Raw genomic sequence first — 140441 nt, forward strand, 5'->3', positions numbered from 1 at the left:
TTAGTGATAAAACATCAGAAAATTTTGCTTTCAAATTAGCAACCAGACAAGGCTATCATTATTACTTTTTCAATATACTATTATACCAGATAATCTAGCTGGTGTCATGAGACAGAGAAAAAGATTTAAAAGGGTTGTAATAGTATTAACATAACAATAATTTTTCTGAGAGTATCTGATCATGTACACAGAAAAAATAATATGTAATGAAAACTGGAATACTCCTGACACTTTATCAACTTTGCCATATCTGTGATCAGTTTCTAAAAACAAAATAAAGTCCACTTCTACAAATGAGAACTAGATGAGGGGACTAGGTAATTTTTGAAAGGTTTTTGCTTTATAGCAAAAAGAGGTATTCTGATCCTCAGAATAAAACTAATAAAACATGTATGTGGTGGAGATAGCAAGTTTTCATATATCTGATAAGGGGGATTAATATCCAAAATATATAGAGAACTCTTACAATTTAAGAAATGATTTTTAAATGGGCAAAGACTTAAATAGATATTTTTCCAAAGATATACAAATGGCACATAAATGATGCTCAAGATCACTAATAATTAGGGAAATGTAAATCAAAGCCACAATTAGATACCCATTAAGATAGTTATGAGTGTAAAAATGGAAATTAAGGGGTGCCTGCGTGACTCAGTCAGTTAAACATCTGCCTTCGACTCAGGTCATGATCTCAGAGTCCTGGGATAGAGCCCCACGTCACTGCCCAGCAGGGAGTCTGCTTCTTTCTTTCTTTCTCTCCCTCTGCCCCTCCCCACCGTGTGTTCTCTCTCTCAAATAAATAAAAATCTTTTAAAAAATGGAAATTAAGTGTTGGCAAGGATGTGGAGAAATGGGAACCCTGGTGCATTGTTGGTGGAAAAATCAGCAGTTGTGGGAAAAAGTAGAGAGGTTCCTCAAAAAAATTAAAAACAAATACCATATGATGCAGCAATTTCACTTCTGGGTATATATCCAAAAAGAATGAAAGCAGGGACATGAACAGATGTACACCAATGTTCATAGTGGCATTATTTACAAGAACCCAAAAGTGGAAACAGCTCCAGTGTTTACCAACAGATAAATGGATAAAATGTGATGTACACATATACAATGGACTAAAGGAATGAAGTTCTGATACATGCCATAACATGGATGGATAACCTTGAAATCATCATGCTAAGTGAAGTAAGAGGACAAATAGTGTACAATTCCACTTACATGAGATACCTAGACTACTCAAATCCATAGAGACAGAAAGCAGAACAGTGATTGCCAAGAGTTAGAGGTAGGGGGTGATGGGCAATCCTTTTTTTTTTTTTTTTTTTTAAGATTTTGTTTATTTATTCATGAGAGACAGAGAGAGGCAGAGACAGAGGGAGAAGCAGGATCCTGCAGAGCAGGAAGCCTGATGTGGGGCTCAATCCCAGGACCCTGGGATCACACTTAACTGACTGAGCCATCCAGGCGCCCGATGGGCAGTTCTTGCTTAATGGGTACAGAGTTTCAGAATTTCAGTCTGAGACAATGAAAAGGTCCTGGAGATGGATACTGGTGTTGGTTGCATGGCAATGTAAATGTTCTTAATGCCATTGAATTGTACACTTAGAAATGGTTATAATGTAAATTTTATGTTATGCCAGTTTTTTCACAATTTTTACAAAGAGCTTCCCCACCCCATCCTAACATGAGCATATCCTTCTTTGCATTCTTTAATGAAGTTGACAGAGAATTTTAAGAATTCATGATAGCCTTGTGTTCTAATCACTACACAGCTGGTGAAGGAGAGATTACCCAAATAATAAATAAACTTAAAAAAAATGCTAATTGAATTCAACCCAAATAACACAGGATGGTCGAACACAAAACACCTAACACTGGACAAATGAAAGTGGCAACAGTTTATTAGTCACATATACACACAGCCTAGGCCAAGACATCACATGCCACACAGGGTCACGCAGGTGTTGCACTCATGAGAAGGGGCTCTGCGGGAGGGGCGGTTTATAGCAATGAGAGTGTGAGGTGCCCCTGGTTGCCATGGAAGTATTGGCCTGGCTTGTATGAGTAATTTCACCAGCTGGCGGGGAACTGAGACCCGCCAATTAAGGACCAGGTGCAGTGCACTGTTCTGGCTGATAGGGGGAGCTAGCCAGGTAAGCAGCCTTTCTCCCTGGGGTGGGGAGCCTATGTGGCCCGAGCCGGGGACCTCCCAGTGTGGTCCTTGGGCCCCTGTGAGACTCAGAGATGTCAAGGTACCACTTGCAATCTCAGTCCTAACTGAAGAGGTGCCTGGGAAAAGCTGCTCAACATCACTGATGATCAGGGAAATGCAAATCAAAACCATAGTGAGATATTATGTCATCCCTGTTAAAATGGCTGTCAACAAAAAAGATAACAAGTGCTGGCGAGGATGTAGAGATAAGGAAATCTTCGTACTGTCGATGGGAACGTAACTTGGTTCAACCACTATGGAAAACAGTATGGTGATTTTTCAAAAAATTAAAAATAGAATTACCATTATGATCGAGCAATCAATCCCCCACTTCTGGGTATATATCCACCAGAAATGAAAAACGGGAGCTCAAGGACACCTGAGTGGTTCAAGTCAGTTAAGCTCTGCCTTTGGCTCAGGTCACGATGGCTCAACAGGGAGCCTGCTTCTCCCTCTGCCTGCCACTCCCCCTGCTTGTGCTCTTTCTCCCTCGCTGACAAATAAATAAATAAAATCTTAAAAAAGAAAAAAAGAAAACAAGAGCTCAAAAAGACATCTGCACTCCCATGTTCATTGCCGCATTATCCACAATAGCCAAGATATGGAAACAAGCTAAGTGTCTGTCAACAGATGAATGGATAAAGAAGAGGTGGTACACACACACACACACACACACACACACACACACTGGACTATTATCCAGCCATGAGAAATATGAAATCCTTTTATTTGTAACAATGTGGATGGACCTTGAAGGCAGTATGCTAAATAAGATAAGTCAGAGAAAGGAAATCTGTATGATATCCCATGTGGAATCTGAAAAAACCAAATTTGTGGAAACAGAGTAGAACTGTGGTGGCCAGGGGCTGGGGGCATGCGGTAACTGGAGGGATGTTGTTAAAGTGCACAAACCTACAAGTAGAAGATGAGTAAGTTGTGCGGATCTCAGGCACGACATTGCGATTATAGATAACAATACTGTACTATGTACTTGAAAGTTGCTAAGAGACTAGATCTTAAATGTTCTCACCACACACACACACAAAAGATGATAGTTATGGGATGTGGTGGAGGTGTTAGCTGATGCTATGGTTGAGATCCTCTTGCAATACGTAAGTGTATCAGATCAACACATTGTACACCTTAACCTTACACAATTATATCTCATTTTTTTAACTAGATGAATTTAGAAAAAGAAAATTCAGGCCTTACAATACAATTGGCCCCTTGATATTTTGACCTTGAATTAGACCTTGATGACAGGTCTTTTAGGGAGTAGAAGCACTGGGCTAAGAAGCAAAGTAGGCTTTGGACCAGGAGGGAGAACAAGAACAAGGCAATGGGGGGACCTGTGTGGCATTGGTGTAGGGAGCCCAGGTCCCAAGGGGAGTGTGAATTCAGATGAATTGGTGTCAGTGGGAATAACAACCCCACTGTGGGGGATCCATTTGCCGCTTTGTAACATAAATAACTCTAAAGAGGAAAATAAGTAAAATATTATTTTATTAATAAAATAGAATAATTCATAACCATCAAAATTTCATAATTATGGTGACTGAATTAAATTGAGGAGTGTTTACTTTATTAGACTGAACAAAATTAAACTGCAAACATTTGACCTCTTTTGACTTAGAGGAATGGTAATTTCATGTGGCTCAAACTAAAATAAAGTTTGTGAAAGAAGCAGAACGCTATAGTCTATACGTTTATTATAAGACATTTATTTATATTTGAAAAGTGAGCCTTTTTTTTTTTTTTTTTTTTAAAGATTTTATTTATTTATTTGATAGAGCTAGAGAGAGGGAGAGCACAAGCAGGGGGAGTGGCAGGCAGAGGGAGAGGAAGAGGCAGGCTCCCCGCTGAGGAAGGAGCCCGACGTGGGGCTCGATCCCAGGACTCTGGGATCATGACCTGAGCCGAAGGCAGCCGCTTAACTGACTGAGCCACCCAGGCGCCCCAGAAAAGTGAGCCTTTTAAAATACTCAATAATGATAGTGTGCAGGAGTGTTGTGTCCCTTAAGGTGTAAACATATAATAGGACCTGGGTTATTCTCTAACATGTAGCCCTGTTGACATTCATTATAGCCATGATCATTGTCAGGACTTTTCCTTTCTATTCATGTATTTCCATTTGCTCCCTCACTTCATCCCTGCCTTGGGCTAGCATTCCATCCTAATGACACCTTGCCCAGTTACCCCATGTAAAGTCACCCCGATCTCTTTAATCTCTTCACTTCTATTTGGTTGTCTTCAGAACTGATATTTTGCTCAATTATTGAGTTCCTTTTTGTGGATCTGTCTTTAGCCCTGGACCCTGAGCTGCTTATGTGGAAGCCAGTCAGTTTCACAAGTTGATATTGCCTCTGTGATTTAATGCCATTTTCCCTGAGAAAAAGGTATAACTTCTGATGACATCCAATGTGTTTCAGAGTGTTTAAAAATGACAGACATAGGGGCACCTGGGTGGCTTAGTCGGTTTAGTGTCCAACACTTGATTTCGGCTCAGGTCATGATATTAGGGTCATGAGATCAAGCCCTGAGTTGGGCTCCACCCTGGCTGTGGACCCTGCTTAGGATTCTCTCTCTCCTTCTGCCCGCCCCCCCAAATGACAGACATTTTGGACACGAACAACCTATATGGTGAACTTACAAGGCAAAGGGTGTGGCCAACAAACAGCTGCTCCACCAAAAAAACCTGTAGCTAACAAAGTGGAGGGACATTTTTGGAGAGCTGGAAACTAACTCCTACAAGGTTGAAAACATACTGCTGCTAGTAAGTAAAATCCTAAGTATTCCATATGCAAACACTTTGCTGAAAGTATATTTAGCTTGATATCGTAACACTGGGCTAACACTAAAAATAGTGTAATGTAGGCTTAATAAGACCAGATCTTCAGGGGTGTTTGGGTGGCTCAGTCAGTTAAGCTACAGACTCTTGGTTTCACCTCAGGTACCGATCTCAGGCTGATGAGATGGAGCCCCAGCGACAGGCTCAAAGGGGAGTCTGCTTGAGATTCTCTTCCTCTCCCTCTGCCCCTTCCCTGCTAGTGCTCTCTCTCTCAAAATAAATAAATCTTAAAAAAAAAAAAAAAGACGAGATCTGCAAGTCAAAGTGATTATTTGACTGTATTCAGTCTTACCACTACTTTAAAAAAAAAAAAAGTGCTATAAAACCCACGGACAGTTCAGACAAGTATTATTGAAAAAGGAAAGAGTAAAAATATCCTAATGTATGATGAGACAGGAAGAAACATTTCTTTTAAATATATATATGTTTAATTAGTCCTACTGTATTTACATTCTCCTTTTTAAAGGTCTTACGTTTATGTATCTTAAGAATACACAATAATATAGGGTACAAAATTTAAATATTTAGTAAGAACTTGCCGTGTCAGAGGATGGAAACATTTTTCTCACACCTGTTTGTCTTATTATTAATTGCCACTATTAGTTCTATTGCTGTTCTATTTAATAGCATTTCTGTAATAAAAAAGTAAACAATCCAGAAAGAAATAATTTCAAACACCTATTTTTCATATTTTATTTTTATTTTTATTTTTTTTTAATTTAACAGAGAGAGACACAGCGAGAGGGAACACAAGCAGGGGGAGTGGGAGAGGGAGAAGCAGGCTCCCCGCAGAGCAGGGAGCCCGATGTGGGACTCGATCCCAGGACTCTGGGATCATGACCTGAGCCGAAGGCAGTCGCTTAACCGACTGAGCCACCCAGGCGCCCTATTTTTCATATTTTTATGTTAAAATAATAACACAACTTAGAATATATTATTATTATGGTTTTGGGAGGTCTGGTACGGCAGTGTCCTGGGTTGGCTCTCTACTTTGGGCGTCAAGCGTCGGGCAATCGTGAACTCCTGAATCCTCATCTCTGCCTTCCCTGGGCGGGTCAGGTACTTACTCGCCTCCCTTGAGCCCCGACGACCAGCCCATTAAACTCGCCCAGTCCTAGAGTTGACAGAAACAGGTCAGGCTGTCAGCTCAGCGAGAGTCTGCGCCTGCGTAATCTCAACACCCACGGGAACTCCCAGAAGTCTCCCGGGCGCGGAGTGGGCGGTCCTTATGGGAGGTGGGCCGCATGCTTTCTACGGTTTTACCGCCCGAGACTACATTTCCCACAGGCTACTGCGATGAGGCGGAATCAGCCTGGGACTACATTTCCCAAAGGCCACCGGGGCAACCTGGCCCTCTGCCTTTTCCTCCCGCTCTTTTGTGATTGTTGGCGCGGCTGCGGGCTTTGAGGTCCGTGAGGGAGGAGTCGACACCCAGCCTCACCGGGAGGGCACTGCAGACTCCGACCCGCCCACAGGGCTGCGTGGACTTCTGTGAAGGAAAATAGTGAGTGCAGGGCGTGCGGGGAGGGGGCTGGCCGGCGCTGCGCGCGTCCCCGGCGCGCGTGTGTGCGTGAGTAGCGGGGTGCCGGACAGTGAGGGCTCGGGCGGGGGCTGTGCGCCCGCGAAGGCTGGGCGGGAGCGGTGCCACCGTGAGCCGTGTTCTGGGTTCCTGCTGCCTCCTGCCCCTTTCCCCTCACAGCCAAGTGGTCTGCCCTAGACAGACGGTCCCCGGAGGGAGGTCGGTCATGGAGCCTTTGAATGAAAGCTTCCCAGCGGGAAGGCGGGGAACTGATCGGAGACGGGAATTTTAGAGCCTTCAGTTTCTCCAAGCAAAGCTCCCGAGGAGACTGGATGGGAAATTACCCCCTTTTTGTTCACTAATTTGTTTTACGAGCACATTTGTTTTCCTTTGCCCGAAGTACTCCACATAATTGTGACCTACTCTGTGTCTTCTTTCCAGTGAATGATGGGGTCCTTAGAGATGGATTCCCCCTCCCTGTGGCCCCTCATCCTCTCTTTTTACCCAATATTCTCATTAGCATTTTAGTTGTTATTTCTCACTACTGATTACAAATCATTTAAATCTTATTCTGTGATCCCTTTTCTAAGCATCGTGATAGTAGGTTATAGGAATGCAATTTCTGAAGTTTGCTCTCAGGGCTTTATTTTAGACTTCGATAGAGTAAAAAGATGAGTATTAGTATTTGGTTGGCATACTAGATACTACTATACAAGACAACTCCCCTTCTCCCAAGGCTTCATTGTCAAGTTCAGCAAGATAGGCATTGGTTTAATAATTTCAGTAGCATATAACAGTCGTCTTCCATGAGAAGCTTTTAGAAGTGGGAATGTGATTGTAGGTTTGAGTGTATTGGTAGGTCTGTGTCCTTAGTCATTTGTTTTATTTTTTTAATTTTAATTTTTTAAAAAGATTTGTTTATTTATTTGAGAGAGAGAGAGAGCGAGCACGCACGCACACAGAGGGAGAGGGAGAAGCAGACTCAAGCCTGATGCAGGGCTTGATCCCAGGACCCTGGGATCATGACCTGAGCAGAGGCAGACACTTAACCGACTGAGCCACCCAGGGGCCCCTAATTTTACTTTTTAAATTTTGTTTTATTTGTTAGGCCTTGATTTGACAGCAGAATTTGTTTACACGTCATTGGACAGTGAGAGGCAGCGTGGTATGCTGTTGAAGAGTATGAGTTCTGAGTCTGAAATATCTGGCTTTGAATCTTGGCTTTGCCACTACTAGATATTTACAATCTACACACTCTGCACACTCTGTTTTCTAAATCTTCAAAGGGGGTATAACAATAGTTCCTGCTTCATAGGGACATAATAAGGATAAGATGTATTAATATGTATAAAGTTCCTTAAAACAATGTCTGGAACATAATGAACACTCAGGAAGTATTAACTCTTCATCATTGGTGATTCTGGGTCATTCCTTTCAGAATTCAGTAGCAATAGAATAAGCTTAACTCGTTAAAAACAAATTCTTTTTTTTTTTTTTTAATATTTTATTTAATTATTTGACAGAGACACAGCGAGAGAGGGAACACAAGCAGGGGGAGTGGGAGAGGGAGAAGCAGGCCTCCTGCTGAGCAGGGAGCCCTACGTGGGGCTCGATCCCAGGACCCTGGGACCATGACCTGAGCTGAAGGCAGACGCCCAACCGACTGAGCCACCCAAGAGCCCCTTAAACAAATTCTTAAACTGAAGACTGATTAGGGCTTCCAGGTGACCACAAACCACTTATAATTGCATACAGAGTTGTAGTTTATATATGTGTATTTTTCTGGAGAGAAACATTGTGATTTATTCAATTAATAAAGGTGGTATATGCAATAAAAATATTTAAAACCGTTGGTGTGCAAGCAAAGATTTTAATAGCTGGGAATGATCTTGTACAAAATTAGAGTTCAATATTGTATAAATAGTTAAGTACCTCAGTCCATATTTATGTGATGGAATATTATGCAACTAACAAAAATATGTTTATAAAGGATCAGTCACAAGAAGAAAAATGTGAAGTAGTTTTAAACTACATGCACAGTTATGGACAGTTGTATTCAAGGAAATCTTAAATTATATATGAATCTCATTTACTATCATAATGGTTTTGTGAGATATTTTTCAAGGACGGTATATATTTTAATTAGTGGAGAAGAGGGATTTGGCCACATTTATGGATCATTCCTTGTGTACCCAAGAGTGTTCTCTCTACTTTGCGTTCATACTCTCATTCAGTCTGCAGTGGCCACTTAACCTGAATTATGTCTTTCAGAGAAGAATAGATATAATTATGTTGATGAGATACAACTAAAAGATGTCCAAGTACTGCTTTTCCCTGATGATCCTATTTGATCTTGGTTTTATTAAAGTCTAGAATGTATCCACTGTGAATAACTGTTTAATTATAACTGTAAAATTATTGTAAAAGTCTTCATATTAAATTCTGAAGGTAGAATTAGGGCAGACTTGTCCTCCCTCCCCAAAAAAAATCAGTAATCCAAAGAATTTATGAAAAAAGTTAACATTTAAAAAAAAAAAAAGTTACCCATAACTCTACCTATTGGACTGTGAAATAATAAAAAATGTATTTATATTGGTTTCTACCCCTGGTGCCTGCTAATATTTGGTCTTTGACCAGGGTTCCTGACACGGAGCTCCTAAAATCCTTGTGATTTCCTGAGTAATAGGAGTGTCTGACACAGAGCTCCTAAATCTCTTAGAATTTCCTGGGTAATAGGAGTATCTTTTGTTCTAAAGAAGTGACTATTGGGTTCTTGAATGGGGCCTGGTCACTAGAAAGACCAAGCCATGTTTAGAAGCTTGAACCTTCAGGGGTGCCTGGGTGGCTCAGTTGGTTAAGTGACTGCCTTCGGCTCAGTTCATGATCCTAGCTTCCTGGGATCCAGCCCTGCATTAGGCTCCCTGCTCTGCAGGAAGCCTGCTTCTCCCTCTCACTCTGCTGCTCCCACTGCTTGTGCTCTCCTGCTCTCTCTCTCTGTCAAAAAAAAAAAAAAAAAAAAAAAAAAAAAAAATATATATATATATATATATATATATACATATTTTAAATTTAAATTTAAAAAAATATATATATAATTTAAATTAAAAAAAATATATATATATATATATTTTTTTTTTTTTAAAGAAAAAAAGAAACTTGAACCTTCAGCTCTAGCTCCCATTCTCAGGGCAGGGGTAGGGGGAAGGGACTGGAAAATGAGTTAATAATTGATCATGCCTATATGATGAAACCGCCGTAAAAATCCCTAAAGTACAGGGTGTGGAGAACTTGCAGGTTGGTTAGCACATCCATGTGCCAGGAGCATGGCACACCCCATCTCCTCAGAGACAGAAGCTCCTACACTTGGAACCTTCCAGACCTCACCCTATGTATTTCTTCATCTGGCTATTCATCTGTATACTTTATCATATCCCTTAATGTATAGTAAACTGATAAACTTAGTGTTTTCCCTGAGTTCTCTGAGCCGTTGTAGCAAATTTTTGAACCTGAGGAGGGAGGTGTGGGAACCCCAATTTATAGCCAGTTGGTTAGAAGTACAGGTGACAACCTGGGACTTGTGATTGGTTTCTGAAGTGGGGGCAGTCGGACTGAGCCCTTAACTTGTGGGATTTGATGCTAACTCCAGGTAGATAGTGTCAGAGCTCGGAGCTGAATTGAATTGTAGGGCATCCAGCTGGTGTCAGAGAATTGTTGATGTGTTTAAAAAAAATACATAGTTGGTGTCAGAAGCACTGTGAGTGTGAGAGTAGAGGAAACCAATGCATGTGTCCTAAACACAGACATAATATTAATATTTTGGTGTGCATTCTCCTCCCCCCGCCCCAGTTTTTTGTTAGCAGATATATAGGGTTTTATTGTATCTGCAGAGTAGAATCATGCTAATTGATTATGCAAAGTAGGAAAGACTCTTCAACTCTTAGACTAAAACAGGGAAACTATAGGACTCAATGTTCTTTGCGTGCAGCAGGAAGAAGAGGGAAGCACCCGTGATCCTCTTGTTTGAAAAACCTTATCGGTATTTACACGTTTTGGGATTATAGCAATGTCATATAAAAAATATAAGTGCAGGTGAAAGGACTTCCAAGGATCTGTTGTACAAATTACTCTTCCAGTGACAAATTTATATAAGAAAAGAGAGTAAGATGATAGCAGTTATGAACATGTACACCAATCTCCAAGTTGCACAGGAAGAACAGGATTCAACCTTTGTTAGTTATTTCAGTTTTGCATCTTATAACAGAATGGTGCCTCTCTGTAATTTCTATAGAGAAAGAGGAAATTTAGACATCAGAGAAATCTTTCCTGCTATTTTTTAAAAGAAAAGTTGCATTCTTAAGGTCAGGCTCTAAGTGTTTTCATTAAAATTATAAGAAAACATGCCAGAGAGAAGTAAAAAATGGAAACAAATAATGTCCTTTATAAAAATGAAATGAGGGGCATGTCATATTCTTCAATAATAATAATAGCTAACTTATGTTAAGCCAATTTTCTAGTAAGTGTTTTAAATGGATTTTCTTACTTATTCTTCAAGATAACCATATGTAGTAGTTGATATTCTTATCCCCATTTTAATGATGAGAAAACTGAGCTACTGAGGTGTTAGTAAATGCCTGATCAATGTCTTCTCTATTTTCTCTCTCCCGTCTTGACGTTATCCTGAGCCCACAAAAGAAGTTCTGGTTTGGGTGGTATGGCTTCTTTTTCAGTTAGAATGTAGGAATGATTTTATTTAGGAATGGGCAGAAGCCCTGAATAAACACTTTTCCAAAGAAGACATACAGATAGCTGACAGACACATAAAAAGATGCTCAGTATCGCTCATCATCAGGGAAATGTAAATCAAAACCACAATGAGACACCACCTCACGCTGTTAGAATGGCTATTATAAAAAAGACAAGAAATAACAAGTGTTGGTGAGGATGTGGGGAAAAGGGAACCCTCGTGCACTGTTGGTGGGAATGCAAACTGGTGCAGCCACTCTGGAAAATGGTATGGAGGTTCCTCAAAAAGGTAAAAATAGAACTACCCTACAATCCAGCAATTCCACTTTGGGTATTTACCCAAAGAAAACAAAAACATGAAATCAAAAAGATATCAGCACCCCTATGTTCATTGCAGCATTATTTACAATAGCTAAGATATGGAAGCATCCATCAGTAGATGAATGGATAAAGAAGATGTGGTACATGTATACACACAATGGAATATTATTCATCCATAAAAAAGAATAAAATCTTGCCATTTGTGACAACATGGAGAGACCTAGAGGGTATTATGCTAAGTAAAATAAGTCGGAGAAAGACAAATACCATTTGCTTTCACTTATATATGTTGAATATAAAAAACAAAACAATCGAGCAAACAAAACAAAACAGAAACAGACTCAAAAATACAGAGAACAAATGGGTGGTTGCCAGAGGGGAGGAGGGAGGGAGATGGGTGAAATAAGTGACAAGGATTAAAAGATACAAACCTCCAGTAAAATAAGTAAGTCACAGAGATATGTAGAATAGAGAATATAGTCAATAATAATAACTTTGTATGGTGGCAGGTGATAGACTTATTGGGGTGATAATTTCATAATGTGTATAAATGTCAAGTCACTGTGTTGTATACCTGAAACTGAAACTAATATTATATGTCAACTATACTTCAATAAAAAAAAATTCCAACCCAAAAAAAAGAGAATGTAGGAATGTAGGGAGGAGGATCTGTTCAAAGCAGAACTGTGCAGGCCACCATTCGATCTAGATCAGCCTCCCCAGAATGAAGGCCTGTCCAGAAAACCTGCTGACGTGTCTAATTCTGGCTTCCGTGAAGAAGCGCTGTTGTTCTGCATCCAGCTGTGTGCATCTTGGTTCACTGGGGTTTGGATTTATCCAGAATCCCTCTGTTCTCCAAAATTTCATGTGAGGGTGGTTGTAACATCATTTGGAACCAAAATGCGGGGACAAGAAGGTTTATTGGCTGAAGTTATTGGGAACACTAAAGCCTCCTTTTCTTCTCTCAGCTCTGAATTTTCTAGAGTTTGAACTTCTCTGGTAGAGGAACCCCCCAGGAAGACTGATCGGTTCTTACATTTCTAAAAGCATGGCCCATGTAAGTTGCTTCTCTGTGAAATATTGGTATTTTTAGACTACATAGATATTTTCATTAAGCACCATCTCATTACCTGCTTGATTCCTCCTGTTTGAAACAGTGCCAAACAATTGCTTCTTCCTTATGAGGTCCCCTTTTCTAATTGGTGTTCATTAATTCATTGAGCAAATTACGGAAAAGATCACATGTGATAAATCTTTGCTGAAGGACTGTGATGGAACAGTGAAGGTGTGAAGTCTCATGAATTATTTGAGCTCCCTGTGTCAGTCAGTGGTTTGGTGAGTTTGAGATATTGACCTCATTTGACCGTACATCAGAAGATTTAACATTTTCCACAGACCTACTAAGATGGGATTTTGTACTGATTGGTCTCAGTCTTAATATGATGAGATCACGTGCTCTGTGAGGCTTTTAGGAACACATTAGGGCCATGACTGTGACATGGAAACATTGATACCATCATTCTTGCCAGGTGATGCCTGAGAGTGACAGTAGGTCAATTTTGTGGTGGAACGGGACCTGCCAGACTTGGGTGACATTCGTTTGATTCTGAATCATAATCCGCTAACTGAAAAACAGCAAAAGTGTTGAGTGAGGAATGCTGCATGACAATATGAGCTTATTATTGTAAGTCGCAGATTAACGTAGATTACCTGAATTGGGGAAATCAGAGACATTTGGTCAAATCTCATATAAATCTAAAATAATGACTAATTCTGATACATATTCACGAGAGGTACTTTTATGCCATCATGAAAATTTTTTTATTAATATAAGGAAAAATGTTTACGATATGATCTGACATAAGAATCTTGAAGCTTGAGAAATTAACAAATTTGTGTAATATCTATTTTCTAAACTAAGGATTTTATGCTTAAAAAATGCCTATTTCTCTTAAAGGGAAAATAATGTAAAGATTACAATTTCTTGAGAATTTATTAGGTTAGGTACTGAGCAGGCAGTGTCTTTGTGTATGCTGTTTTATTTAACAGAGAAACTTGGATTATTTTATCAATTTCTCAACAGATCTGGAGTACTGTGGTATCCCACAGCATACAGAAAATTTTGACTGTAGCAACAGGGTTCTTCCAGAACATGCAGATATTCTGATTCATTTGCTTCTTATATGCTACGTTGAAACTTATTATCTCCTCTTCTTTCATCTTAAAACATTTTTTTTTTTTTAATTTCACCAGACATATGTGGGTTTGCAGTTTCAGGGATCAGTGACATTCAGGGATGTGGCCGTAGCCTTCTCTCAGCAGGAGTGGGAGAGTGAATCCTGCTCAGAGGCACTTGCACAGGGATGTGATGTTGGAGAACTATAGTAACTTGGTCTCACTGGGTAAGTTTACCTCTGTCAAATAAATTAGAATCTTCTCCCCAACATCGTACATTTTAGGGCTATCTTAAGAAGTGAACGTAATTTCTTCCCTCTGTCCCCAAAGACATGGTTTGAGCTTTGTTAGGCTGGAAAGGATGAAATGGCAGGATTAGAACTCTGGGGTGTTTATTGCATAAACATTGACAAAGGCCAGATTTCCCATTATGTTTATGCTCAAAATTGCTATAAATGCACTATTACTATCTGACCCACCTGCAGGCAGAACAGCTAGACACAGGGTCCTGATTTCTTCTATGTGAAGAGCCTGTGCAACGTACACAGTGGGGGCTGGATAAACAAATCATTTAAACCTGAAGGTACCTCACTTTCTTTCTTACAAAACAATTACCCTGATTTTGTGGTTAAAATGTATAATTCATGAACTTTGCATTTAAGATTAAATGAGTATCCTATAGATACATATGTCTCAAGAAACTTTTTGGTTTTTCTCTTAGAAAAATAACAGTAATAATGTTAGTAACTCACATTGTGCTTACTGTGTACCAGTCACTATCCTAAGCTCTTTACATGTTTGTATCTGATTTGTATTAACTGATTTTTCTCCTCACAATCACCCTATGAGATAGGGATTATTGATAACCATTTCAGAGGAGAATGTTGAAGACAGTTTAAGTGTGTTTCCCTAGGTCACACAGCTGGTAGGAGGCAGAAGCAGGAATTTGAACCCATGCACTCTGGTACCAGAGTCTGTGTTCTCAATTACAAGGTCATGCTTTCTGTCAAGACACAGGAGAGAGAGAAAGAAAGAGAATAGATTTCACTTAAAATAAAACCTTTTGCCCATCTATTTGGATTCTTGAATCACCTTGCCTTTCCCCGAAGTACTTCTCAATGTCATTTTAGTCTATTCCAAGTTTAACCTAAGCTCAAAGTATTTTTTAATTCCTATTTTATTTCTTTTCTACATTGTATGGCATTCTTACCTTGTAAGCTGGACATTCCATTTCTAAACCACATGTGATTACTTTATTGGAACTATGGAAAGAGCCGTGGATGACAGTGAGGAAAGATCAAAGAAGACAATACGCAGGTGAGTAAGAGCAGGTCAGGTAGAGAAGCTCTCATTGCTGGAAGTAACCCATGTGCTCAGGGAGTAGGCACATCTCTGAGCTGTTGTTTGTAACTTTCCCTTCAAAGGCCCCAGCAAGGCCTGCATAGAAAGCCTGAAACTTGGGAGAAAGATGAATATCTCACCAAAATTTCCAAAGAAACTTCACCTTTACCAATTTTATCATTCCCTCACCTTCTCATATTTCCCTGGTCATCTTATTAGGCCGGCTCTCTTTCCCAGTGCAATATTTCAGCTATATTTTGAATTTGACTGCTTTCAGCTCCTCTTCTGCATTTAGATTTATTTGTATATTCTGAGGTGGTGATAACTGAGCAGAGATAAGAACAAGAAGGGATTAGGCTGTATAATTATATAGAACATTCCAGGCAGAGTGAATAACAAATTTGCATTACTTGAGGTGGGAATGAGCTTTCTGTGATTCAGGAGCAATGAGCAGAGTGGAACAGAATTAATGAGGGGAGAGTAACAAGAAAAAAGGGAGAATATCAGAAGGGACCAAGTCATGTATATTTTTTTGTTAATTATCAGGAACCTGGCTTATTTTCTAAAAGTGACTAGAAGCCATGATCTAATTTACATTTTTCTGATTTAAAAATTTTTTTAAATTTTTAAAAATGAGATAAAGACTAGAAAGCCATATTAAATTACACAGCTTAATGAGTTATTATAAAACAGATATCCTTAAAACATCACCCTGAGCAGAAATAAAACATTTATTTTTTTTTTTAAAGATTTTTATTTATTTGAGAGAGAGAGAATGAGAGAGAGAGAACACATGAGAGGGGATAGGGTCAGAGGGCGAAGCAGACTCCCTGCTGAGCAGGGAGCCCGATGCGGGACTCGATCCAGGGACTCCAGGATCATGACCTGAGCCGAAGGCAGTCGCTTAACCAACTGAGCCACCCAGGCGCCCAGAAATAAAACATTTAAAAAATAATAATTTCAGGGGCACCTGGCTGGCTCAGTCAAAGAGTGAGCGACTCTTGATCTCGGGGTTGAGTTCAAGCCCCATGTTGGGTGTAGAGATTACTTAAAAATAAAATCTTTAAAAAGATAAACAATAATAATAAACTAATTAAATAAAAATAATTTCAGGCTTACAGAGAAGTTGCAGAATTCTACAAAGAATTTTCCTATTCTCTTCACCCAGATTCTCCAAATGAGGAGATAAAACTTCTCCAACTCCCCTCAAGCCCTTTACCAGCCTCTACCTAATGACAACCCTTTTCTCTCTCTCTCCCTGATAGATCACTTCCAACCACATCCAACCTTACGAAGCACCCCAAACCTCGCTATCGGTTTCACTACCTCTCCTCCAATTAGGCTGCTAACCTTTTAGATGAATATCTACTGGTTATTTTGAGGTTCTCAGGTCTGCAGATACCCTCCATCGCTCCCCTCCGCTTTTTCCTGCACAGATGCATAGAGGATGGACTGAATGGGGACAAGGGTAAGAACAGGAAAAGCTGCCGCGAGGCCAATTCTGTAGTGCGAACTGGGGGTGATGGTGGTTTGGATTAGAATGTTAGTGGTGGAAAGTGGTGAGAAGGTATGGCACTCGTAATGGATTTTGAACATAGAACTAACAACATGCTGGTGAATTATAAATGGGGGTGGCGGCAGAAGGACATGAAGAAGGATGAGCAGGTTTTGAGTTGAGCAGGTGAATGGTGACACAACTGCCTGAGATGGGAAAGGGAGAGAAAAGGCAGGATGGAGAGCAAATCTAAACACGTGTACTTTGAATATGTGAAGCTTGAGATGGCTATTAGAAATGCTGACGAGGCTGTTGAATATGCAAGCCTGAGCTCAGGGAGAGTATAGGCTCACACTTGGCAGTTGGGTTTTATTGGCATATGGCTGGTGTTTAAAGCCAGGGGAGTGCATGAGGTCTCCCAAAGAGCCAGTGCAGATAGAGGAGTCTCACAGTTGTGTCTGTCGGCGGGGCTGCACAAGAGACTGTTGAGAAGCACATTTTAAGGTAGAATTAAAACAGGAAAGTGGTACCACCAAAGACAAATGAAGAATATGTTTCAGGGTGGACGAATGATCACTGAAACAGGAATTAAAACAAGAAATGAGCAATGGCCTCAATATTTGACCTTCCCAGAAGGGGAAATCCTCAGTGGCATCAAGGAATGAAAGCCTGACAGGAGTGGTTTAAGCAGAATGGGAGTGAGTAGCACAGTTCTGTAGAGCCATTGCCTGTGAAGAGATGGGGTTGGTTGGGACATGGGGTTACACCTGCATGATTGATGTCGGGAACGCTTCCACAGAGTGGTAAAAATGGATGAATTAGGAGGAAATTATTGTGGAAGCAATGGCCTTCAGCTGGGCGTGTAAGATGGTGGAATTTTGTGCATAAGAGAAAACGGTGACAGTGGATGTGGATGTCGATAACTTAATTGATATAGTAGAGGAATGAATATATATCTTTTATCTTGTGTTTTCTCAGAGCTATAAGAAGAAAAATGATTAACTGAAGATTAATGAGGGGAGGTATGAAATCTTTGTTGTTGAGTTTACTCATGCTATACTGACTTATTCCCTTTTTGATCATTGTCTCTTATGCAGACAGGGGTGGTGATAATAGCAGTTACTTTATTGATTCTCTACTGTGTGCCTGACACTGTTCTAAGCATTTTACACGTTATTGCCTTCTTGATTCTCACGGCAACATTGTGAGACGTTTTTCAGATTGCTATCAGTATTTTATTATCTGAGGGAACTAAGACTTGGGATGATTAAGAAATTTTCCTAATTATAGAGCTAGTTCTTAGAACTAGAATTTAGACAGAGTTGGCTTATCTTTAATAATCACTGTGCCATTCTGCATTTGTATATTCTTCTTTTAACTGAAATGTATTGATTTAAACAAATATGTACAGGGTTCTTAATTGATGGATTTTATGTAACTCTTTATTTTGAAATAATTTCTAACCAGAAAATTTGTGAGAATAACACAGAACATACATGTAACCTTTACCTGGAGACTGTTAATATTTTATATATTTGCTTTTTATCATTCTCATTCTGTCCCTTTCCCTTGAAATGACTTCACCTTTACCCTAAATGTTTCAGTGTATATTTCTTTTTTCTTTATTTTCTTTTATTTATATTCTTTTATTTAGAGAGAGAGAGAGTGCACATGAGCAGGGGGAGGGGCAACGGGAGAGAGAGAGAGAGAGAATCCCAAGCAGACTCCCTGCTGAGTGCAGAGCCCAACTCCGGCCTCGATCTCACAACCCTGAGATCATGACCTGAGCCAAAAACAAGAGCCAGAAGCTTAACCAACTGAGCCACGCAGGTGCCTCCTCACTGGTATCCTTTATAGAAAAAAAATAAAATTCAACCCAGTATCCAAGACAAAAATCATGAATTTCATTTAGTAGTCTTCTTACTTTAATCTCCTTTAATTTGAAAGAACTCCTTGGTCTCTCTTTGCCTTTTATGATCTTGGCACTTTTGATGAGTACATCTCTTTTGCAGATTGTTTCTCAATTTGAACAATGTTTCAGTTATTTATTCGGTGTGAACCCAGGCATTCTTACTGTATTCAGTCAGTTGTAATCTTCTACTATCATTTTGATATTCAAATTGTCTCATATTTGGCAAACGGGAGCCTCTTCATGGTAGCCTCTGTGTCCTTTTTTACTTAAAAAAAAAAAACCCTTATAATGAAATTTAGTCTTAATATGTGAGCTAGAATATGTAATTAAATGGCATTCACAACTTAGTAAAGAGCAGCTCTAGTAGGATATGGAGATGTAAGTGAGGGCAAGAGATGTAGACGCTGGAGTCTGCTGAGGAGAGATGGCCCAAGAGTGGCTGGGAAGGAGGAATGTCCTAGAAGAAGATGCAGCATCCTAGCAGTGACAAGAAGGCAGGAAGAAAGACATAGCATTCTTTTTGATAAAATAAAGGTCTTTTGCAACATTTCAAATACAGTTCTGTGGTTGAAAGTCATATAGTTAGGAACATGCACTAATTATTTTTCATTTAAAAAACAAACAGAAGAAATTTAGCTTCTTTTTTAAAAAGCTGATATAAGTTCTAATAGAAAATGTTCACGTTTGACGGGAAGGGGAAAGAAAAAGAGAGAGGGAAACAAACCATAAAAGATTCTTAAAGATAGAGAACAAACTGAGGATTGATGGAGGGAGGTGGGTGGGGGATGGGCTAGACAGGTGCCGGGTATTAAGGAGGGCACTTGTTGTGATGAGCACTGGGTGTTGTATTTAAGTGACAAATCATTGAATTCTACTCCAGAAACAATATTACACTGTTGCGTTAACTAAGTAAAATTTAAATTAAAAAAGAAAAGGGGGCGCCTGGGTGGCTCAGTAGTTAAGCGTCTGCCTTCGGCTCAGGTCATGATCCTAGGGTCCTGGGATTGAGCCCGCATCGGACTCCCTGCTCGGCGGGAAGCCTGCTTCTCCCTCTCCCACTCCCCCTGCTTGTGTTCCCTCTCTCGCTGTGTCTCTCTCTGTCAAATAAATAAAATATTTAAAAAATAAAATAAAATAAAACAGAAAATGTTCATGTTTGAAATTTATAATTTTTTTCAGAGACTATTATTTGCATTTAAAATTTTTATTTAGTTTCAGTTCTGTGTCACACATTTTGATGGGCTCCCACCTATTTTTTTTTTAATTGACACTAACTCTCTATTTATTCCTATAATTATTCAGGATTTGATTAGAATTGATTTTCAGAAATGGAAATTACCTGAAGAAAAGTTTTTTGTTTTTTTTTTAAGATTTTATTTATTTATTCATGAGAGACAGAGAGAGAGAGGCAGAGGGAGAAGCAGGCTCCCAAGGAGCAGGGAGCCCGATGTGGGACTCGATCCCAGGACCCTGGGATCATGACCTGAGCCGAAGGCAGACGCTTAACCATCTGAGCCACCTAGGCGCCCCGAAAAGTTTTTTTTTTTTTAACACCTATTTCATAGCTCTTTTCTGTATTATATATTTATCTTTGTGTATTAGTTTTTGCCATAATAAGTCACAAACCTGTAAATTGGTTCTGCTGTAACAAAATACTACAAACTTGGTGGCTTAAGACAACAGAAATCTACTGCCTCACAATTCTCAAAGCCAGAAGTTTGAAATCAAGAAGTCAAGGGCATTCTGTCTCTGAAGGTTCTGGGGGAGGATCCTTTTTTGCTTTTTTGTAGCTTCTGGTGGTTGCTGGTAGTCTTGGCATTCTTTGGTTTATAGCTACATCACTCCCATCTCTGCCTCTCTTGTCACAGCATGTCCTCCTTTGTGTCTGTCTCTGTGTGTCCTCTCCTTTTCTCGTAAGGACACCAGTCACTTTAGATTTAGTGCTCACACTAATCCAAAATGACCTCATATTAATGAATTACATCTATTTCCTCACATTCTGAGGGAGGGGGAACCACTATTCAACCCTATACACTTTGTATCTAATTAGTCTACATATATCACTTTGAGGGCTTTTTGTTTTGTTTTTTTTTTTTAAATAAATTGTATTGTTTTTAATGTTTCTTAATGTATGGAAATATGCCGTTCTTAAAAGTCTGTTTTGTTGTGTTTTGGTTTTGTATGTTGCCAACTGAATTAAAATCCACATAAAAGTTGAAAAAGTAATACAGCAATCCTTAAAACCATCACGTAGATTCACCAGTTTTTAATATTTTGCTTTGTTCTGTATCTATATAAAAAAAAGTTTTGCTGTACCATTTAAGTAAGTTGCACAAATTATAACATTTCATCCCTAAATACTCAAGAATATACTAAGAAAAGGACATTATTCTCTATAACCACAACAAGAAAATCATTTTTTTTTTTTTTACCTGCAGCACCTATGAGAGGGTCATCTTAGGCTCAAGTGAACATTCAGACTAAGACTGCCTTTGGTGACCTTGGCTTTAACTATTCGGAATATCCCACAGCAGGCACACCAGCATGTTGTTCGTTCTATGTTCAAAATATATTATGAGTGCCATACCTTCTCACCATTGTCCATCACTAACTTTCTAATCCAGACCACCATCACCCCCAGTTCGCACTACAGAATTGGCCTCCTGATGACCTTTCCCATTTTCTGAGTCCATATGCAACTTGTGTCTCAGTGGTCTTTTTTTACCATAAACAATATTAGTAAGATAGTTCACCACATACCATTTTGTCATCTAGAATGTAATGCAAGCCACATATGTAATATAAAGTCTCCTAGTGGTGAATTTAAAAAGAAAATGGTAAAATTAATAATGCATTTTGTTTATTTCAATATATCCCAAATATCAGTTTTTATGTACAATTACTATAAAATTGCTAATGAGATAATTTACATTTCTCTTTGCTCTACGTCTTCAAAATCTGGTGTGTATGTTACACTCACAGCACCTCTCAATTTAGTCTAGTCACATAGCTGGTGGCTACCATATTGGACAGGCTGCTCTAGAGCACTGCTCCCTTTATCTTTGCACTCATCTTCTGATTTACGTGATGTTTATGAAGTGTCTTTCTTTGTCACTTTGCTTATCTTTGCCATAATGGGTAGAAAATGAAAAATTTTGAATTCTCAACTGTGTTCAATAAACGCTAAATATTTTTTAAAAGATTTTATTTATTTATTTGACAGAGAGAGAGCACAAGCAGGGGGAGCGGCAGGCAGAGGGAGAAGGAGGCTCCCCACTGAGCAGGGAGCCCGATGTGGGGCTTGATCCCAGGACTCTGGGATCATGACCTGAGCCGAAGGCAGATGCTTAACCGACTGAGCCACCCAGGTATCCCAAATGCTAAATATTTTTTAAGGCACAAAATTGATGTCTGAAGTCTTCTTTGAAACCTTAAAAGATAATGGATGCAATCCTTTGAGCAACACATTGAGAAAACTGAAGGACAATGTAGTAATGATTTATTTCACTACTGTATCATCTTTCTGGGCAATGCCAGAATTCTTCCACTTCCTTATTTTAATTTTTCTTTTTTGCACACTGGGATATAATTGGTAATGATGAAATAGCTTTTCAGATGATGAAACAGAAAAATGTCCCAAGGGAACATTATTCTTTTATTCTTAAAGGAAAAATAGATGATTGGTATCCCATTGTATATCTTAGTTCCATGAAAAGATCCATTAGAACCCTATGTAACTGTAAGGTAGAATGAAATTTATTCTTTTTTGAAAATAAGTGAATTTTTGTCTTTGGAAGGTCTTTAAGAAAGAATAAAAGTCAGAAAATATTAATTCTTACAAAGAGTTAGAACTGCTTAAAAAAAAAACAACTCAAAAACTAAAACTTAATCCCATGGGCCCTGATAATTTATGGAAGGTTAAGACACATCCCAGGAAGTATGTTTTTCTCAATTTTGTTTAACCCAGAGACAAGGAATTATGTTGGTTTCACTTCTTGGTTTCCCCTGCCACCTTTTTGGTCATTTTTCAGCCTTATCTGGAGGATAGAACATTATCTTCTTGGGAGCAAAATTCTCCAAATGTACACAATTGTTGGATGTGTCATGGTTGTGTGTATATGAAAGTCATTTCAACCTTTGAAAGTGTATTTTCTTATTTTTTTATTTGGAAGATTATTTGGATCTGTTGATAAGAAAATGGTGGCACAACAGCATTTAGGACTGTAGATTATACATTTGAATGCTGTAGTATAGACAATACTATGAGAAATATTATGATCAGGATTTCTAGCCTGCTTCTAAACCAGGATCAAAGACTAGTACTCAAATTCAACCAAAACAACAGATTCCATCCCTGATCCAAAGAGCCCACAGAACCCAATATGGAGGGAATTATCCTTATTACCTAACTTGGTGATTTCTTACTTGTTTCCTGGGTCATTTTAGTAATCTTACAGATCTCAGAGAGGTCTTTAAAGATGTGAGTACAACATTCTCCTAAGAGTCATATCTCTGCCTTGTTGGGCCAGTATATTTTCTAAACAGAATCTGTCTAGAACCACTGCCTATCCAATTTCTTGGATACGAGTGCTATACTTTTGTGACATGATCCAAATCTAGTGGTCCTGAACCACAGTGCTGTATAATTCTCCCCATTTTGAGGTCATCTGGTATAGTATGACATGGAAAGCCCTGAGAGCAGAAGAAAGCAGTTCAAAATTCTCCTTTAATGGTGGTTGAAGTTTTTTGACAATAGTCAACGCCCAGATTTTCTCCTCTTTGAATGAAATGATCTAAATAGCCTTTTTTTTTTTTTTTCTGAGAAGTTGGAGAATTGATGGGCCAAATTGATCTTAAGAGATAACAGAAATCATCCTAAAGGCAGACAGTCAGTTTAATGAGATAACATATCTGATCCAATTTTCCAGTTGACTCTTGTGTGCAAATTCAATACTTATCTGTAGGGGCCATCCCAGTGGTCTAGTTCTGGTCGAAATGCCTGTACAGCTTATCACATAACATGGAAATATTTTTAAAAGGTAAACATTTTTGTCTCAGTGGGTTAAGCAGCCAACTCTTGATTTTGGCTCAGGTCATGATCTCAGGGTCCTGGGATCAAGCCCCGAGGTTGGGCTCCACACTCAGTGGGGTGTCTGCTTGAGGATTCTCTCTCTCCCTCTCCTGTTCTGCCCCCCAGTTGCACAGATGCATGCTCTCTCTGTAAAATAAATAAATCTTAAAAAATCGACCACTGGATTAGAGTGATAACAGTCCAAACCCACATTATTTAATTTTTCCCCTTGTAACTAAACAGTAATCTGTGTGGTTTTCCTTTTACTTTATTATCCAGGAATATTCATTTCTTTTGCAACTTGGCATGTTGTTAATCCTCATCAGAATAAAAAATATCATTATTTGTAGGAAGGTACTTTGTTACTATAGTTTCTTGTGTAACTATTTCTTAGTGTTCTAAACTAGTACTTTTTGGTTATCTTGAAACATAGTTCCAATGAAAAGAGAAAGACAAATTATTTGACTCTTTACTAGTAGTTAAATACTTTTTCTAGGGGCACCTGGGTGGCTCAGTCGTTGGGCGTCTGCCTTTGGCTCAGGTCGTGATCCCAGGGTCCTGGGATTGAGCCCCATATTGGGCTCCCTGCTCCGCGGGAAGCCTGCTTCTCCCTCTCCCACTCCCCCTGCTTGTGTTCCCTCTCTCGCTGTGTCTGTCTCTGTCAAATGAATAAATAAGATCTTTAAAAAAAAAAAATACTTTTTCTAAGTATGAGATTATTCAACAACAAAAATTAAAAAATTTTTTTTTCTGTTCACTTGCAAGAATTACTATGGATTCATCTTTTATCCACCCATTATCATTGATTCAGAATGTATAATTGAAAATAATCATTCATGCGTTCCTTTTGTCATTGTATTTGCCATACAGAGCTCCATAGTAAGTCTCTTCTGTTTCTTGAGAAACCTATGAGTCTTCAAAATTTACCTGACTTTAAAGGCAAAGATATCTGAGGTTCATCTTGTACCTTCCCTGCCTCGTTCCAGAAATTGTTTATTTCTTCAAGGATTATCTATATTATATTAATGGGTTATCAGTGAGTTATTTGTATGATATTGTCTTTTTTTTTTTTTTTTAAAGATTTTATTTATTTATTCATGAGAGACAGAGAGAGAGAGAGAGAGGCAGAGGGAGAAGCAGGCTCCCAAGGAGCAGGGAGCCTGATGCGGGACTCGATCCCAGGACCCTGAGATCATGACCTGAGCCGAAGGCAGATGCTTAACCATCTGAGCCACCCAGGCGCCCTGTATGATATTGTCTTTTAATTATATCCTAATTCTTTCTTTTGTCTAGAGATTTGTCTTTTTTCTTTTTTTTTTTGCAATCAATTTCTGCTGTGTGCTAGAGAGTTATAGTTCAGTGCTGAATGAAATAGGGGTTGGGCCTGCTTTTGGAGTTAGTTTTCTGTTGCTTTGTAACAAATTACCACAAATTTAGTAGCTTAAGACTATAGTCCTATGTAATGAAATAATTGTATAGATCAGTTCAGCACAGGATGGCTAATAAATCCAAGTATCAGCTGTGACTGCAGTTCTTTGGGGCATGGGGTCTTCTTCCAAGCTCATGGGTTACTGGCAGAATTTATTTCCTTCTCACACTTTCCATGTGGCCCCCTCTGTCTTCCAGCCAGCAACCAGCAAGTCTTGTCCATCTCACACTTTGAAGGTCTCTGACTTCTCTTCTGCCCTCAGCCAGGAGAAAGCTCTGCTTTTTAGGGCCTACCCAGATAAGCCAGGTTAATGTCTCCATCTTAAAGCAACTAATTAGTAACCTTAATTGCATATCTTTTGCCATGTGATGCAACATATTCACAGGCATGATGTGGGCAAAGGTCATGAAGGCCAAAATATCTCACAGGTAGGTTTGGGAGAAGTAAATTAAAATTTTTGACAAAGAGAAATGATTATATAATTGAAAACAGGTAGGAATTACAAGAATTAAGTGTTAGAAGATAAAGACATGGACATCCTTAGACAAGGTCAGCAATTTACAGTATCCTGATAAAGTGACATTTTACCTTAAACATATATAGGATGAGAAGGATCCAGTCTGCAAACAACACATGCCAAAGAATTTTTGGGAGATGACTTCACCTGCAGATGGAACCAAAAGATGAGAAAATTTGTGACACATTCCAAGTGCTGAAAGGGGAAAGTGAGGTAAATAGGGAACAAAGAAAATTATGACTTGATATGAGGCCTAATAGGTAAGCAGGGATCATATTAATGAAAGATACATGGATTTTACTCTAAGTGTAAAGAGAAGCCACAGTGGGGGGAAATGAAATTTCATCTGTATCAGAAACATTTATAAGAAATGTTAAACATATCAGTGCCCAGGAACTTGCCTTGTGTATTCTGATTCAGGAGGTCTGGGATGATGCTGGAATATCAGTTTCTCAACAAGCTCTTCAAAGATTCTGATCCACACCTAATATCAGAAGTGAAACCTATTTTATCACCAACATTGGTATTTTAAATAAACTCTCATTAATCTCTGTATTTCTCTTTGACCTGTTTTTGATTTTTATAACAGTATTTTAGTATTGCCTAGGCTATTTATTTCTAGTAGATATTTTCAATGTGTCTCTTCCATAGAAATCTCTATTCCTGTATTTTCTCATATAGGAAAACAATATTTGGGGGGTTTTTTTTGTTTGTTTTCTTTCAGATTTTCAGTTGAAGGATGAGACAGTCAGCTCTAAAGAAATGCCCACTATTGAGAAATGTACATCTTTTGCTCTACATCAGAGACTTCTTAACAGAGAGCAATCATGTGAATGTCAGGAATGTGGGAAGACGTTTTGTCAAGGCTCAAACTTTGTTCAACATGAGAGAACACATTCTAGTGAAAAAACCTGCAAACGTAAAGAATGTGGGAAGAACTTTAGTAATGGACATCAACTCACCATACATCAGAGATTTCATATTGGTGAGAAACCTTATAAATGTAAGGAATGTGGGAAGGCCTTTACCACCTTTTCGTACCTTGTTCGACATCAGAGAATTCACACTGTTGAGAAACTCTATGAATGTAAAGAATGTGGGAAGGCTTTTATTAGAGGCTCAGGCTTTGTTAAACATGGGAGAATTCATACTGGTGAGAAACCATATGAATGTAAGGAATGTGGGAAGACCTTTAGTAATAGCCATCAATTTACTATACATCAGAGTATTCGTACTGTTAAGAAACCCTATGAATGTGGGGAATGTGGAAAAGCTTTTTATAGTAGCTCATACCTTGTTCAACATCAAAAAATCCATAAAGGTGAGAAACCCTATGAATGTAAGGAATGCGGGAAAGCTTTTATAGTGTATGGAAAACTTCTTCAGCATCAGAATATTCATACTGGTGAAAAACCTTTTGTATGTAAAGAATGTGGGAAGGCCTTCAGTACCTTCTCATACCTTGTTCAACATCAGCGAATTCACACTGGTGAGAAACCCTATGAATGTAAAGAATGTGGAAAGGCCTTCAGTGGTAGCTCACCCCTGGTTAAACATCAGAGAATTCACACTGGTGAGAAACCCTGTGAGTGTAAGGAATGTGGGAAGGCCTTTATTGTGTATGGACAACTTACTCGACATCAGAGTATTCATACTGGTGAGAAACCTTTTGAATGTAAGGAATGTGGGAAGGCCTTTAGACTTAGTTCATTTCTTAATGCACATCAGAGAACTCATGCAGGGGTAAAGCCCTACGAATGCAAGGAATGGGGAAGGCCTTTAGTCATGCCTCATACCTTGTTCAACATGAAAGACTTCATACAGATGAGAAACCATATGAGTGTAGAGTGTGGCAAGGCCTTTAGTACTGGCTTATACCTTGTTCAACACCAGAGGATTCATACCAGTGAGAAACCCTATGAGTATAAGGAGTGTGGGAAGGCCTTTAGTTCTGGCTCTTACCTAGTTCAACATCAGAGGATTCATACTGGTGAGAAACCTTATGAATGTAAGGAATGTGGAAAGGCCTTTACTGTGTATGGACAACTTATTGGACATCAGAGTGTTCATACTGGTGAGAAACCCTTTGAATGTAAGGAATGTGGCAAGACCTTTAGACTTAATTCATTCCTTAGTGAACATCAGAGAATACACACCGGTGAGAAACCCTTTAAATGTAGAAAATGTGGGAAGGCCTTTAGATATAGTTCAGCCCTTAAAGTACATCAGAGAAACCATATGTGTGTAAAACCCTAAAAATTTAAGGAATTTGGGAAGTCCATTATGTATGGCTTAAACATTGTTCAGCATCAGAGAATTTATGCTAATGAGAAACATGGATGTTAAAAATCTTGGTAGGCCTTTAGAAAATATTCTCCTATTAGAGAATTCATAATGGAATTCAGAAAACATAAAGCCTTTATTTGTCATTCTTGTGTTTATAATATTTGAATCCGAATATTCTGGATTGGTGGCCAATTCAGAAAAGGTGGGAGACATTAATACAGCATTGATAGCATGAAAGTTTATATGACATATTCTAATATGGTTGAATGAACTAGTGAATAAAAAAACCTTCCAGTACTCTTAAATCATTGCTAAACTTCAGATAATCCATCCTGATTTCTAAAAAACAGTTTATATTAGAAAGCCTGCCATAGCACAGATGTCAATTCTTGTCATTGTCATGCCACCACTGTCAAGCTGTTTGACATTAGGCACCTTACTTTTTATTTCAGGGCATTGCTTTAAAATGGTGGTGATAGAACCTACATACTTGTAAAAACCTATGCTCAATATTTATTAATTTTATTATTAGCATTTTTTAATTTTAATTTTTTTTAAGATTTTATTTATTTATTTGACAGAGAGAGACACAGTGAGAGAGGGAACACAAGCAGGGGGAGTGGGAGAGGGAGAAGCAGACCTCCCACAGAGCAGGGAGCCCGATGCGGGGCTCAATCCCAGGACCCTGGGATCATGATCTGAGCCGAAGGCAGATGCTTAACTAACTGCGCCACCCAGGTGCCCCTAATTTTAAAATTTTAAAATTAATGTTATTTTAAAATTAATGTTCCAGCATCTGCCTTCGGCTCAGATCATGATCCCAGGGTCCTGGGATTGAGCCCTGCATCGGGCTCCCTGTTCAGCGGGAGTCTGCTTCTCCCTCTCCTTTCCGCTTGTGCTTTCTCTCACTGTCTCTCAAATAAATAAATAAAATATTTTAAAAATAAAATTAATTAGAAACTTACTGTCACAGTGTATGCAATTAATAAAGGTGTTAAAAGAAGGGACAATCACACACATTTGTTCTAGGACCATTTCTTGAAACGAATTCTCTCCCTCCATTGAGTTGCTTTTTGAAAATCAGTAGACTGCATAACATTTATTTCTGAATACTCTTATATACTATTGTACCATGTGTCTATTATTCTAACAATACCAAAGAGTATTGATTACTGCACATTTCAAAACTGCTACTGCTTTGTTGAAAGTCTTTTTCAGTTACATATTTTAAAATCAGCTTGTCAATTGCTATGGGGGAAAATGTTTTGGGGGATTATAATATGGATTGTATTGAATCTATTGATCAATATGGAGATAATTCACATCTGAACACTATTGAGTCCACCAATTCATGAACATCTGTTTCTTTTTATTTAGGTCTTTAATTTCTCTTAGCAATGCTGGGTAATATTCAGTCTTCCTCATATTTTGTTAAACTTATCCTTAAGTATGTCATAATTCTTGATGTTATGATAAATTCTGTTGTTAAATATATATAATATACATAAATACTTTATATATATAACAATATATAACAAATGAATATATATACATACATACACACACACACACACACACACACACATATATATATATATATGTTGCTCATTTGTTTTTATTGTTGAGTAGTAGTCCTTATGGGTGAACCACAATCTGTTTATCCATTCACCAGATGATAGCAGTTTGGGTTGTTTCCAGGTTTTGGCAATCATGAATAAAGGCACTGTTTGTACTTTTGTGTGGACATTTTCATTTCTTTAGGTAAATACCTAGGAATAGAGATGCTGTCATATGGTAACTACATGTTTTTAACTTTACAGAAAATTACCGAACTATTTTCCCAAGTATTATTTTACATTCCCAACATCAATGTATGAAAGTTCCAGTTATTACACTGTTGCCAGCACTTGGTATTGTCAGTTTGTTTTTGTTTTCAGTTACTCTAATAGGTGTCTGATGGTACCTCACTGTGTTTTTAATTTGCATTTTCCTAGTGGCTAATACGTTCGCCACTTTTTCAAGTGATTATTTGACATCCACATATCTTGTGAAGCATTTATTTATTGGGCTGTTTGTTCTCATACTGTTGAGTTTTGAAGAGTTCTTTATATATTCTAGATATAAGCTCTTTGTTAGATGTGTGATTTATAAATATATTTTGTCCAATCCAGTTTGTCTTTTTCATTATCTTAACTATCTTTTATAGAGCAAAGGTATTTAATTTTCATATACTCCCATTTTATCAGTTTACCTTATGGATAGTGCATTTGATGTTTTATCTTAGAACTCTTCACCTAACCCAAGGTCATGAAGATTTTTTTTCCTGTATTCCCTTCTTGGAGTTTTATACTTTAACATTTTGTGTCTATGATTCATTTTGAAATAATTTTTGTGTAATATGTGAGGCTATAGGTCGAGGTTCATTTTTTGCATTTGGATGTCCAGTTGTTCCAACACCACCTGTTGCAAAGGTTATCCTTTCTTTATTGAATTGCCTTTGAACTTTTGTCAAAAATGAATCTTCCACCTCCTGATAAACATCATTATACCTATTACTGGTCTAAGGAAGACTGGATGTATCAGAAAAAAATTATGAATAATGATTGAGACCATTCAACAAGTTCTGATTCATTTATAACCAAACTCTATCAATTCCTGTTTCCTTCTTTGATTATGTATTTTGGACTCCATGGGCTCCATAGTGTTTATGTTGTACAGGCAGTAGGAGTAAATCCAACATACTCACAGCCCCAGCCTCCACCCAGACGCTCCCCTACCATGATGACCACTCACACCATCATCTGAGTACTTACTGTCTCCATTTATCTTTTCCATTTTGCTACTATATAGTACTCATTTTGATGGATTTCAATTGTTTCCTTTCTGTGTAAGCTATGCAACCTCCAAAAATATGCTTATAGATACTGATATTTGGTATTATCCAAAGAAATGATGGTACAAAACACAACTCTACCATAATCTGAAGCACATACAGTTTTAAGTCAGCTGTTTTAGTGACATTTTTCCATGGTTTTTTTTTTTTAATTGAGGCATAATTGACATAACATTTTCAGGTATACAACATAATGATTCAACATTTGTATATACACTGTAAAATGATCACTATAATGTCAGGTTTCCTCCTATCATTATATAAAGTTACATATATCATAAATATTGTTGACTATAGCCACCATACTGTACATTATATCCCCATGACTTATTTATTTAATGATTAGAAGTTGTTTTATCTTGACTTCCTTCGCCCATTTCACCCACCCCCGTTCTGGCAACCACAAATTTGTTCTCTGCATCTATGAGTTCTGTTTGTTTTTCTATATTCCACATATAAGTGAAATCATACGGTATTTGTTTTTTCCTGACTTATATCACTTAACATAATACCCTCAAGATCTATCCATGTTGTTGTGAATGGCAAGATTTTATTCTTTTTTATGGCTAAATAGTATTCCATTGTATATAAATACCACATTTTCTTTATCCATTCATCCATTGATTGTTTCCATAATACTGCAATGAACGTAGGGGTGCATATATCTTTTTGAATTAGTGATTTCATTTTCTTTGGATAAATACCTAGAAATGGAAATGCTGGATTGTATGGTAGTTATATTTTTCATTTTTCATCAACAATGCATGAGGATTCCCTTTTCTCCACATTCTCACTGACATTTGTTAATTCTTGTCTTTTTGCTAATAGCCATTCTGACAGGTGTGAGGTGATATCTCGTGGTTTTGATTTGCATTTTCCTGATGATTGGTAATAAGCATCTTTTCATATGCCTGTTGACCATCTATATGTCTTCTTTGGAAAAATCTCTGTTCAGATCTTCTGCCCATTTTTTAATTGGATTGTTTTTTGCTACCAAGTTGTATAATTCCTTTATATATTTTGGATATTAACCCCTTATCAAATGTATCATTTGCAAACATCATCTCCCATTCAGTAGGTTGCCTTTTTATATTGTTGATTTCTTTCATTGTGCAGAAGCATTTTAGTTTGATCTAGTCCCATTTGTTTACTTTTGCTGCCATTGTCTCTGGAGTCAAATCCAAAAAATATCTCCAAGAGCAACATCAAGGAGCTTACTGCCTGTTTTCTTCTAGGAGTTTTATGGTTTCTCATCTTTTATTCAAGTCTTTAATCCATTTTGAGTTAAAGTTTGTGAATGGTGTAAGATAGTGGTATAGTTTCATTCTTCTGCATGTGGCTATCTGGTTTTCCCAGCACCATTTATTGAAGAGACTGTCCTTTCCCAATTGTATATTCTTGGCTCCTTTCTCATAAATTTAACTGACTACATATGCATGGATTTATTTATGGGCTCTCTATTCCATTGTGTAGGTCTGTGTGTCTGCTTTATGCCAATACCATACTGTTTTGATTACTGTAGCCTTATAATATAGTTTGAAATCAAGACGTATGATGCCTCCAGCGTTGTTCTTCTTTCTCAAAATTGCTTTGGTTATGTAGTACAAATTTAGTCATTCCATACAAATTTTAGGATTGTTCTATTTCTGTGAAAAATGCCATTGGGATTTTGATAGGGATTGCACTGAACCCATAGATTGCTTGGGGTAATATGGACATTTTAACATATTATTTCTTCCAATCCATGAGCATGAAATATCTTTAGATTTATTTGTGTCTTCTTTGATTTCTTTTATTAATGTTTTTAAATTTTCAGTGTAAGGGTCTTTCACCTTGATTAAATTTATTCCTAGTTGTTTTATTCTTTTTGATGTAATTGTAAATGGGATTTTCTTTTCTTTTTAAGATTCTATTTATTTATTTGAGAGAGACCAGCGAGAGAGGGAACACAAGCAGGGGGAGTGGGAGAGGGAGAAGCAGGCTTCCCGCTGATCAGGTAGCCCGACATGGGGCCCGATTCCAGGACCCTGGGATCATGACCCGAGCTGAAGGGAGATGCTTAATGACTGAGCCATCCAGGTGCCCCTGGGATTGTTTTCTTAATTTTTTCTTTCTGATAGTTTGTTGGTATATAGAAACACAACTGGTTTTGTATATTGATTTTGTATCCTGCAACTTTACTGAATTTGCTTATTAATTCTAATAGTTTTTTGGTGGAATGTTTAGGGTTTTCTGTATATAAAATCTTACTGTCCACAGATAGTGATAGTTTTCTTTCTTTCTTTCCAATTTGGGTGCCTTCTGTTTCTGTTCCTTGCCTAATTGCTCTGGCTAAGGCTTGCAATACTATGTTGAATAAAAGTGGAGAGAGTGGGCATCTTTGTCTTGTTCCTGATCATGGAGGAAAAGCTTTCAGCTTTTCACTGTTGAGTATGTTTGCTGTGGACTTGTCATAAATGGCCTCTATTGTGTTGAGAAATATTCACACTATACCCGCTTTGTTGAAAGTTTTTATCATAAATTGATGTTGAATTTTGTCACATGCTTTTCCTATAACTGTTGAGATGATCAGATGATTTTGATTCTTCACTTTGTTAATGTAGTTTGTCACATTGATTTGTGGATGTTGAACCATACTTTCATGCCTGGACTAAATCCCACTTAATCACAGTGTATGTTCTTTTTAATGGATTATTTTGTTTGGATTGCTAATATTTTGTTGAGAATTTTTATATCTATGTCCATCAGGGATATTGGCATGCAATTTTCTTTTTCTGTGGTGTTCTTGCCTGGTTTTGTCATTAGGGTAACGCTGGCCTTAAATAAGTTTGGAAGGATTTCCTCCTCTTCATTTTTTTTTTTGGAAGAGTTTGAGAAATTTTTCTTTGTCTGAATACCTAGTCACATATTCTACCTCCCCAGAAGTATCAGCCAGTGTGAATTCAGTATGTATCCACTTTATAGAAATTTCACTTATATTTTTATTTATCTTTGCTCAATCCTTTCTTGTGAGTTTAAACTCATATAAAGCTTCATACTTAATTTTTCTGCCATGTCATATAGATGTAATGGCATGTAAGATCTTTATGCTTATCTTTTTAAAGAAGTCTCCTTTTGGGCTCATTTTTATGTGTTCAGTGTATTTTAATCCATAATGGTCTGGATTCTCTTTTATTGCTCAAATTTTAACAGGCCAGAGATGTAGCTCACTTATGTCGTCTCCAGACAGGACTATATTAATTTTATAACTTTTTATTATTAAAATTTCCAAGTACAGTTTTTTTAATTATTAATAGAAACAGACTAGCATACCCAGAATACCTGAAGGTGGGGCTGAGATAAATACCATTTCCTTGCTTGGGCAGGGGTTCACATGGTTTGAATCTTGCAAAAGAAGAGACCACTAGGGCTTCCTTATCAGCTTGCCCAGATGTGAGACACAAGAGGAAGAAAAGCCTTTTACCTTAAACAAAAATGAACTTAAAATGGATCACAGACTGAAATAAAATGTAAAAGTACAAAATATTTAGAAGGAAATATAAGAGGAAATTGTCAGGATTGAAGGCTAAGTGAACTATAAGGAAACATTAAACAAAAGTATTGAGAAAAGGATCTGTTTCCACATTTAAAAAACAAAAGAAGGAGGGGCGCCTGGGTGGCTCAGTTGGGTAAGTGACTGCCTTCGGCTCAGGTCATGATCCTGGAGTCCCGGGATCGAGTCCCACATCGGGCTCCCTGCTCAGCAGGGAGTCTGCTTCTCCCTCTGACCCTCCCCCCTCTCATGCTCTCTATCTCATTCTCTCTCTCAAATAAATAAAATCATAAAAAAAAAATTAAAAAAAAAAAAACAAGAAGGAGCATCTGGCTGGTTCAGTCAGTAGAGCATGTGACTCGACTCAGTTGTAAGTTCAAGCCCCATGCTGCGTGTAGAGTTTACTTTAAATAAATCTTAAAAATAAAGTAAAATGAAAACTAGGAAAAGCAAAAACACCCCAGGGTGCCTGGGTGGCTCAGTCGTTGGGCGTCTGCCTTTGGCTCAGGTCATGATCCCAGGGTCCTGGGATCGAGCCCCGCATCGGGCTTCCTGCTCAGTGGGAAGCCTGCTTCTCCCTCTCCCACTCCCCCTGCTTGTGTTCCCTCTCTCACTGTGTCTCTCTCTGTCAAATAAATAATAAAATCTTAAAAAAAAAAAAAAAAAGCAAAAACCCAAAATAATAAAAATCTAAATGGAAATCAGTGAAGTAAACAGACTAAACTATAAAGTCGGTAAAACCAAAAGCCTTATGAATAATAAAATAGATAAGCCTCTAGCTAAGATTTATCACATTAAAAAAGAAAACACACCAATTATAAATATCAGGAATTAGAAAGGAGACATCACTACAGATTATACAAATATTGAAGGGGAATAAGGGAAAATCATGAACCTATCTATACCAATAAATGGACAACTTAAATGAAATGGACAAATTCCTTTAAAGGCATAAATGACTGAAGTTTACATAATAAAAAATAGGTAACCTGCGTAGCCCTATATCTATTAAGTTAAATTTGGAATTAGAAACCTGTGCATAAAGTTATTTACATCTGTTGCATCTCTATGATGGATATAAAATACAGTGGTGTACTACTACACACAGTTCCCCAACTTCCCATTCATGGACAGCATTCATAGCTTGAAAATGGCTGCATGGTAAACACTATAGCTCAAAGCTGGACTTACCGTTTTATTAGCTGTGAAGATTTAAGAAAGTAGACATTATGTTAATAATTAAAAGTGTATTGTGTCTATAGTTTTCCATTGGGAACAACATAAAATTTTAAGGAAATATTTTCAGTATTCAAACTTATTACCCCATTAAGTAAATAAGTTACAACATCACTGATAAATGACTGAAGTTCCAACAAAGTTCTTTGCTGTTTCATTGTATTCTTGTTCATGAAAATAGAAATATTAACCAACATTTATTTCAAAAGAAGGCAAAAGATATGAAAGGACATTTTACCAAAGATATGTGGGTGGTAAATAACATTTTTAAAATGCTCAAGGTCATGAGTCATTAGATAAATGCAAGGTAAAGCCACAGTGAGGATCTACTACTACCTACCTGTTAAAATGACAAACATTAAAAACATTGATCATAGCAATTGTTGGCTAATATATGGAAGAACTGGAACTCATTCACAGCTGGGGGAAAGTAACATGGTATAAGCACTTTAGAACACAGTTTGTCAGTTTCCAAAAATTTAAATATTTCTCTGCCCTGTGACAAAGGTACTGTACTCCTAGATATTATCACAAGGGAAATGAAAGCATAGACTCATATGAAGACCTGTACATTCATGGTCATAGCTTAATTTGTAATAGCTAAAAACCCATGTCATTTAACATATTAAAAGGTTAAAAAATTATAGTGCATTTGAATAAGGATTCTGGAAAGGTAGTAGATAGGAAGCACTGAAAGTAATCTCCCTACCCTGACAACAATTGTACTGGCAGAATGTGTCTACCGTAATTATTTTGGAACTCTGGGGTCCATTCAAAGGCTTACAACTTCCAGAGGAAGGCTTAAGCAGTAGTAAATTACAGTTAATTTGGGTTAGTGTCAGTCCTTAGCACTGTAGCCGCTCGCATCCCTTATCCCCTTGCCCTGTGGTAGGCAGCTATGTGTGTGTCCCTGGAGCAGCATGCATGCAATTTTTGGGAGCCTGGGTAGGACCCCACTCTCCAAATATTGAGGATCTGTGCTCTAACCTGATTGCAGAGGTGAAATCGCAGTAGTGGGCAGCCATTTGTGCAACCCTTATCCAATTGTTGCAAGCCCCTCCCTCTCTGGCAGAGTGACTTTCAGGGAATTTAGGTACCAGCACATTTTTTTCCCCTTCATTTTTCTTTCTCTCCTTTTGGGAGCTAAATATTTAGGATTAAGACATTCCAAAGCAATCACATATACAGGAGAATTTTAAAATTCAAGGCACAGACTCAGAAAAGACCTGAGATACACCACAGGCTGTTCCCCAGCAGAGACAACCTATGACAATTAAATTTTAAAAATTAAATAAAAATGGCAAACCCTGGGGAAAGATGAAGAATCTGATTTTCCCAGAGTTAACACATTATTAAATTTAAATTGTCCAGTGTTCAAAAAAAAAAAAAAATCACAAGGCATATAAGGAAATGGGAAAGTATGGCCCATTCAGAGAAAAAAAAAAAAATCATCAGAAACTATCTCTTAAAAAGACCTGATGGCAGCTCTACTAGACAAAGACTTTAAAACAACTATCTTACAGATGATCAAATAACTAAAGTAAGATATGGAGAAAGGCAAGAAAATAATGTATGAACAAAATGGAAATGTCACACAAGACATAGAAAACATAAAAAGAAAAAAAAAATTCTGTTGCTAAAATTACCATAACTGAAATGAAAAATTTGCTAGAGGGATTCAAAAGCAGATGTGAGGATACGGGAGAATCAGTGAACTTCAAGATAGGAAAATCAAAAGAAAAAAGATTGAAGAAGTCAGCAGAATATAAAGCACCTCTGGAACACCTTCAAGAGGAACAATATACATGTCGTGTGAATCCCAGGAGATGAGAGAAAGGAGAAGAGAGATAACTTGAAGAATTAACTCCCCCAATTTGATGAAATACATGAATATAAGCATCCAAGAAGCTCAAGGAACTCCAAGAAGGATAAATTCAAAGAGGCCCAAATCCAGACAAATTACAATCTGTCAAAAGACAAAGAGAAATTTGAAAGGAACAAGAGAGGTGATTTGTCGCATACAAAGGATACTCAATAAGATTATCCACAGATTCTTCATCAGAATCCTTAGAAGCCAGAAGGCAATGGGCTGGTACGTTCAAAGTACTGAAAGAAAAGAAAATGGTAACCAAGCATCATCTATCTGGCAAATCTGTCTTTCAAAAGTAAGGGAGAAATTAATTCCCAGATAAACAAAATCCAAGGAAGTTTGTTACCACTAGACCTGCCCAGCAAGAAATGCTAAAGGGAGTCCTTCCACTTGAAATCAAAGGGCATTGGACTAATTCTAAGCCATATGAAGGAATAAAGATCACTTGTAAAGATAAATACATGGACAATTTTAAAAACTACTATTATTGTAACTTTGGTTTATAACTCCATTTTAAAATTTCTACACGATTTAAAAAGCTCATGCGTTTTCTTAAAAAGCTTGTACATCTTTAAGAACAGTTATTAGCCTATGTTTTGGACATAAAATGTATAAAAATGTAATTCTGTGATATCAATAACTGAAAGAGTTGGGGATGGAATTACATAGGAGCAGAGTTTTTGTATGGTATTGAAGTTAAGTTAATATAAATTCAAATTAGAGTGTTAATAATTTTTGAATGTTCAACATAATCTCCATGGTAACCACAAAGAAAATAGCTATAGAATATACACAAAAGGAAATGAGTAGGGAATTAAAGCATTTCACATAAAAAAAAAAAAAGACAGTAATATAGGAAATGGATGACAGAAAAGCCATATAGAAAACAAATAGCAAAATCACAGAAGTAAATCCTTCATCAGTAATTACTTTAAATGTAAATGGATTAAACTCTCCAATCAAAAGACAGAGACTGACAGAATGGATGTTTAAAATATTATCCAACTATATGCTGTCCACAGAGACTAACTTTACAGCCAGAGACACAAGTAGGTTGAAAGTGAAAGGATGGAAAAACATTCCATGCAAATAAGTTTTCATACAAAAAAAGTTTACAACACAAATTTGGACATTTTTATATCATAATAAAAGGTTTTATACAGCAAGAAGTTATAACAATTATAAACATTTGTGAAACTAATAACAGACCAAGAATATATATGACTCAAAAACTGACAGGAGTAAATAGTTTTACAATAGTTGGAGACTTCAACACCCTGCTCTCAATAATGGAAAAAAGTCATTAAGGAAATAAAGGTCTTGAACAATACAATAAACCAATCAGAACTAACAGAAATGTACACAATACTCTAACCACCACCAACAGAAAACATTGTTCTCAGGTGCACATAGGACATTTCTATGATAGACCACATTAGGTCACAGATTAAGGCTTAATAGGTTTTAAAAGATATTATGCAAACTATTTTCTCTAATCTCAGCAGGATGAAGTTAGAAATTGATGAAAGGCAAATTGGAAAATTCACAAATTTGTGGAAATTAAATAACACATGCTTAAACAATCACTGAAACAAAGGAGAAATCACCAGGAATATTAGAAAATACCCAAGATGAAAGAAAACAAAAACACAGGGCACCTGGGGGGCTCAGTCGGTTAAGTGTCTGACTCTTGATTTTGGCTCGTCATGATCTCAGAATCGTGAGATCAAGCCCCAGGTCAAGCTTTACGCTCAATGCAGAGTATGCTTAAGATTCTCTTCCTCTCCCTCTGGGCCTCCCCCTCCTGCTCACATGGGCGCGTGCATGCTCTCTATCTCTCAAAAAAAAAGGGGGGGGGGAAGAAGAAGGAAGTATGGAGGGAGGAAGGAAGGAAGGAAGGAAGAAAGGAAGGAAAGATAGAAAAGAAAGGAAGGAAGGAAGAAAACAAAAACAACATACCAAAATTTATGACATGTAGCAAAAGCTGTATGGAGGAAGCTTATATTAAAAAAGAGAGATCTCAAATCAACAACCTTACTTTGCAACTTAAAGAACTAGAAGAAGAACTAAACCAAGAGCTAGACAAAGTTAAGAAATACTAAAGATGGGGCGCCTGGGTGGCTCAGTTGTTAAGCGTCTGCCTTCGGCTCAGGTCATGATTTCAGGGTCCTGGGATCGAGCCCCACATTGGGCTCCCTGCTCCACGGGAAGCCTGCTTCTCCCTCTCCCACTCCTTCTGCTTGTGTTCCCTCTCTCACTGTGTCTCTTTCTGTCAAATAAATAAAATCTTAAAAAAAAATACTAAAGATTAGAGATTTAAAAAATAGAGAATAGAAAAACAATAGAGAAAAATCAACAAATCCAGAAGACGGCTCTTCAAAAAGTTGAACAAAATTGACCAACCTTTAGCTAGAGTGACTAAAAGAAGAGAGAAGACTCAAATTACTGGAATCAGAAATATAAGTGGGGGCATTACTACCAATTCTACAGAAATAAAAAGGATTACAAGAGTACTATGAACAACTGTACACCCAAAAAATGGAACCTAGATGAAATAGACTAATCCTTAGAAATACAAATCCTATCAAGACTGAATCATGAAGAGAATATCTGAATAAACTTATAATTACTAAGTATAATGAATAAACAACCAAAAACCTCCTCACAACAAAGCTCTGGACCCAGTGACTTTATTGGTGAATTCTACACATTAAAGAAATAGCACTAATCTTTGTTAAGATTTTCCAAAAACTTGAAGAGGAGAGAACAACTCCTAATTCATTTGCCCTGATACCAAAGCCAGAAAATGATAGTATAAGAAAAGTGCAGACCAATATCACTTATGAACATGGGTGCAAATATCTTTAAATATTAGCAAACAGAATTTAGCAGCATACTGAAAGGATTATACACCATGTTTAAGTGGGATTTATTCTTGGAATGCAAGGAAGTTTCAACATACGAAAATCAATCAGTATAATACACCACATTAACAGAAGGAAAAAACACAGGACCCTATCAATTTATGGAAAAAAAAGCATTCGACAAAATCCAACACCCTTTCATGATAAAAACACTCAACAAGGTAGGATAGAAGGAAACCACTTCATATATATCAGGATGGATACTACTCAAACATTTTTTAGATTTTTTTTAAAGATAAAACAAGTGTTGGTGAGGATGTGGAAAAATCAGAACGCATGTATACTGTTGGTAGGAATATAAAATGATAGAGCAACTGTGGAAAACAGTATGGCAGTTCCTCAAAAAATTAAAAATATAATTACCATATGAGCCAGTAATTCCACTTCCAGATATATCTATAATGAAAGCAAGGGGGCGCCTGGGTGGCTCAGTTGGTTAGCTGTCTGCCTTCAGCTCAGGTCATGATCCCAGAGTCCCAGGATTGAGCCCCACATCGGGCTCCCTGCTCAGCAGGGAGTCTGCTTCTCCCTCTGCCCCTCAGCCTACTTATGCTCTCTCTTGCTCGCTCGCTCTCAAATAAAATCTTAAAAAGAATAAATAAATAAAACAAGAATAGAAAGCAAGGCCTCAAGGAGATATTTGTACACCCATGGTCACAGCTGCATGGTTCACAATAGCTAAAAGGTGGAAGTAAACCAAATACCCATTGACAGATGAATGAATAAGCAAAATATGGCATAAAAATACAATGGCATATTATTCAGCCATAAAAAGAAATTCTGACACATGGCATAAAACATGGATGAACCTTGAGGACATTATGCCAAGTGAAATAAACCACTCACAAAAAGACAAATACTAGATGACTCAATGCATATGAGGTAGCTGAAGTAGTCAAATTCAGAGAGACAGAAAGTAGACGGGCGGTTTCCAGGGGCTTGCGGGGGGCGGCTTTGAAGTTAGTGTTTAATGGGTACAGACTTTTGGTTGCAAGATGAAAAGAGCTCGGGATGTGAATGGTGGTGATGGCTGTACAATATGAATGTACTTAATACCCCTGAACTATGCACTTAAAGATGGTAAAGATGGTAAATTTTATGTTATGTGTATTTTACCAGAGACTTTTTAAAGCATAAAAAATTGTGATGGATTCACTCAAGGGAGCACTACTCAACAGCAAAAGGAATGAACTGTTCATACATACAGCATGGATAATTCTCAAGATAATTACGCCGTAAAAGAAAAAAGACCAAAAATAGGGTATAAATACTTTATGATTCCAGTTGTATAAAATTCTAAGAAAGGCAAACAAATCTGTAGTAAAAAAAAAAAAAGAAAAGAAAAAAGAGTAAATCATGGTTTTCTGGGAAGGCATGAGGGATAGTAAAGGGCACGAGGTAGCTTTGTGGGTGATGGATAGGTCCACTGTCATTGTCATGGTTCTGGTGTTGGTTCCCTGAGTGTATACATACTGAAAAACTTCTCAAATTGTACACATCAAATATGTACAACTGTTGCATGACAATTATATCTCAACAAAGCATTTAAATAAATTGTTGCACATAAAAATCTGATCTCCCATTCATTTTAGAAAATTAGATTTGGCAACCCTACATTGACTCCCTTCTCTGTCTTGGCAGCAAAAATGGCTGGCTATGTGACAAATGCTACATCCCTGGAGTACAGGGTCTACCTTCTCTCAGCCCCCATTCTCCTGCCAATGCAGCAATGGCTGTGGCACGAATAATGCAGAGACACTTAGTACCCACAAAACCTTTAGGTTTTTGCTCTGTCAGTGACCTGAGTCATAGGACAGAGGTCTGGAGGTCCTGAGAATTTCTGCAAAGCCTGAATTCTGCAGTCACATTCAAAGGAACATTTGTGGATGCACTTTTAGAACAGGTACATTCCCTCTAGTTTGCTGCAGGCTCGTCTACTTCATCATCACCTCCAGTGTTTCCATACAAATTATGGTCTCAATTGGGCCCAGTAAGTCTTACAGTTAGGACACCTGTATACCAGATGCTAAACTTCAAGGCATATGGCCCCTTGGCAGGTGCCAGGTAAACAGTGTCTGCTTAACAGTGCTAGGGAACATGAGGCATCCCGTGGAAATGGGGCCCTATTCATGCTGCTCCCAGATACAGAGGAGGTTGTCACAACTACCCCGTCCTCAGGATAATCTCTGGCTCACAAAAATTCATGCCATTCAGATCACATTAGGCCCACAAAGTCCTACCATCTTCCCCAGGAAGTCCTGAGTAGCAACACAAAGGAGGCCAAATCTGACAGCTATTCTCCACTATCCTGCTCTTTCTCTGAGGCAATACATTTGGAGACCCTTTTAGTCTGGTAGACCTTAACTGTGTTCTCAACCCACTTCACAGTGATCAGAACACATGGGATTAAAGGGGGCTTTATCACTAAGGCAATGTAAAGTAGGTAGTTGTTGGGATGGGTAATGTGGAGTCTGGATAAATCCATCATGAGCATCATATGAGATCTTCCCTTGGAAGAAGGGAAACCTTCTCCGAAAGCCGCCAGGAGAACCCAGCTCAGGTCTTTATGGTCAAAGATGGGTCATGTCCACAGCTACACTGGTCACAGAAGGAGGGAATGACATCTTCCTGTGGCCTCAGGCTACTCGGGATTCCCTCCTGGCAAAAGGGAAGAGGTCTGAACATAGGGACTGGCCGACACATGCTCTTGGAGACCTGCCAGAGCTCAATGGCTTCTACCACAAACACCTGCAGTGACAAAGGTCTGGTAGAGTCCACGGTGAGAAAATGCTACTTTGTTCCCGAGACCTTCCAACATAACTAGCATTCATAGGGAATCTGCCCAGTGTGGACACTGGGATGAACGAGGTTCAACCTCTGGCTGATGGCCCCCTCGTAAAGACTGTTCTCAGAGCTTATCTCCACTGCACATCGTTGTGCTGGAGGAGGGTGCACATTCTCTGCACTCCTTTCCCTAGTGTGAATTTTCTGGTGCCGGACGAGGGTAGGCCTCTGGCTGAAGGCTTTTCCACATTCGCCACACTTATATGGCCTGTCTGGTTTGTGAACCTTCTGGTGTTGCCTCAGATTAGACCTTTGCCTGAAGGTTTTCCCACATTCGAGGCACTCATAAGGCCGCTCACCGGTGTGAAGTCTCCGATGGTTATGGAGGCTGGAGCTTTGGTTAAAGAATTTCCCACATTCGGGGCACTGATAAGGCCGTTCGCCAGTGTGAAGTCTCCGATGGCTGTTGAGGCTGGAGCTCTGGCTAAACAATTTCCCACATTCGATGCACTCATAAGGCCGTTCCCCAGTGTGGACTCTCTGATGCTTCATGAGGTCGGAGCTCCGGCTGAAGGCTTTCCCACATTCGCTGCACCCATAAGGCCGTTCACCAGTGTGGACTATCTGATGTTGGATGAGACTGGCGATGTGGCTGAAGAATTTCCCACATTCGTTGCACTTATAAGGTCTTTCTCCAGTGTGAACCCTCCAGTGCTTAATGAGGCTGGAGTTGCAGTTGAAAGACTTCCCACACTCACTGCACTCGTGAGCACTTTTGCCCGTATGAACCCTCTTATGATGAATGAGGTTGGAGCGCTGGCTGAAGAACTTCCCACATTCGCTGCACTCGTAAGGCTTCTCTCCTGTGTGCACCCTCTTATGCTGAATGAGGTTGGAGCTTCGGCTAAAGAATTTCCCACATTCACTGCACACGTGAGGGCTTTCCCCAGTGTGAACTCTCTGATGTTTAACGAGACTAGAGTGTTGGCTAAAGAACTTCCCACATTCGCAGCACTCATAAGGCTTTCCTCTATTGTGATCTCTCTGGTGCTGAAAGAGGCCGGAAGCGTGGCTAAAGAATATCCCACATTTGTTGCACTCATAAGGCCTTTCTCCAGTGGGGGTTCTCTGGTGCTGAACAGGTGTGGGCTTGTCACTGAAAGCGTTCCCAAATTCACCACACTTGCTGTGGCTCTGCACGCCAGTGCTCTGGGGGGGCTCCTCCACTCTGTGAGCGACCTGATGCTGCAGAAAGCCGGATGTGGCCGTCCCACCCACAAAGTCCTTCCCATCCTCCCTGACTGTGAAAGGTTCCTTTGATGTGTCATCTCTGCAGCTCTTCACAGGGGAGGCCCGGTCCTCATCCCTTCTGACAGGCTTGTCTATATTCACCATGGACTCGATCCCTCTCCCAGCCGCCTCACACACGTCTGGTTTCTGCCCGGCATGTGTTGCCTGGTGTTCAGTCAGGTGCAAAATGTCTTTCAAGTACAGGCCACACGCGTCACAGGAGTAGTCCTTCTGGTTGGACAGAGCCGCCTTGAGCTTCCTGTCCTGTGACACTCCTTCTGCAGACACTCTACGCTCACCCTCCGTTCCACAGCAAAACCCTGAAAGCAGAGAAGTGCTGGTGAAGTTCCTAGGAACTCAGACGGAAGGAAGCAGCCCCGCGACAAATCATGCCTGACCCTGGCATGAGTCCTCGGGACTGCTGGCAAGAAGAGGAGCCTGAGGTCAGGGTAAGGATGTCTGCTCTGCAGTACTGTGCCCGGCAAGGTCACAAACCAGGGAGGCCTTGCCGGGACCAAGGACACAAGGATGGGGCACAGTCTTAGGCCGGAAGGCGGGGTTTCCAACTCACTTCTTTCTAAAGGCTTCCCAGCAGGGCCTTGGCCGCTGCTAACACACGGAACCCTGTGCAGAACGGTGCGTCCAGGCCCAGGAAAATCTGATTGCAACTGAGCGGCCGCTGTTTAAGGACTATGAAAGGGAATATGCACCTATCATGCCATATTAAGTGTAGGTCCACGTTGGAGACAGTCACAGAGGGAGCTGTGGAAAGAGTGAGCCAGGGGCCACAAGTCAGAGCAGAAATGACAAGTGGGCGATGTGTCAAGAATGGGAAAGGAAAGGTAGAAGAGAGATGTGGTCATTGGCTTGGGCACCAAAACAATGACGAACATGAGAAAAACTGCAGGTGTGATTTGAAGACAGCAGTGACGTCACCTGTCCCCGCATCCCCTACTCACCAGAGGTAGGTCCGCTGTACGCCCCTCTTGCCATGGCTGACGTCATGTCCACCCTGTCAGGCACCCATGGCTCTGCCCCAATCTGCAGCTGGGCGACTATGTGCGACCTGAAGGAGGTAAGTCCTGAGGGAGAGACAGGGCAGGTAAGTGGCCAGGTGAGCCACCTGATGACAGACCAGAGGAAAGAAAGTGAAATATTACAACAGGAACACACAAGGGAGGTATGGCAGGAACATCCCAGCGGTCACAGCAAGCGGTAACCACGTCAGGGCCAGAATTCCCAGCAGTCAGGCCCTAGGAAACGTTAGCTAAAGGACAGGATCACCCAGGCAGAGAGTGGCCAAGCCAGCCGGGATCCACTGGGCTACCTGCAAGACTCCTCGCTGCCGGCCCTTTCCCCACAATGCTTTGGGGCTGCTCAGAAGAGGATGGGACACTGCACTCGGCGTGAGCCTGGAATATGCAGCACATATCCTGGGAGAGGCGGGCAGGAAGCAGGGCCCATAGGTCTGGCCGTGGGAAGGAAAAGGGGACAGGCAGAAACGAGCTCAGGACCCCCAGTGGGTGTGAAGGCCTTACCCAGCGAGGCTATAAGTGCAAAGTTCTCCAGCATCACGTCGCAGTACAGGAGCCTCTGAGCCTCATCAAGGAGCCCCCACTCCTCCTGGGAGAAGTAAATGGTCACGTCCTCAAAGGTCACACAGCCCTGCCGTGATGGGGACAGTTCATTCCAGGATCAGCTTCTCTCCTCAGGCCTCCCCGTCTGTCCCCTGCTCCCTCTCCTCCCCAGCTTCCCAACTCAGAGGAGATCCCAGGCCCTGGCTTCACTGGTGTTTGCTCCTTTGTATGCCTCACCTCACCTGCTGTCAGTCCACAGCATCAACGGGCAGGTGGGCAGAGGGACACCACGGCCCAACCCCCTCCTCTGTGGGCCCCCTCCCATGTCACCAACATCATGCTTCCCACATACAAACACGGACTCAATCTTCTCCCTTAACTGCCAGTACCAAGGCCCTGGGGCCAACAGCTCACACTCACTCCTATATACATATCACTTCTTGGACTGCACCTTCCTCAGACTCTGGACCTCACCACTGCATCCCCATTGTCACTGTACTCTCTCTCCATCCCAGCCCACATCATAGCTATTGCCATGGACCCTCACATGTCACTCTGCACACGACATGCAGAAAGTTCTTAGCAAATCCAACCATGATCCCATCCAGATCCTTGGATGGCTCCCACTGCCAAGGGCAACAGCCGCCAGTGATCTGAAGGTCTCCCCGCCCAGCTCTTTCCTGACTTCAATCTAAGCCACGCAGAGCCACACAGATACCAGATACCCTTGGGCCTCTTTCTCTTCTATGTTGCACATGGGTTCTCCTATCCCCACCCACTCAGGGTCACCCATTCCCAGCTGACCCCATTTACCCCTGACCTAATTCCCCAGCCCAACTGAAAACCCCCGGCCCCAGCAAGGGGCACCACAGACCCCTGCCGAGGTTGCAGAGGGGTGAATGAGCACCAGCCCAGGGCTCGTTGTAATACTGCCTCCATTACTACGGAGTCTCCCCATCCCTCCCATATCTACACCACCTGCTAGACCCCCTTTCCCCACACAGCAACACCATCACCACCACCACGACCACTACTCCTCCATGTCTGTCTTGATGATGCCAAACAAGCCAACCACGGTGTCCCACCAAGAGACCCCGTTCTCAGTTCTCAGGCCCCGCCTTCCTCTTCTCTCTAACACCATTGCCGCCTTGACCTGAAGGTTCACCTTCTTGAACTGGACACGCAACCACACCCTTGTCCACACACCAGATGCCACATTTAGATGTTTTAACTGTGGAAAGACTAACCAAGTAAGAAAAACAAAGGCTATTTATACTGAGCTTGCAGCAGCGAGGGAGGGAGCCGCTGTTGCTTATGCTTTGGCAGAGGAGTGGGAAAAGGGAAGGCTTCAGATGTGCCCTGACTGGGGGCTGCTGGCCCAGGGAAGCTGCAGGCAGGCTAACTAGAAGCGGGGCATCCTATGTGATCGGTTAGGGGTGCATATTTGGTTTTCTCTGCCTGGCCCCAAGTTGGAAGTAGGAACAAATATTAGAGAAGCTGTCAGTTATTAATCCAGCCTGGTCATCTGGGGCCGGTTGTTACAGAAGTTACTGTTCCCGGATTGTCACTAGAGATAGCAATCTGGCTTCCTGTGAGTCTAATTTAAGCAGGCTAGCTTCCTGGGTTGTTTATTGTAGATAAAGAGGTTGGTTTCCTGGGCAGGTCCCTGCAGGTTGTGGGTAAGAATTCTATTTTTATATACGGTCTGGCCTTTGTCCCTTTGTGTATTTGGTCTCTCATAACCGTAACTATACCGCCCCCAAACACCGTGACCAGTGGCAAGCTGCCCACTCAACTCCATTCAGGGGTCTCTGGAACATCAGAGCTTAGCAGCGCCAAAACCTCACTTCTGCTTTTATATTGAAAATTCCTTCTACAACCAACTTCCCCAGCTCCGTCCCGCATCCATCCTTCCAGCTGCTGAAGCCAAAAACCATCCCTTCTCTTTCTCACCTTCGACATCAGAAAATCTGGTCAGCCTGACTTAAAAGCCGGATCCAGAATCCAATCACTTCTACCTCCAGCCACCCGCAGTGCTCACCTGAACTACCGCAATAGCGGACCCCCTGCCCTCCCTGCCTCCACCCTTACCCCAAGTCCGTTTTCCACTCTGCGTCCACGGGGAGCCTGTCAAGACCCGAGTCAGATAATCTTCCTCTTCTACTCGAAACCATCTATGGCTCCCAACACCCTCAGAATAGAGGCCCAGCTCCTCAGCCCGCCATTCCGGGGCTCACTGTCTCCCACCTGCTCTCCGAGCCCTCAGCTCAATCTCACCGCCAAGCCTTGCACACGCCGGTCCCTGTGCCTAGGAAACCCTTCCTCGCCTCCTGCCCCTAGATTTCGGAAATGGGAAGCGCTCTGTCTCATCTCCGGCCTGGATCCAGCACCCCAGGCTGGGCGTAGCTCTCCCCCAGCGCCCCCAGACTCAAAAGCCGAGGAGAGGTGGGAGAGGAGAGAAGACGGACAAGGCCCACCTCCGCGGTCCGGGCGCCAGGCACGACAGCGTGGGGGTCGCGGTGGCTACTTGTGCACTCACCTGTGCCGGGTCTCTGAGTGCCGCCGCCGCCGCCATCGGTGCCCGGGCTCGCAGCGGGGCCGCCGGAGACGGGTCAGCCCCCGGTAACCCCCGGCTTCGCCTGGCCCCGGGCGCGGCGGGCCCTCGGGCCTCGGGCTCCCGGCTGGTGCAGGCGCGCGGGCCGCGGGCCGGAGCAGGGTCCCAGCCCCCCGGTCTCGGCCCCCTAGCTCCGGAAAGGCCGGGTGACGCGGGCGCGCACACCCGGCCCGGGCCGGGACTGGCAGGCCTGGGACGCAGGAAGTTCCGGCCCGAAGCGGCGCCGCGCTCCCGGGCTGTCATTGGCCCCGCGCCAGGCACGGACTCCAGGTTCAGTCTCCCCCGCCGGCGTTTCCCGTCCCGCCCACGGCCGCGCTGGAGGGCTGTGCTGGGGGCGGTGCCGGGGGCGGTGCCGGGGGGCGGTGCTGGGAAGGCGGTGCTGGGTGGTGATGCGGGGGGGCGGAGGTGGTGCTGGGAGGGCGGTGCTGGGAAGGCGGTGCTGGGTGGTGATGCGGGGGGGCGGAGGTGGTGCTGGGAGGGCGGTGCTGGGTGGTGATGCGGGGGGTGGGCGGAGGTGGTGCTGGGAGGGCGGTGCTGGGTGGTGATGCGGGGGGGTGGGCGGAGGTGGTGCTGGGAGGGCGGTGCTGGGAAGGCGGTGCCGGGGGGCGGTGCCGGGGGGCGGAGATGGTGCTGGGAGGGCGGTGCTGGGTGGTGATGCGGGGGGTGGGCGGAGGTGGTGCTGGGAAGGCGGTGCTGGGTGGTGATGCGGGGGGGCGGAGGTGGTGCTGGGAGGGCGGTGCTGGGTGGTGATGCGGGGGGTGGGCGGAGGTGGTGCTGAGAAGGCGGTGCTGGGTGGTGATGCCGGGGGGGCGGAGGTGGTGCTGGGAGGGCGGTGCTGGGTGGTGGGGTGAAGGGGGCGAGGTGCTGGGTGGGTGGTTCCGAGGGGTGTCGGTGCTGAGTGGGAGGGTGGGGGGGGCCATGCTGGGAGGGCGGTGCTGGGTGGTGGTCGTGGGGACAGTTCTGGGTGGTGGTGCAGGGGGTGGTGTTGGGCTGTGGTGCGACTGGGGAGGTGCTGGGAGGGAGTGCTGGGTGGTGGTGCGGGGGGCGGTGCTGGGAGATGGTTCTGGGAGGGCGGTGCGAGGGGGCGGTGCTGGATTGTTGTGCGGCGGGGGGGACGGTGCGAGGGGCGATGCTGGGAGGTGGTGCCGGGGGTGCGGTGCGGGGTGGTGGTGCAGAGGTGGCGGTGCTGGGGACGGTATGAGGGGGCGGTGCTGGGGGAAGTGCTGGTCGCGGCCGTGTGGGGACGGCGCTGGTGGGCGGTGCTGGGGGCGGTGCTTGGGAAGTCGCGCAGGGGGCGGGGTGAAGGGGGAGGAGTCAGTGTGAAGGGGCGGTGCAGAGGAGCGGTGCGCGCGCCGTTTTCCTGCTTCTCGGAGGTTCCCGCTGGTTCTTGGTGTCGGGGGCTCGGGAGCTTTTCATCTTAACCGGGCAAGTCCCAGTCGCCGTGAGGGGTCTGTCACGGGAGACCTATTTTTGCGTGCGTGGTTGGAGGCGCGTCCTGCACCTCTCAGACTTTCGGCAAGGCCCAGGTTCACACTGACAAATGAAGGTAAACACCTAATCTGCGGGGCCTGTTGTACTAACACTGAATGTAGCTCTAATTCAGTGCTTCTCAAACCAGCATCAGCATCATCTGGAAATTTGTTAAAAATGCAAGGTCTTGGGCAGCAACCCAAACCTAGGGACTCAGAAATTCTGCGGGTGGGGCCCAGCCTTCTGTGTGTGAACAAGCTCTCCAAGGGATACCAATTTGAGAAAAGGGACTCTTGGTAGGTAACAGGGTCCACACGTATTTACTGCTGGATACTCAAGAGCCAGCCGCAGCAACATCAACCTCCTCATCATCACGAGTCCCACTGTGGGAGGGCAAATCAGAGACACCTCTCTACAGGGTAACGTGGAATATTTGTCAAAATAATGACTCTCTAATTCAGCAAGTAACAGTATAGGTGATGGTGATAATGTTCACGTGAAAGCACACTTTTTTACCATTTGGCTATTTTATTTTATTATTGAAAATACGTAGAAAAAATACATCATGCAGGAGAGTTTCATAAACAACAGGTAGGCCTATTGTGCAAGGGCCAGATTCTTACAGGCCACATGATTCAACATTTGAGAACATCAGGGTTAAATGTCCTTGAGTGGACACAATGGAACGGACGTGGTTTCAAGTTCATTACATAAGACGCTATGTCATTACTCATGTCTAATTCTCAGGCATTATTCAAGACACTTGCTGAGGAATGATACCAGGCCCTATTGTGCTAGGTATAGGGACCACCGCAATAGGAGGTTGTAGTGAGAGAGAGGGATTGAGATCAACTCTTATAGCCAAGCAACAGGTGGGGGCTAGGGGAGGGGTTCTGGCTAAACTGACCTAACAGGATTCTTGCTGAAGGCAGGTTAGGATGATGAGCTCCCCCCCGGGGGTGTTGGGGAATGAGGGACCTGATCAGATATCACCAGTGATCAGATACAGAGGGTAGTTCTGGTCAAACTGACTTTGGGATTCTTGCTGCAATGCAGAGAGGAACATGGAAGTCTGGAAGTCAGGGCCTCGTTGAGAAGAGAATTCAGAAGAGCCTAAGTAGAGGTTGGTCAAGGAGAATATCTTTGTCACAGGAACCAACACTTGCCCCTCTCCTGACTACCCTGTGGCATTCAGAGCAGCCAAATCCAGGTACAAATATCCGATCACGAGATATCCCAGCTTGATGTCCATCGGCTGGAGGTTACCAGGCCTTGTCCTCGACAAGGCTCGATCAGCCTGCCACCTGAACTTGCAGCCCACCAGGGAGCACAAAATAGATTACTTGTCACCTCTCACTCCCACTATAAGTTGTGGTTCAGGGACCTACCAACCTAGATTTCTATACATAGCAAAAGTGTCTCTCAAGAAAAAAGATATCTGAAATAAGATTATTTCAAGCCCCAAATGAAAATTTTAATGGAAAGTTAACCCATATAAAATGCAATTCTAATGATTATAACTTAAGAACAATGAAAAGTGATTCCAGGTGAAATCTTCGGGGTGATAGGGATGAGGATCTGAGAGAGGAGTGTATCTGTGGATTCCTGTCACTGTGCATTCTCTGTATAAGATGTGAATATTATCTCCTGTGGAGTTAGAACGATGGCATTACCATGCATACCATAAAATCATAGTATTCAAAATGGGACAAAGTGATGAATATTCTAAGTTCCCTATATTGTCTAGGAGAAAGGTAAACGTATTTATAACTCTGTGCACTAATGTGTTAAAATAAGTACTTGTAAATTTTAGCTTAAATAAAAGAAGTAAAATCAAAGAATGTACTTTCCAAACTAGAAAAAAAATTGGGGATTATATATTAGAAAGTATTTTTAAAGGACTGGGTAAAGAACCAGTGAGGCAAAGAAAACCCAAAACCCAAACACATCAACCTTTACATTAAATTACTATCAAATAAACATTCAAATGAGCATTCAGGGATTTTTAATGTCTCAAAATGCCCCTGAAGGATTAATTATAATTAATTTTTATATTTATAAGTCTGATTCTGCTTTTTGTTTGTTTATTCATTTGGGATTTTTTTTTTTTTTAGATTCCACATATGAGTGAAATCAAATGGTATTTGTCTTTCTCAATCTGACTTATTTCACTTGGCATAATGCCGTCTGGGTCTGTGCATGTTGTCAAAAACAGCATGAGCTCATCCTTTTTATGGCTGCATAATATTCCATCCACATCTTCCTTATCCATTCATCTATAGATGAACTCCTAGGTTGCTCCCATATGTTACCTATTGTAAATAATGCTGCAATAAACATAGGGGTGCATATATCTTTTTGAATTAGTGTTTTTGTTTTTTCTTTGGGTAAATACCCAGGAGTGGAATTATTGTATCATATGGTATTTCTATTATTAATTTTTTGAGGAACCTCCATACTGTTTTCCATGGTGGCTCTACCAATTTACATCCCTACCAGCAGTGTACAAGGGTTCCTTTTTCTCCACATCCTTGTCAACACTTGTTATTTCCTGTCTTTTTTTATTTTAGGCAATCTGGCAGGTGTAAGGTCAAGGATTAAATTTTTCGAATTAATAGACATTACATTTAGAGCAGCTTTAGGTACAGCAAAATTGAGCAGAAAGTACAGTGTCCCCATGAACCTCTTCCCCCACACATGCATTCAGGTCCTCCTTCCTTCAACATCTGTGTAGGGCTGTGCATTTGTTATAATCCATAAACTAACATTGACACATCAGCATTAAACAAAATGAATCCATAGTTTAGAGTTCACTGTGTTGTACTTTTGAGAAAGGGAAACTGAAGGAATCCTATTTTTAAAAAACTGCTTTTTTTGTCTTTTCCTGATTCAATTCTTGCTAGGACCCGCACCCCCAACCTTACACATGCCTTAATATATGTCGTCCTTGTGAGGGTCAGGGAGTTCGTGATTTCTTTGGAGTCTTCTAGCACAATAGCTAACATCTAAAGGGGTGATCAGGTGAGGTTGTCATGTACGTTTTCCAAGGTCACTGACTCCAGACACCTTGAGGCCAAGACCCCTGGCTCCAGGGTATAAGTGACTTATGGAGGACATCTGAGCACTCATCCTTGTTAGACCAGTTCCTGGATGCCTAAGAGGACACATATACCAGATCAGCATCCTCAAAACTCCAGACCCCAAAGATGAGACTCTCTCTCCTTTCCTTTTGAGTCTTCCAGATGTTCCGTCTGTATCTACTCTCTCTACATCTTCAGTAAACTCTGCTCTGACTTCCTGAGGGCTCGTGTTTGATTTCCATCCTGCCCGAAGCCAAGGATGCTCTTGGCTGGTACTGTGGGACCCCCTCTGGGTCCTTGGACCTGGCCTCCTTGCATAACTTTCTGTGGGTTCTGACAAATGTATAATATCCTGTGTGGTGTCTAAATGGGATCTCTCCTGATGAGATGAGGGCCCCCAAATGTGGAGCGACAATTGGGTGGAAGCTGGTGGCATGGGCAGTGAAAGAATCCACCTGAGGCAGAACAAAGGAGATAGACGTTTACTGAATATACCGCAAGGAGCCCGGGGCAGGACAGCAGAGGAGAGGCCATCTGCCAGGAGGCAGTGGGTGGGGACTGTTTTTAAAGGGGGAAGATGAGGAGGTATGACAACATATGGAATTCTCCATTTTTGGTAACTGTGCTTGGTTGTAAGTAGCCCATTGGTCAGTTAGGGCCTATGAATATTTTGAGATGGGTCTCCTGATGGGCCTGTCTGGATTCAGACAGGGGGTCTCTGTGGGCCCTTTCTACATTCCATCACTCAAGCCTGTTTGCCTAAAAGCGACCTCTACGTCTTGTAGCCATCATTATACTTTCATACAAAATACTTCCACTGCCCTAAAAAATCCCCTGTGTTCCATCTATTCATCTATCCATCCCTCCCGCCCCTGCAAACTCCTCATAACTACCGACCTTTTTACTGCCTCCATAATTTTGCCTTTTCCAGAATGCCATATAGTTGGAATCATACAACATTTAGCCTTTTCAGATTGGCTTCTTTCACTTAGTAGTATACATTTAAGTTTCCTCTAAGTCTTTTCATAGTTTGATAGCTCATTTCCTTTCAGCACTGCCTAATATTCCATTGTCTGGATGTACAATGCTTTATATATCCATTCACTTACTGAAGGGCATCTTGGTTACTTCCAATTTCTGGCAATTATGAATAAAGCTGCTATAAACATCCATATGCAAGTTTTTGTGTGGACATAAGTTTTCTCTTCTTTTAAGTAAATACCACAGAGTGCAATTGCTGAATTGTGTGAAGAGTCTGGTGAGTTTTGCAAGAAATTGCCAAACTGTCTCCAAAGCAAATGTACCATTTTGCATTCCTACCAGCAGTGAATGAGAGTTCTTGTTTCTCTGCGTCCTCAGCAGCACTTAGTGTTGTCAATGTTTTAGATTTTGGCATTCTAATAGGTTTGTAGTGGTATGACGTTGTTAATTTGCATTTCCCTAATGATATCTGGTGCTGAGCATCTTTTCATATGCTTATTTGCCCTCTGTGTATCTTTGGTGAGTTATCTCTTCAATATTTTGCCCAGTTTTTGTTGGGTTGTTTACTTTCTCTGTCGTGTTAGAAGCCCTTTGTTTGTTTTAGCTCACAGTCCTTTATCACATACACATTTTGCAAAAAATTTCCTCCCAATCTGAAGATTGGTCTTTTTACTCTATTGATAGTGCCTTTCATGGAGCAGAAGTTTTTAATTTTAATGAAGTCCAGTTAATCAATTTTTTTGTTTTATGGATTGTCCTTTGGTGCTGTATATAAAAAGTCACAGCCAAACACAAGGTCATTCAGATTTTCTCCTATGTTATCTTCTTCTTCTTCTTTTTTTTTTTAAAAGATTTTATTTATTTATTAGAGAGACACAGCGAGAGGGGGAACACAAGCAGGGGGAGTGGGAGAGGGAGAAGCAGGCTTCCCGCTGAGCAGGGAGCCCGATGTGGGGCTTGATCCCAGGACCCTGGGATCACCACCTGAGCTGAAGGCAGACGCTTAAAAGGCTGAGCCACCCAGGCGCCCCACCTATGTTATCTTCTAAGAGTTTTGCTGTTTTGTCCTTTAAATTTAGGTCTGTGAACAATTTCGAGTTAATTTTTGTGGAGATGAAAGGTCTGTGTCTAGATTATTACTATTATTATTATTATTATTATTATTATTATTTTGGTATGTAGGTGTCTAATTGTTCCAGTACCACTTGTTGAAAAGATTACCCTCTCACCATTGAACTGTTTTTGCTTATTTGTCAAAGATAAGTTGACTAGATTTGGGTCCATTTCTGAACTCTTCAAGACCACCATGCAGTTCTCCTATTCTCAGCAGACACTGACTGGGTGTCCTACAAATCTGACTCAATTCTGACTCTCTCTACCTGAAGTTAGCATCATATCCTGCAGATTAAAGGCTCAGTCTCACAAGACTGTCCCCTACTTCGGATGCCAGTTCCAAGTCCAGATTGTTACCTGTTACTGGCTGGCTGACTGACTCTAAATCAGAGGTTCCCACAACCTTCTCCGTGGATTTGATCACTTGTTAGAATGGCTCACAAAGCTCAGGGAAACATTTACCTACCCTTACCAGTTTATTAGAAAAGCTATTATAAAGAATACTGATGAACAGCCAGATGGAGAGGTACATAGGGCCAGGTCTGGAAGAGTGCCAAATGCAGGAGCTTCTGTCCCCATGAAACTGGGGTGCACCACCCTCCAGGCATGTGGATGAATTCACCAAAGTGGAAGCTCATCAAATTTTGTTGGTCAAGAGTTTTTATAGAATTTAATCTGTAGGGCGCCTGGGTGGCTCAGTTGGTTAAGCGACTGCCTTTGGCTCAGGTCATGATCCTGGAGTCCTGGGATCGAGTCCCGCATCGGGCTCCCTGCTCAGCGGGGGGTCTGCTTCTCCCTCTGACCCTCTTCCCTCTCGTGCTGTCTCTCATTCTCTCTCTCAAATAAATAAATAAATAAATCTTTAAAAAAAAAATAATAATTTAATCTGTAATGCCCCCCAACTCCCTTCCCAGAGGTCAATGGCTGGAGCTGAAAGTTTCAGCCTCAAATCACTTGATCTCTCTGGTGATCAGCCCCATCCTAAGGCTATCTAGTGGCCCCATCCTGAGCTCATTGGCATAACTCAGGTGTACTCAAAAGGGGTTCCTTATGAATAACAGACACTCCTATCACTCAGGAAATTCCATGGGTTTTAGGAGTTTTGTTCAGGGACCAGAGACAAAAACCAAATATATTTCTTATTATAGCACAGTACCTTTGATATGATGTGGGGGGAATGACACTTTAGCTCTATGATCTTCTTGCCCAAGTTCCATAACCCCAGTCTAATTATGAGAAAATCATGAAATAAATTCCCATAGAGGTACATTCTACAGTCTACCTGACCAGTACTACTCAAAACTCTCAAGGTCATCAGAAACAAGGAAAATCATAGAAACTGTCATGGGCAAGAGAGGCCTACAAAAACATGACAACGGAATGCAATGCGGCATCCTGGACGGGAGTCTGATGCATAGAAAGGGCATTAGGTTAAGAACTCAGGAAATTTGAATAAACTATGGGCCTCACTTAATAATAATGTATCAGCAATTGATTCATTCATTGTAGCAAATGTATCACATAATGTAAGATGTCATTCCTTACATTCCTATATACCTCATTGGTATGAGGGTGGGAGAGGAATCTAGGAACCCTCTGTACTCTCTGTTCATTTTTTTCCTGTAAATCTAAAAGTCTTAAAGTATTTTATTAATTTTAAAATTCTGGGCACTCTTAGAGTTCACAAGTGTGATGTGAACAGAGGATATGGCAAGAAAAGTGTGAGGACAAAGGATCAGAGCTACAGTGCTGTTGTTTGCAGGTATGGAAATTGGGACTTGCATATATGAATGCTTCCAATGAAGTTCAAGGTTAATCTTTTGATAGTGTTGTCTCCAGAGAACCAAATCTCCAATTTCTATATGTGGACTAGTGTAGATGGGAAGACAGGAGGAAAAATAGTGTTAACCTGTTGATAAGTATGGGTATAGTTAGTAAGTCCATTACAATATTTGAAAATGTCGGAATTGACCAAATTGGAATCTTCTATAGCCCATGTCTATGTGTGTAATTCTCATAGATGTTCCAGTAATTATCCCATAGAAGAAGAATTGATGTGGCCTCGTAGGTAGAGAGCAGAAAGTCCTCAAAGCCACAGATAAAACCTTGGACCAGCGAAGGCCAAGTTTCTCTGAGAGTTTTGCAATTTTAGATCTAATGATCCATTTGTCCACTCCATCAAGACAGGGCAAAAGGAACAACCCAGATAGAGAAAAGTTGTTCTAACAGAAATTTAGCAACAGCAAGCGGTGGTCCTCTTATATGGGAAAGCTTTGATTCAGTGAGGGAACACCTGCATAATGGTAAGGACATGTTCATAACCATAATATATAGGAAATTGAATAAAATTTCCAGTAGGAAAAGGGTCCTCCTGGAGGTGGCTTTCTTCCTTGCCCCACCATTACAATTTTACCAGGATTATGTTTTCAGCAGATGGGGCAAAAGAATACCCATTGTTCCGGGTAAAGAGTAAAATTTTCCCACGAGTACCAATGGAGTTAGCTGATCTAGTTTTTCTTTCCCATTTTGTGAAAGTCTTAGACTACATTTCAGGCAAGGGATTGAGGAGAGCCCAAACGGCCATCTGGGTGTCTCCAAAGTTTATCTGGATGCAAAAGACATCCAGCTTGTTTCCAATTGGCCTTTTAATCTTAGGGGCTTTGAGCTGAGAGCTTTTCATTTCTTCTATTTGAGGGTCAAATGGAAGGCAGAGTAGATTTAATATTCTGTCTGGTTGTTGTGGAATTGGGACAGATTTATGAGTTGCTGGATTGGCATGTTTGTGAGCTGCTAGCTTTAGCAAGTTCCCCCTTTGCTTTGGAATCTTATTGCCCGTATGAGTTTCTATTTTAAATATGCCCACTTCTTTTTTTTTTAAATTTTTTATTGTTATGTTAATCACCATACATTACATCACTAGTTTTTGATATAGTGTTCCATGATTCATTGTTTGTACACAACACCCAGTGCTCCATGCAGAATGTGCCCTCTTTAATACCCATCACCAGGCTAACCCATCCTCCCACCCCCCTCCCCTCTAGAACCCTCAGTTTGTTTTTCAGAGTCCATCCTCTCTCATGGTTCGTCTCCCCCTCTGATTCCCCCCACCTTCATTTTTCCCCTCCTGCTATCTTCCTCTGTTTTTTTTTTTCTTAACATATAATGTATTATTTGTTTCAGAGGTACAGATCTGTGATTCAACAGTCTTGCACAATTCACAGTGCTCACCATAGCACATACCCTCCCCAATGTCTATCACCCAGCCACCCCATCCCTCCCATCCCCCACCACTCCAGCAACACTCAGTTTGTTTCCTGAGATTAAGAATTCCTCATATCAGTGAGGTCATATGATACATGTCTTTCTCTGATTGACTTATTTCAAATATGCCCACTTCTTTTGGTAATAATAAATCCTCTAAGTGATCAGCCACACATTTCCCATATTTAATTGGTGTTCCAGTTGCAGTCATAAATACCAGTCGTGTACTGTTAACCTTAAAAATAAAAATGTCAATTGTCTTACCAGCAAAATGGGTTTATTCAGAGTAAGAGAGAATTACAATTCAAGACACGCAAGCTACAGCAAAACCATAGGCAAGGCCAAAGAACAAAGGAGAGGAACGCTCTTTTATAGAGAAAAAGGGGAATTTGGGAGGGGCTGTTAGCAACAAAAAGTCCATCGGAGTAAACTGAGAGTCCAAAGTGGAGTGGCTTTTCATTGGCTAAGTTATAGCAGTCTCTCATTGGCTGGGCTGTTGCTGGGCAAGGAGAAAATCTTCCTTCCCAGCTCCTGGGCTGGTAAAGGAGACTTCTTCCTGTTGGAAAATGCAAAGTACGTCTCTTCCTGTTGGCTCTGCAAAGGACTGTGAGGAGTGGTATGGCGTGAGAGCTCCCCCTTCTGGCCTGTGACTCCATTTTATTTTTTTATTTTTTAAAAGACTTTTATTATTATTTTTAATTGGCTCCATGCCTAGTATGGAGCCCAGTGTGGGGCTTGAACTCACGACCCTGAGATCAAGACCTGAGCTGAGATCAAGAGTTGGACGCTTAACCCACTGAGCCACCCAGGCACCCCCTGACTCCATTTTAAATGAGATTTTCTTTATTCAGTTTCACATTTACAAGGAATGTAAGGTTTCAAGGGACAAAATATAACTTTGCTGTCCAGGTGCAATATTTAGAACATGATATCTCCTCTGAGGGAAAACCCTTTTCCTCGGGACTATCAAGACCATCTTTAACTACCCTCCGCCTGAAACAAAAAGACAACTCTGGGGCTTTCTAGGATTAATTGGATATTGTAGGAAGTGGATTCCTAATTTTTCTAATGTAGCATCCCCTTTATATGGTATAATTTAGGAAACTACTTGACCTCCTACAATGGGACTCACTTTCCATGATGGCATTCAAATCCTTAAGGACCTTCCTTTCCTCTGCTTCCACCTTGAGACAAGCAAATTATCCTTTGCCTTTTCCCCCAGTCACTCATGAGAGAGAAGGACACGCTTTAGGTGCCTTATCTCGGAAGCTTAATGGAAGCTAAAGGCCCACTGAGTATTTCAGCCTCACTCCAGACTGTGTGGCTGAAGCCTTTTCTTGTTTTAGAGCAGTTGTGGCAACAGCAAAATTGGTTCAAGTTACAATGGACCTTGTGTTGGGTCATAGCCTGAATTTTATGTATGCTGTGATGCCCAGATCCTTCTCCTAACTGAAACACTGTGTGTGTGTGTGTGTGTGTGTGTGTGTACACCTCTCAGCTTGCCTCTCTTGAGATTTGTTTGCTCTCTCCTCTCACATTACCATCCCCTGTTGTTCGAAATCTTAACCTTGTGCTCTTCTTCTTCTCCTAACTGGAGGATAACCGTGTGATTGCATTGCTGCCACCGAAACTTAACCCTTCCTCATCCTGACCTTTTAGAGGTTCCCCTTACAGACCCAGACCTCACCCTCTTTGTTGATGGATCTTATCTCCTCACCTCAGACGGAACATTCCAGGCAGCATATGCCACTACAGATGTCCAGAACCCCATGAATATGAGTCTCAGCCTGACACAAAATCATCCCAGGTAACAGAATTCATCCCAGATAGCAGAACTTATGATTCTCACAAGGGCCTGCACTTTAGTTAAGACTAGGAGAATTAATATCTGCATAGATAGTAGATAGCTTTTGAGCTAGAACAGTGGAACCGAATAAAAGGGAATGTCATTTAAGACGGAGTCGGGAGGCCAGAAGGGGGAGCTCTCATGCTGTACCACTCCTCACAGCCCTTTGCAGAGACATACTTCGCATTTTCCAACAGGAAGAAGCCTCCTTTACTACCCCAGGAGGGGGAAGGAAGATTTTCTCCTTGCCCAGCAACAGCCCAGCCAATGAGAGAGTCACAACTCAGCCAGTCTTGGACTCCCAGTTTATTCCAATGGACTTTTTGTTGATAACAGCCCCTTCCAACTTCCTCTTTTCTCTGTAAAAGAGCTTCCTCTCCTTTGTACTCTGGATTCCCACATTGTTTTGCTGTAGCTTGCCTGTCCCGAATTGTAATTCTCTGCTATTCCTGAATAAACCCATTTTGCTGGTAAAATCATTGACAGTTTTATTTTTAAGGTTAACACAAGCCAGAGCTTCTAGTTAACTGTCTAACCGTGAGTTACTGAACCCAGTAGAACAAAGAAGGTCCTCCACATATTGACTGAGCACTGAATTATAAGAGAAGCCCAGAATCTTCAGATTTACACTTAACATTCACACAAAACAAGTGGGGACTTTGGAAAAACCCTGGAGCACGATGATCTAGGTACACTGTTGACTTTCGCGTGTGAGGATGAATAGGAATTGGGGGTTAGATAAAGGGGGTCTGCTGAAGAAAGCAGAGCATAAATCAACCACGATGAAAGAAGTCACGTCAGAGGGTATAGAAGCAGAGATAGTGTTGGGGTTTGGGAAAAACAATATGCATTTTACAATTTCATTTATGGCTCACAATTCTTGGATAAGTTGGTAACCCTTTCTATTAGGTTTCTTTACAGGTAGAATAGATGTGCAGCAGGGGCTAGATGTGGAGATAAGAAGCCCTTTGTCAAATAATGTATGAGTGATAGGTCTGAGACCACAAATCACCTCATTTTTAGGGTACTGTATTGAGTTAATTTAGGGAGAGACATAGTGAGGTCTATATGCATCTTTAAAGGCTCTGCCTCTCAGAGGTTTCCTACATCTGTCATTCCTTTAGCCTACAGTGAGTCAGGAATGTGAATGAGCATGTCCCAGATGTGGGGCTTATCAAGGGCTTCGGAAGCTCTGAGAGGTCAAGAAAACCTGGGTCATCTATCAAAACTGTCAGAGGACACAATGAATGGGGGAAGAGTCTAGAACTTCACAGGTTAGTCTCTTGGGTCACGTTAAATATTAACATTACAATTAGAAATCAAATCTCTGCCTAATAGCTTAAAAGAGGTTGTGGAGCTTAACCAAAAAAGCTGTGTTGGGCATCATGGGGTCTAAGAGACAAAGAAGGTTTTTTTTTTTTTTTTTTTTTAAGGTTTTATTCATTTGAGTGGGGGGAGAGCGAGTATGAGCAGGGGAGGGTGCAAGGGAGAGGAAGAAGCAGATTCCCTGATGAGCAGGGAGGCCGACATGGGGCTCGATCCCAGGACCCTGAGATCATGACCTGAGCCGAAGGCAGATGCTTAACCGACTGAGCCACCCAGGGGTCCCAAGATTTCATTCTTTTTATGGCTGAATACTCTTCCATTGGGTATATATAGCACATCTTCTTTATCCATCCATCGAGTGATGGGCACTTGGGTTGCTTCCATAACTGGCTATTGTAAATAGTGTTGCTATAAACAAAGGGGTGCCTGTAGCCTTTCAAATTAGTGTTTTTGTATTCTATGGGTAAATACCCAGTAGTGGGATTCCTGGATCGTATGGTTAATTCTGTTTTTAACTTTTTGAGGAACCTCCGTATTTTTTTCCAGAGTGACTGCACCCGTTTGCATTCCCACCAGCAGTGCATGAGGGTTCCTTTTTCTCCACATCCTCGCCAACACCTGTTTTTTCTTGTGTTTTTGATATTAGCCATTCTGACAGGTGTGAGGTGGCATCTCACTGTGGTTTTGATTTGCATTTCCCAGATGATGAGTGATGTTGAGCATCTTTTCACGTCTCTGTTGGCCATCTGGATGGCTTCTTTGGACAAATGTCTGTTCATGTCTTCTAGTGCCTCTTCATTATTGATTGTTTTCAAAGTATTACTATTTCCTTCTCAGTTATTCTTTCCATTAAAATTTAGAAATCCCCTTTCAAGTAATCAAAAAATAATTCCCTAGCACATTTCTTTTTTTTTTTTTTTAAGATTTTATTTATTTGACAGAGAGAGACACAGCGGGAGAGGGAACACAAGCAGGGGGAGTGGGAGAGGGAGAAGCAGGCTTCCCGCCGAGCAGGGAGCCCGATGCGGGGCTGGATCCCAGGACCCCGGGATCATGACCTGAGCCGAAGGCAGACGCTTAACGACTGAGCCACCCAGGCGCCCCTCCCCAGCACATTTCATGCAACTTGATGGTCAAGGTGGTTGGGCCTGATGCCTTATTGTCTGTGGTGTGGAAATAGTACCTCTGAGATTACTTTTAAGATTTCTTTGGGGGTTTATATCTCTTTTTAGGTTTCCTCTTTTTTCAGCCTGTCTTTGCAAATTATAGTTCCAAGATTAATGTTTGTCATTTAAATTTTTAATTAATTAGTGTATTTTTGTACGTCTTTAAGTAAATTTGTTTTAATGCCATCTCAGGAGATGAAGGGCAGTGATATTCACATCTGTGTGTCTGGGCTTAGGCACAGGTTTGATTCCTGGCTCAGCTGCTGTGAACTTTAAGAAGAAAATGTTTGTAAAGCCATCAAGTTACTAGTAATCAAGTTGTCCGTTTTATGCTAGGAGTGTTTCTGATGTTGTTGCTTTCAAAATACACAAGTTCTTACCAACAACTGCCTCAAATGATGGTGGTATCAGTTCTTGCTCCACACATATGACAGGTACCCGAGACTTGAACCCCAAACTACATGCCAGCATCGCGTGGCTTCTCACTGTCCTCTCCAAAAGCTTGGCCAAGCCACCCCCTGCTCATCGGGACCACTCTTCAGGGTTCTAGGCCCTGAGGATTAAATAGAATCACCACGCTATTCATCAACATTCTGTATCTTACTCTTCCCTCTCATACAACTCAACTACAGCCCCTACATATCCCCGAGTCAACCAGCTGTTTTCTTATAACCCCTGGATTTTCGAATCTCTGAGATGCCTTTGCCTTAACATGAGACCGTGCAAAGTTGGGGATTTGATCTGTATTATAATCCAGCCATCCACAGGATTAGACTTTGGGTTTAGTTTTCAGAAATCTCAACTCAGTGACGGAGGGAGATAAGGGATCCTTTTAGGACAGTTGTAAAAGCTTTCTGTCCCTTACCTTGACTTTGAGCTGAGAATTGGAAGCTCTGAGCTCATCTTCTTTCTGTACTTCAAAGCAACCAACCAACCAACCAACCTTTTAAATTTTCACTAAAATGATCTATGGCAGCAACTATGTGGTTGGTCATCTAGAACCTTACGTCAGAGATGCTTCAGTACAGGTATCTTGATTGCAGGTGTCGTGTTGGTCCCAGCCTGTCGAAGGTAATGTTCTCAGCTAGGAACACCTGAGGCCCTCACCAGGCCCATATTACTTGTAGGGAGCCCCAGACATTCCCCCCAGCAGGGCCAATGTTGTGGCTGGCCTGGATCTTGTTCTTACTTTGATTTCAGGATGCACTTTGGGGAAAACCATCGGAGCATCTTGAAAAACAAGACTAATTACTCACAAGTCTCAGCATGCCGGGGCCACAGAGCAAGGTCACAGACAGACAGAGAGAACACAGACCTGGGGCTCTGCCTTTATTAGGGTCTGAGGATGGGGTCTCTGGGGTTTCACAAGGTCACTCTATATTGGCTAATTTGAAGCATGAGAGTGGGAATCAGGGCATGGGAGACTGGAGGCAGGGTCACTCAAGAAGCGTCAGTTGTTCTTTTTTTTTAAAGATGTATTTATTTTAGAGGGAGAGAGAGAGCGCGCGCACGGGGGGAGGGACAGAGGGAGAGAATCTTCAAGCTGACTCTGCACTGAGCAGGGAGCCCAACACGGGGCTCGATCTTGCGACCCTGAGATCATGACTTGAGCCAGAACCAAGAGTCGGATGCTCAACCGACTGAGCCACCCAGGCGCCCCAAGGAATGCCAGTTTTCATGGCCACCTAGTGTCTGCGGAAAGGAGAACTTCATGGGTGTGGGGGTGCCTAGTTCCTTACCTGCTTATTTTACTAGTAGCTATGTCATGCAGATTTCAATATGTTTATCTGGAGTGGATGTCTGTTGAAATGGAGGCCTTGGCAATCAGTGCTTAACGTCAGACATTACCCTACAACAGGCAATAATAACTTTAGTCACCGGTGTGCCATGGCCCGCCACAGACAACCATTGTCTCCTCCACCATCAGAAACAGGGGCGTGAATGCAGTTGAACCTGGTCACATCAGAGAACCAGTCCGGATTCCTATCCTTCAGATTCTGTTCCCTGGAACCACTCACCATACCAGCGCTGTCTATCCATCTGAATTCAGCCAGGGAAGCAGAACCGCTCTGAGGATGCTGGGGTAAGGGATTGCTTATAAGAATCAGACCTTGGGGCGCCTGGGGCGGGGCTCAGTCGGTTAAGGGTCAGGCTGTTGATTTCAGCCTAGGTCATGATCTCAGGGTCCTGGGATCGAGCCCCACATCAGGCTCCGCGCTCAGTGGGGACTCTGCTTGAGGATTCTCTCTCTCTCCCTCTGCCCCTCCCCCCACTCACATGCTATCTTTCCCAAATAAATAAATAAATCTTAAAAAAAAAAAAAAAAGAACCGGACCTTCTACAACTGCTTCACTTCCACCAACCAAATCTCATGCCAAGTGCTTTCCTGGCCAACTCTAACCCCAAAGCATGCAGGGCAAGGGCTTCTGAGGAAGCTAACTCTAGTGTAGTGGAATAAACTGCCACAAGATCCATGCAGCGGATTTTTTTTTTTAAAGATTTTATTTATTTATTCATAAGAGACAGAAAGAGAGAGAGAGGCAGAGGGAGAAGCAGGCTCCCCACTGAGCAGGGAGCCCGATGCAGGGTTTGATCCCAGGACCTGGGATCATGACCTGAGCCGAAGGCAGACGCTTAACCATCTGAGCCACCCAGGCGCCCCATGCAGTGGATTTTAAATGAGATGTTTACATGAATGAGTTGGAAAGGAATTAGGAGGATTTTTCAGGGAAATTATGATTAGAATCCTGACACACATGTTTGATTGCCCACAAAGTATTTTAATGGACGTTCTAGAACTTGATCTTCGGCGCTGACCTTCGGAATGACGTCCATTTCATAGTCAAAGACACTTAAGTGATAGATTAAGAGAGTGGCCTGATGGCACGTGGTTAATAAGGCAGAATTGGTCCGAGGTCTATCTTACCCACTTCCAAACGTTTATGCTCTGTTCTGGACATGGCAATAGAGAGCTCCTGGCCCCCCTTCTTGATCAGTGTAGATGAATCTCTGAGAACCGTGTCCTCGTTCTCTCTTTTACAAACTCATCTCTCCCTCCCGTCATTTTACACATGTCTTGATATTTCCTCCCTCTGTACTTAGTTTTTCATTCATTCTCCCGCAAAATGTCCAACTTATTTCTGTAGAAAAAATTCCCCCTTTTCTACAGAACCCCTCACGCCCTCTTGTCACACACCTTGCCAATCTCCTGACATCGTTCCCAAAACTTCTCTCTCTTACAGATCTTCTTCCATGGGAACCTGTAACTTTTTGTTACAGAAAAGTCTAAAGATTTGGGTTCTAATTCTGGATTTAACTTTCCCCCAGGCCACAACTTTTCCCTCTAAGCTTTAGGTTCCTCGTTTCTCAGATGTGGGTTGACTAGGATCCTGTGTGTGAGACCACTTTGTAAACTCTAAAGCACTAGAGAAATGCCATTAGTTGTTATCCTTTCTTGTGGGATTCTCAAATGAAAAAGTTGATGCTGAAGGATCCACCGAATAAAAAATATTGCTCGAATTTATTGACAGGAGCAGCAGAGTCCTTGACCGGAATCAGCCTGGAGTGGACCCTGAGGAAGTTGTGCATACCAGAGGGGCAGGTACTGACAGCCGGCTGGGTGGAAAGTGGGTAAAAGGAAAACACTAGGGAATAATTCTCCCTGGCTGCCCTGGTTTGGGTTCCCTGTGTGGGATGGCTTCTATCCAGGCCTGGGTCTAGCCCTGGCGTGTATGGATCGTCCAGAGTGAATCAAGGCCAAGGTTTAATCCGGTATTGGCAAATGCTGAAGAATAAGGGGTTTTGAGTCTCCTAGGTCTGATTTGAATCCATGTAAACTGTGAAATGGCCAGGTCACCCAATTTCTCCGTCCTTCAGATTGCTAGCTACAACATAGGGGTGACGGGAAGGTGGAAGGTAATTTACAGCATTTGTGAAAACCTATACTTAGATATAAAAGGTTTTGCTCATGATGGGTGCTCAATGAATTCTGCTTGCAGGAAGAAATATTTCATAATATTCGTTCCCTCGGCACAAGGAACATAGCTTACTCGTTGACGCAACCCCAGATCTTGCTCAATGCCAAGACACACTATGGCCACAAGAAAAATCTTCCAAATGAATAAATAAATGGATGATACAGTAAATAAAGAGTTCATGAGCCTAAAAGTGATAGCAGGGGGAGCCAAAAGCGAAAATGTCATCTGGCCTTGGGTGTGCAGTTGGTGAGGTTGTGGTGTCCTGCCTTCTCCGAACTATAAGTTGTCGTGGAAAACAGTGCACGTATGTAGGAGACCATTGGCATTTTCTCTCAAGATGAGGGCGCTTGAGTGGGTTTTTTATGTCTAAGAGACCTTAGTTTTACCTTATCTATGAACTATCTCATCATCGTCTTTGCCCATTTTTAAACTAGATTGTTGTTTTTCTTATTGATTTTGAGGAGTTCTTTATATATGTGGAAAATTAACCCTTTGTTATATGAAGAGCGATTATTTTTAGCATTCTATTTGTGTTTTTTTTTATGGCCTTATGTTCCTGACATCATACATAGAAAGACCACCCCAAAGCTGAGATTAATCTTTAAAAAATACTTTTCCATGCTGACTTACGTATTGCATGGATTCCCGTGCCTTATGTTGAGGCCTCTGCATCATTCGGAATGGGTCCTGATTTGAGAGGATGGCTCTCTATGTCCTACCCTCCTCTGGAGCGCCACTTTCTAAGATGGGCCTGACACCTAGTAGGTACTCAGTGAATATTTGTGGAATGGATGCATAGATTAACACACAGTTCTTCCAGTACATCCTCTCCCGAAACCGTTATTTTCTGTTGCCCATGCTGCTTTACTGCATTTCAGGGGCCTCCGTACTACATATTCTAACATGGCGGCTTGCATCATCCAAGCGTGCAAGCCAGGAATTGAAAGAGACTGCTATTAAGACAGAAGTCACAGTCTTTTGTAACCTAATCATGGAAGTGACATCCCTTCACATTTGCCACATTCCATTGGTTAGAAGCAAGACATGAAGTCAGGCCCCCACTCAAAAGAAGGAACTTACACAAGGGCGTGCCTCCCATTTTTCTTATTTCTCACAGGAAAACTCACTCAGAGCATGTCCCCATAGAGCAAGGTGCATGGATGTTTCTCCAAGAAGGAGACTGTCTGCAGTCTCTCCCCAGGGTGAGAGGCCACTCGGCTCTGATCGCACTGTCTGCCGTCTCCAGGGTGGTTACCTAACTAGCCTTGCTAAATCTTTCTTCGTAATGTGGGGTGGTAACTCAGTATGCCTGGCCCCAGAATCTAGAAAACATCTTCTTTGGCTCTGAAAACCATGGAAGATGTGAACCCAAAAGTCCTGGGAAACAGGTCTGTTTTTCTGCGTGTGTGGTGTTTGGTTCTGGTTTACAGAATGCAAATTTAAAACGTAATGTGTGAAGACAAAAGGAAAGGTCAGGGGTTTGAAGGCAACCTTTGTGGGGAAAACAACTTCTGTTGTCCCATGATATATTGGGTGGATGTGGGTGTGGAGAGGCCAGGCAGAGATACCCAAGTGGCCCCAGCTGCCATTCATCTGCCTTAAAATGTTCTTCTTCCGACGAAACTCAGCCCAGAAATCCTCTTCTGCTCCTGCTGCCCCCTGGATGCTCCAATCAATCAACTGTACTGGGCAAGACTTCTCAGATGCCAACGCTGAGGAGCGTTAAGTGGCTTCTGATCTGAGGTCCAGCACTGCCAGAGAAGGAGAGGCCGGAGCTCAAATGAAAGTAAGCCCTTGGCTCGGAGGAAATGCTTCTTCCTGCCACGGGAAGAGCCAGTACATCCTGAGGAAGCCACATGTTTTGCAGAGTCTGAGCTCAGCCTGGCCCAGCGGGGAAGAGCATGAATTTGCAATATTCAGGGATGCAGCGTGTGTCTGAGGCTTTTACCTGAATCCAACCCAGGCTCCAGGGGAGAAGATTTTATAGGGGTGATGAAGAGAGTCAGTGTTCCTGTCCACAGATAGAGACACACGAAAGAAGCCACGTGGCCAGTGTGGAACTGAATACTCCCTTCACTTAGACGCAGGCCCGCATGCTTGGGCAAGAGCCCTGGTATGTGTGGTCAGTGTGGGCACATGTTTAGGCTGAGAGTGACTGGGGATTCTGATAAAGAGATGACAGGCAGGCAATGAGAGGAGGGGTGGTGTGTTAGTTGTCTACTGCTGCGTAACAAATTACCCCAAGACTTAGTGGCTAGAACAACACATGTGTATTATCCCTCAGGTTCTGTGGGTCAGGAGTCCCGGCATGGCTTAGCTGGGTGCCCTGCCCTGGGTCCCTCCTGCGGCTGCAATGGAGATGCCAGCCAGGGCTGACGTCTCCTCTCTTGGCTCAACCAGGAAGGAGCCACTTTCTGGTTCATTCCTTTCTCCTGGGCTGTCGGACTGAGAGCTTCAGTTCTTCACTGGCTGTCGGCCAGAGGCTGCCTTCGGGTCCTTCTCTCCAGTGTGGTAGCTGTATCATCAAAGTGTTTAAGCCAAGAAGGCACTTGAGAGAGTCTGCTAGCAAGACAGAAGTCGCAGTATCTGTAATCTAATCACGGGAGCGACATCACATCACCTTTGCCATGTTCTGTTCATTAGAAGCAAGTCACAAGGTCAGGTCCACCCTCAAGGAAGGAAATTACACCAACGACAGGTGGGGGTGGGCATTGCAGGCCCTCTTAGAAGTTGGCCTTCCGCAGGAGAGGATGAATCTGTAGGAAAATACCTATTCTTGAGAACTATTTAAGGAGACAAACTTTTCAATGAATTAAATGGCAAAGAAGAAAAGTTATAAAAATGCCAGTCTTTCTAAAACACATTAGGGCCGATTTCCTGATAGTTTATAAGCACTGAACTTAATTTCTAATGAGATGGCCCTGTAAAAATAGTAAATAATGAAAAATAGGTAACTTGCCTGTAATTAATTGAAACCAGAGGTTCCTCACCGCCACCCCACACCTGGTCAAATTCAGAGTATTGTCCCCAGGGGAGAGCCTGAGAGTGTTCCAGTTACCTATGGCCCCATAACAATAAGCCAAAGTTTAGTGGCTTAAAACAACCTTTGTATTGCTTACAGATCTGCAGTTTGGACAGGGGGGTTGGCTCATGTCGGCTGCGCTCAGCATCAGCTGGGGCGGCCTAAAGACACGGAGCTGGAACCTTCTCCAGGTTCGCTCACTCACATGTCTGCAATTGATGCTTCCTCCCAGCGGGGGCGCTGTGGCCAGGACACTTACCGGCGGCCCTTCTATGTGGCTGCTAGAGCTTCCTCACAGCGTGGTGCCTGGGCTCCAGGGATGAGCATCCTGAGAGAAACTGAGGCAGGGTGTACTGCCTTTTATGACTTAGCCTCAAAAGACTCCTAGTGTCATCCCCACCATAGTCTTGGGCCTGCTGGACTCGGGGAGGGAATGTAGATCTCACATCTTGATTGAGGAGTGTCTCCATCATAAGAAGATCATTTTGTAAGAAGGGCACGTAGGATGAGGTCCATCTTTGGAAAATACGATCTGCCACAGAGAGCAAACTAGCCCCCACGCCATCCTTGAGCTTTCATGTCAGTGACAACAGAGCTCATAAGGTGAACAGAAGTGTGTAGTCGTGAGAAATAAGACAGCAGGTGTAATGCTGATAAATAAGAAATACAATCAGGCACCTGGGTGGTGCAGTCAGTTGAGTGTCCGGCTCTTGGTTTTGGCTCTGGTCTGATCTTAGGGTCATGGGATGGAGCCCCCCCCATGCCGGGCCCCTCGTTGGGCTCCATGCTGAGTGTGGAGTCTGCTTGGGTTTCTCTCTCCCTCTCCCTTTCCCTCTGCCCCTCCTCTCCTCTCTCTCTCTCTCAAATAAGTAAATAAAATCTTAAAAAAAAAAATACAATCCTTTCTCCCTCTTCTCCCATTGAGTGGGAGACTGGGAATAGATCCATCAAAGACATTGTGCAGGGCCACTGTGCCAAGCCTGTGGGCTTGAGAGTCTCACTTGGCCAATTATCGTAAAGCCTATAAAACTTCCTGTATTACTTTTCTATTGCTGCATAACAAATTACCACAAATTTACCAGCTTAAACAACACCCATTTATTACTTCGCAGTTTTGTAGGTCAGGAGTCCAGACAGGTTTGCACGCAAGTTATTGCAACGCTGAAATGAAGACGTCAGTGGCCAGGCTCTGGGGAAGAATCTAGAAATACTCTAGACATTCAATCTATTGGAGGAGGCTTCCAACATCCGTTCTTCTCCGCTGGGTGCTGCTAGGGAGGTTTTGACCACCAGAGGGCGCAAGAACCACGAGCCCTGTCGCTTGAGTTCCGGCTCCCCTCGGCCACCGCGGTCCAGGTACCAGCAGCATCAGCGTCGCTTGGGAGCTTGTTAGGAAAGTGGAATCTCAGGCCCCCAAACCAGACCTGCTGAAATCGAAATCTGCGTTTTGTCAAGACCCCCAGGCAATGCGTGTGCACATGCAAGTTCGATGGGCGCTACCTCTGGGTGGTTCTCACTCTTGGCTGCATGTTAGAATCACTGGGGGTGATGGGGGTGGGGGGGGGTGAAACCTCCTGATGCAAGAGCTCCCCTCCTCCCAGAGTCTGATTTTAACCACCCTGAGGCCAGAGTGTTAAAGACTCCCCTGAGGATTTTCACGTGCATCCAAGCATGAGATTCTCTGCAAGTCTAGCTCATTCCCGCCTGTAGAGACCCTTGCGTAGGACCAGAGCTGTGCCGGAAGTGGGGGCACACCGCCCGGGTGTAGCCACAGGCAAGGACGCAAAGCCCCAGCCTCAGGGCTCTCCTGGGATGCAAGACCAGACCTCTGGGACCCCCCGGGTTATAGTGAAGTCGGGGCCAATGTGAAACACTGAGGAAGTGTTCTCATATTCGAAGTGCTTCTTTTTTTTTTTTTTAATTTTTTTATTGTTATGTTAATCCCCATACATTACATCATTAGTTTTAGATATAGTGTTCCATGATTCATTGTTTGTGCATAACACCCAGTGCTCCATGCAGAACGTGCCCTCCTCAATACCCATCACCAGGCTAACCCATCCTCCCAACCCCCTCCCCTCTAGAACCCTCAGTTTGTTTTTCAGAGTCCATCGTCTCTCATGGTTCTTCTCCCCCTCCGATTTCCCCCCCTTCATTCTTCCCCTCCTGCTACATTCTTCTTCTTCTTTTTTTCTTTCTTAACATATATTGCATTATTTGTTTCAGAGGTACAGATCTGAGATTCAACAGTCTTGCACAATTCACAGCGCTTACCAGAACACATACTCTCCCCAGTGTCCATCACCCAGTCACCCCATCCCTCCCACCCCACCCCCCACTCCAGCAACCCTCAGTTTGTTTCCTGAGATTAAGAATTCCTCATATCAGTGAGGTCATATGATACATGTCTTTCTCTGTTTGACTTATTTCACTGAGCATAATACCCTCCAGTTCCATCCACGTCGTTGCAAATGGCAAGATCTTATTCCTTTTGATGGCTGCATAATATTCCATTGTATATATATACCACATCTTCTTTATCCATTCATCTGTTGATGGACATCTTGGCTCTTTCCACAGTTTGGCTATTGTGGACATTGCTGCTATAAACATCGGGGTGCACGTAGCCTTTCGGGTCCCTACTTTTGTATCTTTGGGGTAAATACCCAGTAGTGCAATTGCTGGATCATATGGTAGCTCTATTTTCAACTTTTTGAGGAACCTCCCGAAGTGCTTCTAAGACCCGATTCAAACAGCAACTCCTCAGACAGAAATTCTAGTTCCCCTGCCTCGTGCTTGGTGATAGTACTTCTTGGTCGGGGCTCCCTGATCATGATGCTGCCGCCTGGTTGCCACCTTGAAAGCAGGAAACGTGTTGATTCTCCCCTGCAGAGTGTCTGCTCAAGGAAGCACCATCCGCAAGGCTAGTGACCCGGACAGCCCCCCTGCTGGTGGTGGACCTGCCGCCCCCCTCCCCGCTGATGGTGGAACCTGTGAGGGGGAGTTCAAGAAAGAAGGTACCTGGAGGATAGAGGAGCTCAGCCCTGTTAGGAGGGACTTTTTTTTTTTTTTTTAATCTTTTTCTTTGGGGGGGGCGCAGAGGAGGGGAGAGAGAGGAGAATCTTCAGCAGGCTCCACGCCCAGCTTAGAGTTGGAGGTGGGGCTCAGTCTCAGGACCCTGAGATCATGACCCGAGCTGAAATCAAGGATCGGTTGCCCAACCGACTGAGCCACCCAGGCACCCCTAGGAGGGACTTTTAAAAACCTTCTCCTTCCCCATTTAAGAGGCGTTTTGCAATCCCAGTGCCCTTTTAGGTACACTACTTTATTTTCACTGTACCTAGACCCAGCCGCCTGAGCTGAGACTAGGTTAAGGACACAAATGTGGGAAACAGAGTGACAGAGGTGAGTGGGTAAGCTAAAGTTTGCCAGGATGAGTCAGGCAGAATTAGGACAAGAAATCATTTTATGAAATGTCCTCATTTGCTAAGTGCTATTTCCAGGATGTGGCAATATCCGACTTCTGACTGTTCTTTCCTCACTGTTCCAGAGCATTTCTGGGGACTTTAGCGTTGTCCTTCCTTCTCCATTCTCCTTCCCCAAATTAAGGGTTTGTTTTTTCATTCTAGAATTCTCAGTTAATCTCCTATTAAATGTCCACTGACTTCTATGATTTCTCATGTTCAATAGAAGGTTCACCAAGGATTCGGTAAATTCTCAATATATGCTAGCAATAATAATAACGATTTCGTTGTAGCTTTCTTGAATGCAAGGAACTGATTTCCTGTTGTATCTCCAGGATTTTAACAAAATATTTGTGGGATGAATGAATCACGAATCAAGTGGAGGGATTTGCCAAGTTAAGGGCGGGGGGTGGGAAGCAGAGAGAGAAAAGCAATCCAGCCTTGGGCGTGCAAGTGCCGTGGTGGGCGCGGGCCAAGCTCTGACCCAGAGCCCTGAGAGATGGCATGTGTAGACACACTGTCAGCACCATGGAAGAGAGCTGGGTTCGTCTTCTCAAATAATGGCCAATGCTCTGCATCCTACTCCCTTTTCCTGTTCCTCTCTATGGTGCAGAAAAAGGAAGTTAAAGTCTGGATGTATTTCCTGCTCACAGGAAATGCTGTAAAGTTCTTTTTTTTTTTTTTAAGATTTTATTTATTTATTTGAGAGAGAGAGAGAGAGAAAGAGAGAGGGTGAGCCCAAGCAGAGGGGAAGGGAGAGGGAAAGCGAGAATCTCAAGCAGACTCCTCGCTGAGCATGGAGCCCCATGTGGGGCTCGATCTCATGACCCTGAGATCATGACCTGAGCTGAAACCAAGAATCTGATGACGCTCAACCCACTGAACCACCCAGGCATCAGTGCTGTGAAGTTCTTAGAAGAGTTCAGGGAACCTCCAGATGTTGACTCTGTCAGTAGGGCCTTCCAGCTCTTTCTTCTGTCAAGTGCCTTACTCCTCTTGGGTAGAAATCCTTCTCCTTCCTGGGTCCCCAAACAACCCCCCGCCACCCAGATGTTTGAGGAGGGATGGAACGATGTGCTCTGCCTTCATCCCATGTTTCTGCTCTGAGGCTCCACCCCAGGTCCCTCTCCCTCGACCCACTACACTTGCCCTTCCCCTATTGCTTCCCTCCCACCATCTCCCACATCCCAGTGAAAGGAAAGAAAAGCTTCATTTCTCTATTCACGGATCACAGGAGGAAGCTTCCATGAGTGCATGTATGAAAAGACAGAGTATTATGACTAGAGAAGTTTAAAAATGCATAATAATATTTATGTACATTAATAGTTCCATCACATGGATTCCTAGAATTAAAATTATTGGGCTGAACAAATGCAGACCTTTTAAATTTTTATGTTGATCAAAGTTATACATACACATAGTAGAAAAGATAAAATAATTCGGCATGCAGTTGTCTTCTCCACCTCATGCCTTCTCATCCTTGATTCTACTCTCCAGAATCAACCACTCTCTTTTAGTGGACACTTCTGTTTTAATCTTCATGTTTACAAATAGAAAGTTTATACACAGTCTTGATTTTTTTAGCTGTATATATTACCCATTGACTTTTTACTGGATGATGATAAATTAGCTCTTACACATATAATTACATACTACACACATCCTTTCCCACACACCAATATCCTTCCCTTCCATCCAACCTCCCAAGGTTGTTATTTCATGATCTTTATGAAATCAACATTCAGTGATTCTATGATTATGATTAGAAAAATGTTAGTCAGAGCTGAGCTATGTAGTGTGCTGTGATTTGCATCTTGTCCCCATGCAAGCTTTTTGTTTTTCTTTACAACTGGAGTTAACATTTGCCTTTTTCCCCCCCCCTTTGAATCATTTAACCTCCAACATCTCTGTTCTTCTGCTCCAATCTGGACTGGCTGCTCTTTCACAGGCTGCAGAATTCTCTCACTGGGACTTCCCTTCACCATCTTGCTAGGTTGATTCCCCCATTTTCTCCCTCCTGGTTTATTCCCTTGTTTTTTGGTGGAAATATCTTCTAGAAGCTTCTTGAGAAAGAGTCTTGGGAGGCAATTTTTTGAGACATCATATGTCTGAAAATGTCTAATCCCATTTCCTACTGATTGATAGTTTGGTGTTCTTCCAACTATAATCCTTCAACTGTAATTTTTTTTTTCTTTCTGGAAACTTTTAGAACTGATGTTCTGAAGTATCATTATTGTATCTTAACAGTTGTGCTCCACACTCTGTAGGTCCTTCCAATTTTCAGTTGTGGGATTTTCCTTGTAATATTTCTTTAATAATTTCTTCACTACTGTGTTTTCTGTTTTCTCTTCTTCTGGAATTTCTGGAATTATCCTCTAATTTTCTGATCTTTTCTCTTACTATCCATTATGCCTTGTATTCTACTTTCTAGGAGTTTTCCTTTGGTTTAACACTTACAGTGTATATACCATCCATCAGTTAAAGGAGGTGCTTTTCTATTTCCATATTACTGTGAGTTTTTGATCATGAATCAATGTAGAATTTTTTGGAATGCTTTTTTTTGCATCTTTTGATCTCTTAATATATTGAATTACATTTATCGATTTTCTTTGTTAAACCATCCTTGCATTCATAGCATAAACCCAACTGCAGGATTCAGTCTGCTAATATTTTGTTTGGGATTTTTTGCATCTATGCTTATGAGTATAATTTTCCTTTCTCATAATGAGATTGCATATTTTAGTATCAAGGTAATGCTAGCCTTATAAAATGAGTTGGGAGAGGGGTGCCTGGGTGGCTCAGTCCTTAAGCATCTGCCTTCGGCTCAGGTCATGATCCCAGGGTCCTAGGATCGAGCCCCGCATCGGGCTCCCTGCTCAGCAGGAGGCCTGCTTCTCCCTCTCCCACTCCCCCTGCTTGTGTTCCCTCTCTCGCTGTCTCTCTCTCTGTCAAATAAATAAATAAATAAAATCTTTAAAAAAAAATCTCCTCTAAAAAAATAAAAAATAAATAAAGTGAGTTGGGAGAGCTCTCTTCGCTTTTCTTTCTGGAAAATAGTTTGTATAAAATTGGAATTACTTTTTCCTAGTATGTTTGGCAGAACTCGCTGTTAAAAACCATTTGGTCTGTGTTTTTGTGTGTGTGGTCTGATGGGAGAGTTCAGGGAGCAGTGCCAGTAATTAAACTTTTTTTTTTTTTTTTAGTAAGTTCTTTTTTTTTTCTTTTAAGATTTTATTTATTTGAGAGAGTAAGAGAGAGAGAGCACAAGCAGTGGGGAGGGGTAGAGGAGAGGGAGAAACAGACTCCATGCTGAGCAGGAGCCAGATGCGGGACTGGATCCCAGGACCCCGGGATCTTGACCTGAACCGAAGGCAGACACAACCGACTGAGCCATCCAGGTGCCCCTAAACTTATTTTTTTTTCAAAGATTTTATTTATTTATTTGACAGAGAGATAGAGAGAGAGCACAAGTAGGCAGAGAGGCAGGCAGAGGGAGAGGGAGCCCAATGCGGGGCTCGATCCCGGGACCCTGGGATCATGACCTGAGCTGAAGGCAGATGCTTAACCGACTGAGCCACCCAGGCGCCCCCCTAAACTTATTTTTAAGTTAAAAATTTTCACCAGTAATTAAACTTATTTCATTTACTTGTTATATGACCATTTATATTTTGTATTTCTTTTTTTTAAAGATTTATTCATTTATTGGGGGGGGTAGGGGCAGAGGGAGAGGGAAAGAGAATCTCAAGCAGATTCCATGCTAAGCATGGAGCCCAACCTGGGGCCCGATCACACAACCCTGAGATCACAACCTGAGCTGAAACCAAGAGTTGGATGCTTAACTGACTGAGCTACCCAGGCACCCCTATATTTTGTATTTGTTATTGAATCCATTTTGGTGAATTTTAGTTTTTTCCTGGAAATTAGTCCATTGCATCTAAGTTATGAAATATGTTGACAAAAAGTTGACCATAATACACCCTGTCATTTTAATAACTGTAGCATCGGTATCTTTGTTCCTTGTACTAATTTTTAATTTGGAATGTTTGTGCCTTCTCTCTTTGTTTTTTCCCCTAATCAATCTTTCCAAAGTTTTGTCATTTTATCTTTTTCAAGAACCAACTTATGACTTTTACTCTTCTCTATTGTATCCTGGTTTTCTATTTTAATTTTCTGCTCTTACCTTTATTATCTCCTTCCTCATATAGTCCCAGGATTTATTTTTCTATCTCTTTTCCGTCTTTTAATTTGGTTGCTTACTTCATTAAATAGCATTTAAGGCTATAATTTTCTTTCAGGTTTTTATATGTGGCATTTTCATTATTGTTAGTTCTGTATATTTTCTAATTTCTCTTATGGTTTCTTCTTTGACTAGTGAATTATTTTTTTTTAAAGATTTCATTTATTTATTTGACAGAGAGAGAGAGACAGCGAGAGAGGGAACACAAGCAGGGGGAGTGGGAGAGGGAGAAGCAGGCGTCCCACGGAGCAGGGAGCCCGATGCGGGGCTCGATCCCAGGACCCTGGGATCATGACCAGAGCTGAAGGCAGATGGAATTCTGGTGCCCCAGAATAGGTAGTGTTTTGCTCAGTGAACAAAAGAGCTGAGAGTGGCCCCAGGGGGCTTGTCGTGTGGATCTGCGAACCTCATCAGTGGCAGTGGGCCCCTCGGAGAGCCGTGTCCCACTCAGAGCTCTCTGTTCCTCTAGCGGCCTGAGCGTCTGCTTCTGCAGCCAGCTTCCCACCTCCTGTCCCTCCTCTCCTCAGGCTTGCAGGGGTGAGGACAGTTGTTTCCTATTAAATTAGCCATACTTAACGTTAAAAAATATATATTTTTAAATAACCCCCCCAAAAAAGGGTGCGTAATCCCAATACATAAAACAGAAACAAAGCAAAACAAAACAAAACAACCCTACCAAAGCTGCCTTGTTTGGAGGGCCCTCCAAAATGGAGGCGGAGCAAAATGAAATCCTTCCAGTTCCTCCCTTGGCCTCTGCAAGCTTGCATCGCCTTCTCATTTTAAGAATTTGCCTAATAAGTGATGTGGAAAAACACTCCAAGCTAAACCCAACCGCCATGGGGACATGACCAGCATTCTACAATTCTTACATTGCTCCTCGCCCTATTTCCCTAGCACCTGTTCTCCAGCATCTTGGGAGTGTGGTTGTTGAAATCATGATCCATAGATGCTCATTCAAACACCACCACCACCACCACCACCACCACCACCCTGCCCTGGAACATATAATAAAAACTAAAACATCGATTGGGCATTCACTGTGTGCTCGAGCCCAGGCTAAGCATTTCACTTATCAGATATCTTATCAGAGTCTCTCAAAACCCCTTGAGGTGGGCGATCACGTTTGCCACACGTCATAGGGGAAGGCTGTAAACTCACGGACTACAGGGATTGTGTCTCTGTTGGCCTCTTGATCCCCGTTTTCCAGAAGAGCAGCTGACAACGTGGGTGTCAGTGGGTAGGGGGGACAGCCTAGAACATCACTGCAATTTATCAGAAGACTCCCCATCATCGCTGCTGAAAGGAAGCCTCCAATCTGGAAGTTTCCTTGAAGAGTTCCCAGTCCTGGGGAAACACAGATGGACCTTCCACGGGGCATTGCTGGTTGCTCCCAAAGCAGCTATGAGTCCTACAGAAAATGTTATACTTGGTCCCAGCAACTCCTTGCAGCAATGAACCCAAATGGTCAGAAAAAAATGCGATTTTTCAGGTTTTGAGAAGCAGCGCAGACCACTTTTTCTTAGACTGGGTTTTGGGCCCCTCCTTTTCGTTTCTAGAGTGGGAATAAAATATATAAAATTAGAAGGCAAAACAGAAAACTATGCGCTGGGGAGAAGGAAGAAATCTTTGGGAGTTTCTGGTTGACAACATGCAAAACGAAACAAAACAAAACAAACAACCCTCTTCCTCCCTCCTGCCCTGTTTTTGTGAAGGCGCCGATCCGCGGGCAGCTCAAGGTACGCCAGGCTTCCTCCCCAGAGAGCCCAAGTTTAGGGGCAGGTCATAGTCTTGGGCTAGGTGTCTTTGCTGTGACAGGAACAGCAATGATACTTCCATCCAAGACGCTGAACAGACAAAGCAGAGAAGTTCATGAGAAACGGAGGCTCCCGCAGCTCTGACTGGGAGGTCAAGGTGGAGGGCGGCCGGCGGGGAACTGTCCAGCTTGCCTCACGGCAGCTGGTTTCCACCTGGCGCACATCTGGTTTGTAGAAACGGAACTCGGTCTTGCCCAAAGGGAGGACTCTCAGGATGTAGGCAAGGAATGGAAGGGGGGGGGACATCAGAGAATTTGGGACTTTCCAGGGTGGAGAGTGTGGGAAGGAATTTGCTAAAATCAGACACGCTGGGGAAGAAACCTTACGCACAGAGAGTGTGGGAGAGATTTGGTAAGGAGTCAAGATTTCCCAACCCCACGTGGGCACGCTCCGAGAAGAAATCAGAAGTCACAGTTCATTGGAAACAGATAGATACCGTCAGGAAATCTTGAAGTATCTGGGGAATGCAAATATCACACTATTGCTTATTATTTGTCAGAAATACATAAGCCCACACTCTCTTGAGCACCAACGTAGGAGTAGAAAGTGGAACAGTCAGCATAGATTCTATCTGTATGCCAAATCTTCGAGTGGAAAAATACTACAGAAAGGACACAAAATCTGGACTCCTCAACCCACCATCACATCCCAGCTGGAAGGAGATGCCAGTGGGCAGTCTCAGGACCCTGCTGCTCCCCTGACTGAAGGGAAGGCAGAAATAATGGACAAGAGGCAGGTGGTTTTCAACCATAGATCTTTTAGGATGGAGAAACACGGAGGGGGCCTCACATGGGGTGTTCTTAGGTGGCCTTGCCCCGAGATTTCATTTCCACACACCAGCCCCTCCCATGTCTCCAAGGACATTAGGTTCTAATGAGTTTCCTTCTCTCCACAGCCCCGACACCAACCATGAATCTTAGTCAGAAATCTGTCTGCAAAGGCAGAGATCGGGAAAGGTATAAACAACGCTGACCGCAAGCCCAATTCCCCACGTAGCTCAACCCCTAAGAAAGAATCTTAAGCCAACCGGGGCACCTGGGTGGCTCATTCGGTTAAACGTCTGCCTTCAGCTCAGGTCATGATCCCAGGGTCCTGGGATCAAGCCCCACGTCGGGCTCCCTGCTCAGCGGGAAGCCTGCTTCTCCCTCTCCCACTCCCCCTGCTTGTGTTCTCTCTCTCGCTGTGTCTCTCCCTGTCAAATAAATAAAATCTTAAAAAAAAAAAAAAGAATCTTAAGCCAACCTTGATGTTTCTTGAAGACAATAATCCTGTGCAGGGACAATAATCCTGTGGGTTCTGGGAACAGATGTTCCAGGTGAGGTGAGGGACATCTTGACAGCTAGATGATTTGGGGTGGGTGACCTCCACCAACACACCCGGGGACGCCCAGGCCAGCCCTGACCTCTGTTTGTCCAGCTGCCTACTGGACCTGTCCATCTGGAGGTTCTGTAGGCACATCTCCAACCTGTTTTCCTAAATAGAAACTCTTAATGTGTTTCAGCAAAACATTTTATTTCAATCTTCCACTCCCCCTTCAGTGTCAAACCACAGGCTGAGCCTCACGCTGGGCCCCACTCCTAAATATGAACTGACAAGCAAGGATCATGCACAGTTGAGGAAAGCATCTAACACAAAAGCCAAGAGACTCTTTTTTAAGATTTTATTTATTTCTTTGACAGAGAGAGACACAGCGAGAGAGAGAACACAAGCAGGGGGAGTGGGAGAGGGAGAAGCAGCTTCCCGCTGAGCAGGGAGCCCGATGCGGGGCTCGATCCCAGGACCCTGGGATCATGACCTGAGCCGAAGGCAGAGACTCAACCAACTGAGCCACCCAGGCGCCCCAAAAGCCAAGAGACTCTTAAAGAAGAGCAAGGTGGGAGGACTTTCCATCCCAGATACATCAAGACTAATTGTAAAGCCATAAATATAATTAGGATAATTAAGTATATATAATTAAGGTAGTGTGGATTTTGCAGAGGGATAGACCAGTAGACCAAGGAAGCTCCGAAACACCCAGGGATGGATGGATGGATGGATGGATGGATGCTTGATGTCCAACAGAGAGGAGTACAAGGAGACACGTGAACCAATGTTCATAGCAGCACTATTTTTAATAGCCCAAACTGAGAAGCCCTCAAATGTCCATCAACATAATTGATAAGTAGTGGTATTTAACCACAATTTATTTTATCAGCACCATATCAATACTATATGATACTAAAAATGAACCAATTTCAGCTGTACACGATAAGGTGAATGACTCACAAACGTAATGTTAAATGAAAAAAAGCCAAATACAAAAGAATTCAAGTGTTATTCTACTTGTATGGAGCTCAGAAATAGTCAAAACTAAACTAGGGCTTCGGGGAATATGCGCCTAAGTGGTAAAACTAAAGAAAAGCCAAGGAAGGGATTTTCAGAGAGTTCAGGGTATACTTTTCTTTGTGGGGAGAAGGGGTTTGAGTGAGAAGGCATTTGTGGTTTCTGGGGGTGCTGGCAATATGCTTTTTCTTGGCCTGGATGGTGGGTCTGTGGGTTCTTCCTTTATAATTATATATTAAGCCATGCACTTATATTTTATTTTTAATTTTATGTTTTAGAGAGACAGCACGTGCACGTGTGCACGAAAGCTGGGAGGGGCAGAGGGAAGGGGGAGAGAGAGAATCTCAAGCAGACTCCCTGCTCAGTGCAGAGCCCAATGCGGGGCTCCATCCCACGACCCTGAGATCATGACCTGAGCCGAAATCAACAGTCGGACGCTTACCTGACTGAGCCACCCAGGCGCCCCTTAAGCCATACATTTATATTTTATGCTCTTTCCTGTGTGTATTCTCTGTCACAAAAAGATCTTTTGTAAACATGAAATACCAAGGGAAAAAAATCTAGCAGAAGATATGAAAGTGGGGGGAGGGAGAATTGAAGGAGGGGGTCCAAAGTTACAAAATTCCAGTTATCAGATAACTGCGCTAGAGATGCAAGGTACAACGTGACAACCATAGTAAATACGCTGTGTGATAGGAAAGTTGTTGAGAGTAGATCCTAAGAGTTCTCTCCACAAGGAGAAAATTATTTTTCTTTCTTTTCTTCTTCTTTTTTTTTTTTTTTAAAGATTTATTTATTTGAGAGACAGCAAGAGAGAGAGTGTGAACAGGGGGACGGAGAGGAGGAGGGGGAAGCAGACTCCCCACTGAGCGTGAAGCATGGAGCCCAATGCAGGGCTGAATGAGGGGCTCGATGTGGGACCCGATCCCAGGACCCTGAGATCATGACCTGAGCCAAAGTCAGACGCTCAACCGACTGAGCCACCCAGGCGCCCCTCTTTTCTTTTTACTGTCTCTCCATGAGAAGAACATTAGCCGAACCTAGTGTGGTGATCATTTCACAATAGATATGTCAGACCATCATGCTGTACATCTTAAATTACACAGTGATGTACGTCAATTACTTCTCAGTAACAGTGGTAAAAAAGATAAGAAAGAATTTTCCAAGAAAAATTCTTTCTCGAAAGTACGTAACACATGGTGGTGACGCCTACACACAACTCCTGAGTTTACTTGACACCACTGAACTTCACACCTAGAAATGGTTCCGATGGTAACTTTTATGTGTATTTTGCCCCAATTAAGAAAAATTCCTCAACACCCAGAGAGTGACATTAAAACCTCCCTAAATACTTGGAGAGTGACCCCATGTGGACATGTCAGAAAACTCAGTATTGCAAAGATACCCCCCAATTGTTGGTTATAGTGTAACAATCAACTTCCCATTGTTGATTTTTTTCCCCCTTGGAACTTGACAAGCTGACTCTGGTCCAAGAGGAACGAGACAGGGAGCCTTGCTCACCACACATCAAGACTTCCTTTAACGCTCAAGTCCTGAAGGCAACATCTCAGACCCAGGGCTGGACGGAAGATCCACAGAACCGACCTGAGCGCCCAGAGACACACACGCCCAGGGGAGGCATGGGGGGGCCGCGCCATCAGTGGGACGCTGGCTAACTGGAGAGGTCCCCCGAAAGAACGCACCCGGCAGCTTTAGTCATCAAAACCGAAAGCCAGAAACAGCCTGCTGTCCATGGGCAGGGAAGACGGATACAGCAATTGTGGTGTATTCCCACAAAGGAAGGTAGCGTCATAGCAAAATTGGATGAAGCATCACTACCCCTGTGGCTGAACCTGAGAAATCGTGTTGAGCGAGGAGAGCAAGTCACAGATGACACACGGCATGGTTCCGCTGCATAAAGCTCGAGAGCAAGTAAAACTAAAAAATGTATTGTTTAGGGATGCATACCAATGTGATTTGAAAAAACGGTTAAAAATGTGAGGGAATGAGAACTGTCAAGTGAGGGGTGATGGAGAATTCTGGAAGGGGGGTGGGGTGGGGGAGGGGCCCAAGGTAGTTACAGGGGTACTCACGAGGGATGTGCTGGTTCTCAAACTGGGTGGGGGGGCTATGGGGCTCACTTTATTGTTATGCTTTATAACTCAAGTCTATGATGCAGACACTTTTTAGTATGTATCAATTATCATGTAATAAAAATGGGAAAGGAAGAGAACGGTGCCCAGTCCTAAGCCATGGAGAATACCAGTTTCTACAGACCAGGGAACGGAGAGGGTTGTGCAAAAAAAGATGAGCTGGTGCTGCCAATGAGGTAGGAGGAGAGCCAGAAACTGGGGCATCCCAGAGGCAGAGAGAACCTCCCAGAAGGACGAGGGGTCTCCTGGGTTGTAGCTTCTAAGAGCAGGGCGGGAAGAAGAGGACTGGAAAACATCCCAGATTTGGTCCCTTGGGGGAGACCCCTGGGCTTGGAGGAGCGGTTCTGGGGGAATAGTGGGGACGGACAGAAGCTACATTGTGGCTGGCTGCTGACCAACAGGAGAGATGGACCAGCGGAGACCACCAGGTGGTCGAGAGGGAAAGGCAGGACGGCTGACTTCAGCCTCCGCTGTGGTGTGGGCGCCCCACCCCCACTCCATCTCTTCTCTCAGGAACAGCTGGTCAGAGGGGAACACGACTCCGGCCAGACATGCAGTTCTGGCCACAAGGCTGTGACTCTGATACAGCCAGAACTCCCAGGGGGAGGGGAGGGCCTGGTCTCTTGTCCTTACCCTGGAAGTCCGGACCCTGTGGGGACAGAAGGAGGAGAAAACCAGAAGGTATGGATGTTGGGGTGCCTGGGAAGGGCCCTGGGGTCTGGGCCTGGCCTGTAAGGGTCCGGGTCTCTTCCACAAGCCAGGACAAACCCTCTCTGGGTCCCACAGGTCCTCCTTCCCTATTCCCTGGGCAGGCGGGCATCAAGCAGCCCTTTCTGTGTTCTGCTGTGTGGACAGACAGACACCGGTTTGATGTCCCCAGACCCAGGTGGCTCGTCATATCACAGCCACAGTGCAAGAACTGGCCTGGCTTCCTCCCAGCCGGCCACCCTCCCTTTGTTTGCTCTGGGAGGGGCAATTGCCGAGCAAACAGGGAAGGGAAATCCCAGATTCCGTCTCCTCACCGTTTCCTAGGCCCCGAGGCCTCTGGCTCCCTCCTGGCCTCGCGTGTGTGTGGAAGGGAGCTAGGGTCGCCGGTGTATAGAAAACCCAGGCCTTGGCCTCGGCGAATGCTCAGACAAAATAAACCCCAACCCAGGGGCATGAGCCCCACATATCAGAGCTCTCTGACGCCGCCCAGCCACCAGAGGATGTGGGCGTCAGGATTTCCAGTTTCCAGAAGAGGAAACTGAGGCTCAGGGTCATGAAGAGAGGACCCTGACAGAGGTGGGAATCCCACCCAGACCTCTCTGACCCTCAGCTCAGCTGTCTTCTTAGGCGAACAGTGGGGGAGTGGTGAGAGGCAGGCTTGAACAGGGGCTCCCCCCTTCACCTCTCTTTTTTCTCCCCCAGAGACTGCGCCATTATCCAAGGCCCCCAACCGGGCAGTCGGAGCCCCCCCTCCCATGGCCGAGCTCCTGCCCCAGCTGCCTTGGCCCCCACTGGCCGAAGGCGGTGCCCAGGATGCATCAATGCCCCGAGCCGAGTGGCGGAGCCAGCAGCCACCAGGTGGCGGGGCAGAGGGCCCAGCCCCTGAGCCCTGGAGGCCCCTGGAGGTGCCCTCCATTTACATCACACCATCCAGTGATGGAGAATCACCCCCTTGCACCCCGACCCCCCTACGCCTGCAGCTGCCGAGGACCCCAGACCTGGAGAGTATATCCCAGGACAGGTCAGCCGGGTGTTGGGACACAAAAGAGGTGCTCTCTCTCTCTCTCTCTAGGGATTCATGCTCGAGGGGGGCTGACACTGTCCCGGTGCGGGAGCTGAAGGTCAGCTGGAGTGTGACCTTAGCCCCACATGGGACCTGACTGGAGGTTGTGAAAGAGGCACATAAACAGAAAGAGGCAACTGGGAGCATGTGCTGGGACAAGTGCCTCTGAGCTCTCCGCTCTCCGCTGAGCTCTGCCTGCTTAGGGGGGAGGGGGATACCCCCTTTGGCACACCCAGTGTTTTTCAAACTGTGGATCGTGACCATTTAAGGGCCATGAAACCAAGGTAGTGTGTTGCGATCAGCGCTTTTTCCAAACAGAAATAGGATAGAATTGAAAATACAGTGTATGAGGTAGTAAGTGTGGTTTCCTGCAAATTTTGTGACATTACATATATTTCTATATATTATGTATATTTCTTGCACTGGAAGCCAGTGTAAAAGGTATGTCTTGCTACAACTCGTGGGGGGTGGCGGGGGGCGGGGAGAAAGAAAGAAAGAAAAGAAAAGAACAAAGAAATGTAAACAAAACTTCTGCAAAGAAACTCCACCTCTGGCACAAGGAGACGGGAACTGAAGGTTCAAGGCTGCCTGGGGAAAGAAGAAAGAACTATACCAGCACTGAATAGAAATAGCCACTGTGGTTTCTTCTAATAACGGATGCTAGATAAGAGTTAAGGTTTATGAAATAGAGCTCTGTGTATCAGCGTGGAGAAGTCTCAGAAACAGTGATGATGGAGAAAGCAAGTTGCAAAATGATACAGTGGGAACCTAGTTGTGTATCTTTTAAAAGGCATTGAACAATAGGGTATATTGTTGGGGGATCCATCCCGATATAAAAAAAAGGATGGGAAGGTGCACAGAAGGAGCACACACCAGCTTCAGGGCGGTGGGTCCCTTGGGTGCAGGAGCAGAGAAAGGAGGGATGGGGAGTTGGGCCTTTGGCTGTGCCTGTAAAAGTTTATATCTTTTTAAAAAGAAAGAAAAGATCTGAAACAAAAATGGCAAAATGTCCACATCTATTGGATATGGACGGTGGGGATGGCCATTTTATTTTTTATTTTTTCCTCTTTGAAATAAATATTCCCTAAATAAAATTTTAGAAGTACTTCAAAAGAAGAAACAGGCAAAGAGAAATACAGTTGACCCTTGAGCGGTGTGGGGGTCAGGAGGCACTGACCCACCGTGTAGTGAAAAATCCAAGTGTAACTTTTCACTCCCCCAAAACTTAGCTACTAATAGCCTACTGTTGGCCAGAAAGCTTACCTAGAATAGAAACAATCAGTAACACATATTTTGTATGTTATCTGTATTATATACTGTGTTCTTACAATAAAATAAGCTAGAGAAAAGAAAATGTTTCTAAGAAAATCATAAGGAAGGCAAAATACATGTACAGTACTGTACTGTAAAAAATCCATGTCTAAATGGACCCACACAGTTCAAACCCATGTTCAAGGGTCATCTGTACAGAGAAAGAGAACAGTGAGACAGAGGGAGATGGTGGAAGGAGGGCCTCTTTAAGACCTGAGAGAACTTCTATGCAGAGGGAACCACAAGTGCAAAGGCCCTGGGGCAGGAATGTGTCTGGTGAGTTAGAGGAACAGCAGGGAAGCTGGGTGGTCCAAGGGAATGAAAAAAGGGGAAGAAGGAGGAGGCAAAGTCAGAATGGTGACAAGGGCCACACTCGGGCCTTGGGCACCAAGTAGGTGAGGACTTTGCTTTTATCTGGAATGAGGTGGAGCCAAAGGAGGGCTCTGAGCCAGGAGGGCCCTGACCTAACTCAGGGGTTCATAGGTTCTCTCTGGCTACAGGTGGGGAGCAGACTATAGGAGGCCGGATAGGAGCAGCCAAGTGGTTGCTGTGGTGTCCAGGACAGGGGCAGTGGGAGCCAAGAGTTTAACTTCTGGAGAGATTTTATGGGGTGGAGTGGACAGGGATGGCTGAGAAATTGGACGTGGCTGTGAGGGAAAGAGAGGGGCCAGGAAAGATGAAGTTTGGGGCCTGCCAGCCACCAAAATGGAGAAGTAGAGTGGGTGGGGGAGCAAGGCCCTGTGCTGGGGTGCCTCCGGCCAATAGCTGTGAGGCGGGACTCACATTTCCGTGTTTTCATGCAGGCAGCCCCTGCAGGGCGGCGCGCAGGTTACCGTGTCAGAGCAGGGCTGTGTCCAGCGCTGCAGCCTACCCCCGGCGTGACCTGGGCCAAGTCACTGCCCGTCTTTGAGGCCGGGCTTCCCCACCTGTAAAAGGGCTGCTGTCCCCCCGCCCGCCGCAGCCCCCCCGCCCCCGCGCTGTCCCGTGGGAAAGCCCCTTACCACAGAGTTGGTGAGATCTCCAGGACTGGGGTGACTTGCCCAAGGTCACAGCACAGCTAAGAGCCAGGGAGGCTGGATTCTAACTTGGTCTGGCTAACGGGGACTGGGGCGGAGAGGGGTCCCCAGACCCCGAGGACCTCCTGGGCCAACACTGGGAGGTGTGGAAACGCACGGGAAGACGGAGGCGGCCTCCGGGCCGCACCCCTTCCCGCCAGCTGCGGTTCCCCTGTGCTCGCAGCCCCCACCCCTCCGCTTCCCAGAATCTCCATCCCACCGCCCACCCCAGCCCCTCCAGCTCCGTCCCACCTCTCAGGTTCCTTCCCGGCCAGGGGCAGAAGGGGAGCTGAAGACCCTTTCCGGGTACCAGGGGAGAGGGTCGTGGCCGGTGCCAAAGGCAGCTGCCATGGCGGTGTTTCGTTTGAATCGAGTCTGTTTGTCTTTCTGTCCTTCCTTCTCTGTTCACTTCTCTGCCTCCTTCGATTCTCAGTGTCTGTCTCTCTTTTCCTCTCTCCTGTTTCGGTAGCTCCGGCGTCCCAGCCGCCCCTCTCGGTTCCTCGGCTCGCTCGCCCTCCCCCTGCGCCCCCGTGCCTGCGTCTCTAACTCTCGCTCGCGGCGGCTCTCCCGCGGGCCGGGCCGCCCCCCCCACCGCCGCGGTGCCGGTCGGCGCCCCTCCCCCTCCCCCCCCGCCCGGGTCCGCGGGCCCTCCCGCTGCGCCGCGCCGCCCCCCTTCCCGCGCGGGCGGGGGCGGCGCCGTGACGCGACGGGGCGGGGGCGGGAAGGGTGCGCTGACGCTGCGGCGGCTCCCGCGGTCCCCGGCTCCGGCCTTTGTGCGGGCGGCGGGCGGCGGGCGGCGCGGTCGGGTGGGGGCGGCGGCCCCGGAAGGCGAGGCAGGTGCCCCGCAGGGACGCCCAGCTCAGCCCAGCCCCGCTCGGCCGGCCCTGCCCTGCGGCCGGGAGCGCCCGCCGCGCCGCATCCATGTTCGAGTAAGGACCGGGGCGGGGGCGCGGCGGGCGGGAGGACGGGGCCGGCCGGCCCGGGGCTCTGCGCGCGCTCGGCTCGGCGGTGGCGCGACCGGAGCCGAGGCGGAGGGGCGGGGGCGGCACCGGGTGGGGGCGGGGAGGGGGCCGGCGCTGCACTGGGGCCTGGGCGCCGACGGCGCGGTTGGGGGGGGACCCAGGCTCGTCACCGCCAGGACGAGACGCGCCGGGGTGGCGGAGCTTTGGTGGGAGTCCCGGGCTCGTCCGCGGGGAGTCGGGCCTGCGGGGAGGGCTCCGGCCTAGCTGGCCGCGGTCCGGGAGGCGAGGGGTGGGCACGGGGCTGACCCCGGGCTTTGGGCCTGGGGTGGATGCGGGGCGCACACAAGCCCCGGCTGGCCCGCGCACAGGCCACGGAGCTCGGCGGCAGGCCCGGGAGCAGCCCCCCTTGGCCTGGGCCCCCTCCCACCGCCTCTGTCTATGGCGAGTCCCGGCGCTGGGGCTGCCGGTGGGGGCTTCGTGGCCGGCCGGCCCGCCTCGTGCCTGAAATTCCGCGTCCTGGGCCCGGAATTGAACTTCCTCTCCCTGTCTGGCCCGCTATGTTTTCGAGTATGAATTGTAGGTGTCTTGGAAGTGTGTGTATGCGGGTCTGCATTCCTGCTGTGCATCCTCTCTGGCTGTGTGTGTAATTTATGTCAAACTCCATCTGTGGCTCCATGTGTTACTGTAAATTCCCCGAGTAGGTCTGACTGTGACTCTAGTTGTGTGTATGGGGGGCGGGGGGGCCTGCGTGTGGCTGTGACCTTCTGCGTTGTATGTGTGTGTAATGTATGATCGCATCCCGTCAGACCCACGCGTGTCTGGTTGTGACTTCGGAGTGTGCGTACGTGTGTCTAGGTCCCCTGGTGTGCAGACAGCTGAGATCCCCTCTGGCTGTGTGTGTGGCTGGAGAACTTGCCTCTATTCCATCTGTGGCTCCAGGTGTCACTGTGAGTTGCCTCCGTGTCCAGTCGTGACTTGGTGGTGTGTGTACGCAGCGTTTGCATTCATCACCCTGTGTCTCTGTGCCTACAATTACCTCTGAACACATTAGCTCTTGGTGCAGATGTGAGTGACCTGTGTGTGTCCCTATGTGACGTTGTGTGTCCGGGGCCTGGGGTATATGGCTGCAACCGCCTGGGGTTGTGCCTGTCACTTCTGATGACATCTTTGGGTGAAAGTTCCTGTGTGTAGCCGTAATCCGTATGTGACAGTTCGGGATGTGCCTGGGCTTCCACGTGTGCAGCGGAGACCCTGGGGGCGTTGTGCGTGTGAGGGCACAAAGAGAGATCCCTTGTGGCTCTTAGTGGGCCCGGGACCCTCTTTCCCGAGACCTGGGGTGTACTCTTGGCTGTTGGGAGCAGTCACGACTGACACTGCACTCCTGTTAGAGTTTGTAAACCATGTCGCACGCGTCATTTCCATAGCTGGCCTCTGTGTTGGTAAGCTGCGTCCGTGACCCCCTGGGTCCTTCGTGGCCGTGTGAGTGGCTGGGTTCTGTGGCAGCAGCCACCGCTGACCCGTCGGTCTCCTGCCGTGTTAGAGCAGCCCTTCGCTGTGTCTTCCCCACCGGGCAGTGAACACCGGGACAGCCGAGCTGACCCTCTGGCTGAAGTGCACCTACACGGTACCTGCGTTCTCTGTGACCGCTCCTTTACTTGGCTGGCTCTCCCCGTAGAATGTCATTTGCTTTCACCTCGTCTTGGAGACTTTCTTGTGGCCGTTCTGTGTGAATGTCATTTATCGGGAACTTTCTGTGGTTTCTGTGACCCTCTGCAGCCGCCCGCGTGCATCGGGGACGGGCGTGTGTGTGTGTGTGTGTGTGTGTGTGTAACTTCTGGGACTTGGTGGCTGTCGCATACTTGCAGTGCTGCCGTGTGAATCTTTATGCTAGAAGCCTGAGGCTCTGGGTGCGAGGGTGTCACCCCTGTGGGAGTTGTGCTGTGGGGCGGGGCGGTGGGGCGGCTTCTGGCAACGGTGGGAAAGTCCCGTTTGCCTATACCAGCTTGTGTGACCCACCCCACGTTTCCCTTTTATGCACACCTGCGTGTGCATCTGCCCCTCTTTGACCAGAGGGAGCTCCAGGCCTGTGTAGGCCCCGGAAGTCTGAAGAGAGGTGTCTGCAGGGGCAAAACCCTGTTTTCTCCCGAGTCCCTGCCCCCCATAACGGTCCTCCAGCCACAGTGGGCTCCTCCCTTCCCTCTGCCGCAGCCTGCCTGGGAGGGCAGCCTCAGGGCCGTGCCTGCTCTCCAGCACTTCCTCTTCCTCCTAAGAAAGAGCAAGATCTGGGGGCATAGGCCCTGCCCGCTCTGTTTGTTATCAGGCCTGTCCTTGGGTGCTCTCCCGTAGGCCTGCGACTGTGGGAAAGTAGGACAGGTAGAGGAGGGGTCTGCATTTCAGGCTAGAGAGGTGAGAAGATGAGGCAGGGGAGGAAAGGGGTCATCCCCTCCTTCCGAACCCTTCTGTAGCTCACCAGTGCCCTCAGGGGGAAGCCCAAACTCCTGACCTGGGCCAGAGGGGCCTGAGGGACCTGAAGGGGGGGGGGGCCTGTGCCCTCCTGTCCTTCTTCTCCTGCCCCACTGGCCACCTCACTCCTCAGACCCACCAGGCTCAGTCCTGTCCCTGAACTCCACACCCCTGTCCCTAAAAACAGCGTTCCCCTGCTCTTTGGCCGAGCTGCTCTTCGTCCTCGGGCTCAGCTCAAGTGTGCCCTGCACCCCACTCACCCACCCACTTAGCCCTCCTTTGTGTCCGTGGTCCTCAGACTTGAACATGCTTCCGTGTCCTGGGCCCCACCCCCAGTTTCGGATTCAGGTCTGCCGTGGGTCGCACAAGCCGAGCGGTGCCTGAGCTCAGCGTCTCCGTTTGACACGTGTTCTTGTTGCTCATCTCGGTTCCCCAACTGGAATGTCAGGTCCCCGCAGGCCGGGATGGTATCTGTTTTGCTCACTTCCATGTCCCCAGCGCCTGGCGCAGGGCATGTGCTTAATGCATACTTAGCGAGTGAAGGATGGAGCTTGGGGTCAGTTTGGGCTGTGCGCCCCAGGCCGAGGTGTTGTTTGGTACCCGTCGGCGTCAGCGTTTGTCTCGTGAGCACAGGTGCGCTGGGGCAGTGGCAGGGCCTTGGCCTCCGTTTTAGTCCGACAGAACCTATTGATCAAACCAGAGCGCCTACCACGTACTGGGCTTTATGTGCACTTGACGTTGAACAACGCGGGGTGAGGGGTGCTGACCTGCCATGCAGTTGAAAATTGGTGTGTACTTCTTGACTCCCTCCAAACTTAGCTCCTAATCGTTCACTGTTGACCAGAAGCTTTATCGATAACATAAGCAGTCGATGAACACATTTTTTTTGGTATACTATCTGTATTATATACTGTATTCTTACAATAAAGTAATCTAGAAAAGGTGGTATTAAGAAAATCATAAAGCAAATAGCTTTACAAGACTGTACTGTATTTACTGAATAAAGTTCCCATATAAGTGGACCCGCACAGTTCAAACCCGTGCTGTTCAAGGGTCAACTGTCTATTATCTCACTTTCTCCCCGCAACAACCCTGTGAGGCGGATGCAGTTATTCCCGTCATGGTCAGGCCCCAAGGCACTGGGGGAGCGCGTGGCTGGGGGTCGCTGAGGGGGGGTAAGTCTCACACCTCCTTGGATCCCGGTTCTGTGAGGGGCGGGAGAGGGGTGCTCCTTCATTCCGTCCGCACCAGCAAATGCTCCGTGCGCCAGCCTCGTCCTAGACCGTGGGGATGCAGCTGGAAACAAAGCGCCTTCGCCTGCGGAGCGCAGAGAGAGACCCGACAGCAGGTCAAGTGCAGGCAGGTCAAGTGCAGGACGTGCTGTGGAGAAAGATGAAGAGGGAGCGGGATCGAGAGGTGGGGAGTGTGGTTTAGATAAAGGTGCGAGGAAGCCGACTTGGAGAAGCATCCCCTGAGCAGAGATGGGAAGGAGGTGAGGGAGCCCTCCCGAAATGTGAGACGAAGGGCATCTGGGCAGAGGGGACAGGCAAGGTAGGAGCTGGGGAAGGGTGAGTAAGGGGTTGATGAGAGGGTCCAGAGGTTCATTTAGCTGGAGTCAGGTGCAGCAGGCCCGGGGAGGGGGTCCCCAACCCGACTCAGGTGTTCATAGCCGCCCCCCTGCTGGCCACAGGTGGGGAGCAGAGTGGGGGATGGGTGTCAGGGAGACCTGGGAGAAGGCAGCTGCAGCCGTCCAGGGGGCATGGCAGTGGCCCAGATCACCACCTATTTCATTTACTTACTTAGTTATTCTATCCCACGAACTCATTGCACAGGTGTGATGGCAGTGCGTACCCTGGGTCCTGTCCTGAGCTGTACTGGGGACAGAGCAGTGACCAGGACCTTGCCGTCGTTGGGGAGCTCACAGACCTGCGGGGGAGAAATGGGGCTGTCGTCGGACAAGTGGCCGCCGGGAAGTAGTCAGGGCTGGGATGGGGGACGCAGAGGCAGAGTGGCGGCAGAGTGGTTAGCGACAGGATGGGAGCCCAGGGCAGTCCGCAGTGAGGGAATGGCATGTGCTGAAGCTTGGAGGCAAGAGAGGGAAGTTTGAGCAGCCGATGGAGGCCCCCGAGGTAGAATCATGCCCTGGCTTCAAGCAGCTGTGCGTCCTGGGACAGGTGGTTGGCTGCTTCGCGTCCCGGCTTCCTGCTCTGGCAAGCAGGGATGGCGCTACCGTCACACGTCCAGGTTGCCCGAGGAATAAGTACTCCTACGGAGAGCTTGCCAGAGGCTTGGTACAGCGCCAGCAGGTGTCCCTTGGTGGCTCCCGCTCCAGCCAGCGCACAGAGCATTCCTGCAGTCGCCGATGTTTCTTGAGAGTTCACTCCGTGCTGGGTACAGTTTTGGGTGCCAGGGACACAGTGGTGACTAAGACCTTCTTAATTCACAGCCGGAGGCAACAATAGGCAAAATGACTAGGCCATCCGGCTGAGTTGAGGTGGGGTGAGGTAGGCCGCGGGGCTGGGTCCCCAGGGGAAGAGGAGCATTCGAGCCCAATAAGACAGAGCCTGTCAGGCTGGGCTGTGGAAGGCCGTTCCAGGCAGAGGGAACAGAAGCGCAGAAGCCTTGACGTGGGAATGCAACGGGCGAGCTTAGGGACAAAAGGAGGCTGGGGGTGGCTGAAGTGGAGGGTGTGAGCCACACCAGGGCCTGGGGTGACAAGGTGAGGACTTGGCCTTTACCTGGAGTGCGATGCAGCCAGAAGGGCCCTGAAGCGAGTCGGGTTCACAGGCTCCCTGTGGTGTGGGGAGCTGACAGCAAGGGGCGGGGATGGGGACAGGGAACCCAGGGAGAACCCAGGGAACCCTGCTGTGATGTCCAGGAGGGCAAGGATGGAGTCTGGGCCAGGGCGCCGGAGCAGGGGAGATGGGTATAATAGAAGTAATGGAAATAGATTTTGGAGGTAGAGCAGGTGGGATGTGCTAACAGATTAGAAATGGAGAGTGAACAAGAAAAAAATTAAGCACAGGCTTAGGTTTTTAGCTCAAGCAATTGAGTGGGGAGGGGCTACTCAATAAATATTTATTTATGAATAAATTAGTTTTAGTCTACGGCCATACCACCCTGAACGCGCCCGATCTCATCTGAATAAATTAGTTTTAAAAATACCAGGTGTTCTTGAGAGCTCACTCTATGCCAGGCACTACTGATGTATTGATCCGTTGAAGTGTCTAAACAAGCAGACGAGGACATGTATTTATCACCCATGGGTCATAGACGAAGTCACTGAGGTGCAGAGAGTTAGGGAATGGCCCGCTCTGTCACGCTGCTGGAAGTGGAGTCGAATAGGTGGGTGGGGATCAATGGGCTGATGTGTGGGCCTCCTAAGATAGGCCTGCCCCCACACCTCACCTGTTCCCCGCCCCCAATGCCCCTCTTTTTCTCCTCCCCCAGCACCACCCCCCACTCCGGCCGGAGCACGCCAAGCAGCTCCCCATCTCTCCGGAAGCGGCTGCAGCTCTTGCCCTCGAGCCGACCCCACCCTGAACCTGAACCAGGCACCATGGTGGAGAAGGGGTCAGACAGCTCCTCGGAGAAGGGGGGGGTGCCTGGGACACCCAGCACCCAGAGCCTGGGCAGCCGGAACTTCATCCGCAATAGCAAGGTCGGGGCAAGCCCAGTGGGGTGGGGAGGCGGGGAAGGGCAGGGACTTTAGGGGCTCATTCTGACTCTGCTCCTTTCTCTTGCAGAAGATGCAGAGCTGGTACAGTGTAAGTGTTGGGGGGGCCGGCTGGAGGGGAGACAGGGAGGGGGACAGGTGCCGGGCCAGGAGCCCCAAGCTGCAGCAGTCAAGGAATTGGGTGCTGGGGTTGGTGGACCTAGGGTCACATCCTGTGCTGCGGCTTACTTCCTATGTGTCCTTGAGTGAGTTGCTTAACTTCTCTGGCCTGTCTCTGGAGACACTGTCCCAACCTTACAAGGCTGAAGGGAGCACTCGCTAAGAGTCAGTGGTGCTGGTGGGTACCTGGCACAGTGGAAATCAGTAAATGGCCGCTCTCATGATGGTTAGTCTTGTGTTAAGGGCCGGGGAAGACCGGGGCGGGTGGGGGGGCTTCTGGGCACTTTGTGGGGCAGAAGTATAGGGGTGTGAACCCCCAGCTGGGTTCTTACCTCCCCAACTCACCCAGATGCTGAGCCCCACGTACAAACAGCGGAACGAGGACTTCCGGAAACTGTTCAGCAAACTCCCCGAGGCCGAACGCCTCATCGTGGGTGAGTCCTGCCGCGCAGACCCCGTCCCCGGGCCGGGCCCTGAGCCCCCCCGCGCTGCCCGCCTGCCTGTCCCGCCCGCGCTGGCCGGCACAGCGTGTGTGACTCGGGCGTCTGCCGTCTCTCCCCTCGGCCGCCTCAGATTACTCCTGTGCCTTGCAGCGCGAGATCCTCCTCCAGGGCCGCCTCTACCTCTCCGAGAACTGGATCTGCTTCTACAGCAACATCTTCCGCTGGGAAACCACAGTGAGCCGAGTCGGGGACAAAACGAGGAGGGGCTGGGGCGGGCCGGGCCTGGGCCTCTTCTGACCGGCCTCTCGTCTTCAGATTTCCATCCAGTTGAAGGAAGTGACGTGTCTGAAGAAGGAAAAAACAGCCAAGCTGATCCCCAATGCCATCCAGATCTGTACTGAGAGCGAGAAGGTGAGCCGGAGGACCTGCTGGGGGCTGGGGCGGGCGGCCTGTGGTCACTGGTCTCAGCCAGCTCCTCTCGTCCCAAGCCCTGTTTATTCTGCACCCTGAACTCTCAGATCCCGCGCTTTCTCCCTATTCCCCCGCCACCCCTACTGGCCTGCCCTAGGCTCCCGTCACCTCCGACCTGGACACCCCCCCACCAGCCCCTCGTCTCAGTCTCTGTGGCCTGCCCCTTCACACAGCTGCTCTGGGTAATAGTAATAGTAGAATTCTTCCCTCCCACATATCTGTCAACTCAGATGTCCCCTCTCCTTGGAACCCTTCCCTGACGCTCCATTCTATCCTGATGATTGTTGCCTCGTGGTCCCAAGATGGCTGCCTGGCACCAATGACTCAGACAGGAAGGGAGAAGGGAATGGTGGGGAGACCTCCCAGCAGACTTCCCTTTGTGTTTTATTGGCCAAATGTGGATTAGATGACCATCCCTCCTGGCCGAAGGAGACTGGGAGAGTGCCCTGGGCTTCCTCCCTCACAGCCCACCCACCCAGGGCTGTGCCTGTCTCCTGCTCTGCACTGTGAGCTCTGGGGGCAGGGCCAGGGGCCGTCTCCTCGTCACGGGGACTCCAGCGTCATCCGGTGCCAGGCTGGGCACAGGATAAACATTCTGTGGAGTGAATGACGGGACGAGTGAATGGATACATCAGGATGGAGATCCCGGCACAAAGTGTGGGTGGTGACGGAGCTTCCCCTCCCTCTGGCCATGTCTGTCCCCCATGCCCTCACACTCCTCTCTCTCCTGCAGCATTTCTTCACCTCCTTTGGGGCCCGGGACCGCTGCTTCCTTCTCATCTTCCGCCTCTGGCAGAATGCGCTGCTTGAAAAGGTAGGTCTGGGTGAAAATGGATGGGGGACTGGGGGCGGTCCTGGAGCCAGGAGAGCCAGAACTTGGGGAACTGGAGGGCCCCTTAGCTCTCCTCCATGGGCACAGGGCTGCCCTGCCTGCAGCTTCCTGTGTAGACCCCAGCAGGGGCTACCACGGGCTCCCGTGCCTGGCCCTGCCCCCACGGACACGTATCCATGTATCCATGGCCCTTTCTTCACCCCCACAAATCCAAAATGCTCTGAAAATGAGAAGGTACCTTTGTGTGTGCCGTAGCAAAACCCGACCCTGAGCTGACATGGTTATTTCTAGTCTACGTCAGCATTCTCTAATAGAACTTTCCATTACGATGAAAAGATTCTCCATCCGTGCTGTCAAAGTGTGGCAGCCACTGGCCACATGGGCCTGTTGAACTCTTGAAAAGTGGATAGCATAGCTGAAGATCTGCATTTTTCATTTCATTTCATTTTGATTCATTTAAACTTAAATGGTGGCACGTGCTTCTTGGATAGCACAGGCCTATGTTTATCTCCGTGTGACCGTTCTTATGTTTCAGGACAAAAAATATTAACGTGTTTGACTGGGGTACACCTTAGATATGATTGTAAATCAACATAAAGTTATAGTATCTATCCAATATTGAATATGCCAGTGATTCTCAAACTCTGTAGCTTCAGGAACCCTTTCTACTCTTTAAAATAATTATAGACTCCAAAGAGCTTTTGTTTAAGTGGGTTATATCTACCAATATCTGCTGTATAAGAAGCTGAAACTGGGGAATTCTTTTTTTTTTTTTAATTTTTTTATTGTTATGTTAATCCCCATACATTACATAATTAGTTTTAGATATAGTGTTCCATGATTCATTGTTTGTGCATAACACCCAGTGCTCCATGCAGAACGTGCCCTCCTCAATACCCATCACCAGGCTAACCCATCCTCCCACCCCCCTCCCCTCTAGAACCCTCAGTTTGTTTTTCAGAGTCCATCATCTCTCATGGTTCTTCTCCCCCTCCGATTTCCCCCCCTTCATTCTTCCCCTCCTGCTACATTCTTCTTCTTCTTTTTTTCTTTCTTAACATATATTGCATTATTTGTTTCAGAGGTACAGATCTGAGATTCAACAGTCCTGCACAATTCACAGCGCTTACCAGAACACATACCCTCCCCAGTGTCCATCACCCAGTCACCCCATCCCTCCCACCCCACCCCCCACTCCAGCAACCCTCAGTTTGTTTCCTGAGATTAAGAATTCCTCATATCAGTGAGGTCATATGATACATGTCTTTCTCTGTTTGACTTATTTCGCTCAGCATAATACCCTCCAGTTCCATCCACGTCGTTGCAAATGGCAAGATCTTATTCCTTTTGATGGCTGCATAATATTCCATTGTATATATATACCACATCTTCTTTATCCACTCATCTGTTGATGGACATCTTGGCTCTTTCCACAGTTTGGCTATTGTGGACATTGCTGCTATAAACATCGGGGTGCACGTAGCCTTTCGGGTCCCTACTTTTGTATCTTTGGGGTAAATACCCAGTAGTGCAATTGCTGGATCATATGGTAGCTCTATTTTCAACTTTTTGAGGAACCTCCATACTGTTTTCCAGAGTGGCTGCACCAGCTTGCATTGAAACTGGGGAATTCTTAACCACAACAATACACGAGCACACACTGCATGAGGCCCCAGAAAAAGACAGCATCACGTGTCACGTAGCCTCTGGAAAATTCCACAGTATACCAGTGTGAGAATAAAAGCAAAAAAGGAAAGTAGCATCTCATACTATTAGTAACGCTTAACCACACTTACGGAAATGATTTTGATGTTATGGACCTCCTGAAAGGGTTGGGGGACCCCCAGAAATCCTTGGGCCACACTTGGAGAACCTTTGGTACATAGCGCACTGGATACTAAATACAATACCATCATCATTATTGGTACCATATTACTACATGCAGGATAGGCACTGCATGATCTTTCTCAGGTCCCCAAACTTCTTAATCTTGACTTATGTCTTGCCCCAGACGTTTTGAGTAAGGGCCTTTAGACTCGGCCTATTCCGATGGGCTGGCCTCCGGGCTCCCCGGCCACGCTCGCTGCGGTTGCATGAGTTTAGGTAGGATACAGTCGGCTGCAAGTCACGGAAAACTCAACCACACGTGCTTTAAGCAAACAGATACTGAATTACTTCCTGAGTAACAATAGTAGCTAATATTTGGGGTGCTCCTGGGTACCAGGCCCTGCTCTGAGCATTGCATGCATTAATTCACTTTAACTTCACAACCACCCTGGGGGGCAGCTGTTTCACCAGTGAAGTGTGGAGGGATAGCCTTCCCGTGGTCACGAGGCATTTTATGTGGCAGAGCTGGGGTTCTGACCCGTGGCACTTGGGTTCTGTATCATGCTGACGCTCCTCTAACTAGGGGTCTGGAGGCAGGCAGCCCAGGGTGGGTTTGAGGGCTCCCGTCCCCCGCCGATGTCATAAGGACCCCAGCTCTTGTTTATTCTTCCACACTGTCCGCCTTCTGCACGTTGATGTTTTGTCCACATGCTTGTTGCCTCGTGGTTGCAAGATGGCTGCTTCGGCCGTAGGCATCATGCCCTCGGCCACATAAGTGTCCCAAACGTGAAGGAGAAAATGGGTGGGTAGGAAGGGCACTTTCCTTTATCAGAGAGGGAAAGCCCCCTTTAAGCCAACTCCTCTTTGCATGTCTTTGGCTAGAACCGGCTAATAGGACCCCCCCAGTTGCAAAGGACGGATGGAAAACTTGGTGTAAACCAGTTATAATTTATCCCTAGGGCTGGGGAAGCTTTTCGCCCCAAACAAATTGGGTTTCTGCTGGCGGGGGCGGGGGGGGCATGGTCCGTGTCTGCGACCAGGGGAGGGGGGGGCCTGCGGCACCTCAGCAGCCCAACCCGCTTGTCCAGTTGTGCTGCACTCATGTGCTGTCCCCTCGGGGGCAGCTCCAGCCGGGCCCTTCCTCAGGGGTGATCAGGGGTGACGGTGCGGGCGCAGGAGCCTGAGAGAGGGACAGCGAGGCGTCAGAGACTCCAGGGAGGGTGAGGGCAGGAGGAGGGTTCAAAGGTCAGGCCCTGGAGCCAGACCTCGGGGGCGGTTCGAGTTCTGGCTCCATCCCCGAGGAGCTGAGTGACCTGGAGCAAGTCACTGGACCCCATCAGAGAGGGACATTCCCTACTTCATAGCAGCCAGAGCTGGGCCCAGAGTAAGTGCTCAGTCAGGTCAGCTCTCATGAGGCAGGCTGGCCCTGCCCCGGCCCCAGGGTCACGTCTCGCCACCGCCACTTGAGCACCTCTGTGCCTCAGCGTCATTGCCTTAAAATGATGACGTTAGCGCTTTACAGAAGTGTTCTAGAAGATTCAGTGAGTTTGCCCACCAGGCCTGGCACCCCGTAACAAGCCGGTGCTTGGCTGCCCAGCTCCTGTGGTTATCACTGCTCTGCTGACATGGGCCTCCAGCCGCTGTGGCCAGGAACGCTCAGGAAAACGGGGGCAGGACAGCGTGGCGGGTGGGAGCCTTGGCTCTGGAGTCCGGCTGGGTTTGAATCCCCGCGGTGCCCCGGGTCACCTGTGGGACCTCAAGCGCGTGACTTCCGCTCCCCGGGCCTCAACTTCTCCTCTGTAAATCTGGGAACGCTAACCTGTGGATGTGGGAGTCTTGTGAGGACCTAAGGGGCAAGTCCTAAGCACCCTGACACCTGCCTGGTGGGGGGGGGGTGGAGCTGGATGGGGGGAGGGCGGAGACCGGAGACGCTGCTGCCCCCTTGTGGACACCTCGGGAATGCTGAGCCTGAGGGCTAGCGGGGACAGGGACCGGAAGGGCTCTGGGCCCCGTTAGGTGGAGGCCAACCCCATGTCCTCCCTGCCCAGACGCTGAGCCCCCGGGAGCTCTGGCACTTGGTGCATCAGTGCTACGGCTCAGAGCTGGGTCTCACCAGTGAGGATGAGGACTATGTCTGCCCCTTGCAGCTCAACGGTCTGGGGTGAGTCAGAGGTTGGTGGCTGGTTCCCGGGGTGGGGGGAGACAGTAGGGGCTGTGTGCAGAGCTCCTGGAGTCCTGGGTGGACTGAGGTGGGCATACAGTCTGGGAGACCAGGAGGGTGTGTGGGGTTCAAAGATACAGCGATTCCACACCTTCCCTTTCCCCACAGGAGCCCCAAGGAAGTGGGAGACGTGATTGCCCTGAGTGACATCACCCCCTCAGGGGCAGCCGACAACAGCCAGGAGCCGAGCCCGGTGGGCTCACGCCGTGGCCGCATCACCCCCAACCTTTCCCGGGCCAGCAGCGATGCAGATCATGGGGTGAGCAGAGGATGTGGGAAGGAGGAGGATGCTGATAGAAAGAGACAGAGGACGGTGGGGAGTGGTGTCAGGGAGAGGGACAGACTGAGAGGTTGGGGCGGGGGGAAGGGGAAGGGATAGAGGGCCAGAGAAGAGGTGGACGGAGGGGTAAGGGAGGGGATGGAATAGAGGGATGGGATGGAGCTGAGAAGATGGGCAAAGAAAACAGGGAATGAGAGAGAGGCAAAAGGGCAGAAGACAGGAAGAGACTGAGAGACAGAAGAAGCAAGACTTGGATGGATGGAAGGAAGGAAGGAATGATGGACTGACAAAGATGGACAGACCAGGCATGGAAGGATAGACAGATGGGCAGGAGAGGCATGAGAAGGCTTATGGCCCAGGCACCCAGGACAGGCCTGGTAGGGGCTGAGAGAGGCCCTCATCTGGGCAGCCCCAGGGCCCCTTGCGGCTTGGCTGGAAGCTTTATGTGCACACACAACCCCCCAGCATCGGTTTTCCTACAGTCTCAAATCCTTATGGCCAATGTGGGCACACGGGGGGCCCTCAGGCTGGAATGGAGGTGAGACCGAGCTGGATTAAGCCTTTCTCTGCAGGCAGAGGAGGACAAGGAGGAGCAGACGGACAGCCAGCCAGACGCCTCCTCCAGCCAGACAGTGACCCCGGTGGCTGAACCCCCGAGCACTGAGCCGACCCCCCATGAGGGGCCCACCTCCCTGGGCCCCTTGGACCTGCTGCGCAGTGAGGAACTGTTGACAGACACGAGTAACTCCTCTTCGTCCACGGGGGAGGAAGGTGAGGCAGGTGGCCCGAGGCGTCCGCTTCGGTTACACGTGACAGCCCTTACTGAGACTGGCATCAGCAAGGGATTGGCTGGCTCACGGCACTAAGAAATTGGGGGGTGCAGGCATTCAGATGGTGTTGTTAGAAATCTGTCTTTAGCTCTGCCTTGAAGGCAGCAGGGCAGATGGTAAGAGCACAGACTCTGCAGCCAGATTGCCAGGGCCCAAATGCTGGCCGCACTGCTTCCGAGCTGTGTAACTTGGGCAAGTTATTTAACTCCTCGAGCCTCATTTTCCTCATCTGAAAAATGGGGTGAGCAATAGTCATACGCACTTCATAGGGTCGATGTTAAGAGAATTAAAGTGAGTTAATATTTGTAAAGTGCTCGGGCCAGTTCGTGCTGGCTCTTGTTATTGCTTTTTCCATTTTCTGTGCCAGCTTCCTTCTCAGGTAGCCTCCATTCTGGGGGGGGGTGGGGTGGTACAGAGCGCCCCAGCCCTGCCCCAGCAAGTCTAGCAGAGAGAAAGCATGATTTTCCCATGGGAGGCACCAGAAGCTCTAGGGTTGGCTCTCATTGGTCCACCTTGGAGCCCAGGCCCACCCCCGAGCCAATCACTGCAGCCGAGAGCTCAGGCAGATGAGCCTGGGAGCACAGGCCCACCCCTGCCGTCGTGGTGGGGGGCAGCCGGCTGGGCCTCCGGGTGCTGCTCAGTGAACTGGTCACGGTGGCTCTGGCTGGCTGAGCCCCGGCAGACATGCCCGCCCTAAAGCCACCTCTGCGGCAGAAAGGGACCAAGCAGTGCTCTGGTCAGCGTCCACCTGGCCCCGGGAGGATGGGGCTGCCCCTCCACTGTGCAAGGCCTGGGAGTGGAGAGGAGCGGTCACCAGAGGGGAAGCGAGGGGCTGCTCCGAGGAGGGAGCAGTGCAGCCTCCACTGTCCTTCTCTGTCACCCAGCTGACCTGGCCGCCCTGCTTCCCGACCTCTCCGGCCGGCTCCTCATCAACTCCGTCTTCCACGTGGGTGCCGAGCGGCTGCAGCAGATGCTCTTCTCGGACTCGCCCTTCCTGCAGGGCTTCCTGCAGCAGTGCAAGTTCACAGGTCAGGGGGCCAAGCTCCCATGGGTGCAGGGGAGGGGGAAGGGAGGCCGAAGCAGGAGACAGGCGGGCCCTGCGGAGCAGATGCGGCAGGTTGGGCGGTGGGCGAGCAAGAAGCCCGTCCTCCTCGAGACCGGACCGGACCGGCTCTGCCTCTGAACTAACTGAGTGGCCTCGGGCAGGGTTGTGAGCCTCTCTGCCTCAGTTTCTGGCTCTGTATGTTGGGGGCGTGATAATAGCCCCCGGTGTATGCAGGTCTTCTGAGGGCTGTATGAGTTGACACTAGACACGTGCCAAGAGCAGTGGCATATATATGTAAGCATTTAATAAACACAAACTTGTGATCACACATTTAGTGGCCGCTCTGTCAGATTTGTGCAGAGGCCAGGACAGATGAAGTCGAGAATCTAGTGAGAACGACAGTAAATAGACACACAAATAAGTCACAGATGTGCCGGGACTGTGAGCATCAGAGGGGTATCTGTGACCTGAGGGGTCTCAGGAGAAGCTGCTGGAAGGATGTGACATTGGAACCAAGACCTGAAGGAGGAACTCTTCTGGGGAAAGGGGAGGAGATGGGGGAGAAACCCAGGAGGCCAGCGGGGTACCTGCAAAGGCCCTGAGGCCAGGGGCAGACACTGGGAGAATCCCTTGAGGCTGGGCCTCTGTTGCCAGGCATAGCGAGATGAAGCCACAGCGCCAGGTGACATGGAAGGGTTCACCGTGGGACCAGCTGAATGGCTCAGGAGGTTGTGGAAGGGATTCAAGCAGGGGAGGGGCTAGTCGGATGGTCGTCTTCCTCTGTTTCTTTTTTCTGTGTTGATGAAAATGAGCCACGTAGAATCTCCTGCAGAATGAGTGAGACCGTACCTTGAGTTGGGGGCCCACGGTCCTCTGATACTATGCTAATGTCCTGGAGGGATGGGCACATCAGACTGAGGGACTCAGATTCTGTCCGGAGGCCCTGGAGAGCCATGGAATGTTCTAGGCAGGTTAGGGGCAGGGACAGGCTTGGCTTTAAGAAGCTACCCCCTGGACCTCAGAGGTGGAGACTGAGGCCAGAAACTCAGGGGGGCCGGAGTGGGACCCTGGGTAGGCAGGGATGAGCTGAACCAGGAGTGATGCTTAGGAGGTCAAGTGAACACAAGGGGGAGGGAGTATCCAGGGCAGGGCCCAGGTCTCCGGGGGAGTCTGGAGGATGGTGGGGCTACCCCTGCGCTGGGATCCCGAGAGGAGGGGGGGTAGGTTTAGGGGGATGCCGAGGGCAGTGTGGGACCTGGTGGGTGTGAGGTGTCTGGGGAACTTCCGAGGGAAGGTGCTCAGGAGGTCACAGGACCCTAGGTCTGAGGCTCAGGGGAGAAGCCAGGACTGGTACAGAGAGGGAGACTGAGGCTGCAGGAGCAGACGAGATGGCCCCAGGATAGGTGACAAGCATAGGGAAGAGAGAGGTCCCAGCTTGGAGTATTACCAACATCTGAAGTTTCGGGGGTCCAGCAGGAAGGTGGGGCTGACATCAGGATGGGGCATGGGGCCAGGGTGGGTTTGGGGCCGAGTCCCCAGAGAACTGGAACTATCCCAGAACGCTAGTTCCCACAGCCTGTGGGCAGAAGACTGGAGAATGGCCTCCTCATTCTACCCTCCCTCCCTCCCCCAGATGTGACCTTGAGTCCCTGGAGTGGCGACAAGTGCCACCAGCGCCGAGTGCTGACGTACACGATTCCCATCAGCAACCCGCTGGGCCCCAAGAGCGCCTCCGTGGTGGAGACACAGGTGGGCCAGGCAGAGGGGCCGGCTGGGCAGGGGGCCTGGCCGGGTGGGATGGCCCTGACTCCCCCCTCCTCCCTGGTCTCTGCAGACGCTGTTCCGGCGCGGCCCCCAGGCGGGCGGCTGTGTGGTGGACTCGGAGGTGCTGACCCAGGGCATCCCCTACCAGGACTACTTCTACACGGCCCACCGCTACTGCATCCTGGGTCTTGCCCGCAACAAGGCTCGTCTCCGGTGAGCAGCAGCCCTGCCCCTCACCTGACAGAGTCCCCTCTCTCGGGTGGTGCCAGAACACCCGGAGGAGTCTGGCCTGTGCGAACAGGCCGGAGCTGCCATTGACCGGGATGGGGAAGGTGGCGAGGGATAGGTTTGGGGGAAGATCAGGAGCTCAGTTTGGGGTGGGTTGAGCTGTCTCTGGGACCCCGTGTGGAGCTGGGGCACAGCAGCAAGGTGGAAGAGTCCGGGCCAGGTGCGGGCTCAGCTGCTGGTGGTGGGGGGGGGGGGGTTGTTGCTAATCTGGGAGACTTGCCAAGGTGTCTGGTCTGTGGGTGACAAGGGGCCCTCTCTGAATTGGGGGAAGGAAAGCACCCCCTTGGAATGGGTGGATTGAGACCCTGACCCCCTCCCCCTGCCTCTCCTCCCCGCCCCCCCCCCCTGGACCCCAGGGTGTCTTCTGAGATCCGCTACCGGAAACAGCCCTGGAGCCTTGTGAAGTCACTCATCGAGAAGAACTCCTGGAGCGGCATCGAAGATTACTTCCACCACCTGGGTAGGGGAGAGGTCGGCCAGGCCGGGGACAGGGTGGTGGCCTGGCCAGGTGCAGCCACCCAGAGGCCTCTCCTGTGTCCACAGAGCGGGAGCTTGCCAAAGCGGAGAAGCTGTCCCTGGAGGAAGGCGGGAAGGACGCGCGCGGACTGCTGTCAGGCCTGCGGAGACGCAAGCGGCCCCTGAGCTGGAGGGGGCACGGCGACGGGCCCCAGCACCCGGACCCGGACCCCTGCACCCGGGCTGGCATGCACACCTCAGGTGTGTCCCCTCGGGCCGGGCGGGGCAGGTGGAAGTGCAGGGGTGGGAGGCCCGGTGGGTGTGCCGGGATGGCCCTGTCTGACTGCGTGGCGCTCCCCTTCAGGTTCCCTCAGCTCGCGCTTCTCAGAACCGTCCGCCGACCAGGGCCCCGGGGCAGGCATCCCCGGCGCCCTGGTTCTCATCAGCGTGGTGTGAGTAAGGGGCCCGGGCTGTGGGGTCAGACAGGCCTGGCTCTGCATTCTGGCTGTGTGACCTCGGGCAGGTGCCTGGCCTCTCTGGGCGTCTGCCGGAGTGGGGGCGTGGGCTCACCTCCTAGCATAGCAGAGATGAGGGGAGAGGATGTTTGGCACGTGCCCACACAGCTCCTTACATGGCATCCTGCTCCGTGTGTCGTGGAGAAGTCTGTCCTGCTGGGAGAGGGAGACCCTGGGGGCTCTGGGAGGTCAGAGGGGCCTGACCTCGCCCCGGGGGCAGGGAGGGCTTTCTGGGGGAGCAGGCACCCAGAGGTGGTAGAATGAGGGGAGCCGGGAGAGATCTGGAAAAGAAGCACGGTCACACATCTCAGTCCTGTTTTCTGTGCCCAGCCCTAAGCTGGGGGATGCTGGGGACACAGAAGTGACTAGAGACCTGAGGACAGGTCTGAGACAGCAGGCCAGGGTGCTGGGGGACAGGGCTGGGACGGGGAAGCTGCGGGAGGCTGGGGAAGGCTTCCCGGAAAAGCAGAGGATTCCTGAGCTGAGACCCCCGGAGGGTGAGGCAGGGAGACCCATGTGCCCAGAGGCCTGGGCGGGGGTGTAGGGGGGCAGGACACCCTGAGGACATGGAAGTGAGGTCCGAGCTTCCAGCAGGCCCTGGAGGTGAGAGTCAGCTCGGTCACACACTCAGCCGCTCTGGGCCTCAGTTTCCCAGCACCGGCAGTCCGGAGAGGGGCTGCGCGGCATGCTCCGGGAGGGGCGGGGGCGGCTCTCACCTCTTTGTCTTCCTGTTGCTGCCTCCCCAGGATCTGTGTGAGGTAGGGCCCTGCATCCTGCACCCCCTCCCCTGTCACCTCAGCCCCCAGCTGCAGCCCCTTCTCCAGGCCCTGAGCCCCCAGCTCTCCCAGCGAGGCAGCCTGCTGTGGCAGTTAGGGGCGTGGCCAGGATGCGACCCTGACTTCGCTCACGGACTGTGTGACCCTAGGCATGTCTGTCACCCTCTCTGGGTCAGCTTTCTCCTCTGGAAAGGGGGATAGTTGTGGTGCCCCTTCAAGGTGTGCTTGCGTGAGTGCTGCTGACCTAGGAGAGCCTCTGTGTCCGGACACTGACCTCTGATCCCTGCCCTCAGCCTCATCGTCCTCATCGCCCTCAATGTCCTCCTCTTTTACCGCCTCTGGTCTTTGGAGAGGGCAGCCCACACCTTCGAGGCCTGGCACAGTCTGGCCCTGGCCAAGGGGTGAGTGGGCGGCCCGAGGGGGTTGGGAAGTTGGGCAGGTTGGGGAGGGCGGCCGCACTCAGTCCCTGCACCCCGTGCAGCAAGTTCCCGCAGACGGCCACGGAGTGGGCGGAGATCCTTGCCCTGCAGAAGCAGTTCCACAGCGCGGAGGTGCACAAGTGGAGGCAGATCCTGCGGGCGTCCGTGGAGCTCCTAGACGAGGTGCGCCTTTGGGGCTGCGGGGCCCTGTGTTTAGGTCCCAGTGTGGGGCAGATACCCCTGGGCCTCAGTTTCTCCCCCTGTGCAACGAGGAAGCCATTCACAGTCCCCAGCTCCCAGGGTTGCCAGAAAGACGGAAGAAAGAATTGGCTCTCAGCCGAGGATGAATGTCCACGGTGTCGGACTGCAGGCATGGCTGAATCCAGCCACGCGCGTGCCATCTCCCGACTCTGCCCACCGCCGGGGTTGGCTTTGTTTGGGGGCATCCTCCCCTCCCACGCTGGACCAAGGTGGCAGCTGCAGCTCCAGGCTGATGCGCAAAGGAAAGAGCTCGTTCTTGCTGGCCGCTGGGCTCACGGAGCCAGTCACCGTGGCTGGGGGTGGGGAGGCTTGGTCCCTGAACCCCACCCCCACTAAGGGGTCACGTGAGGGTGGGAAAGAGTTCCTCCCGAGGATGCGAGGGTCTCGTCTCCAGAAGGGGTTGCCCCACTCTGTGTAGTACAGTCACAGCGTCTCTTCAGACGGCCACGTTCAGATTCTGCTGTGTGACCTTGGGCAAGTGCCTGCACCACAGCCAGCCTGGGCTTCCTCCTCTGTGCACGCTGCTACCGCAAAGACTGTCGCGAACATCAAATGAGTTAACGCTGGAGTGGTGCCGCGCTCGTAGTAAACACTTGTCGTGTGTTTGCGCTTACCAGCATGAGCCCAGAGCCAGCACACAGGTGCTCAGTTACTGTGGTGGTGGGTTGGCACGAAGGTCAGGTGTGGGGGTGGTGCTGAGCTGGGGGGAGGAGGGGTGGGAAGTGGAGGAGCAGCCGACATTGGCTGGGTGCCCAAGGGTACCAGAGCCCGAGTTGGTGGGTGACGGTGAAATTGTGTGTGGTCGCTAGAGACCAGGATGTGGAGCCCACCTCCAGGGGCTTTGTTGCCCCCCTGCAACCATGCGGGCAGGGAGATGCTCAGGACGGGGTGGGGGGCAGCGAGGCTGGGGTCACATCACTCAGGGAGAGGGATGGCACGGCCTCCCCATCCTAAGTTAAATCCTGATTTCTTTTCCTCTCTTAAATTGCCAAGGGCACAGAGTTGACTCCACAAATTCGTTTACCGCAGACACAGATGGAGCTGGGCTGTTCTGTGTGCTGAAATGACCAGCTGATTTGCTCCTCAAGGCCAAGCCTGTGAGAGGGATGCTCTTGGGCCCCATCTAACAGATAGGGCTGCTAAGGTCTGAGAAGCTCAGACTTGCCCAAGGTCACACAGCAGGGAGTAAGACTAGCTACTGTGCCAGGTGCTAGGTGTTTGGCCATCAGAACCCTGAACTCGTCCTGTGATCTTTCAACCGGGGGGGGGGGCCTGGGACAGTTACGGGGCTTGCCCAGGAGCACCCGGTACGTAGCGGGGCTGTGGCCAGAACCCGGGCATGGGCGCCCCTTCCATCTGCAGCATCTTAGAAGTTAAACTGGGTACGGTCTGGCTCCTCTGTTGTCACGGGGTGACCTTGGCAGGGGATGTGGCTTCTCTGGACCCTCCCCAGTTCCTCGACAGCAGGAACCCCTACCGGCACTCACCTCCCCCCCTGCCCACTTCTCCTCCCAGATGAAGTTCTCGCTGGAGAAGCTGCACCAAGGCATCACGGTCTCAGACCCTCCCTTCGACTCCCAGCCACGGCCCGACGACAGCTTCTCCTGAGGACCCCCAGCCCCGTGGCCGACCCCCCTAACGGACAGACGGACACAGAGCCTCGGCGGCCACCGCTGGCACGGTGTGAGCGCCGGGAGCCCCCCGCCCCCCCTCCCAGTGGCCCAGCCAGGGGCCACGCAGAAATGGGGACCACAGAACCGAGATGCACTTTAGACCAGCGTGTGCGAGTCCAGCTGCCATCGCCTGCCCAGCCAGGGAGCTGGCCTGGCCTTCGGCAGGCCCCCCGCTAACTTATTTTGCCCAGCTGGGGCTGTGGGGGGCGCCTCTGGGGTGCACGATTCCCTCAGCTCTGGGTTTAATGTATTATATTTATTTGGGGCCAACAGAGAGCCCCAATAAAGGGTTGGAAATGGCTGTGGCTGTGCCTGTGGGGTATCTGGGAGTGGTGGTGGGGGGGGGCTCCCGTTGTGCTGGAAGGGGGAATCTGTCCATTTTCAGGGGCCCGAGTCACTAACACGATCTGGGATTCTCCAGCATCTTCCACAAGCTTTGCGTCATCAGGGTCTAGTGCCGGGGCTGTGAGGGCAGACTCAGGTGCCTGGGGGCCTGGGTTCGGATCCTACCCCTGATCCTTAGTGGTCACGTAACCCGGGTCAAGCCCTCTGAGCTTGTTTCCCATACAATGGGCATAAGAGTGGCACCTTTCTCCTGGGGTTCTTAGAAGTGAATAGTTCTCCACCTCCCAAGTTTCTGAGTCAGCAGCTCTGGGGTGGGCTGAGAATCTGCACTTCCAACCAGCTCCCAGGACCCCACTTCGCAAGCCACTATTAGAAGAGATGCATGAATAAATGTGGCTACTCATAACAGGGCCTGGCACAGAGTACGTATTCAACTGATGTTACTCTTACGGAAAAATTGCGGGGAGAGAAAAGTAAACTCCTATAGTAAGTACCAAGTGTGGGCCAGGCTCTGTGCCAAGATCTGGTGATCGTTTAAGTCTCACGGTGACTCCATGAGATTGGGGGGGGGCAGATAGGTACGTGTCTGAGGCCACTCTGCACGAAGACAAGGACTGCAGGCCTGTCCCTGGTGTCTCCACACTTAGATGCAAGGTCCTGTCCCCTGCAGGACGCTACCATGGCCTGTCCAGGTTGAGGCCATCTGGACCCCTGTCTTGCCAATGAGGAAATGGGCTTAGAGGCCAAGTCTCTGGTCCAGCTAGAACCCAGGTCTGTCTCAACCCTGTTCTGGTTCCAGAGTGAGTGAGAGCTAAGGAGAGACCTTTGGCATGTCACCGTCAGGCTGTAAGAAACTTCTAAATTGATGGTTTGGGACAGAGGACTGGAGGGAGGGGTTGGATGGAGGTGGGAGGGACCACAAGTGGCAAAGGACAGAGCCATCCTCTCCTCTAGCTATGTGATCATGGCAAGTTACCCACTCTGGGCCTCCATTTGCCATACCTGTTAATTGGGAATAGTGGTAATGCCCACCCTGTAGGAAGAATTACAGTTAATGTTAGTAAAGTGCTTAGAACAGCACCAAGCCCACAGTAGGTGCTCGGTGAACACCAGCTTGTCGGGCTGTGAGTACGTGCCTTTGCCCGGTGCCTAAGGCCTGTCCTCACTGCCTCGCCTGTCACCCACTGCTAGGGGGAGGGCTCGGTACAGCAAGAGAGTTATTTTCTGCAGGGCAATTTCACAGCCCAGGAGGTGTTGGCACAGGGGCTCAGACCACAAAGTGTCCAGTGTCCCTGGCTTCCTGTTCCTCTGCCCCGAGCCTGCCCCACACCCTGGTTCCTCTTGGTCAGTGGGACTGGGTCAGGGGGATTCTGGAACTTCACACCCAGAACTGGAGGCCAGGACCTGAGCAGCCAGCCTGAAGTCTCCCTCCCACCCTGGTCCCCAACTTCTCCACCCGGCATTGCCGGGGCAGGATTCCGGATCTACCTGAGGCCAGCTACATGACCCTAGGCAAGGGAGTGAGGAGCTCTCAGCCTCAGTTTCTTCTTCTGTAAAATGGGGATAATAATAGAACTTGCTGCCAATATTGGGGGGGGAGAAATGGATCCAGCGCATCAGAAGGGCTCTAGCATTGGCATTTATTCACTTTATCGAGCACCTATAATGTGCCAGGCCCAGTTCCAGGTGCTGGGAACACAGTGGTGCGCAGGACACTGTCCCCACCTGGGGGCATCTTCTAGTCCAGGGTTGGAGGGCCAGGCGGTGGAAGATCTCTATAAAGGAAGAGTATAATGTCAAGTAGTGACAAATGCGGTAGAAAAAAAACGAAACGAGTAAAGTCGGTCAAGTAAGGGACAGGGGAGGCAGTTTCCTGGGAATGGACAGACGACCTGATGAAGGTGACATTGGAGCCAAGAGCTGCAGGAGAAGAAGAAGTGAGCCTTTTGGTCACCAGGGGGAAGAGTGGTCCAGGCAGAGGGAAGAGCAAAGAAGGCAAAGGCCCTGAGGCAGGAATAAGTTTGATGCCCTGGGAACGGCAGCAGGGGCCTGAACAGTGGTGGTGGTTGGGGGTGGTGGTAACATCAGAGACCAAGGACCCTCCTCCTGAAACATGGTACCCCCCCACCCCCAGAGCAGCGTCTCTGGTTTAGATCCAGCACCCCCCACCTGCTTGGGTGGAGTCCGAAGTATTCTAGGTGGCCCTAGCCTGATCCCCCCCATGCCCACTTGGGTTCCAGCACAGTGACCTCCAGGCCCCGATGTCAGGGATCTGAAGGGGAGGTCACTTGGAGGTTCCAGCCGAGTCCCCCTCCATCCCATGAGGATGACCTCCATAAATTGCAGTCGGAAACCCTGCCCCCCAAACGCCCTCTAAGCCCTTCCGTGACTCTGGGGGTGACCTTTCCCGGACTCCGGTGCCGGGGGTCCCCAGAGTCGGGAGGGGTGGGGAACACCCAGGCCATCCGCCCATGCCCAGAAGCCGCGGTCCCTGCGCCACCCGGAGAGGCCGGTGCAGCGGGCGCCTCCCGGGCCGCTGCGGCAAAGGCTGGGCGGCCGCGCCCTCCCCCCGCGGTGATTCATCCCGCCCCCTCCCGCTCCCTCCTCCCTCCCCGGGCCGCCGCCGCCGCTGCCGCCGCCGCCGCTGCAGTGCGCAGGAGACCGCGGCCCGCGCCCCAGCGCGCCCGAGCCGGAGCGGGGCCGGGGTCGGTGCACCTGGCGAATGTGCCCGGCTGCGCGCGCCAGCGCAACAGCCCGAGCAGCGGCCGCCGCCCGCGCGGCGGGGATGCCCGGACGCCGGGCCCCGGGGCTGGGCCCCCGGCGGTAACCGGAGCGGGGGGGCCGCGCCCCCCCTCCGCCCCCCCTCCTCGCCGGTCCCAGAGCCGCAGCTGCTGCGCCCGCGCGCTCCCGGGGACATTCTAACCGCCGCCCGGGCCCGCTGCCTCTTGCCCCGCTATTAATACCGGCGGCCCGGGAGGGGGGCGCAGCGCGCGCAGCGCAGCCATGGGGACACTGCTGGCCTTGGTGGTCGGCGCGGCACTGGGTGAGTGCGCGGGGGCGGGGGGGGGTGGCGCGGCGGGGGGGGGCACGGCCCGGGCAGCGGCCCGGCGGCGGGGTGCGCGCGCGCGGGACCCGGGACGGCGGGGCGACGGCCGCCCCCGGCCCACTGCCCGGCCCGGCTAAGTCCGCTTCCGAAGTTGTGAGCGCGGGGAGCCGGGCGGGGGAGGGCGGTGGGAGGTGCGGGTGGGCGAGCGCGGGCGGGGGCCGGGCTGGCACAGCTCGGCGGCTGCGGGCGCCCAGCCGGGGGCGAGGAAACGCGGAGTCAGCTGCTCCCGGAGCCCCGCAGGCTGCAATGTGACACCCACAGCCGCGGGCGGGGGGGAGGTGGAGGGAAGGCGGCGCCCGGAGACTGGGACAGGGGAGACCGAGAGACAGGGAGAGATGGGGACGCAAGGGAAGGCGCGAGAGGCGCGGCGACTCGGAGTACTCCGGAGTGCTCCGCGGAGACTGGGGATCGGGAGTAACCGGGAGGAAGGAGACGGAGAGGGTTGTAGAGGATGCCAGAGAGAGGCCGAGAAGCGAGTTGGAAATCGGAGCGCTGGAGAGACAAACTTGAGAGAGGCAGGAGAGATGGTAGACACTGGGAGAGGTGGAGTTTAAAAGGGACAGGGAAAGGGGGAGAGAGGCCATCTGAGCCTGGAAAGAGGACACAAAGTGGTGGACCCTTCAGAGAGACTCCCTAAGATATAAAGTAGGGGAGACAGTCACAGAGGTGCTCAAGGAGTTAGAAAGAGAGAGCAGCGGAGGACACGGAGTTCCCAAGATTCAGAGAGGGAGAGACTCAGGGACAAGGAAACAGCCCCAGAGCTGGAGCCGGAGAGGCACAGCATTAGCTGGTGAGCGCTGGGCCTTGGGAAAGGGGGTGGCAGGTAAGAATATGGAGGAGGCGCTCAAGGGGACTGGAATCCAGCGGGGGTGCAAAGTCCCTGAGGCTGCAAAGAGCTCAGTGAGTTTCAAGAAGCTGATAAGAGCTGGGAGATAGGTCTGGAGCTGAGGAGCCTGGGGACAGAGGGGACAGGGGCCAGAGAAGCTGGGTGGAGGGTGGGTGACAAGAGAGCTGGGCTGGAGTGTGGGGCTGCCCTGGTTCCAGCGCCCACCCACCCCTCTGAGGTCTTGCCTTCTCCCAACCCATTCTCTGGGGCTGGCTGGTTTTGCAGAGCAGTCGCAGGGGGAAATGACTCCGCCACATTGAAGTTCTAACACATCTGGAATTCGAGTCCCAGCACCTAAATGCTGCAATACCATGGGCAAGGGGACTGCTTAAGAAGGGGTACATGGGTATCTACTTGGGTACAGAGCAAAGACTCTGAGTGACTGCCCACAGTGACAGCCCCATGTTGTTTGGGGGGGAGGGGCTTCCTGCGTGGCAGGCCCCCTGCTGGGGCCTTACCTCACTTGTGGAATCTGCCCAGCAACCCCTCGAAGCAGAGATGACCATTTCCCTCACCTCACAGAGGGAAACTGAGGCCAGAGGTGAGGAGGGACTTGCCAAGGTCACACAGCAAGTGGCAGGGGCAGGCTGAACGTCTGTCTGGTTCTGTCTGTTCGTAACCATTGTCGAGGGGAAACAGATGGTTTCTGAGAGGCCCGAGAGCCAACGGCCAGGAAGCCTGGCATTGCCCGGGGTGCTGGGCGCCCCTGCTCCACCTGAGCCTGCTGTCCCTGCAGTGTCCTCAGCCTGGGGGGGCTGCGTGGAGGTGGACTCAGAGACCGAAGCCGTATACGGGATGACCTTCAAAATTCTGTGCATCTCCTGCAAGCGCCGCAGCGAGACCACCGCCGAGACCTTCACAGAGTGGACCTTCCGCCAGAAGGGCACGGAGGAGTTTGTCAAGGTGGGGGGGGGGCGCCCGGCACAGGTGCGGGGCGGCGGGCTCCTGTGTGGGACGCCGTGGCAGGCAGCCCGCGGGAGGGGTTGTCCCTTCGTTTCCGATAATGTGCTATTCGTGATGACCTGGATTCAGATTCCAGTTCCACCCCTGACCAGCTGGTGACCTTGGGCAAGGCACTGGGCCTCTCTGAGCCTCAGTTTGCTCCTCTCTAAAGATGGGGTGGCGGCAGTCTCTAGCTCGTAGGCTTGGGTGAGGGGTGATCCAGCAGTTGCCCCTGGCACGCGGTTGGCACAAAGATTTAGTAGCAGCAAGGATGTCTGAGGTCGTCATCATGGAAGAAAAGCAGCGCTTTCCTGCCCTCCTGTACGTTATATGTATTTTGAACTACACATGAGGGGGCACCATAAACTCGTAGGGCCTCCCGGAGCATTGGGGTCTGCCGTGGCTGAGACTGGACTCCTCTGTCCCTGGCTGAGGAGCGTGCCCGCTGAGAATGAAAACCAGGAAGGCTGAATGGGGGCTTGGGGGTGCAAGGTGGAGGGGTGCCTGAGGAATATGTGTGTGAGCGTGCGTGTGTGCGTGGGCCAGGGACGTAGTCAGGGCTGGGGGCAGGCCAGGGCACGATCCTCGCCCCCCTGTGCCCTCCCTGCCTGAGGTCATGCTGCCCACGTGTGTCTGCTGTCTCTCTGAGTGTCAGGGCAAGGGACAGAACAGTCTGGACGAGGGTGGGGGTTGGGGGGGAACAGGCACAGGCGGTGACCTGCCCGGCTGCCCCCCAGATCCTGCGCTATGAGAACGAGGTGCTGCAGCTGGAGGAAGATGAGCGTTTCGAGGGCCGCGTGGTGTGGAACGGCAGCCGGGGCACCAAGGACCTGCAGGACCTGTCCATCTTCATCACCAACGTCACCTACAACCACTCCGGCGACTACGAGTGCCACGTCTACCGCCTGCTCTTCTTTGAGAACTATGAGCACAACACCAGCGTCGTCAAAAAGATCCACCTTGAGGTGGTGGACAAAGGTGAGTCTGGCCCTGCCTGCCCGCTCACCCCTGTTGCCCACCGGCAGCCAGATGGTGGGACAGATGGCAGGTAGGGGACAGGCTGGCTCCTCGCCTGGGCCAGGCAAACGCCCACGGCAGCAGGGGGAGCCGCACCTCCTTCCCCAGCCCCAGCTCTGGGTTTCCTTTCCTTTCAACCCGCGGCGAGGCCCCAGCAGACCTCTCCCCTGAAAGTTCTGGGTGCGGAATTCTGCCACGTGTGCTGTGGGACGTCCTGCAGGGGCCTTCCTGTCTCTGAGGAAGGGCTGTCCCGTGGGAAACAGGATGATAATGGTATCCACCTCTCAGGGCTGTGTGAGGACCCAGCGGCGGGCTGGGTGTAGGCTGCCCACGTAGTGGGGATGACAGTGGAGGTGCCGACTGTCCGGTGGCCTCAGCCCCTCCTCCCTTGGTCACCCCGGCGGAAGAGACAAGAGTGCGTCCCCTAGAGCAGAGCTCCTCAAATTGCACGAGCACTGCTCGTGAGCGTCCTGGGAGTCTTGCTAAGGTGCAGACCCTGACTCAGCAGACCCGGGGTGGGGCCCCGGCCGCGTTTCTAAAAGGTCTCAGGGAAGCCCGTGCTGCCGGTGTGGGGCCACACGGAACAGCAAGCATCTAAGGCGTTTGGGGACATGTCATCATTTTGGCTCCAGCTGCCTTGGATCCGTTCTCTGAACCATCTTCCGATGGGTGTAAATTGGAATTTTCCAGGGCCCGAGGGCCCATTGGCTTAGAGTCAGGACACCATCCCAGAACCTGAGCCACCGAAGAGCCACGGCAAATACGGCCCGTGGGGCCCACAGCGCACGCGCATTATCAAGCACCGTGCATTGTCCTTCCTTTCCCCAAGAGGGGTGCAGACCCTCATTGAACCTCCCCACCCACCCTCCTGGCTAGGGGCCGCTACGCGCCCCACTTTACAGATGGGGAAACCCAGGCTCAGGGAGGTAAGATCACGTGGCCGAGATCGCAGAGCTGGGACCTAGATTTGAACCCAGCCAAGCACGTGTGACTGCCGTTTCTGTTCTTGGTGTGATTCACTACACTCTGCCGTCAGCCAGAGCCTGTGGGTTTCGTTTGATAATTAGCATTTTTACGTTTGTTATCAAAGTGAACCAGCAGGATTCAGTGCAGGAGACATGTGTGAGCTCCTCTTTGGCGTAGGTCACGATGCTGGGTGGGCGGCCACCCACGGATGTAGAAGACGGAGCCCCGCCCCCTGGGTGTGGCTGTAACAAGAAACGCCCCCAAATACCGAGGTTTCACAAAATCTGTGTCAATCCTGTCTCCCGACTCAGTGCCGAGGCGAGGGGGTCAGGAGAGCTGGGAGGTTCCCAGGTTTCCTCCGTCCCGTGGCTCTTGTGGTTTGGCCCTTGCTCGGAATGCTGTCCTCATCTGCGGGACGGAGGCTGGGGCGCGAGCACGATCTACCATATTCTACTACCTCCCAGAGCCTGTGTTCTTTACATTTACCAAAGGCACAGCTCTTTATTTTGTCTTCCCAGAGTCTACGGGAGTATCCAACATACTCTAGTGGGTTTTTTTTTTAATCACCATAGTACGGTATTTTATATTACTATATACTATACTATTTAACATTACCAAACATACAACAGTATTTTTATCGTAGTCCATCATACTAGAGTATTTGTAACATTACCCACCATGCTATAGTATTTTAGATTAATCATATTGTAGTGTTTTAAAGTTTTACTTGTTCAACTGTATTCATCATCAGCCAGCATACTGTAGTATTTTTAACATAACTCATCACACCACAGTATTTCTCTGATTACCTGTGGTTATTACTGTACTGTTAGCATTGCCGGCCATACTGTATTCTTTTTTTTTTTTTTTTTATAATCCACTATCTTACTGCATTCTCAGCATTACCCATCAGCCTAGAATGCCTCCTGGTAATACCCCAAGGAATGAATGGAGTCATTTCCAAAGGAGGGCCAGTGGGTGTTGGTGGTGAGAACTTTTCCTGAGGTAGCAGAGCTGTGGAAGATGGTAGAAGCACCTGGGGGTCCCCCAGCATGAGTGGAGCCGGCAAATGAGGACAAGAGGGCTACTTCTATCTCGGCTATAGCCAGTATGGGTGGAGAACGTCTTAAGGGAAGCAGCATCTGAGGCTAGTGAGAAATCCAGTCTGCAGGGGGGCAGGCTGGAGCTTCAGATCTGGGGGGCTGCCAGCTTTTAGAAGATTTGGGGGCTTTTGAAGAAATCAAAGTTCTCCCCAGAGAAGGGGCCTGTTACCCTCTGCATGACCCCTCTGCCTCAGTTCCTCATCTGTGAAGTAGGGGAATGACAGTCCTACCTCCTGAGATGTCTGTGTGGCTTAGTGGAGACTGCATTTGACATACAGCACCCTTTACCAAGTGTTTCTTCGGCTGCGGTAGTTTCCAGAGCAGGGAAGAGCTCAGAGCCTGCCATCAGTTACACTTGGGGTTGAATCCTGGCTCCGAGTGCAATCCTGGCTGTGCATCCTTGTCCAGTGCTGTCCCCTTTCTGAGCCTCAGTGTCCTTGTCTGGAAAATGGGCTACAGAGCCGTGCCGGTCGATCACCGTCCTCATCTGACTGGGAGAGCAGGAGATACCAGATTACCTCAATCCATCTGAGCACTGAGTTCCAGGAGCAGGGAGGAGAATTCTGAAGATGTGCGCTTTTTCCAACATATATCCACTTCAGTGTGCTTCCTGAGGTCAGCTGACGTGGGAAGCCAGCACTCTCTCTATCCTTGGGGTGTTTCAGGGACTCAGGGAGACGCTCACATAAAGAACTTGGCACAGAGCCTGGCTGAAAGCAGGCATTCACCGTATGAGACGCCTTCCTATCTTTCGAATGAATGAATGACGCGTGGAGCCCTCTCCCCAGCTCCTCCTGGCCCAGAAGCAGGGGAGAAACATCCAGCCCTGCCGCCCTCCCTCACTCTGGCCCAGAAAGCATCGGTGCCATCTGCACAGGGCAGAGCACAGAGAGTACCCACTGACGGGAGGAAAGACCATGTGAAGACAGCGGGGGAAATGAGATCCTGGCCACCAGGAAGGAGAGGCCCGGGAGTACGGGGCGGACACCTGTGAAATCCGGCCAAGGACGTCACAGCGGCCTTCGCCTCTGGTTCCCTGGCTGAGCACATCCCCTTCACAGTTTAAATTTAGGCTCAGTGAAAGGAAGCTGGCAATGGCAAGGGCCAGTGCCGCGGAAAGGACAGCAGGTTTCCGGAAAATGTCACTCAAGAGCCAATATACTGAGGCGGTGCTCACTGCGAGCCCGTCCATGCCTGTTACGGGTATTAACTTGCTTTCTCTTCCCAGCAACCCTGTGAGAAGGCATGAGGATTATCGCCGCCAGTTTACAGAGGACGAGTTGAGGCTCGGAGAGGTGGAGTCGTTTGCCTAAAGTCACACAGCTAATAAGAGGCAGAGTCAGGATTTGAATCCGGTTCCCAGAGCCCCTGCTCTCAACTACTATGCTCTACTGCTCCAGTAATAACAGTAATAGTAGAATTAATAATAGTAAACAGGTGTTGAGGGCTACCTATATGTCAAGCCCCATCCTAAGGATTTTTGAAGCCTATTTAATTTGTACAACACTCCCAAGAAGGAGATATTGTGATTATCAGCTTTTCACAGATGGAGAAGCTCAAACCCAGAGAGGGTGAGCCACTTGCCCAAGGTTACACAGGTGGCAAGTGGCAGAGTCGGGATCTGAACCCGAGCCTTCTGGTTGCAGAGCTGCAACTCTCGGGCACCTGCAGCCTCCTGAATGACACAGATGCCCCCTCCGGCCACCCAGGGGGGCAGGTTGAGGGGGATCCCAAAGCCCACTGGATGCTGGTTATTAAGAATCACAGTGACGGGGCGCCTGGCTGGCTCAGTCGGTCAAGCGTCCCACTCTTGATCTCAGCTCAGGTCTTGATCGCAGGGTCGTGAGTTCAAGCCCCGCGCTGGGCTCCATGCTGCGTGGGGAGCCTACTTTAAAAGAAACAAACAAAAATCACAGTAACAACGATGACTCTAGGGAAACAGCATAGTCCCCTTTGCAGACCAGGCCCAGGGAGCCCAGGGAACCCAGGTCACTTGGCCAAGCTCACAGCGCCAGCTGGGAGCACCTCATGCCTCCCGAGCCTGGCCTTGACTGCCACCTGACCCTGCCTGGCCCTTGCAGCCAACAGAGACATGGCGTCCATCGTGTCGGAGATCATGATGTATGTGCTCATCGTGGTGTTGACCATATGGCTCGTGGCAGAGATGGTTTACTGCTACAAGAAGGTCGCCGCGGCCACGGAGGCCGCTGCACAAGAGAATGCGTGAGTGGCGCTGGTGGGGAGGGGGTCAGGCGACCCAGACACGCGGGCTTCCCAGAGGGGTACATCTGTTGTCACGGATGGGTAGGGTCAGGACCCAGAGTCTGACCCCCCGAGGTCCCCTCCTCCCTCAGACTCAGGACTCCAGGCCCCAGCCTGGACTTCCTGCGGATCCCTAGATGTCCAGCCTGCAGTCCCCGCCTCTCTCTAACTCCGGAACACTGTGCACCTGGGGCAGAGACCCCAACCCTCCTCGGTTTCCCGGGGTGGGCCAAACTGATGATGGGGGTAACTCTACACCTGGCCTTTGCCCCCCCAGCTCGGAATACCTGGCCATCACCTCAGAAAGCAAAGAGAACTGTACGGGTGTCCAGGTGGCCGAATAGCCCCGGTAAGGTAGGTGGGTGGGCAGGGGCTGGAGGGCCTGGGCGGGTGTCAGCCCACTAGGTCCCTGATACCTGTCTCTCCCTCACCTTTAGGCCCTGGGCTCCACCTCAAGGAAGAGCCAGCCCTAATGGGGAACATCTGGGCACAGCCTGCCCCCAGGGCGGGTTGGCCATTCCTGGGCCTCCACGAGCCTCAGAGTCCTGCCAACGGAGCTGCCAGGGTGGGAGGGGGCAGGGGGCTTGGCTCACACCCCCAATCCAGCCCACTTCCTCCTGCCCCATCGCCCACCCACGCCATGCATGATGGGTAAAGCAATACTGCCGCTGCCCCCACCCCTGCTTCTGCTGCCTGTTTAGGAGGGGGGCGGTGAGGTGGGGGCAGCGGCTCCGCACCCCTCCTTCTTGCTGATTTGCACACATTGGCCGCTTCAGATGCACACTACTGGGGCCCAGCCCCTCCCTGCCCCCCCTCCTCCACCCAGTGGGGGGGTTCGTGATGGGCCGGCAAAGGTTGGGGCAGGGGGTGCTGGACCCACTCCGACCCGACCCCCAGCGACATTTCCCCTCCTTCCTCTGGCTGGACCTGGGGTCCCCTCTCCCTGTGATGCACTCTTGCCCCAGCCCAATCCTGCCCTTTCTCACCAGCCTTGGACTGTGGCCACTTAGAAAGGCCCATTCAGCCTCTTCTCTCTTCACACGAGTAGTTTTGTTCATGAAATAAAGATTCTTGGACTTGATTCATAGTCTCTCTCGTGAGCCCCGTCACCCTCTACACCCCCGCCCAAATCCAAAAGCCTTTGTTTTCCCAGGGACCCGCCCTCTGTGCACATTCAGGCAAAAGGAGGGGGAAGGTGCAGCCACTTAATTAGTGGGGACCGGGAGGGTCACTAGCTCAGCAGGGACCATGAGTGGGATGGGAGGCTGGGAGGGGGCCAGAGAGGAGTCACGGGGGCAGCAGGGAAGGGAAGGTGCCATGGAGGGAAGAGAGGCGGCAGGCGTTTTGGTGGTTTGCTGTGTTCCTAGCAGGGTGGCTCTCTGCTGTGGTGGGAGCTGGGGAGGGGCGAGGGAGGGAGAGGAAGATGCAAATGAAGGGAGGGGCAGAGAGAGATTAGGGGCGGGCAGCACCAGTGCCCGCCCCCAGGCATGACCCCCTTGTGGGAGACTGTGGCTCTGCATGGGGCCGAGCGTGTGGGATGAGCGGCCGCGGTCTAGGTTTGGGAGCATGGCTGTCCACTAGCACGTGGCTGCTGGTGACCCTTGTGTGTCTGGGTGTTTATCTGGCCCTGGGGTCTGACGTGGATCACTCTTGGCTGCTGGCGGGACAGTGTGTATCTACCTGTGGACACTTCCGGCCACTTGGCCTGGACCTCAGCACTCGGTGCTGCCTTTTCCGGGCCAAGCCCCCCATCCCCCCACCCGGTGCAGGACTTCCAGGCTCCAGAGGTCACGGCTGCAGGCAGCAGAGAGGCTGCCAAAGCAAACCAGCCCCCGTGACTTGTAGGAAGGCAGCTGGGGGGAGGGGGCTGGGGCAGAGGCTGGGGCAGGAGTTGGGGGGGGTCTGGGGCCAGGGCCAGGGCCGGGGCAGGGACCAGGACTGCCTTGTTCAGGAGCTGGACTTGGGGACGGGAAATAACGGGGGGCAGTGGTAGGCCTGGGTTCAGGCAGGGGGCCGGGGTGGGGTGGGGGGTGAGCTAGAAGGCACAGGGGTGGATAGGGAGGGAGTTAGGCCTGAGCTGGGGCCAGGTGGAGGTAAGGCAGGGGCTGGGCGGGAGGCAGAAGAAGTGGCAGGAGCAGGGTGGGCTTGGGGCAGCTGGAGCCCTCTATCTGGTTCCCTCCAATTCAAAGGCCCACCCTTCAGTCCTTGTAAGCACCCCGCCCGCCCCCCCCCCCGCCCCCGCCCCCAGCCTGCTCTGTCTGCTCAAAGCCCCTGCCTTCGGGCCAAACCTCTCCCTGCTCCCGCCTCCCCTCAGACTGGCACACCTGGGCCCCCTCCAGGCCGGAGGCAGGCTCCGCAGGTTGCTTGGGCCGGCCAGGTCCAGCCCTTGCAAACCCTGCCCCACCAGCCAGGTGGCCTCCCGTGCTGCCAATCCGTTTGTCCTGCCCCTCCACGCCCCTTCCCCCGCCTCTGGCCCGGCCCCCTCCTCCTCAGGTGAGGCAGCCAGGCCTAGCAGGCCCCACGCCGCTGCCTCTGCCTCCGGGCCACCGCTGCTGCGGGGCCACCATGCTCCTGCCCAGGCCTGGAGACTGACCCGAAGAGGGCACTATCTCTCAGCTCCGCCCCCACCTGCCGGACCCCAGGGTAAGGACCGGGGCCCTCAGTTCTGGGCCCAGGGCATGGGTGCCCTCGTGCCCACATCAACCTAATGCCCACCTCCCAATAGCGGGCTTCCTGGGGGCCCCAAGAGTGGGCTCTCAGACGTCTCTCCAAGGAACTCAGAGCTCCAGCCGCCTCTCGCTCAGATTCAGAGATTGGGCCCTGGGTCTCCTCTTCCCTCAGACCCAAGACTCTGGGCCCCTATGCCCCTCCTCCCACATACCCAGGAGTTCTGAGCCCCCAAATCCCTCCGTCCCCAGGACCCAGGAGTTCAGGCTCTCAGGTCTCTCTACTCCCTCAGAGCCAGGTGTTCAGACCCTCGGTCCCCTCCTCCCCCAGGCCCAGGAAAGGGGCCCCCAGCCGTGCAAATCCAGGCATCCCCTGGCTGCTGGTCAGACACTGACCGCATCCTTGAACCCAGCCTGATCTGCGTCCGTGATCACGTCGTGCTCTGGCCAGGGCCCAGTCCGTCCAGCCTCCCTGGATGGGCGCCTGGGACTGGGGGCACAGGGGCTGGGTTCGGCTCCCCCAGGCCCTGCCTCTCTGTTCATCTCCCCACAGGTCCCACCCTGGCCCAGGAGGTCAGCCGGGGAATCATTAACAAGAGGCCGTGACATGGCGGAGAAGGAGGGTGAGTCCCCTTTTCTTTGAGTCCCGACTTTGGCTCTGCCTGGCGCCCCTCCCTCTGTGCTCTGCTCCCAACTCTCCGCCCCCTCAGAGCCCCCTCTCTCTGGCACCCTTCCTGGGCCCACCCCCACCCCCTTCTGAAGTCTCCTCCACCTGATTAACTATTAACCAAATTTTCTGTGGGCCAGTGCTACCACCTGCCTTCCTGCTACCCCATATGACCTTCCTGGCTCTTGCCTCAGTTTCCCCTCACACCCCAGTGATTTCTCAGCTAACCCTGGGCCTGCCCCCCACTTGGGGCTAAGGTGGGAAGACCAGCTCTCACGGTAATGGACTCAGACTCTGGAGCTGTATTCAAATCTGCTTCCGCCACTTTTTAGCCGTGTGCTCTTGTACGAGTGACGTCATTTCTCTGGGATCCATTCCCCCCGCCCCCCTAGCCCCGGGTCAAGCACAGATCCTCGGGCTACCTGCCTAGCCACACACAGGGGTTGTCGGGAGCATGGAACCCACACGAGGCATCAGTGTGGGGCTTAGCGTGTGAGACACAGGCCGTGAACCAGACATGACTGAGGCCGGCCAGCCCGGTGTCCCAGGGACCCAAGAACCCCACCAATTCCAGGCATTCCTCCCACCTCTTTGCACTGTGGGCAAAAGAACAGAGGGAGGACTTTGGACTCGGCCGGGATGGATGGAGAGGGGAGAGAACGCAGAGGAACCGTTCCAGGAATGATGGGAGCGAGCGCCCGCCTGAGTGGCTGGCCCTGAGGGGCCCTTGGCAGGCCCTGGCTGGGGCTCCAGACAGCCTGTCTCCCTCTCAACCTCCGCCACACGTGGGAGCCAGCTGGAGGGGCCCGAGCAGGGGGCAGCCTTTCCTCCCTGCCCTCTCCAGCGGGGGCTGGCTCCCTCTCTTCTTCCTGGAAGCAGGCTAGCAGGGCTTCAGTTCCAGGTGATAGCCCTTTCGAGCTGGGAAGCCCTGGGCAAGCGGCTTACCCTCTCTGGGCCTCAGTGTCCATCTGGAAAATGGAGCTGGGGTGAATGCACCCCTCACAGGGTGGCGTGAGGATTTAAAGGGCATGAGAATTAGGGGGTGCTGGTTGTGTTGGCTGAAATGAGCCGCGTGGATCACTGGCCTCCTGGGCTCTCAGCAGTTAGCAAATCACATCCCAAACCGTGCAGCTAGGGCCCAGAGCAAACCCAGGCTCCCGGTGGCTCAGGACGGGGGACACTGTCCCCTTGCTAAGCAGGTGGCTGGCAGAGCCCGGACCCTGAGGGACGATGTTCCTCCTGGAGCTGACTGACAGGAGTCTCCAGAGCCCGGGCCCATGCGTGAATGACCCCGGGAGAAAAGCAGATCGTGCCCAGAAGGATGGCCAGAGATGGTCTGGGGACAGAGAGAACTGAGGCAGAGTGGGCTCCAGTGCGTCCCCAGGCAGCTCGACCTGGTCCTGTGGCGGTGGTCAGACCTGGACCCAGATGCTGAACGGTTCTGGTGCCGTGCTTACTTGCTGGGTGACCCCGGGGAGCTGGCTGTGCCTCTCTGGGCCCTCTTTCCTCATCTGCAAACCGGGGATGATGATAATGATACCTTCCTTACTAACACCGGGGGCTAGGCTGTAAGGAAAGTGCAGGCCAGGGCTAGGCGCGCGAGTCTGAGCCGGTTGTGTTACCTTCCAAGTGTGCCCAAGGCAAGGTTCCTGGTGCTCCCTGGGGACTCAGAATTGGAGGAGGTGATACGTACGGGCTGGGCTGACGCGCAGGGTGAGTCGGAATAGGTAGGGGGTGCCCGGCAGAGGGAGAGCAGGACAGAGGCAGGGGCTGACGAGCTGCCAGGCCTGCAGTGGCACATGGAGAGCTCGGGTATTTCTGGAGGCCGTGTCGGAAGTGGAGTCAGGAGAGGGATGAGGTGAGCGAGCCGGAGCCTCGTCTCAGGACTGTTTTGGTGATGGGCCGGCGGATGCCCCGGCAGTGCTGGGTCTCTCCACGAGATGGCGCTGGTGGTCATTCTTTGTTTCTCTTATTCTGACTTGTGTTTCTACAAGTTCTGTGGGTTTGGTTGCTTGCCAGAAGCTCTGTCAGGGGTCTGGTAATGACCCATAAGGCTGTCTGGGAATTTGGGGAAACATAGGTTCGACTCCCAAATCTCTAATGGCCATGCTTATATCCTAGAAAGCCTGGCACCACAGGGCTGAGGGTCTTAGACTCTGTCTTGGGGACACTGGGGAGTCATGAAGGATTCTAGGTAAAGAAGGGACAGGGTGGATTTGGTGCTTAGGATGATCCTCAAGCTTCCGTGTGGAGGCTGCGCCAGAGGGCAGGTTGAGCCCAGGCTTGGGTGGGGCTGGGTGCAGGGAAGGGGAGGGTGGGTAGGAGGTGCTCAGGAGGCCTGCAAGCTGTGTGGGGAGGGAGGTGTCCTGGAGATGAGGAACAGTCCTGAGGATGAGGGCCTCTGAGACGGGACCTGGGGATTGGGGGGGACGTTGAGGCCAGTATGGGACCTGGGGGGTGTGAAGGACCCAGAGGTCCCAGGGGGAGGCATCTACAAGGCTGTAGGACAGAAAAGGGAAACCGAGGCTGTGGAGGTGTGTGAGATAGACTTGGGAGCAGGGGGCATGAGGGGGAGGAGGCCACGTCGCACCCTGTGAACTCCAGGTTTCAGGGAGCAGGACGAGGTCAGCAGATAGAGAAAGCCCCTGTTGGAGAAGTGGAAGGAAAATCGGACGCATGCGGTGTCCCAGAGGCCAAAGGAGAGCCTTTCATTCAGGAAGTTGGAGTTGGGGACGCCGAGGGCTGAGACACAAGCTGCTGACTGAGCCGAGTTTCAGAGACAAGGAACCACAGATGTCCCCTGTGAGAGTTTAGCTGCCAGAGGGTGGGGGCCGAAGACCCAAGGTGAGGGCGGCCCTTGGCGCCCTTGAGGAGCAAAGAGCAGCGCCCCAGGGAGAAGCCAGGAATCCCAGCAAGGCTGCTGCCTCACACCCAGAGTGAGGACGCTTCCTGCCTCAGGAAAGACGTGCAGTGAGGGTGCCCCTCACACTGGGAGGACCCAGAGTAAGGACACTTCCTGTCCTACCAAGGGCACCCGCTTGAGGCGTGGAAGGAGGGCGCGGGAGGAGGTCCTTCAATGCTTGCCACCCCAGCAGACGCACCAAAGCCCCTGGGCTGGGCTCAGAGTGGCCCCAAGCCCTGATAGGCGCCCCTGAGAACAAAGGGACCAGGACCGGCCTCTCGGCCTCATGGCTGCAGGAGCCAAGACCTCCCACCGGCACCAGGAAGATGGCTGGGAACAGAGCTGGCGGGCGGGCGGGAGGCCAGGGCTGGCCTGGCCCCCTGCGGCCTCTTTGGAGGGAGGGTGTATTTGTTTGCCCTTGCCTTGACGGGAACTGCTGGGCTCTCAAATTCTTAAGACACCCAGACAATGGCCGTCCCAGGAAGATCCCGGACGATGCCCTGCTCCATTCTGGGTGCTGGTCTGGCCCTGCGCCCGCCAGCTGTAGACTGCGATACAGGTTGGGGAGCTGGGACTCCTGCCACCCTGGAGATGTCCTGCAGAGGCCATCCCACAATCCCTAGCGAAGGGGTTGGCTTTTAATCCCCAGGGCCCCTGTTGCGCTGGGAATAAAAACCCCTTTCCCCTCAGGCCACGTGGCCTCCCTAGCTGCTCTCAGCCTAGGTCCCTGCCTTCCCCAAACTCATGCCATCCTGGCCATATCTGTGGTCTCTCTCTCGAACAGATCATGCTTATTCTTGCCTCAAGGCCTTTGCCTGTGCTGTCCCCTCTGCCCAGAGGGCTCTTCCTTAAGATCTTTGCGTGGATGGTTTCAGCCTTCAGGTCTCAGCTCAAAGGTCACTTCTTGGGGTGGCCTTCCCTCAGCACCCCACTCCAGAAGCCACCTGCCCCCCCGACCTGCATTATTTTCTTCATAGACTTTGCCACTATCTGGGAATGATCAAGTTTGTTTATTGTTTATGTTTTCCCCTCAACCTTACACATATGAGAACATGAGCCCCATGAGAGCCAGCATCTCATCTGTCTTGGGATGTGTCTCCTGAGCCTAGAATGGTGCCAAGTACAGTGGATGCTCAGCAGGACAATGAATGAACAAAGCTCTTTTTACCAAGGAGAAAACAGGTCCAGAGAGGGGAAGGGTATTGCCCAGGAACACACAGCTCTAATGATGTAAAAGCATTTATTGAGAACTTGCTCTCTGCCAGGCATTATGGCGCGGGGAGAGGGAGCGGCTTCGTACTTAAGACGCTTGGGCCCCAGCACCCCATGTGCCCCGGGGTCCAGGACTCGGCACTGCCTCCCGCTGGCTGAGTCCCCACGCACATGTCACTCCACTTCTCTGAGCCTTAGTGTTCCCTGTCCGAAAAATGGGAATCCTCCCCCAAACGAGGACAGTGCTTGGGAGAATAAGCCTGTGATAAGAGTTCAGCTACTATGATGTAAGAGAACTTTAAAATATTGTTTTTAGAGGTGAGTGCTGGGTGGGTGACCATTAAACAGACAAGAAAGCTGAGGTTCAAAGAGGTGAGGCCACCTACCCAAGGTCCCAGGGCCGGGAGGGGTAAGGCCAATATTATTAAGTGAGGCTGGCAACTTTTCAAACTTAGGTTCTGAACCTCCAGAGGGTCCTGCGGGAGAGGGCTGGTTTGGGGAGATGCCCAGGGACAGAGGGGCTGGGAGGGCAGAGAGGGATGGAGCGGTGAGGACATGCCAAAGAGCGGGGAAGTGAGCTGCCAAGAGGGCGGAGGTCAGGGGTCGCAGAGCCCAAGAGGCTCCAAGAAGCTCTGAGAGAGGGAGCAGAAGTGAGAGGTTCAAGAGAAGGAGATAGCAAAGTGCAGTGTCACTGGGGAGGAGAGAGCCCGCAAGTGCCAGGAGGGCGGGGATGGTGGCAGCGGTCCCAGCCACACCCCTTCCCAGCTGGAAGGCTGGGGGGGGAGCAGGACACCTGTAGGGGAGGGCGCGGGCCCAGGGCATGGCAGCCGGGGGGGGGGGCAGGCAGGGCAGAGCTGGCCCCCTGCCCAGACCCTGCCCGAGCGGGACTGGCCTGGCAGTGGCCCCAGCATGGTGTCTGTTGCAGGTGGCCGGACTGTGCCATGCTGTTCCGGACCCAAGGTGGCAGCTCTCACCGCGGGGACCCTGCTGTTCCTGACAGGCATCGGGGCAGCGTCCTGGGCCATTGGTGAGAGCGGTCCCTGCGCCTCTCGCCTCCCCTGCCCTGCCCTGCAGCCCCTTGCCTGCCTGCCCTCACCTCTGCCTTCTCTACAGTGACCTTTCTACTCAAGAGTGATCAGGAGCCGCTGTATCCGGGTGAGTAAAGCAGGCCGGGACTCTCTGGGGAGCCCCGGACGAAACCTGTCCCTGGTGGGAGCTCAAGGAAAAATTTCCGAGTGACTGCGTGAGCATGCGCAGAGATGCTGCTAGCGCTCCGATTGAGCACCTGCTCGGGACAGGGTGCCGTTCTAAGCACTCCACCTTGCCTTGTGGTTTCCAGACTCTAAATGTGTTACCTGTTAGTGCCTCATGAAATAAAATTAGGGAGTCGGAAACCACATTTTAAAAAGCACGAAAAAGAGGGGCGCCTGGGTGGCTCAGTCGGTTAAGCGTCTGCCTTGGGCTCAGGTCACGATCTCGGGGTCCTGGGATCGAGCCCCGCATCGGGGCTCCCCACTCAGCGGGGAGCCTGCTTCTCCCTTTCCTTCTGCTACTCCCCCTGCTCGTGCTTTCTCTCATTCTCTCTCTCAAATAAATAAATAAAATCTTTTAAAAAATAAAAAGCATGAAAGAGATTAGATTAGAAAAGACCACAGCGCATCTCTCTCAGCACGGGAAAGTTTTGTTAATCTTTCGTTCTGGTTCCATGAGAGCCGTGCTGTTATTCTCTCCATCTTTACAGATGGGGAAACTGGGGCTCAGAGCAATGCAGTGATTTGCTCCAGAAAGCACAAGTTCAGGGCTACATCATAAAATGTAAAAATGTGTCTCTTTACTACGAGGCATGGTCAGAGCCCGTTTGTGAGGTGCTGTATGAATTTGGCGACCCCTTCTCATTCTCTGGGGGGGGTGGAGGGGGGTACTGCTGCTATGATCCCCATTTACAGATGTGGAAAGTGAGACCAGAGAGGACACACAGCTGGGAGATGATGAGGCCAGGAATAGCTCTCAGGCCGGCCCGGCAGAGCTGGGTCTGCAGGCAGCTGAGAATGAACGGCTACACTAATAATAGATGTGGAAACTAAATGTGGAATGAATGGATGAATTCTCCCGGGTGCCAGCCCCCAGCTGCCGTTCCGTGGCCCAGCACAGCAGGAAGAAAGGGGAAGTTGGGTGATGGGATGTATTTTTCACTCCCAGGAGCCTCATCTAATTCCATAAAGGACTGAGCTCATGCTAAGAGAAGAAATGAAAATCCGGACAAGGAAAGCCTGCATCCGCGTTGGTCACCATGCCAGCACTTAGTGAGCATTTACAGGTGCCAGGTGTAGGCCTCGGGGCTTTATGGGTTCAATTCAGTAAACCCTCACAAAAGCCCATTTTAATATGGGGAGACTGAGGCGCAGAAAGGTCCAGCGACTTGGCCGCAGGTCTCAGAGCTAGGAAGTGGCAGCTCTGGGATTCGAACCCAGGCAGTCTAGATCTGCTCAATGCAGAATTACTATCCTTTGCTGTTTCTCGAGAAACAGCCAAGCGACTCGCAGTAGTGACGCCTACCATCTGCCGCACCCGCGCTGTAACCTTGGACCTATTACCATTGCCCCCCTTTTGCAGATGGGGGACACCGAGGCCCAGTGAAGTGAACTGACTTGCCCAAGACCACACACTGAAGAAGCGGCAGGCCAGAGGGATCATGTCCCAGAAGCCGCTCCATAGCTCCGTGGCTTCATAGCTCCCCACTGCCACTGGGCTAAAGTCTCAACCCCCTGCAGGCTCCAGGGCTCCTAGGGGGCAGACCCCTCTTCCGCCCTCACCTCACGCTTGCTTCTGGCGCTCTCCAGCGTCCAGCCTATGGGCCATTCTCATGCCCTTGAAGGGCCCTCCTGGCCCCACTGTCTTGGCTTACCACCTCTTGCCCGCTCACACCTAGAAGCAGTTTCGAGGTTCTGCTGAGTTCTGGGGCCTCAGACCCGTCCTGCCCTGGGTCCCAACCTCCTTAGTCATAAGCTAGGGGGCCACGGGGAAGAAGGAGAGATGATGCAGTCCACTTGGTAAATGTGGCTTTGGGGTCTCACCTTCAGGCTTTAACTTTGCTGAGCAAGGCCTTCCTTCCTGCACCCCCAGGCCCCATGCTCCCCCAACCCCACGGCCATGCCTATTGCCCAGGATAAAATTCTCCTCACACTTGACTTCTGGGGAATTTCAGGAGGGCAGGGACCCTGGGTTTGCTGCCCCAGACGGTGTCCTGCACATGGTGGGTACTCAGGAGGTCTTTGTTTAATGCACAAGACAAGTCGCCGAGATGAACTGACTTGCCCTTGACCTCCAGCCGGAAAGTACCTAGGCCGTGATTCAGACCTCGCTCTGGCCAACGCCAGCACTCCTGCCCTTCACTTATACTTGGGTTTTCCAAAAATGATGGGAAATTATAAAACAAATGAAAACAACCCCCAAACTACATCTCCACCTCATTTTCCTGGGATTTTCACACCTCTAAATATATCAGACAATTCAGTAAGCAAAACCAGATGACCCAAAACACATTTTCTTTTCTTTTCTTTTTTTTTTTGCAAATAATACCAACAAGAATGAAGAGTCGAAAAGTGAGAAACAGTGGCACAGAATGTGGCTTTAAAAATAATCGGAGGGGGCATTTGATATTCCCTCCCTCTCCCTCCCCCAACACATATCCATAAAGTGATCCTTTTTTTCCCCCTAAAACCTTACCGTATCTGGGATACTTGGAAGCTTTTTACCCCCAGCTGGTGTTTCAAACCCCAAGTCTTGGTCTTGGAACTCGGGGTGGCGGGCGCCATCCTCAGGGGTGCCAGGCATCGCTGCCCCCACCCCAGAGCAGGGGCCAAGGCAGTCAGGAAGCCATCACTGTGGGTAAGGAAGTCACTGGACAGGCTGTCCGGGCCCACATGCAGAGCTTGGGGTCTGGAGTCACGCAGGCCTGAATGCAAGTCGTCTCTGCTTCTCACTCACTTGGTGATGTTGGGCAAGGCACCCCACCTCTCCAAGCTTCAGCCTCCTCCTCTGATCAGAATGGGGATGATCTTTGTGGCCTTGGGGTGGTGTGGCGAGGCCGTGCTGTTGGTGGGCAGGGAGAACATGAGGCATAGTGCTGGGCACACGGCAGGTTCTCAGAAGACAGGGTCCTCTAGAACTGGGTCTAGAACTCCCGCGTCCCTTGTCTGGGTCAGGTGGCTAGGGGAAGACCCCTCAGCTCGGGGGAGGCCAAATTGAGTTTGCCCCAGATCTGGTTTCCTAGAATGTGCTCTGGGGCGCCAGCAATGCAGGAGGACCAAGGGGGTCACAGCTGGCCTGTCCCCAAACCTCCTCCCCCTGCGCCCTGCCCCATCCTGGTCAACGGCAGCTGCATCCTTCTACGGCTCAGGCCAGACACCCCAGAGTTGTCCATGACCCCTCTCTTTCCTTCACAGCCTCATGCAGTCTGTCAGCTTGACCCACAAAATCTCTCCAGAATCTAAACTCTTCTCCCCCTCTGCCCCCGCCCTGGCCCCGGTCTCCATCCTCCCCAGCCTGGACTCTGCAGCAGCCCCTCCCTGGGCTCCCTGCTCCTGTGGCGCCCCCTACAGTCTGCCCCTGGCCCGCAGCCAGAGGGAGCCTGTGAACCCCCCAATCGGGTCAGGGCGCTGCTGGCTCAGAGCCTCCCCTGGCTGCACCTCTCTCCTGGGAGAAGCCAAGTCCTCGCATGGACCTGGCCTTCCTCCCAGCTCATCTGCCCCTCGCTCACTCTGCTCCAGCCTCCTTGCGGTTCCTCCCCCACCCCCGCCCCCACCTCCACCAGCCTTGGGATCTCTGCCCTTGCTGTTCCTGTGGCCTAGTTCTCTGTTCCCTCACCTACCTTCATGACTCTCTCGACTCTCTCCCCTCCTTCAGATCTATGTTCACACCCCACCTTCTCAGAAAAGCTTTCCCTGCCCTCCTGCGGGAAATGGCAAGTTCTCCCCACATGCCAGTATGCCCCTGCCTCAGTCAAGCTGGATTTGTCTCCTTGGCTCCTTATTTTGTGACACACTGTCTATTTTGCTTACTTGTCCCTTTCGTTGCCCATTTCACCTACTGGTCCTGGAGTTCCACAGAGCAGGGGTTTTGTCTGATTTGTTTATTGCCGTGGCAATTTGTTCATTGCCCCAAATAGAGCCTAGCACGTCCTGAGTGGTAAATGTAAATAAACAGGCCTGAGGGCTGTGACCTGGCTTAGGTGTGGAAGACGGTCCTCTGGCCATGCGTGGGGAGCAGCCTGGGAGGAGCTAAGAGGATGGGCGGTTCTCAACACAACCAGCCCCAGACACGAGGAATCCCTCATGCGCTCTCTCCAGCCTTCCTGTATCTTCATCCCATCTCTTCTCACAGTTTGTGATGACGTGCTTGGTTGAGTGACTTTTTTATTGCTGTCTGTCTCCCCCAATCCTAGACTTTGGTTTGGTGAGGGCACAGCCCAGGGCTGTCTTGGTCATCTTTATGCCTCCAACATCACCCCCCAACAGGGCTGAGTATGGAGTATACGTCCAGTTAACGCTTATTATTGGGTGAATGAATGAATGAGTGAGCCAATGAATGAATGAATACTACATCGTCAGCTTGGAGAATTGCACTTTAATATATTCAAGGCTCGGACAAGTCCTGCAGAAAAGATAGCTTTTCTTTCTTTTTTTTCTTTCTTTTTTTCTGTCTTTTTTGAAGACTATAGCGTATCTAAATATTTTGGCCCTCTGAGGTGTTAGTCAAGGGTCTTCGGGCTGCATAAGACAAAAGGAGAAAAACTGGTTAAACAACAGGGGAACAATTCACTTACTTATCCAACCATTCTGGGGGTCTTTCCCATCTGGCTCCATCAAGGGGCAGACATCTCTTGGCTTTCCTCCACGTTGGCTTATTTTTCCCCCACATGGGGGCAAAGACGGCCCCCAGCAGCTCCAGCCTCACACGCCATTCTCCTGGGAGCGTGGTTGAAACCGCTTCCCTCTTCCCCGATGTCCAATGTCCTAGCTGATGTCCGAGCAAAGGGCCAGACGTGCGGCGCATGCGCGGCCAGCTTAGGGAGCAGGGAGGTGACAGGAAGGTCCCCGGGTTCCCCGCCCGCGGGCGCGCCCCAGCTCCTATCGGCCCCCCGTGGAGACTCAGGCCTGGAGCTCCGCGGGCCGGGCTGGGGGGCGGGGCGCGGCGGGGAGGTGACCCAGGCGGCCGTCCTGTCGCCCTGCAGTGCAGGTCAGCCCGGCTGACGCCCGGCTCATGGTGTTTGACGACACAGAGGGCACGTGGCGGCTGCTGTGTTCCTCGCGCTCCAACGCCAGGGTGGCGGGCCTGGGCTGCGAGGAGATGGGCTTCCTCAGGTACCGGGTGGCCCGGGCGGGGGGGGGGGTGGCGCGGGGAGGGGCGGGGCGGGAGGAGCAGGCCTGACCCCTGCCTGCCCAGGGCCCTGGGCCACTCGGAGCTGGACGTGCGGACGGCGGGTGCCAACGGCACGTCGGGCTTCTTCTGCGTGGACGAGGGGAGGCTGCCGCTGGCCCGGAGGCTGCTCGAGGTCATCTCTGTGTGGTGAGGAGGACCGCGGGGCCCGGGCGCCCATCCTGCCCGCCCTCGGGGGCCCTTTCTCCCGCCTGAATTGGCCTCCCCTTTTGTTTCCGCCTCTGCCCCTTTCTGTCACAGTGACTGTCCCAGGGGCCGTTTCCTGGCTACTGTCTGCCAAGGTGAGTCCCTGCTACTTGGTACCCTCTCCCTGAGAACCCCCCAGGGCAGGGCCATGTCCCATCGGACACCCCCCCCCACGCCCACCCAACACACACCAGCCATAGCCCCTTACCCTACAAGGATGGAGCTGGGTCCTCTCGGACTCCCCTAGGGAGGCATGGCCTTGTCCCCATAGGGTCCCAGGGATGGGACTATGTCTCCTTACTCTCTTAAGGTGGGCCCATGTTCCGCAGAACCCTCAGGTCAGGGTCTCATCCCATCAGACACCCCCTACCCCCCCACTGGCCATATTTTCTTAGATCCTATGAGGGTGGAGCTGTGTCCTCTGACTCCTCCAGGGTAGCAGGTCCGTGTCCCCTCAGGCCCCCAAAGCAGGGCCATGTTCCTATAGGTCCCCAGGGATGGGGCTGTGTCCTGAAGGTTCCAGGCCCTCCCGCTGCCCCTGATCTGCCTCTCCCACAGACTGTGGCCGTAGGAAGCTGCCTGTGGATCGCATCGTGGGAGGCCAAGACACCAGCCTGGGCAGGTGGCCGTGGCAAGTCAGTCTCCGTTACGATGGAGCACACCTGTGTGGAGGGTCCCTGCTCTCCGGAGACTGGGTGCTGACAGCCGCCCACTGCTTCCCTGAGTGAGTGTCTCCCACAGCCCTGAGTGGGAGAGGCAGGGGAGAGGCGAGCTGGGAGAGGCTGCGCCCGGGGAAGCTGCCACCCTCCTCTCCTATTCCCTGGTAGGCGGAACCGGGTCCTGTCTCGATGGCGAGTGTTTGCCGGCGCCGTGGCCCAGGCCTCACCCCATGGCCTGCAGCTGGGGGTGCAGGCAGTAGTCTACCACGGGGGCTATCTCCCCTTTCGAGACCCCAACAGTGAGGAAAACAGCAATGATATCGCCCTGGTCCACCTGTCCAGCCCCCTGCCCCTCACGGGTGAGTCTGGGGGATGAGCCTTGGCCTGGGGACTCCAGAGGCTGGGAGGACAGAGGACCGAGCCATAGGATTCCATGGTGATAAGGAAAACGACCTCTAGGGGAGTTAAACACGGAGTTCGCATTTGCCGCAGCAGATCCACCCGGGGCTCCGTGCCCAGAGGAAATGAAAATACGGGTGCACACAAGATCTTAGACATGGGTGTTCACGGCAGCTCTATTCACTTTGACAGTCAAAAGATGGAAGCAGCCCAGATGTTTGTTTGACAAATGCATAGACAAAATGTGGTAGATCCATACAATAGGGTAATATTTGGCCATAAGACAGAATCGTGGAGCACTGACACGTGATACACAGCCGATAAACCTTGACAACATTGTGCTAAACCAGAGATCAGACACAAGAGGCCAGTATGTGATTCCATTGATCTGAAATGTCCAGAATAGGCAGAGCTGGAGAGAGAGAAAGTAGACTAGTGGCTGCCAGGGAGTTGGGCTGGTGTGAGGTGGGCGGGGGCGGGGGTGCGGATGGGGACAGGGAGATTGGGAGGTGACGAGTAGAGAATACAGGATTTCTTTTTGGGGGTGATCAAGACGTTCTCAAACGATGGTGGCCACAGTGGCACCTTCCTATTGCCAGGCATGCAGCTAAACTCTCTCTGTGAACCCCCTAAAGATCACCGACTTGCCCGCTGAAGGGGCTGAACTGTGTGGTGTGTGAATTGTGTCTCGGAAAAGCTGTTACCAAAAAACACAAGTGAAATGAAGAAAACTTTTATTTATTTTATTTATTTTTATTTTTTTAAAGATTTTATTTATTTATTTGACAGAGAGAGACACAGCGAGAGAGGGAACACAAGCAGGGGGAGTGGGAGAGGGAGAAGCAGGCTTCCCGCTGAACAGGGAGCACAAAGCAGGGCTCGATCCCAGGACCCCGGGATCATGACCTGAGCTGAAGGCAGACGCTTAACGACTGAGCCACCCAGGCACCCCTGAAGAAAACTTTTAAAATCTATGAATGAACCCAAGAGGGAATCAGAAGATATTCCCTTCGCAGTTTTCCGGAGCATGTCCTCGCTCTCAGGGAGAAAGACTCCCTTGGGGCCTAGGATTTAGCACTTCTCCACTGCACGCCGCATGCCCTGGATTGAGAGCCGGCTCTCAGCAGGCCGCAGTGTGACAACAGTATTAATAAAAACGATGCTGATGAAGTCATAGTAGCGGATGATGATGAGCCTTCAGCGGGCATCGGTATAACGATAATGAAATAGTAGGATACGATACTATCCCAGCGATGATGTCCTAGCACCAACACTCGCTCCTCACCTCCTGTGTGCCAGGCCCTGTTCTCTGCATGTCCCCAGCCTGCACGCATTCAGTCCCCACAGCAGCCCTGGGAGGGTGGATCCTCTTAGGGTCCTGTGTTCCCACACAGAGGGGGAGGCCCCCACGCAGAGAAGGTAAATGTTGCTCCGAAGTCCCGCGGCTGGAAAATGGCAAAGATTTGGGTCGAGGCCGCCTGGTGTGGGAGTCTGTGCGTGTAACCCCCAGGCTTTGCTGCTGGGACCGCTCTGTGGCTTGCATTCTACTTCTCTTTATGGTTATTTTCTTTTGAATGATCCGTGTTCCCGGTTTTCCATCGAAGGGGATGATACACATTTAAAATGAAACAAACCCTTGTCTTTAGGGAGGGGTTCCAAATAGTGATGTAGAGAAGTGTCCATGGAAGCACAGGGGGTTGGGGTGGGAGACACACGGCCGAGGGGGTATAAGCATAGAGCTTGGGATCAGATTCGGGTACTTGCCAGCTATGTGATCTTGGCTTCACCTCTCTGTGCCTCAGTTTCCCTGATCCATTAAATGACTTCCTAGAGTTATCAAGATGATTAAAAGGGTAATATGAGGGGTGCCTGGGTGGCTCAGTTGGTTAAGCAGCTGCCTTCAGCTCAGGTCATGAACCCAGGGTCCTGGGATCAAGTCCCACGGGGGAGCCTGCTTCTCCCTCTGCCCCTCCCCTCCCCGCCCCCCTCCCCCGGCTCATGCTCTCTCTCGAGTAAATAAATAAAATCTTTTAAAAAGAAGGGTAATATGAGTAAAGAGCTTAGAGCAATGCCAGCATACAGATGAGCACTCAGTTAATGCGAGCAGTCATTGCTGTTGTTGTTTATTACTATTACTAGTTATGGGAGCACTTCCTGTTTGCCAAGTGTGCTGCTCAGGGCTTCACCAGTTTCTCACCACAACCTCTGAGGGAAATGATTATTCTGTCCATTTTATACCTGAGAGCTCTGATGCTCAGGCCTGTGAAGTCGCCAGCAGGCAGGCCGTAGACAGAACTGCCAGGACCTCTTGTGTAGGTTGTGCACTGCACAAGGACATCACATCTTAGGGGCACCCTTCTCGCTGTTGTTGGTGTAGACCTGTGTACCTAGTACAATGATCTTCTGGCAGATGGACGTCAAGTATCTCAAGATAGGGATGCCTTTCTGTTTTTCACAAAGGCACCTTCTAGGCGGGGGGCGGCCTGTGGGCCACGGTTAAGAACGCAGGCTTGGGAATCTGGCCAACCTGGGTCCAAATTCTAGCTCTGTCATTGCCTCGTTATGAGACCTCAGATAAGTGACTCAGCTTCATCTCCCTCCTCTAAATGAGCTAATAGTAGCCCCTCGCTCTCTGGACTGACAGGAGTTTGGAGGAACTGAGGCAGGAAGACATCCAGCTCCTGCTGTGGTTATTTTATTTTTATTTTTTTAAAACATTTTTATTTGAGAGAGAGGGAGCAGCGAGAGAGGGAACACAGGCAGGGGGAGTGGGAGAGGGAGAAGCAGGCTTCCCGCCGAGCAGGGAGCCCGATGCAGGGCTCGATCCCAGGACCCTGGGATCACGACCCGAGCCGAAGGCAGACACCTAACGACTGAGCCACCCAGGCGCCCCCTGCTGTGGTTATTTTAGAAGAACAGAGGAGAGGGTGCGCCGGGGCCCTTGAGGCTGCTGGACAGAGGCTTTGTTCCAGGCGGGGCAGGCCGGCAGGGGCTGGACCGCCTGGTCTCTCTCCCAGAATACATCCAGCCTGTGTGCCTCCCGGCTGCCGGCCAGGCCCTGGTGGACGGCAAGATCTGCACCGTAACCGGCTGGGGCAACACGCAGTACTACGGTGAGTCCCGTCTTCTGCCGGCAGAGCCGCCGTGAGGGAGACGGAACTGGGCTGGGGAAAGGCAGTCTGGCTGGAAAGGCAAATGCTTCTTGGCCCTGGGGCCCAGGGACGCTGAAGAGCCTGGGGGGGGGGGCAGCAGGAGGGAAGGGGGCCGCGCCTGTTCCCCAGCCTCGGCCAGCCTTGCCCGCACACCCCCAGGCCAACAGGCTGGGGTACTCCAGGAGGCCCGAGTCCCCATAATCAGCAGTGAGGTCTGCAACGGCCCCGACTTCTACGCAAACCAGATCAAGCCCAAGATGTTCTGTGCCGGCTACCCTGAGGGTGGCATTGACGCCTGCCAGGTGAGGCACTGTGGGGGGCAGCCCCGAGCCCCTGCCACTCCAGGGATGGAGACACAGGGCAGCGGGTGGCCGGACTCCCTCTCTCAGGGCCAGAGGGCTCTGTGACCACAGCCCCTGGCCATCCAAGAGGGCCTCCCGGATGCCCTCTTGGCCTCCAGCCCGGCCTCCCCTCCCCACACCAGGGTGACAGCGGTGGCCCCTTCGTGTGTGAGGACAGCATCTCTCGGACGCCACGTTGGCGGCTCTGTGGCATCGTGAGCTGGGGCACCGGCTGTGCTCTGGCCCAGAAGCCGGGTGTCTACACCAAAGTCAGTGACTTCCGGGAGTGGATCTTCCAGGCCATAAAGGTGAACGTCAGGCCCAGATGGGAGCCAGAGGGCGGGAGTGTTTGGGACTCTAATGGGGAAAGGGGAGGAGGCAGGGGTTTTCTGGAAACCTGTGCTCAGGCCAGAAGACGGTGCCCTAGGGGACAGATGGATTTCCAAGGGCTTGTGGGGAGGGGAGGTTCGCTGTGGGACTGGGGAAGCCTCTCAGACCTCAGAAGCCCCCAGTTGTCTTTCTCCAGACTCACTCCGAAGCCAGCGGCATGGTGACCCAGCTCTGACCTGTGGCTTCTCCTTGACGCACACGCCTCCAGGGCCCAAGTTCACCTAGGTGGCTCCAGCCCCACCTGGTGGGGTTCACCCTGGGCCCGGAATGGGACGTTTCTCTTCTTGGGCTGAGCCCACAGGTCCAAGGATACCCTCCCTCCAGGCTCCTCTCTTCCACAGTGGCGGGCCCACTCAGCCCTGGGACCACCCGAGCCTCACCCTCCTGACCCCCATGTAAATATTGTTCTGCCATCTGGGGACCCCCATCTAGGTACCCGTGATGACAGGATGCTCTTTAAATAATAAAGATGGTTTTGATTAACATGGCCTCTGAGTTTGCAAGTGTAAACAGCAATGAGGACATTTGTCCAGGAGGGAAGAGAGAAATTAGGGTCTGGCACAAATCAGGCAGGGAGCGTTATCCTCCAATTCTCATTGGCTTAAGAGAAAAAAAAATTAATTGGTTCACTTAACTGAAAATGCCCCGGAGCAAGTGGCTTCAGGTACTGCTGGATCCAGCTGCTCAAATATTTTTCATCAGGACTGCCTCATTTCCTCTCCAAAATCTGCTTTTATACAGAGAAAAGCTTTATTTGCAAGAAGCCTCCCCTACAACCAGAGACAGAGATGTCCCCCACCCACCCGAACGCTAGGCTGATAGGCCATGGACCATTTAGCAGCCCCAGTGGAAAGGAAATGCTTTTCTCCCAATAGCTACAGCAAGAAAGGCCCAGGCCTGGCTCTCACTGGGCAGATTTGGGTCATAGGCTCATCCTTCATCAAATCACGGTGCATGTGATGCATGGAGTCAGGGGGTTGACCATCAAGAACTATATGACTTCAGCGTAGGGGGTTCCCCAAAGGAAAATGGAGTGCTTTTTCTAAAAAAAGGGATGTAGATGCCCAGTGTGTGTTGGTGGGGGGAGACATTCACCATAGGCCAACACAAGAAACCGGACCCTGCAGGGTGGACACAGGAGTACCAGGCCCCATGAGCAGAGCCTGAGACCCCCTGCCCCTTCCTTCATCGGGGCTGGAGGTTGGGTCCCAGCTTCCCCTGGGACCCACTCTGTTCGCTAGAGCATCTGCAGATCTCATGGAGGCTTGCCGGCCACCGGGGGTGTTTCCTGTGTTTGCCACCGGGGGGTGCTGCTGCCCCTAAACTGGGAGAAATTGAGCGTTTTCTGCCCTAATAGTCCACGTGTTGCTGAAAACCAGCTGGTCTGCAGGAAAATGCTCACCAGAGCCTGTTTCCCATGACTTCCAGTGAGAAAAATTATAGTGTGTTGCCTATCAACTGCATGCACCCAAGCAATTTCCTA

The 140441-nt window shown here is 48.9% G+C and overlaps 5 protein-coding genes, 3 long non-coding RNA genes and 1 other non-coding gene across 21 annotated transcripts; 6 read left to right on the forward strand and 3 right to left on the reverse strand.

Moving 5' to 3' along the window:
• Positions 1–6405: 6405 nt before the first annotated feature.
• On the forward strand, positions 6406–14416 carry LOC118545936 (uncharacterized). The gene is made up of 4 exons (XR_013444314.1): positions 6406–6564; positions 12612–12700; positions 13897–14045; positions 14304–14416. It is a non-coding gene; the product is annotated as an uncharacterized LOC118545936 (transcript).
• Positions 14417–16639: 2223 nt separating this feature from the next.
• ZNF30 (zinc finger protein 30) lies at positions 16640–29601 on the forward strand. Its single transcript, XM_078063314.1, is given in 5 exon segments — positions 16640–17676; positions 25670–25796; positions 26308–27348; positions 27351–27426; positions 27428–29601. Coding segments are annotated over 3 exon segments (1491 nt in total). The 5' UTR covers positions 16640–17676; positions 25670–25796; positions 26308–26345; the 3' UTR covers positions 27840–29601.
• On the reverse strand, positions 18490–25732 carry LOC144380283 (uncharacterized). Its single transcript, XR_013444317.1, has 2 exons — positions 25655–25732; positions 18490–19043 (listed from the first exon to the last, which is right to left on the reverse strand). It is a non-coding gene; the product is annotated as an uncharacterized LOC144380283 (long non-coding RNA).
• A 1244-nt stretch (positions 29602–30845) lies between the features above and the next one.
• On the reverse strand, positions 30846–48888 carry ZNF792 (zinc finger protein 792). Of its 3 annotated transcripts, none has more exons than XM_078063255.1 (4): positions 48515–48888; positions 45937–46021; positions 45358–45480; positions 30846–44718 (listed from the first exon to the last, which is right to left on the reverse strand). In XM_078063255.1, the coding sequence occupies exons 1-4, from the start codon at positions 48830–48832 to the stop codon at positions 43145–43147; spliced, it is 2100 nt and encodes a 699-aa protein (XP_077919381.1). In that variant the 5' UTR covers positions 48833–48888; the 3' UTR covers positions 30846–43144. The 3 variants fall into 3 exon arrangements, with proteins under 3 accessions (XP_077919381.1, XP_035964414.2, XP_077919382.1); XM_036108521.2 differs by having other exon boundaries at positions 45937–46063; positions 48515–48887; XM_078063256.1 differs by lacking the exon at positions 45937–46021 and having other exon boundaries at positions 48515–48598.
• A 1038-nt stretch (positions 48889–49926) lies between these two features.
• On the forward strand, positions 49927–60816 carry LOC118545941 (uncharacterized). Of its 2 annotated transcripts, XR_004922313.2 has the most exons (3): positions 49927–50135; positions 60217–60301; positions 60538–60816. It is a non-coding gene; the product is annotated as an uncharacterized LOC118545941 (long non-coding RNA). The 2 variants fall into 2 exon arrangements; XR_013444379.1 differs by lacking the exon at positions 60217–60301.
• A 3830-nt stretch (positions 60817–64646) lies between these two features.
• On the forward strand, positions 64647–109620 carry GRAMD1A (GRAM domain containing 1A). Of its 6 annotated transcripts, none has more exons than XM_078063483.1 (21): positions 64647–64915; positions 66363–66433; positions 85232–85550; positions 94834–95044; positions 95130–95150; positions 95568–95652; positions 95792–95895; positions 95977–96072; positions 96866–96946; positions 100840–100952; positions 101121–101271; positions 101865–102063; positions 103007–103150; positions 104801–104916; positions 105002–105144; positions 105576–105679; positions 105763–105936; positions 106040–106127; positions 107260–107367; positions 107448–107568; positions 109162–109620. In XM_078063483.1, the coding sequence occupies exons 1-21, from the start codon at positions 64908–64910 to the stop codon at positions 109252–109254; spliced, it is 2550 nt and encodes an 849-aa protein (XP_077919609.1). In that variant the 5' UTR covers positions 64647–64907; the 3' UTR covers positions 109255–109620. The 6 variants fall into 6 exon arrangements, with proteins under 6 accessions (XP_077919609.1, XP_035964407.1, XP_077919612.1 ...); XM_036108514.2 differs by lacking the exon at positions 64647–64915 and adding an exon at positions 83147–83600; XM_078063486.1 differs by lacking the exons at positions 64647–64915; positions 85232–85550.
• Positions 74585–88563, reverse strand: LOC118545939 (uncharacterized). The gene is made up of 2 exons (XR_004922311.2): positions 88211–88563; positions 74585–79084 (listed from the first exon to the last, which is right to left on the reverse strand). It is a non-coding gene; the product is annotated as an uncharacterized LOC118545939 (long non-coding RNA).
• Positions 109621–112507: 2887 nt separating the features above from the next.
• SCN1B (sodium voltage-gated channel beta subunit 1) lies at positions 112508–121027 on the forward strand. 2 transcript variants are annotated; one of them, XM_036108523.2, is made up of 6 exons: positions 112508–112707; positions 114393–114559; positions 115336–115576; positions 119766–119907; positions 120224–120300; positions 120384–121027. In XM_036108523.2, the coding sequence occupies exons 1-5, from the start codon at positions 112668–112670 to the stop codon at positions 120288–120290; spliced, it is 657 nt and encodes a 218-aa protein (XP_035964416.1). In that variant the 5' UTR covers positions 112508–112667; the 3' UTR covers positions 120291–120300; positions 120384–121027. The 2 variants fall into 2 exon arrangements, with proteins under 2 accessions (XP_035964416.1, XP_035964417.1); XM_036108524.2 differs by having other exon boundaries at positions 120224–120295.
• Positions 121028–122428: 1401 nt separating this feature from the next.
• HPN (hepsin) lies at positions 122429–139441 on the forward strand. Of its 4 annotated transcripts, none has more exons than XM_036108526.2 (13): positions 122429–122589; positions 123166–123235; positions 128319–128420; positions 128507–128548; positions 133626–133755; positions 133838–133960; positions 134072–134112; positions 134576–134741; positions 134845–135035; positions 138048–138188; positions 138387–138529; positions 138712–138876; positions 139081–139441. In XM_036108526.2, the coding sequence occupies exons 2-13, from the start codon at positions 123220–123222 to the stop codon at positions 139120–139122; spliced, it is 1302 nt and encodes a 433-aa protein (XP_035964419.1). In that variant the 5' UTR covers positions 122429–122589; positions 123166–123219; the 3' UTR covers positions 139123–139441. The 4 variants fall into 4 exon arrangements, with proteins under 4 accessions (XP_035964419.1, XP_035964421.1, XP_035964420.1 ...); XM_036108528.2 differs by having other exon boundaries at positions 122431–122589; positions 138093–138188; XM_036108527.2 differs by having other exon boundaries at positions 122432–122589; positions 139095–139441.
• The last annotated feature ends 1000 nt before the right edge of the window (positions 139442–140441 follow it).

This window comes from Halichoerus grypus, chromosome 15 (genome assembly GCF_964656455.1).
Source record: "Halichoerus grypus chromosome 15, mHalGry1.hap1.1, whole genome shotgun sequence".
Classification (NCBI taxonomy): Eukaryota; Metazoa; Chordata; class Mammalia; order Carnivora; family Phocidae; genus Halichoerus; species Halichoerus grypus.

Coding starts and splice junctions, on each gene's coding strand:
- ZNF792 (XM_036108521.2), bottom strand. CDS start 48,832: ATGACAGCCCGGGAGCGCGGCGCCGCTTCGGGCCGGAACTTCCTGCGT. Junction 46,064..48,514: donor CACTCAGAGACCCGGCACAG/GTGAGTGCACAA, acceptor CCATCACGGCAG/GGCTGTGTGACCTTTGAGGA. Junction 44,719..45,357: donor GTACAGCGGACCTACCTCTG/GTGAGTAGGGGA, acceptor CTCTGCTTTCAG/GGTTTTGCTGTGGAACGGAG.
- HPN (XM_036108526.2), top strand. Junction 128,549..133,625: donor TCAGGAGCCGCTGTATCCGG/GTGAGTAAAGCA, acceptor GTCGCCCTGCAG/TGCAGGTCAGCCCGGCTGAC. Junction 135,036..138,047: donor CAGCCCCCTGCCCCTCACGG/GTGAGTCTGGGG, acceptor GCTTTGTTCCAG/GCGGGGCAGGCCGGCAGGGG.
- SCN1B (XM_036108523.2), top strand. CDS start 112,668: ATGGGGACACTGCTGGCCTTGGTGGTCGGCGCGGCACTGG. Junction 112,708..114,392: donor GGTGGTCGGCGCGGCACTGG/GTGAGTGCGCGG, acceptor CTGTCCCTGCAG/TGTCCTCAGCCTGGGGGGGC. Junction 119,908..120,223: donor GCCGCTGCACAAGAGAATGC/GTGAGTGGCGCT, acceptor TTGCCCCCCCAG/CTCGGAATACCTGGCCATCA.
- GRAMD1A (XM_078063483.1), top strand. Junction 66,434..85,231: donor TGTGCATACCAGAGGGGCAG/GTACTGACAGCC, acceptor TTTCTCCCCCAG/AGACTGCGCCATTATCCAAG. Junction 104,917..105,001: donor CCTCCGTGGTGGAGACACAG/GTGGGCCAGGCA, acceptor TGGTCTCTGCAG/ACGCTGTTCCGGCGCGGCCC.